The sequence below is a fragment of the Pteropus medius genome, unplaced genomic scaffold, assembly GCF_902729225.1.
Source record: "Pteropus medius unplaced genomic scaffold, Ma_sr-lr_union100, whole genome shotgun sequence".
NCBI classification, from domain to species: domain Eukaryota; kingdom Metazoa; phylum Chordata; class Mammalia; order Chiroptera; family Pteropodidae; genus Pteropus; species Pteropus medius.
In genome coordinates this window covers 4,732,699-4,876,877 of record NW_024346062.1, presented here as the reverse complement: position 1 = coordinate 4,876,877, position 144,179 = coordinate 4,732,699, and the positions used below count along the sequence as shown (strand labels likewise).

Sequence of the window (144,179 nt, the reverse complement as noted above, 5' to 3'; positions counted from 1 at the left end):
TCACTTAGTGAATATTTGTAAAATTAAAAAGGAAAGATTAAAAAGAATGGTCAGGGGCTTGAAGAAGGATGCAAGTATTTATTCATTCATTCATTAAATATTTTTTGAGAATATACGTGTGTGTGTGTGTGTGTGTGTGTGTGTGTGTATTGCTCACCAGAAACTCTCCTGTAATACATTTCATTCAGTACTAAGGGCTTTTCCCAGATAGAAGCAACTAATATTACATATTTTCCAATAAGAGACAAAAATAAGTCAACTTTACTTTTAGAATGATCAACCTACAACATAGTTTTCACAAAAAAATCCACCAGATATAATTTTTCATGATGTTAAAATATGTAAGTGAAATTAAATCTCCCTACGTGTTAATTTAAACATTATCTCTGCATAAAAATCATGGTACATGGGTGTGCATTTTCACCTTCTAGGATATCGTTGACGCAAAATAAACATACAGTTCACAGCTGACAGCTGTCAGCTTTGTATTAGGGTTGGAAAAACTCCATAAAATTAGATCCGTTAGCTCCATAACACACTAGGTAATGGTAAATTTACACTAAAGTAACAGTAGGTATGCAGACAGAAATAGATCTTTTTTATAAAAATCATATTATTGCATTCAATATTTTCTACTGGCAAATGTGTGAGTTATTTGAAATTAAGTCATCAAGTATCAAAAATTGGTATAGTTGTGTATATGTGCCCAGACATACATTTGATTACATGCAAATTTCGCAAACTAAAATTTGGTGGAAATTGACTGCTGCATGGAATAAAGACTGGATTGTGATTTCTAGGCTTCCCCCCGCCCCCTCTAAAAGCAAGGTTTTATTTACTAGCAGCAAAATCTTCGTCAAATCAATTAATGTTCCTAGATTTAATTAAAAGAGGTAAAAAATCACATAATCAAAATTAGCTTTGAGAGACTTCTGCCATCTTGAAAGAGGGACTTCCAAGATGGGATAATAGGAATCAGACTTATTTTTCTGTCTGAAATGATCCCCAAACCAGACAACATATTTGAAATAATGAATTTTAGGACATTGGACATCAAGCAAAGAAAATAGTGATTCCTGAAGATGGCAAACAAATGAAGTGATCCCTATGATTGCCCAGTTTGCTTCTTGGACAGAGTTTCCAGATGGTGTTACAAGGAGGGTGAACTCAGGCAGAGCTTGGTGGATTTCCTGGGGTAAAGAGATGAAGCCGAGAGTCTAGAGAGACAAAAAAGATGTAGTTCTCAAGACAGAGTACCAGAGAGAAGTGAGCTGCACGCAAAAAGAATGCTGCAGATCCACACAAGTTCCCTCTTGAATATTCAGGAGAATTTAGATGAGTGCATGCATGTGAGGAAATTACTGAAAGCCAGGGACAGAACCACCTGTAAGGATAAGAGAGAACAATTCCTGAAACTCATGCAAGACAGGGAATAGTGTCTATTCCCACCAGCCAGATTAGATATTAGTGAAATTATTAGTTCTTTGAAAGAGTTAATAAAACTGACAAAGCTCTAGTCTGACTGATCAGGAACAAAAAAATAAATAAAATAAAATTACCAGTATCAGAAATTAAAGAGATAACATCACTAAAGAGTCCACATATATTAAAAATTAATGAGGCAATATTATGAACAACTTTATGCAAATAAATATGACAACTTAGATAAAAATGACAAATTCCTTGAGAGATAAAACTTGCTCAAGAAGGAAAAAAAAAAATAGATAATGGGTATAATCCCCATGTCAATGAAAAACATTGAATTTGTAGTTAAAAACGTTTGTACAAAGAAAACTCGAGGCCCAAATGCCTTCTCTGGTGAATTCTACCAAATACGTAAGGAAGAAATAATCCCAATTTTACATGAACTTATTGAAAAAACCGAAGAGAATGAACTGCTCCCTAAATTATTCAATGAGGCCAGCATTATTCTGAAACTAAAACCAAAAATGTTATAAAAACTAAAACAAAAACAAAGAAAACTGATTTTAAGATCCCTCATGAATACAGATGCAAACATTTAAACAAAATAATGGGAAATCAAATCCAACAATATGTAATAAAATAAAAATACATCATGACAAAATAAATTTATCCTATGGATGTAAAGTTGATTTAACAGTCCAAAATCAATCAAGGTAATTCACTATAATTATTCATATACTATATAATAAACATCATGTGACATCCAAAATAATGCATAAAAAGCATTTGACAAAATCAAACATTCATTCCTGATAAAAACTGTCAGCTAAAATAAGAATGGAAAGCAATTTCCTCAACCAGAGTTTCTATGAAACAACTGCAACTAACATCATACTTAATTGAGAAATAATGATTATTTTCCTCTTAAGAGAAGGACCAAAACAAAAATATTTACCCTCACCACTTCTGTTCAACATTGTACTAGATATAGATATTCTAGCCCTTGCCATGAGGTAGAAAATAAATAAAAATCATTCAAATAGAAAGGAAAGAAGTAACTCTCTTTTTTCAAAGACAACAAGACCCTCTATGCAGAAAATATAATGAAATCTACCCCGATTTAGCTAATAGAAAGAATAAATGAGTTTAGCTAGGCAGTGAGATATTAGATCAATATTTTTAGAGCTAATTTTATTTGTATGTACATTATCAATAGGCATTGGATATTGAAATTTTAAGAAATAATATAATTTACAGTCACAAAAAAATGTAAAGGATTTATATACTGAAAATTGCAAAACATTGTCAGGAGAAATAGAGCAGACCTAAATAATAGAAGAGACAAATAACACAATAAAAATGGTGAAAAATATTTGAACAGACACTTTTCCAAAGAAAATATGTAAATAACAAATGAAGATATAAAAAGATGCTAATCATTGTGAGTTATTACAGAAATGCAAATTATAACCACAATGAAATACATATCTCAAAGAATAGCTATACTTAAAAGACTAACCATACATACCAAGGGTTGACAAGGAAGTAGATGAACTGGCACTTTCATATACTGCTGGTGGAATGCATAATTTTGGAAAACAGTTTGGCAGGTTCATAAAAAGTTAAATATAAACTTATAATATGATCGAGCCCTTTTACTCATAGATATTTACCCAAGATAAATAAAAACATATGCCTACACAAAGACATGTACGTGAATGTTCAAAGAAGCTTCATTTGCTATAGCCCCAAACTAGGAACAACCCAAATGTTCATCTCAAAATAATTTTACTGAGTGAAAGAAGCCAAACAAAGAGTATATACTGCATGAATCCATTTAAATAAAGATCTAGAAAAAGCAAACAAATTTATAGCACAAAAAACAGGTCTGTGGTTCTCTAGCAATAGAAGGGCCAGGGAGCAGGGATGGGAATGAGATTAACGAGGCATATAAGAAAACTTCTGGATGTAATTAATACATCCCTATGTTGACTGTGGTGATTGTCTCTCAGGTGTATACACGTATCAACACTCTTCAAGTTGTACATTCTAAATCTGTGCAGCTTATTGTATGCCCTTTTTACCTCAATGAAGTTGTTTAAAAATTTTCTTAGAAAATTCATTAACTGCTCCTACACTGTAATAAACATACATATGTTTTATATACACAATACAAACATTCCTATACATTGTGAGAACGACTAGTGTAGACTGAAAAAGGACAAAAGGAACATGTGCATACAGCTATTAGGACATTCAAATCATTCTGCTTCTATTCCAGTGATGAAGGGAAGAATAGGGTGAAATATTCTAAGGCATCTTTCTTATATGCAGTGTTTACTCCATTCTGTTATAAACCTGATCATCAGAATGCACATTACTAGATGTGTTTGTTATTATACAAGATAATAGACTCATATCAAATTTTGTTGTTTGTTGGCATAAATTAAAATTGTTTCTATGATGAGGCTCTACTATAATTTCTCCATATCCCATTGCTTTTGGATGTTTGAATATAAAAAATTAGTTTCTACCCTAAAGGCCTGCACAGCCTAGTGGGAAAATCAGCATGTAAACATTTATAACACATGTTGTTATGGCTATAGAGAGGCAATTGATTTTGCATAGGGACAGAGGGTTGGGTATAACTTTAAAGAGGACGTGAAATTAGAACTGTGACTGAATTACATATAGATATTTTCCTAGAAGAAGAGAAAGAGATTATTTTAGAAATAAATGCCTTCCCTTGATTGGAAGCACCTTCCAAAATAATGAAGTAGGGGCTTCAGAAATTCCTCCTTTCCAGCCCCTCAAAATTTTAAACTGCCATCTCCAAGCCTTGTGTTGACTACCAATTGCTGAACTCTCATTTATATTATTTCACTCCGTTTTACATTAGCTTTGCAGAATGGATAATATTATTGCCATTTTATATATGAAGAAATGTATAAATCATTTCAGGCTCAGGTACTGTGTGTGGTCTCAGTGGTTTATAGCAATAAAGATTTCTTTCCTGCACACATTATGGGTCTCCACTGTGGATCAATTGCATCTGTGTTCCATGTCTGCTGTTTTTCTGGAACAAAAAGCTGAAAGAAGAGCCCCTCTCTGGGACATACCAATCTTGTGACTAAAGAAAAGACCAATCGTGGAACTACAACATGGCACTTATAGCTTGTGTTCACACTCTATTGGTTAAAGCAAGTCATATGGCTGAGTATGATGTAATGGCTGGAAATCTACTGCTTTCTCAGGGAGATGTACCATGAGCCATGTGCTGTGGAAAGGGATGTGTCCTTTTCTTGATGTGAGGGGTAGCAAATATTTTGAACTTTAGAGAATCAAGGTTCAAAAAAGTCTGTATAACTTTCAGGTCATATAGCTGAGTGGAAGAGCTAGAATTCAAAACCGTATTTATTGTCAAAACCTGGTCTCTTTCTGCTATACCACACTGCCCCTCTCAAGGGTCTCAAAAGGGCAAGACAGGTCAAAACCAACTTTAAGTATAGAAAATGTTCTTGGGAGGGAAGAGAGAATCGAAATTGTGCGTGTGTGTACACACGAGTGTACGTATGTGAAATAGAGAAAAAAAACAGGTAGACAGAGACAGGGACACATAGATGTGAACGAGAGAGAAATGAAAACAAGGATCAATTTCTTAGACTTCTAGTAGTTCTACAGCTATAGGAGAGGAGAAATTTTGTATTTCTCCATGAATTTATCACACTCCTCCACCGAATATGAGGAAAAATATCAAATAAGAGTTCAAGGCAATTTAATACTGTTTCAATGTATGGCAATACATCACTTACAGTCCATTAAGTACACCTTGGGTAAAGCACTAAACTAAGTCCTCTAGAGAGACACCAATCAGACTGCAACCCACATGAAACAATATTAGAACTCATACAACCCAAACAGCAAATGCTTAAGGCCTACGAGTACTCCTTCAGATGCATGACTGATTGAAAAGATGCTCCTCACACAAGTTAAATTCATCTAATGTCAATTGTAAGCAAGAGTCCACCAACGCTGATATACTATTCCTCTGTCAAGTAGTTTCACTTCCCATTCTGCCACAGGCAGCTCACCTTGCCCCTCTGGCTTTCCTTCCCTGGAGTCCTTTAGCACATGAGTATTTTAATATTGAAACTGAGGGAAATGCAACATAGAGGAGCTGGCCTACTTGCCTGGAGCTTTAACATAAATCAATAAAAGACAGAAGACTTCAGTAATCATCTAAGTCCCAGTCATTCTCTTCTGTCCTTGGAATGGTTCTGGGAATGCTACTCACTCACCAAAATTAAACTTCTTTGAGGTATTTCTTCCAAAAGCATCATAAGTAACTAAATGGAAGAGGCTGATTACAACAAAGGGGCAACTATTATGTGGCATTCTAAGCATGATAGAATCGATTAATTATCTGTTTTTAAAGGAATGCTATTACTTTAAGGCAAGTTTTAACCAGTGGTTAAGGGTATATAGGGAAACCTGGCAAAAACTGTTCGTAAGTTGTCTGTGTTACATTATACAGAATAAGTCAAATATCAGTTGGCAGAGGTCAGAAAAGAAAAGAGACATAAAAGATAAAATTTTAAGATTGTGTGGTATAATTCTCAGCTTGAAGGCAGCTGTATTCACTGGTTATAGTTTAAACAAGTTCTAGGCATGGCTTAGTCACTACTAAGAAATCTATTTGCAGGAAATCTAATGAGACTCCTAGGAAATAACTGAACCTGTATTCAGTTATGGTGGTCAGCATCCTCAGGTCTGTCTGGAGACCTGGAGGGGCTGACAGCGTGTTTCAGGGGGAGAATAGAATGGTGGAGAGTGTGTTGACAGTTAAGTGTATTCCACAAAGGACATGGTAAAGTTGGCTCAGAGAAAACACACTGGAACATACACATCTGCAATGAGGGTGCAAGGGAGTTTTAAGTATAAAACTAAAGTGCAGTTTCTCAGTGGCAGGTGTTGTCCATGCCCGTTTCATTCACTGGAAGCCATGCTGGACCTTCTTATATGTGCTTCCAGCTTACCTCGGAGCCTGCATCTCTTCGTTTCTCAGTCTCAGGGCTTTCTCCAGAGCCATGGAAGTTTGTCTGGTATTACAGAGTAGCCCCAGAAATGCTGGAGATTTAACGGCCCCAGGAGTACCCCCTCAACATATGAGAAATGGGAGTCACCATATAAAACCCAAGCTTCCTAGACACCCAGTGAACAATTCTGTGGTGTATTCCACCCAATATCTCAAATAGCCCCTAGTGAGATTGAGCCCCTGTTCCTCCACATAACTAGCTATGGATGCACCTTTATCGCTACTTCTTTCTTGCCTCACTCTTTCTCTACTCTTTTACTTATGCTTCCTGGAGTACTTCCACATAAACCACCTGCTTCCAAGTTTCTGTCCCAGAGTCTGCTTTTGAGGAAATCAAGATATTCACTGAACTTAGCATATCGATGGGTCTAAATAACTCAGCTGTTGAATTCCATTGAAAGGGTAAAATACGGAAGGGAAAAGGGCACTTTACCCCCACTCTGCCAGATTATCTCCAAGGTTGGGTACCATGAAGATTCAAGGTGGTCAGCAGCAGAGAAATGCCTGCCTGATAGAGCAGTGAGAAAACAGAGTTCTAAAGAGTGGTGGGGTTCAATATGAGATGAAAGCAGAGGCAGCACTCGCCACCTCATTGGGATGACAGGTCCCACTTAAAGAGATCAGCCAAGGGTCAAGAGTAATAGCAGGATGGACATCCCACAGAAGGAGAGTAATAAAGGGGATGTTAATGTGATTATATTTCTACTGATGCGTTGCTTAGGTAGTGGACATTTTGAAAATATAAATAGTATAGGGAGAAGTGAAATCTGACACAGAAATGAATGAAAATACTCTTTATTTCATCATTGATAAAGGAAATTAAGGTTATTTTTTCCTTGCTCATAGGTTTTAGGAAACAAGCATTAGAGGTGAATCCAGGCTTCATTATATAGAGAGCTAAGGGAGACAGAGAATTGAAGGAGCACCCAAGTAGTGGGCCAAGGAAGAGAAGAGTTGCCAAGAGAATTCCCTAAATTGAGTCCTTCGTAAGGGGTTAACTCCAAAGCTAACGCAAGAAATACATGCAGGGGTTAAAGGAGGTCCATGTAATAATCAAAACACCAAAAAAGTAGTAAGCCGAGCTACCAAGATATAGGTTAGAAATTCCAATTTGGAAGAAAAATTTAAGAATTGTGAAATATTGCTTAATAAAACAAAGACCCAGAAGCCATAAAGGAAATAGTAAACACACATCACTATATCAAATACAAATATTTGTAGGCCAAAAAACTACACAGAAATAAGCAAAAATATTCACTGAGAAATATTTGACTATCCAGATACATTTGAATATAAAATAGACTTAATAGTTGAATATAAAAGACATAATATCTGAATGTAATATACATAACTTTTAAATAAAATATAAAAATATTTAGATATAATAGATATAATTTAAATATAAAATAAAGTTAATATCAATAATATATAAAGAGCTTCTGTAAACCAATAAGCAAAAGATAAATGACCTAATTTGTCTTTTGGATATATGAATAGGGCTAGATAATTCACAGAAGAAGAAATCCTAGTGCTAAACAAACATAAAAATGGGGTATTTTCTTCCATGGTCCTTTATTCCTTTTGTCCACCTGTCAGCATCTTACTGCTTCTTTAGTGTGGGCTCTGGCCCAGGTTATAGTCATTTTGCTCTCCCTACTGATTTCATCAGGCTTTGCATGTAGGAGAAGGTTATTAAATAAAGTCTGCTCTTCCTGATTCAGCATCTTGGTGAAAGAGCTACAAGACAAGCATATCTTTCTACCTCTATGAAGGACAGAATGACTCTAGTTATTTTATTAGCAGAGTCTCTTTTCTCTACTTTACTAAGAATACTACCATTGCCTGCATCTGAGCACAGTTCCTATAATAAGCTCATATCTCATTCCTAACTTATAAAATAACCTATTCTATCATCAAGAAAGTGCATAAGGGAAGGAATCCCAAACTGTTACATTAATATCAAAATTCCAATATCGCTAAAAATTTTAAATAAATGCACTTTTTCATTTTATGAGATACAGAGTTGTAAATCATTTTAAGCCAGTAAACTTATTTTATTTAAATTCTCTATTTTCTCTTATACCTTTATTATTATTGATATCATCATCATCGTTACAGTAGTCTCGCCTTATCCGAGGTTTCACTTTCTATAGTTTTGGTTACTCGCATTAAACTGTGATCCAAAAATATTAAATAGAAAATTTCAGAAATAATAATTTTATAAGTTTTAAATTGCAGCCATTCTGAGGAGCATGATGAATCTTACACCATGCCTCATTGTCCCGCCTAGCACGTGAATCATCATCCCTTTGTTCAGCTTATCTACATTGTGTATGCTACTTGCCTGTTAGGCACTTAGTAGCCCTGTCAGTTATCAGATCAGTTATTAGCGAGAAAGAGACCACATTCTTATAACCTTCATTACAGTATATTGTCATCATTGTTCTATTTTATTATTAGTTATTGTTAATCTCTTACTGTACCGTGTTGATCTATTTGATATAACAGATAGATGGGAGGGTGTGATAAAATCTGGCCCTATGCATGTGGTTGTCCTTGAATTTTTAATATCTTTGGTTGTACTTATTTTATATGTTTTATTTAATGATTCAACATGCATGGCTGTGATATTTTTATTGTGGAAATTTAATATTTTTGTCAATATTTTTTAAAAATCTTCCTCCTGTATTATAGCTTTTGCATAGTGTTTTCTGATACTAATGTGAACAACCGATTATCTTCTTGGCATTTTTCCTGAACTACCTTCCACTCATTCTTTTGTTTGTTTAGCCTTCCAATTTCCAAGGAGCTTAATAGTTTTAATAGTGTCCAGTCTCTCCAAATATTTGCAAATCCAAATAGTGAACCAAAACTGGTCTCCCTTTTTGAGAATGAGGAGACAGAAAAAATACCTTTTTTATTGGACTGGGGATCCAATTAGTCCTAAAGGACAGAATAGTGCTGGTAGGAAGGCAAGGAGCTTCCTGCTTCACTGAATGCAGTGCCTATGGTTGTTGGAATTGTGGGCAGTCATTTAACAATTATGTTATCTTGGGTAAGATCCTCAACTTTTTAGTATCTCAGGTCTATCTCATCTGTAAAATAAAGATGATGACAATACATACTTTCTTGGATAGATGTGAGTATTAAGTAGGTTAATGTGTGGAAAATGCTTATACCAGAGCCTGGCACATTGTCAGTATTCAAAAAATATGAGGTAATATCATGATTCCTAATGTTATTCATGTCACAATATTTGCTCCATCCATTTCCCACTTTTCCTTATCTCTAGAGCCTCCTGATGGACATATAGTGGTACCTGTGACAGGTTAGAGCTGCCGTGGTCAGTAAGAACATCAGCATATGAAACTGTCCTTGCCATTTTCTTTTTAAGTTGTAACTTTGCAGAAAACGTTGTGTTGGTATGATAATGTTTATCACAACATAAAAAGATATATAGAAACAGACCACCTCAAGGGAGACCTTAAGTCTCCCTTCCCAAGGTAAACTCTGTAACCAGCTTCTTATGTAGCTTTTCTAAAGCCTTCAATAAATCCTCAAAAATAAGAAAAAAAAAAATCAAGGAAAAAAACCCCACGATTTGTAGTGTTCCACCTTTACACTTACTAAGTGTTCTGCACTTAATACCTCTTGCATGTGGTACAGACTTTTCCCTATCATAAGTTTATCATGATTTATTTAACCAACAGTCTATTGATGGATATTTAAGGTATTCCCTGGTTTATTATTTTATTTTCAAAAATAATAGTCACGATGAATATCCTTACATATATAGATATAGTTTCTGAAGAGTAAATTTTAGAAGTAGAAGTATAAGCTAAGAATATAAGCACTTTGAAATTTGGTAAATATTGCCTAATTGCCCTCTCTGGAATTTGTACCAACTTACATTTACACCAATAGTGTGCGAAGGTAGAAAGTAGTTTTCCCCACACCCATACTTTCAAAGCATATTAGCAAACCTTTTTATCTTTGCCAGTCTGATAGCTGAAAACTGTATTTCATAAAATGCAAATTACATTTGTAATTTACTTGCCTTTCATTAAGAATGAGATTGGGTGTGTCTGTGTTTAGCAATATAATCTAACAATTTTGTTATTGAGATGATGTATGAGATTGTTAGTCCCTGCTTAGCGGTAGGATTTGAAGCCATAACCTAAGTTTTTTCTTGCTAATCACAGACATATTTTAAAAAGCAAAACTGTGGATTTCTTTAGCCTGATCTTTTTGTGTCTTTTATTTCATACTTTTTTTACCAATTCAATAACATTTCTAAATTGCAGTGGCCGCAAAAGTTCTGAGGGAGTCTTTTACACTTCTATTAATTTTATTTTCTGTTAAAATATACTAAGAAAATGTAAAGAAAAGAAATCCTTTTCTGCTTGCCTACAGCAATTTAAAGGCCAGTGATGAATGGTTAGCTGGGAGAGCAAGGCTCCCAAAGCAGCGGAAATAGGATGATTAGGTTCTATATTTTAAATTAGAAATAAGTACTCTGAATATATAAGCAATCAGATACCCATTTATGCAGAAGTAAGAGGAGCTAAAGATTACTTCATTAATTACAAATGGATCAAGCATAAAAATTCAACTTTGCCTAAAACTTTCTTAAAAGGAAATTATGATACTTAAGTCATAATATTTTCCATGTTATTTTTTTTTCTGCTCAAGACAAAGTATAAACAGACATATGTTTAGACAAAGAAAGGACAATGTATTTTCAGTTTGAAAAACTGTATCATGCCAACAAATCTGAATATGGTTATTCACATGAATCATTTCTTAGTGAGATGAGTAGCCCTCAAATGAGTTGATATTTGTGAGTCGATATTTCTATTTATAATCTAAACCTCATATAAAATTTCTAAAAGGTCTCTTGTCATACTTCATTGCTGAGTTATAGAATGTGCACTGACAATACCTGAATCAATGAGTTGCACTTGACAATTTTATTGCTACATTAAACTGGTAAGCAGTTCATTTCCCCCCAATGTTTTCTGTTTTATATAGTCAATCCCTTTCTCTTTTAACAGATTCTGGCTTAATCTAATTTTTCCATAATGATTCATCCTAACCTATCACTGGAATTTCTATAGGAATTAAGAAGAATTAAATACTTTAGAACATGCATCTGAAGATTGCACAGCTGGATAAATTTTATTAGTAAAGAGAATTAATAGTTCATCACGGTATTACTATGACTACCATATTTACATGTGACAAAATGAAAATTAATTGTTAAATATGTTATTCAATATTAATTAAACCTAACAAAGGAATAAATTAATCAATGAGTAGAATGGCTTTGTGCTGGGATGTACAGGGCCAGTTTTTCTAGAAAATCTCTAGATACATTTCCTTTCCTATTCTAACAGTTTGACCTAATACTATTTACCAATAATTACTCATTCTTTTTTCCCCAAAGCAATAATAATAAACACTGGTGTAGAAAACATTTGGGGAAGTATCTGTTCAGCATCTGCATCTTCTTATGTGAACAGCCTTTCTTCTTCATGCACACGAATATCCAATGAGCTAGTTTGTTGAACAAAATCTTCCCTCAGCCCTGGCCATAGAAGCGGGTATCTGACCTAAGCCTGTCTTGGACTTGGAACCAAAGAAATAATCAAGAAGTCTCTCCAAGAGATTTAGTTTGTGAGCCGTAAAGCTAGGGAGCTATCAGTGGCAATAGAAGATTAGGGGCAAGAAACAGAAAGACAGTAACTTGTGACAAAAGCCAAAAGGTATGAAAGAGTTAAGGGAGCAGACCGCTCATTTCACTTTCAGATGGGTGGGTCATGGAAGGCTTGTGCAGGAAGTACCATTTCAGCTGGACCTTAACACATAGGTGAGAACTGAATACTCATGCTTTATGTGTGCCAAAGGATGTTCTGGTGCAATTTTGGAAATTTCTGTTGTTTTCTCTTCTGGAGATCTTCTTTTCTAAATCACAATTATTTAGATATGTGTATCTGTGTGTATATATATGTAAAAATTTTATTAATAAAGTTATATGATTAAGAATTTTTACTGGAGCTCTATTTTCATCAGTAAAAAGAAATGTGAACATATATTTGCATGTGTAAATATATGTCTGTATACACACACACATAATTAATGGCTATATATTATGGCATAGAGGGTGAGGGGTTCAAGAAAATTGTATTCCAAATACTATGTATTCTTTGAAAATTTTTTCAATCATGTAGTATATTTTTATTTTTAATTTGGTTTTTATTTTTGTAGAAGTTATACATGAACACAGTTTTAGAGTTAATAGCATGTGTTTTTTTTAAAAAAACAGCATGCTTCTGACTTCTCATATGCCATTACTTCCTGATTTTCAGAGGCAACCACTTTTGAATCCTTTAACAATTTATTAATTTCTATGATTCTGAGTAATTTACTTGAATTGTTTCTTCTTGACCTTTGAGTTTTAGACACTATTGACTTCCCACTGTGAAGATGAGACTCCTACTATATCCATTTATACTTCCTACCTCTCATTCTATCAAGATAATCAAAATATAATATTTATTATATTGATGTTTATTTTTCAGCTATAACATACTATTTAGTATATCATGATTTTTCCTTTTTTTAAAGAACATTTTATTGTTTCTGTTATTAGCAAACATCTTATTTTTGTATGCTTTGTTGCCTAATAACTTATTATTAACCAATTACTAAACTATTCCCTCACTCATCACTTCAATCCCCTCTAAATTAATTCAAACATGTTAGGTATTCGAATATATTTTCTAGAAAGTTTGTCCTAGAGCCTGTTGCTATGCTTCAATAAAGAACAATTATTCTTTTGAACTTCTTCCAGATTTCTTTTGCTTCTGTCTTATATTGGATATCTTTTCTGGAGCCCACGTTTTCTGATTCTTGGTTTAGTTCCTTATTTTAGGCATATACTTCACTAATGCCTCTAGAAACAAAACATTGACCCTAAAATGTTTGAGACCTTTCATTTCTGAAAATGTATTTAACCTATTTCCGAACAAGTGATATTTTGGGCCTGATACAGATTTCTAGATTAGAAACCATTTCCCATAAGAATTTTTTAAAGTAGTTTTTAGCTTTTTCTCTTTGTTCCTAATGTTGTGTGCCTGGGTATAAGGCTTCTTTCATTTCAGTCTTTATTTTAGTCTTTATTTCAGATACACTATATATTTTTAAATCTAGAAACTCATAACTTACAATGCTAAAATTTTATGCAATTATTTCTTCTATGATTGTTTCTCACTACCCTCCAACACCAAAACTTTTTACATGTTGAACTTCCTAAATTGGTCTTCAAATTTTATCTTTTATACCTTTTTTGATCTTTTTTCTTTTCGCTATATTTTCTGGGAAAATTTTTCAACCTTTCCAACTCTCCTACTAAGTATTTTATTTATTTCATGTTCTTTTATGTTTTTTAATTCCCAAAAGCTTTTTATATTTGATAAAAGTGTTTGTTTTGTTTTATTGGCATTCTGCTTTTATTTTATGGGCAAAATAGTTTTCTTATCTCTGTGTATTTTGAGAATAGCTGGGTTTGATTATTGTTGTTTTTCCTTTATTTTTGTTCTTTATTCTGGTTTATGACTTTCCCATTAGAGATTTCCTCAAACACTTGGTGATCCCTACTCAAATTTGTGACTCGGACATAAACTGTTGATTAGGAAGGTCTACATGTGGTAGAGGCAGATGGGCATTGAATGTGGCTTCTTTTTAGTGTTGCCTGCCTAAATTAGCTCACTAGGGATACTCACTGTCTTTACTTGAGGGATTAATCAGATTCCCAAGAGAGAGAGTTTCTTCAATTCCTGTTTGAGGATAGAATTCTAACAGCCAGACTTGGTGAGTCAACATAGAGTACATAAATCTTCACTTCATTCCTGTTTACAGGGGGGAATTCTGTTCTAAATGTGCCTTAGAACAGAAGCAAGACAGAGACCTTCTATCAAGAACAAATCTGACAGCATTGGGGAGAAACAGTGACATGCTAGCTGCACAAACAAGAGAACCAAGGACTAACTTTCTTAAAGAAATTTCTACCAAAACTTATTTTCAGCCCACTTTCATCTCCACTGCCAGCACTATCCATATCAGCAATTCTCTAGCCTTTTGGCAGTTCCATGGTATAAATCAGTTTGCTCCTTTGCTTCCTTCACTGTTTGATTAGGACTCAGCTTTCTGAGATCTGCTAAGTCAGTTATCATTCCTCCCGCATTTGTTCTTTAGCTTCCGACATTTCATTACTGGCATCTCCTCTTCCATTATCTCTGTCCTTGTTCATTTATAATCTTAAAAAATACCTTTATTTTATTACTGTTTCAGGAGGGAACAGAAGCCAATACACGTTCAACTCACTGTTTTGAACTTTCCAGTTTGCACTTTATAGTATACTTTTCTTTTTAAAAACTTTAAAAGTTGAGGCTAAGTTAACTATGTCTGCTTATTTATTATAATCCCTGAACACTAGATTTTCTACAAACAGAATTGGAGTCTTTTTAAAAAAACTAAATATAAATGGATAGCAAGAAGCACAAATCCACTTTAAAGTAATTTTGTTATTTAACTCAGCCTCAGTCCTGGAACTTGGGTAAACTGAGTTTGAAATGTATTCTCTAATAAATATTGAATATTTGAATTCTAACTTTTAGAATCATTGTACTGAAGGTTTTCTTTCTGCTTTAATGTAAGCAAAACAAGACTCTAAAAAATAAAACAAAAACTTGAATATCCATAAGATCTGAACATCCACCATTCCCAAGCTCTCATTATACTCACTGAGTCTGAGACACTGAAATTATTAAATACCTGCAAACTTCTCCCCATAAATTGTTGTTAAGAGATTTAAATTTTGGAATGAAATGAAGGCAATTCTCCTTATGGCTAAAAATTGTGACATCTAGTTTAACACTTTAACTTCTTTTTTGTCATGTTAAATTTGAGGACATTTTAGAACAAGTTTTAGAATTGTCTTGTTGAAAAAGAATTTTTATAGTTGTTTTTATCTCTACCAAGAAGGATATACTTAGTGGTCCATGAATATTTACCAGACTATAAGATTTCACTAAATGTCTCAGACATCAGAGAAGCAGCTTTCCCATGTGACAATTATCCATACCATCCAAGCAGAGACCTCTTACAAAATACAGGGATTTTCTCGGCAGCTCTCATTAGTTGGTACTAGATTATATTGACTATTTGTACAACAGTAAACATTAGGATTTGTAACAGCGCAAGCCAACACTGATAGAGGTAAAAAGGCAATTTCTACAAAGCATTCTCACTTGTTAAGGTTAAGATAAGAAACATTCTTCCAGATTGTCTTAACAAAAATAGATGATATGTGCTAGAATCTGCTGGGTTACATCTGCCCTTCAAAAATTATTCCCCTTATCACTTGGGGGGATACAAAAACTTCCTGTGAAGAAAATGGTTTGCACAATTTGGAATCGGAGTCCAGGCCCATATTGATATTTAAGGAACTGACTAGTCCCAAGATTCCTCGAGTTACTTTTAGTGACATTATACTACTGCCATGGTTCTGGAATCAGAGACTGGAGTTCGAATCCTGGGTGGGCCACCTATGAATATTTGTAGATGTCAGGTAACCATTTGTGTGTGAAATGAGGAAGGAAAATTAGTTAGAACTCTTTTGGCTGTAAATCCTAGAAACCCTACTAAAATTGGCTTTCGCAAATAATAATAATAAACAAACTGGCTAACATAATTTATTGGCTCTGCTTTCCTTTGCAGGAAGACTCTTCCCATGGAGTAACAAAGATGGGTCATTGCTATTCCAGGTCCACATATCCAAATAAAACGTCTCCTCCAAGAGGCTCATAAATCTCTAACATGGATTCTTGATGGCTTTTCTTGAGTTCTGTTCTCACTCTTAAGACAATTTTGGCTAGTGCGATTAGGTACAGATTGGCATATTTAATCTATGTCACATAGAGGCGAAGGCGTAATTACTTTCTGCACCACCAGAATTACATGGAGTAGTTTCAGGAAAAAAAAAAAAAATGAAGGCAATTCAAAAAGTATCAGATGTCCATCCCTATTTTAGAGTCACCGTGACAAATGTGTGAGATAATTTCAGCAAAGTATTTGATGCAATTATTTTTTACTTACTTACATAGATAAGCCATTTCAATTCAGACATTGCACCTATTTACTCGAAAGATTTTTTTGCCTTTTGCTCAGCAATCTCTCAAGTATCTAATCTGATGCAGTTTCTTTAAGAGCCCATGATAAACATGATCAGTTAAAGCTAGAATTTTCAAAGAAATAATCATTAGGTCTTACTTCAAAAACAAAGTATGAAAACCTTAGCAATCACAATATAGATTGCAAGCAATACACTGAAATGTTAAAAAGTTACACACTGACAAAGAATAGAAAATTGCCCCACTTCGGAATAGGGAACTTCATCGAAGCAGTCAACTTTAACCTTCACTTGAACTGGCTGAGACAGGGGCCATAAATAGCCATAGAAATGATTTCAGACTTGATGTGTTATAAAAATGCTGTCTGGAATCCTGAAAATGAAATCACTGTTAAAAACTTTATGTTCTTGCTCTTTCAGCAAACAGCTGAGATCCAAAAACCCAAAACAGTGATATTTTTTCCTAAGGTCCCATTAGAACTACAGGGTGGTTTGTACATCCATTATTTTAACCCAGATACATCTACTTTAGAGATCCTCCCTTTTCTTGTTATGTTTATCAAGTAGTCAGGATTGAATATGTGCTAGATGACTGTGACATAACTTGAGAGTGAACCGGAATCCCTATTTATCTGCTACAAGGAAGGATGCAGTTAGTTAAATCTTAAATCTTAACTGATTTAAGATTAAGTTGTTTATATACTGCAATCCCCTGGGATTTCTGATGGAAAGATAATGGGAGCAGAGATTCAGAAGAAGTGAACATTTAGTACTTCAGTTTGTCTAGAAAAGAGAATGCAAAAAAGAGGCTATAGAAAAATGTGCATGGAATATTGCAATAAATACCTGATAAAAGCCATTTACAGAAAATTGGTTTCTAATATTTCTACTTACAGATGAATCAATAAAAAATTATTTTAAAGAGCAGATTTTATAGATCTTTACAAATCCAGGGTGGCTATAACACAATGCTGCTTTCTATAAAAAAAAAAAATCAAAATCACTTCACATTTGAGAACAAAGGGCTTTCTCTGTCATTGGGTGCATCATTTTCTGGTCATGCTCTCCACAGTTTTTTCTTTCTTTCTTTCTTTCTTTTTTCTGCAAAAGAATACTATAAGTATGGCAAATTATGTGAACTGTTTTTTCTAACACGAATTCCATATTTGTAAAAACGTTTTGATTTCATGCTGAAATTTAAGCAATGTGGTTTTTTTATTAAGCGGTTGCTTTCGTTGTACTGGCTTTCTTACTACCAGTTTCCAAAAGCTTACTTTCAAAAGCCAAAAAGAATCTGCTATTAGCTTGTCAACACACATCATTTGGGGCAGGGGGTGGGGGAGTGCGGGGAGAGGGACATAATTTCCCAGGATGAAGATGACCACACTATCTTTCTGGGAAAAGTCTTTTCATTTGTTTTCTTGGACCCCAACTTGACCATGTGTTATTGTTATCCTTGGAAACTTCTTCAAAGCTTTAAGAATTGTAACAGAAAAAACTTCTTATGAGACAGTCACTCTGATAGTTTAAATCTGGCAGTTTTGCATGTGATTATACAATGAGAACATTTATTTTGCTGATTTCCTGACATTTTGTGCATGATATTATTTACTAAAGATAAATAGAACCCTGGAACTCTGGAGCTCCCAACAACCCCCAAGAGTGGAATAAAATTAATAATAGACTTAAATCCACATTGGCATCCCAAGTGGGGAAAAAACAAAATATGTATGTCAGCAAGAAAAAATTCAGTCTCTATTATATAGGCAGCTATTTGGAATATTAACTTTCAGAATCACTCATGGAAAGAAGGGAGGTGAAAAGTTTTTATAATAGATGGCATAATCTCCAGATAGCGATCAATGAACTGATATGTCAAAGCCTCCTAACTGTGGAAGATAGAAATAAACTCCTTGCCCTTAAGTAGCTTATAATTTAACTAGAGATGAAACATATTAAAATATATAAAGCAACACAGCATCATTAAACTGGCAAATAAAAAGTGTTATAAAAACTAATTGTTGCATGTAAAAGGCAGCATTTATAATTTAATGTTAAGAGCAGCTCATGAAAGTAGGTGAAATTTAATTGGACCTTAAAGAAAGGGTAATATTTTGATAAAGAAATGTTGAAAAACCTCTGGGTAGGGAGAAATGAGTGAGGAAAGACATGAGGGAAAACAATTAAAGGAATAGTGGTTAGTTAAATTGGATTGAAATGAAAGGTTTGTGTGAGAAAGAGATTAGCTCAAAAGGTATATAACAGGTAAATTGTGTGTGAGCCCTCAAATGCAGTATAAAGAGATTTAATCCCAGAGGCGAAGGAGATTAACCTTAAAGAAGATTGATGTATGCAGGGTGAACTGAACTAGGGAGAGGCTGAAAACACGGCGAACATAAACTAATCTTTGTGTGGTTCTTTCATATTCGGTGCAATTGATCTCACAGCGGATGGAGCCAGCATGTTTCAGTGGGAATGGAAAGGAAAGGATGAATGCAGGAGATATGGCAAAGGAATTTCTGATTAGAGGAAAGGGTATCAGACTTTCTGTGTCTGGGTGACTGGAAAAGTGTGATAGAGTAGGAAGAATGTGGACATCAAAGGGATGGTTTGTATAGAAGGAAAGAGACGGAGTCTGAATTTTAAAATGAGTTTTAGTACTCATGTCCAGAAAGGAGGCCAGAAGCCAGAACTGGAGAAATATATTTGATGTCTGCCTTCATAGAATTAATAGCTGAAAGCACACATGTAAAAAAAAAGACCCTGAAGGGAGTGGGTATAAGGAAAGGAAGAAGACTAAACCTTAGGAATATCCAAGTGTCAGGATAACAAGCTAGAGGAAGAGAAGACAGCAATGAAGAAAGAAATTAGATGGACAAAAGGAATAGGGAGAGGAGAGAAAAACAGGACAGTGAGTTGTGACAGATACCACGGCTGAGGGTGTTTTCAGAAGGGCATACCTCTCCTTTAGAGCCACATGTCTTTGGGACATACAGGTATTCTCTGCTGTCCAGTGTGTGGTAACCTTACAGGTACAGACTCTGCACTGCGGGTTTATCTACGTCAGTGTCCAGGTGGATAAACTCATTCAGGGGAGTATTTTAGGCCCTTTTAACTGCCCAAAATAAAGCCACAAGTTTCCATTGTCCTTATCTATGGTATCATTTTTATCCCAATAACTGAGCAAGAAAAGAGGAAAGAAAGGAGGAAGAGAGGGAAGGAGAGAGGGAGGAAAGAAAGAATATTAAATAATGTAAGATGCTATAAACACTTTAAACAATATGACAGTCACGCGCAAGAAAAAAAACAAGGTCTTTTGAGAGGGCATCTGAGAAAGAAGAGAAACACTGTATTCTTTAAGTTGTTTTAACAATTACGAAGTTTTCAATCTTCATTATAATAATTCAGAAAGAGAAATAATTTAATAATATCCTACAGCTCAATATACTGAATTTAACTTTGCAGATTTCATTAATTGTTATGGTGGGTTTAATTTAATTTAATCACAAAATACGCATCTATAGTAGACTAACCAAAAACGTTGCATAGTTTTTGTAGTATTGATTTTGTTTAAGTAAAAGTTATGGGAGCATTAATTAGTACTTTAAAAAAATTTTCTCTTTATTAATTTGGAAGTAATGTAATGACTTGAGTGTCCCAATTTTTGCCCAGTGAAAGCAAATAAATGAACGCCGATGGCTTCCTAATTGAATAGGCACACTGTTGTATTTTTAAATATTCACTGAAAAATTCTCTGGTTTGGAATTGAGCTATTCAGTTACTTTCCCCCATATGTCCTGTAATAATTAAAACCTCAATTCCACTTTGAGGAACATTTAACACCATCTTTCTCACTTTCTTCAAATAATAAATGTGGCTGCTAAATCAACCATAGACTCATAAAGTTAAAAGAAATCTCAGGATCATCAAGCGTTAGAATCAGAATAAAGGATATTACCCTAAGCCATTTTAATCAGACACACATTTCAATAGTTATTAAAATAACTTTAGGTTTTCAATATCTATTGGCTTTGCAATTGGCTACCCAATCAGTTATTACCATGTAGGCTCATTCCTACTATTCCCTAATAACACAATTTCTTTGCTTATGATAAAAGAACTGAGACATTTCCTAAAATATGTTTTTAGTTATCAAAGAAATGCATTCATATATACATAAACCAGTGAGTATACCTATGCCAGTTAGAATTGGATCTGGCTGGAATAAATGGATCCCAAAAGAATAGTGCTTTTCGCAAGCATTTTGTTTTTCTTATATAAAACTCTAGAGATGTGCAGTGCAGACAATTAGGGCAGCTCTAATTCCAGGCTTCTTCCAACTCTTGTTTAACATTAAAGAGTCTCCATTTGCTAGATCTCATGTTCCAAGATGACTGCCTCAAAGTACATTTTAAACCAAATAAATGTGGCTTCTAATATCCTATATTACAAATAACTTCGTAACGAATTCACTTACCTGTAAACCTTTGTTTATACCTCTCATTCTTCCTCAGAATAAATTCCTAATGCCAAAACGTCATTCAGAAAGGGTGTAACAAATTGTAACTTCACCAGCAGTGTATAGCAGTATTCTTTTTGCCAAAACATGCCCTTGAAAATACTGAGTAGGACATTTCCTCAATTATTTGACAGGTGAAAATGTTTTCTGGTCATTTTAATTTGTACTTCATTAGTTATAATTGACCCTGACCAACTTTTGTGAATACTAACTACTCATATTTATTGTTTTTCAAATTGTCCTGATACTGTGGTAATTTGTTTGAAGCTAGAATGAGAAAATTATATGAAAATACTGCATATTATAAGATACTCTATAAATATGAGTTGCTGTTAGTGTCTTATTAATAATAAGAATGTCTTCCCTTTCTACTTTTAGGATCATTGTTCAAATTGAATAGAATATTATCTGTGATAATGCTTTAAAAACAATATATTTAATGTGTAGAATGCATTTGGATATACTCAAGTTGGAAGATGGAGAAAAAGGAAGGTGTGAAACCGGTATTTTCCACAGTCGACACTTTTCTCATGCCATACCTCCAAATTGACACGGGTCCAGGTGTGTGGCAAAAGTAAGTTTGTCTACTAAATTCCACCCTCCCCCACCCCCAAATCCCCATTAGCAAGAGGGAAAACAGATTTGGAAAAAAAAAAATGTTTGAAGAAAATGGAGCTACTTTCTAGACTTCTAAGGAATAATTGTCACTATGGGTTTTGAAACTGATCTCACTTTTCTTCTAAGAGAAAATAAAAGCTGTGACGCAAGAATTCTCTCAATGTCCCTCTCCTCTCTTTAAGTTATCTAATCTACACACAACATGATCTGCTTTCCTGGATACTTCGGATAGGAGATGCTCCTCTATTCAGGCTCATGTAAGCTCATTTCTGGCTGCAACTAATCTTTATGCATTTGTCTCTCAAATAGATACTTTCGGCTAAATGTCACTACAGACATACTAACCTGCATTCACTTCAAACAAAAATTAAATTCATTAATATTTTTCTGCATTTTAGTGTCCCTTAAGCAAACACATTATACACTAATACTTTGCCAAAAACAAAATATTTTTTCTGTGTGTGACAATAAACATTTTAAGTGCATATAATTCATGTTAACAGGATATGAAGATTTGAGTGGGACACAAAGAAAAGAGGCAATGGCAATATTATCTTATTCTACCTATTTATAAAATTTAATACATTCTAATTATGCTGCTTATTTCAAGTACTATGAAGTATGTTTGTTTAAATTATATGTGATTTTATCAGAATTTGAATTAATCTGTTGGATTTATGCTGTTATCATTTTTATGCATGGTTTATTTTTTGTATTACTTGTCATGGTTGCTGGTTATTTTATAGCTTCGTAAGATACTAATACAAAAGAAATTAGAGGAAAAAAACATTTACTATACTAAACAATCTTAATATTAAATATGTTTCACAGGAAATGAAATGAGAGTTTCCAAAAAAAAATCAATATTTTCAAATAAATTATAATTTTTTTCTGGAGAAGAGTCCAACATAATTTAGCCTTTGGCTACTGAAAATTATATGTCCTTAAGAGCAATGAAGTGTTTCCTAACTGGCTTTGGGACCTTAGAATACAGGGCACAATATCTGCATGAAGGGTGGTTCTTTTGCAATTGGGAAAAATAAGTGTAATGATTCAAGTGCCATCTATAGGAAATGTTAAAGTATAGAAAGAAGTCTTGCAGAGTTGATTGATAATATACTTCTTATGTAAAATAATTTAAGCCTTTAGACCTTAATTCTGAGATGATTAAAGACTTCTCATGCAAGATAAGCTGTGAACTTTAATTCTGACCTCTCCTGCTATTAGAGTTGCCTTGTCTATAGATTGTCTCCACTCTGAGTCCATCACAGAAACTGCGTGTGGCTGAACGTCTGATGCATTAGTTGCAATCTTTTCATGCCGAGGATGTGTTATGAATGCTGAGTTAACAGCTGTGAATGTTGTTTGTAATTATCTCTATTTTCCTCATAGGTGGTCTCTTGTTGCTAACAGCTTCTAAGCAATCATTTGCAGTGTTGACTTCTCTTAAGGCTGTGATACTCAAAACTGAATTGCCTCCCACTTTATTCATCTCCACTAGAAAAAAATTGCTTAATGATGAAAATGTCAAATATGTCCTGAAGCTGCTGCCATACATACAATATGCGAAATGGAGAACCTTGGTTATTATCTAGACATTTAAGTAAAATAAATATTTGATAGTAAACTGAAGAAGGATTAAGGCTAGGATAATAGTTATATCTTGACTAAAACTTCTGATTGATAGTCGCTGCCTTTTCTGCTAAAGACTGTGAATCTACATTTAATCCTAGTAGAAAAACAGTTAATAATTCGTTAGCAATATCTACCCTCAGTGCAAGAATAGTGATTCAGATCTACTCATTCAGGCTACAGGATTCTAGACATATTTGATTGTCACTGAGAATATTATATTATCTGTGCAATAAATGGCTTTTAAAATCCATCGGTAAGCAATGTAATGTATACAAGTATAGGTCAAATTTAATCCTTAAGACAAGGGCATTCAGTTGGCATTTGAAGAAGATTAAAGAAGAGTGCATACTCAGAAAGTATACTTAAGTACTTCAAATAGTTCACAAAATCTTTACAAGAAGTTTTGTTAATCATCAAGAAATCTTAGCAATAAGTTTTCATTGCCGAAACGAATGGTTTCTGAAATATACGATTGGCTAGAAAGAGTATATGAGACTAAATGAACAAGGCATGAAATTCAACAACCCAAATTGAGAATCACGTAAGATTTAGGGTTCCAAGATCTTGGACCACTCTGTTTTAAGAACAACTCTTTATTTGACCCCACTAAATGTTGATTGACCTTGCCATGAAAATATTTTTGCATTGGCCTCAGATTGAATCTTTCTTGTAAGGTGCCTGTCAGAAGGGTTGAAGATGGAGAAATGGATGTTCCAGAGTTAACACGACCAGATTAAATGCCAGTATTTGTTCCTGTTTGCTAATAAATATTTGTACATTGGGCAGAAGAGGGGTCTAGGCTAAGAGGTGCTTTCATCGTAAAACATCTCTGGGAAACAGGAAGGTAGGAAAAGAAGATATAGCCACCCACATATCTTCATTTTTTTGAAGTGACATTGTTGGCCACTCACATTGTCTTATATTAGTTCACAAAAGGGGTAACTATTTGAGATGGTTATCCCATCTTTCTACTTTTCTTTGTTCTTTTTTCTCAGATGCATTTTATGTTTAATGTTTTGTTGAAAACTCTCCTCCACCATCCTTCTCTGTACTTGTTCCTTGCTAATTTTTATCTATAACATTTAAAAAGGCATTTTAATAGAATATAATGACAAATTCTCTTACAGGTTTAAATTCAGAATTTACAGTTACAGTCTGCACAAGTGTCTCAATACACTGAAGGCATAGCCACACATTTTTGAAGGCTAAAAGGCCAAAATCTGCTCTTTGTCAGATATCTGAGCCACTTGAGGAAGAACAAATACATCGATTCTAGGGCACAGTTTTGAAATGCCAACCTTGGGCCACTGCCACTCCAGAGTACTGCTGGTCACAAAAATGAAAAGGTAGATTCCCTTTAGTCTTGTTAAGAGTAGGCCAATAGCTTTGCTGGCAGCAAAACAGAAAATAAAAAACAGAATTTCAAACATTTTATTTTATTGGTATGATGCGAAACATATATGAATTCTACATTTAAATTTTTCAGCTTTGCCTTTGAAAGAAGACATTATTTGTAGTTGGGTAATTATCTATGACATCTTTATTTCCCCAGACTTGACCTTATGTTTGCTGACAGGATAACAAATCAAGAGCCTCTGGTTCAAGAGGTTCAGATCAGGGGGTTGATATCAGACTAACTTCCACGGAAAATCATTAAAACTTTGTACAAATTTTACACACACACACACACACACACACACACACACAGAGAGAGGTATGTATAGATAGATAGATAGATAGATAGATAGATAGATAGATAGATAGATAGATAGATTTTTTTTTTCTATTTGAAAGCAATGGAGAGAAATCAAAAACAGGCAGAAACTGAGGAAAGGAACTGCACTGAGGGGTATTCCCATTTAGATGGCTTTTCCCCTAAAGAAAATTTTCAGCAGCACTTGACAGCCACGTAGAACCCAGCAGAGAGGGCTGTGGTCTTTGAGGAAGTGGTGTCCCAGGACAGAGTTCAATTAAAGTTACGTTCGTTATTTTATGTAAATATTATGAAAATTAAAAGTATTTATGTTTGTCATATTAATTATAAATATTTACTTTGCATAAAGATTTTTTTTTGGACATGTGTTTCAAACTACTAAAATACTTAAGAAAAACATTAACATATTTAATTTATAAATTAGCTAAGTATATTTAAAAGTGTTTATTAATTAATTAAGTTTGAAATGGTGCCAAATATTATTCCAAAGTACTTCAAAATGATGGTTAAAAGTTGCTAGACTCAAAACTTACTATATAAAATTTGTAGGCGAAAATAAGAACTTACTCTAAAGGAAGAGCTAAGTTTTTCAGCTTGTAACTTTAATAAATCGAATTCTAAGTATTGAAATAATAAAAAAAAAATCTCTGGATAGTTTTTTCTATAAAAAAAAGAAAGAAAGAAAAAAAGAATCTTCAAAGATACTAAAGATCTTACTGTCAGAGAAAAGAGCATGACTCCTGCAAGAGAGTGCCGGATGGGAGGTTCAAAGGTCAAGCAAATGGGCAATACAGGCAGTCAGAAAGATCTGAGGAGCCAGAGGGAAGAATGCAGGAAGAGAACAAACATAGCAAAAACAGGAAAGATCTTGATGACCACCGAAGCCACCCTTTGTTTTAGCCAGGAAATATAAATATATATATATATATATATATATATATATATATTAGATATATATATATTAGATACAGATACTTAAAAAAAAATAGGGCAATAGCTAACCTTTTCTCCCTTTTTATGAAGCCAAAACATATGGGTTACTATAATCATCCAGTGGTAGGGGAAAATTAAGAGCCATAAGGAAAAATGCACTGGAGTAAATTGATAAAGGCCCACACATCCATGATTATTCATTCTTAGAAATCAGCTATTTTTGTTCTATAGCAGAATATTAACTAGAGTTTGGACAATAAAACATACTACAAAGTGATACAGTGAATAATATCAACAAGGAGATCTATGCAAGCTATTAGATTATTCTTTCTTTGAAATGACAAGACCCCAGAGTCAACTTTACGTGCCGTTCTATAGACCACCTTATCTCTGCTGGGCAGAACAACTACTTTGTCTTTTACTATGTGATTTCTAACTTCACTTTTCATTCTTAATGTTCCCACGCATAGGAATATACACAAGAACCTATCGCTGTTATGTACATGTTTGTTTTAAAATCCACCTTAAATTATTTTGGAAAAGTAAAATTAATATTTAAAATAAAATAATACAGCTAATTGGGCAATAGAGTTCTGCCTGTAATTATTTCCATCTCTATCTTGAGATATGTTTTCTTTATATTAGAATTTTTTCTCCAGGTCTATTAGAATTTTATCACTAACTATGATGTAAGCTCAATGAAGTCAGATTTTTATTTACTTTTTCTGATTTTTTTCATACACCTGGTAATGCTGGATGTTCAGTAATAATGTTTCTGTATATTCTATTGCATGTGTCATCAAGCAGGCAGAACTTCTAGGCTGGAATTTCATTCAGGTCCTTCATTATTAATTTAAAATTTGATGATTTTAACCTGTGGTTCTCAAACATTTTCTTTCTCTGGACTCTTGGCATATGTAATGTAGCCCTATCAGTAGATGGAGGTCACTATGGCTAAATTAGGTGTGGGAAGTCAGAAGGTATAGATTTTGAAGATGCCTAGGTGACTTTCTATTACCTTTCACCCCATCCTCTTGAGAATAATAATGTGTATAAATGGTAACTTCATGAGGGAGAACGACAAGCAATTTAGATGAACAATTTGCTTTTAGTAAAACAAACTTTTACAGAAGTACAAAATAATCCTATTTCACAAATGAATTGTTCTTATATCATAGTGAATAAGAGCTTGGACTTTTGAGCCAGAATAATGGATTCAAAGATGCTACCACTTACTTGGTCTATGGCACTGAGCAAATTCTAAAAACTTTTGTGCCTCCATTTCCTCATTTTGTAACACAGGGAAAACAATAATGTGGGTGCCAACTTACTAGCCTTGAGAGGATTAAATAGGTTGACATTAGCAGAGAAAATTGAGACTATGCCTGACAAAATAGAAAGGAAGGAAGGAAGGAAGGAAGGTAGGAAGGAAGGAAGGAAGGAAGGAAGGAAGGAAGGGAGGGAGGGAGGGAGGGAGGCAGGCAGAAGGAGGAGGAGAAGAGGAAAAAGAAGATGAAGAATTCAATAAGCGTAAGCTTTATTTTTATGGTAGTGGCAGTTATAAGAATATTTGGCCTATTTTTAACTATTTTATATACTTGAAAGTAATAAAATGCATCATTTTATAATATATATGTATTAGTCTGCTCAAGCTGTCATTACGAAATACAGACTAGGTGGTTTAAACCACAGAAATTTATTTTCTCACAGTTCTGTAGAAAGAAAGTCCAAATTCAAGGTGCCAGCAAGTTGGGTTCTAGAGAGGAGACCTTGGCTTGCAGGTGGCAGCCTTCTCTCTGTGTTCTCACATGGCCTTTCCTTGTGCAGCACACAGACACACACACATCACACACACACACACACACAATAACACAGACACTCCCTGTTGTTCTTTTCCTCTTTTTTTTAGGGACAACAGTTCTTTTGGATTATGACCTTATATAACCCTAATAACCTCCTTAAGGCCCTATCTCTAAATGTAGTCTCATTGGGGGTTGAGGTCTCAACCTATGAATTGGTGGGGGGAGGAAGAGGAAACATAATTCATTCTATAACAATATATAATCCAGATGTTTAGCATTTTAACCAATTCACCACAATATCCCTCCTTATTAATTAGCATATATCGGTATAGCTAAATTATTCACTAGAAGAACAATTGTAATAGCACTTTGAGAAATTAAATTTCTACTTCCTTACTTCCTCTAAAAATAGCATTTTCAGGTAGAATCTAATTAATCATAACTTTAACTCTAAGCCAATATTTTGCCTATATTTTACCCAAGTGCTTCTTAAGGAACGGTTAGTCAGGCAGAGACAGGGGGTATAGCTCGCAGATAATCAAATAATAATTACATAATAATTAAATCAAAGTTATGGGGAGCTTCCTCAAAACATACTTGTCTTTCTTACTAACCTCTCCAACTCTGAAAAAAGATATCTTTGGTTACTATTAAAAGATCTCTCTGGATTTCTCCTATGCCTTTCCTCTCTTTTCGGAAAATTATACAACAAATATTTTCCTGCCAGACACATTGGCTGCCAGAGCATATCAGCCTCCACTTCTCAGTGAATATCAAGCACAGCTATTTAAATTTTTCTAGCAATTAAGTCAGATACCTCCTTATCCTCCAAGCTTATGAACCAAATTATTTTGCAAAAGAGATAATTTTTTAAATGAATCAAATTGTATCTGATATAGTGATGCCATTTAGTTTTATAAATACTTTTTTAAAATAGCTGACTTATTTTATCTAATGGTTATTCTGAGCTTTCTATTACTATTATAAGGTCTTTGATCCTTTCAAAACACATTAAAAATGTGTAATTCTAGAAAAACAATTTGAATGAAAGTACACTGCCCATGTTAACATATCAAAACCATAATAATGCACAAAGAGCAGCAAAAGGGAAAAGATATATGGACATATGAATATTCACTGTGACATGGGGAGAAAACTATGTACTGTTCAATGTCATAAACAAGCTATAAAGTCAACTTTGAGAAAATAAGTATAAATATAATCGTTTATATATAGAATCATTGGAGCTATCTGGTATTGGTTCACAAGAACTGGTTTATTAAAATTTTAGGAACTTTGCTAGCCAGCTGTTAAATCATTGGTAGCTTGAAATTGACTCATATAGAAGTATTTACACCAAAAAAAATCAGAAAATTCTAGAAATCAAGACTTTTTCCCAAAGAGCAAGTGATTAAACATTTACCAGAATACCACCGTAATATTCAATGCAATTTGCTTACCCATGTTCATGGCTTTAATTATAAGCATCTTTTTATGTGAACACCAGACTTTTTTTCCTTCTTTCTCATCTATCCACCGCCAGTTCATCCCAGTTCATCTATATAAAACTCTGTATTTAAACAAATTTTTTTAAGGAAAACCTTATATGAGAGCCATTGGCTTGGCAGGTATGCTCTTATTTTGAAGTAGCAATATATCTCCATAATCCTCCCATGAAGAAATATACGCAAAGAATTTCTACATCTACATCTGTTTCTGCATCTACATCTGTAGCTTCTTTGTGTAAATGGACTCCTATTTGTTTGCCTGCCAGTACATCCTATAGAGTACGTCGTATTCTATAAGTTAATGATTCTTAAATGGTAATGGACCTAAAAATTAGTCAGGGTCACTAGAAAAACAGATCCTTGAGTCTCATTTTCAGAGATATCAATGCTTAAATCCGGGCTGGGATCCAGGAATCTGACATTTAAAAGCACCCCAGGTGATCGTGCTACAAATGGTACTAAGCCTATACCTATGAGGCACTGCCATAAGGTGGTATACAGGGTGATGGCAGAGTGTCTGAAGGCTTTTGGTCACCTTGCCAAAACTTCCTTTAGATCTGCCTAATCTAAGGAGCAGAATTTGTTCAATCTTTCTAGATCATGTTTACATCTCAATATCTACCTCTTCTAGGAGCCTCCATCAAATTAACTCATCCTCCGATTTGTCCAGATAATTCTATCCCAGGACTTTGCCTCTCAGAAATAGATATTTTACTTGCCAATTGATTGCTGCTGAATAACTACTGCTGGTTTTCTTGACTAACGATCATATTTTTGTATCCAACTTCTAAGTAAAAGCAGGACTTTGCTGGGTTGGGACATCCCCACAGATCCCACAACTTCTGTTGTCATGCTTCCCAGTTTGCGACCTTTTCCTTGGAGCTTCTCAGGAATACCCAAACAGAAACTTAAAGGCTTTTGAATACACTTAGGAGCTTCTTTATGTCTTTCCCAAAGAGTAGATGAGGAATTTAAATTACTATCAGTCCTCTATTATCTTTGGGGTTAATGTTTGCCTAACAACTTCAGAGATAGTGGCTTACCGAATTAATCTCTTTGCCTGTTGGAGTTCTGATATTTGACTTGGGATGCTGTTCATGAGCAGCACTAAATCTATTTCTCAGAGATTTGTTTTATATGAATCCTTCATTCAGTTAAACTATGTGACTATATGTACTGGCCACTATCCTAGGTATTCCCAAATTGTTCTTTTGCAAGTGATTTCTAGTATATATACATGTGGTAATATGTTATTTCTGAATTTTAATGTTTTTTTTCCTACACATACACCTGAACTTAGTGAATTCTTCCAGTTGTTTCTCTTAGAGAACTTCTTTCTCTCCCAAGCCCGCAGAGAGACAGGCGGGCTTTAATCACCTGCTGAGAACAATGCAAGTGAGAGAGATTAAGAGGTTTATGGCAGAAGAAGGTTTCCACTGGCAGAGTCTATAGAAGCAACCAGTTGGGAGGAAGATGTGAAAAAGATGGGGAGGCACCAGGTAGAAGGAAGACAGTGGAGAAACCACCAGCCCCAGAAGCTAACTTTTCTGAAACGAACTCAGTATGCAGTTGTTCCCTTCTGAGAATCACTCCCTTGAGTGGCCAGCCAGTTGTCCTGTTTCTCTGGGTTTGAGTTGACTTTGATCTAAACCACAGATAGACAGCCCAGAGTGCACACCAGCCCTCCCTACCCACTTCTCAACCTTCTAGCTATTGACAACAGAAAGCTGAGGATACTTGAAAGCTTCCAGGAGAGAGAGTAAGGAGCTGTAAATAGATGCTTAGAAAACTTGTGAGTTAAAGATGTTGAAGAGAAAAAACCTTGCCCTCTGACCAATAGCGCAAGGCTAAAAGTACAGGGCGCTATAAAAATTGCAGAAAAGTGCCCCTTCTGAGTGAACGCATATAAAAAGTCAGCACTCTCAATAGAGAAGTTACAAAAAGGTGCCTCCTCTGGGTAGATGACTTATAAAAAGGCACAAGAGTGCAAATCTGAGCGGAATGGGCTGGACTTCAGCACACAACCTGCACAACTGCACTCAGTCTACTGGCCAAGGTGGGACTAGATAGACCGGGGTTGAAATTATTCACATCCTTCTGGCTATATGGACTTTTATTTTTGAAGACTCAGTGCAAGCATTACCTTACCTTACCATACCAGGTTAATACTCTGTTCCCCAAAATACCTTGAATGCTTCCTCCCAAATATCAATTTAAATTATTATATTGAGATGATCTGTTTGTGTGTCTGTTTCTCCTTCTACTCTGTAAACTCATCAAAGACAGAAACCATGAAGGGTTGATCTTGGTGCCCATAGCACCTAGCATAGTGCCCACTGTATAGTAGGATCTTAATAAGTGCTTCTTTAGTTGTCTATCACTTGCAAAGCCATGGCATATTTACAATAGCATTTGCTTCTCCGTTAAACACTTCTAAAAAAAAGAAAAGCTAATGGGGTGGAGATTTCAGTAACACACAGACACTCCACTCCCACTCCACTCGACAGATTTAGTGAAGAGCCTTTTTTAATTAGGCAAGTATAAATGATAACATTTTGAATTATTAATGCACTCCACCTCTCCTTTAACCTAAGCATATATTCAGATAGATTCTTACAAATAAACTCCAACCTTAACCCATTTCGTAAACTCATGTGTTTCAGTATATCATTTGGAAATATTATGAAAGTTACTAACAAGCAAACAGCGATTATTTTAACATTTATATTTACAGTGTATGTGCAATGCCTGTGACAATTTTTTTTAAGTACACAAAAATGCTATCACTGTAATCAGTGGAATTGTGTTATAATTAGGGAAATGGTATTCTGCATATTAAACTTTTAGATTTATAATTTAGAATACAATAGTCATTAAATGAAACATTTGAAAAAGTCATTATCATGAATTGTTTCCAAAATGTATGTGTTAGGAATTCCTAATGATGGCATACTTCGAAACCTCATGATCTGCTAGAGTCTATAAAGCCAGAGATGTGTAAAACCCAGGCCTGTTCTGACATTTTCATAGTGTTTTCAGTTTTTGTAAGTAGTCATTTACGTCAAAAGGTAATAAAGCATAAAAGCTGTGCTGTGGTGGCAGTGGTTTCATAAAACTGGCTCAACAATGAAATTAGTAATAGATTGCACTGTTTGATAGCATACCTTTTTTCAGATGTTATCTAAATGCACTTTCAAACCCTGGGGAAAAAGACATTACATTTTAATTTTACTATCGTAAGTTTAGTATACATTAATTGAAATTCTTGTGTGCTTGGTCAGCACGATAGCCAATGATTATCCAGACTTAAAATTTGAAGCTTGTCTTTATTTTTTCTTCTTAAACTTAGAGAAGAAAGAATTTAGAAAGTTAAGTGTGTGAGCAAAAATTTAGTAGTAGGGATGATCATCGGAATATTGCTTACATAGAAAAAATGGAAAATATTCATGTCTTATAATAGGACATAGGTTACATAGTATATTTCATTGTATGGTATAACCATACAATGAAATATACTATGTGTCCATAGAACGAATGTTGCAAAATATATTTACATCTTAAAGCTATGCAGATATTTTGTCATTTAGTTTAAAATGCCAGTTTAGGAATGTATATTCTATAAAGCTTACAAATATTAAAAATAGTAATATGCCTGACAAAAATAGGATGAATCTGTTTGATAGGAAGTAGGAAAATGTGTGTGCATTGATTTCCTAAATTTGCACAGCAGATATTCAATGGAAACTGTCTAAAGTGAATGTTTTCTAAATGACATTGTTTAAAAGATAACTCAATTTTATTTTAGATGCTATGAGCAAAATTATGCAGAAACAAACTGCATAAAAACTCCTTTTATTAATCTCTCTCTAAAATATTGCTTGTTTTTATATTCAAACCTTTTTAAATTGTGTTTTCTTCTGATTTTTGTAACACTATACCCAAAGTAACATTGTACCTATATGCTGGTATACAAGTCTTGCTAAAGCTTTGGTCATTAACCAGTTAGACCAAATATAAAATAGTTAAATAAATTGATTGAAATCATGTGCAGAAATAGAGTAAGTTTCAAACTAGGCATGAATAACGAGTTAAAAGAGGAGACAGGACTTGAGGTTCTGAAAGGTATATAGTATGAGGACAGAGAAAAGTTTGAATGCGGAGTGGAGGACCCTGAAACAGTCTTGCTAGCAGGAACCAGATGCTTCTGCATTTCACTAAAGTAAAAAATGCCTTGATTCATTGATTCTGCTATGGTTTGGAATTGGGCAGGGGAAAAAACTAGTCTGCAGAGTACTGGTGAGAGAGCAGAGAAAAAGGGAAAGGAAACCCAGAAAAATAAACAGATAAACACATGAAAACAAATCTCTACATCATTTGCAGTCCAAGGAAAAGTGAATGAAACAGCTGAGCTGAAGCTAAGCATTAATGCCAGGGTGTAGGGAGGACTATAAATGGAAAGATGTATTGGGATTAGAATATGTAAGGCACTGAAAGAGATACAAAGTAGTAAATTTTAACAAAATGAATAATCACTTCTGGTTTTTATGCTGAACTTTGGAAAGATTTAAATGGTGTAAAATGAACTAGAAGTACAAAAGAGGGAGGGGAGCAATAACCTCTCTGTAGCAGCCTACTGCCTACCAGGCACAGTGGTTAGTAGTTTCTCATTTAATATCTACAACAAACTGATGATACACACATTATAATTTTTATTTTACTGATGAGGAAATTAGGAAACAGATAGTGGTGTTCTGTCTTTCACCCTGACTTCAATAATTTGAGTCTTCTCTCTTTTTTTATTGGTCATTTTACAAAGAAAGGTTTAAAACTTCTGTTGATCTTTTCAAAGTACCAACTTTTGTTCTTATTGATTTTCTTTAATGTTTCCAATTCTCACTTTCATTTACTTCCATTAATTATCATTTTCTTTCTTCTGTTTCATTTGGCTTTAGTTTACAGTTCCTTTTTTAGTTTCTTAAGGATAAAGGTCAGGGGACTGATTTGAGATTTTTTTTTCTTTTTTTATATAGGTGTTCATGATATTGAATTTCCCTCTAAGCACTGTTTTAGCTGCATCACATAAACTTTAACATGTTGTGTTTTGGTTTTCATTCATCTTTAATGAAATTTTTATTGCAATTTCATCTTTGACCCTTTGGTTACTTATGACTGTTCTGTTTAATTTCTACATATTTGTAAATTCCCTAAATTTCCTTCTGTTATTGATTCCTAACTTAATTCTATTGTGGCCTCTTCTATCATACCAAAACCAGACAGAGATATCAAAAGAAAACTACAGGTCAATATTCCTTATGAATCACAGAAATCCTCAACATTACACTAGCAAACCGAATCCAACAACATATGAAAAGGTTTATATGACCAACTAGCATTTATCCCAGGAAATAAATAGCCTTAACAACACATAATCAATTCATGTAATACAACAATAGACTAAGTAACAAAACAATGTGATCATCTTACTCAATGCATAAAAATTATTTGAGAAAATTCAACATATTTTTCTGATGAAAAAAAAAAAAACACTCAACAAACTAGGAATAGAAGGGAACTTCCTCAATCTGATCAAAGGCATCCGCAAAGTCCCAAAGCTAACATTATACTTAATGGTGAAAGACTAAAGATTTTCCCCCTAAGTTCAGGAACAAGACAAGGAAGGGTTCTACTCTTGCTACTTCTACTCAACATTGTATTGGAGGTTCTAGTTGGGGGAATTAGAAAAAGAAATAAAACATAATCAGATTGGAAGGAAAAAAGGTAAAATTATATCTACTCACAAATGTCATGATATCACATATAAAAAATAGCTTCCAAGCTCTTTCTTGTAGTTGGCACAATACAGTTCCTTGCAGTTGTATGACTGAGGTTCTTGTTTCCTTGTTGACTTTCAGCCAGGGGCTGGTTTCACCTCCTAGGAAATGAGAGGTCTCTCTCTCTCACTCCTTGCCATGATGTCACCTTCATCTACAAGCCAGCAACAGCACATCAGATCTTTCTCATTCTTTGAATCTTCACTTGCTCTTCTGTGACCAGACTGGAAAAAAAAAAATTCTGATTTTAAAAGGCTCACATGATTAGGCCATGCCCACCAAAATAATCTCCCTGCTATAAAGTCAACTGATTTGGTACTTTTATTACATCTGCAACATTCCTTCATAATAGTACCTAGATTCGTGTTTGTTTAAATACCTGGGAAAAGGTAATATGTACACCAAGAGCCAGGAATTTGAGGAGGGGACACATTAGACTTCTGTCTGGCACAGTACTCTTTTAATGGACTAGCTAAACTGTTAAAGCATTTGTAAACTGTGAGATTAAGGAATTTATCAGTACGAGAACAGAGAAAACAAATGCCAAGCGGCATGGTGGGTATGGAAAGACATAGAATTGATGATTGCTACTGTGTGCATTGCTGGGGTGTCTGAGGGGTTGACTATAGCTAGAACTGAGTGTGAAGTAGAAAGTGACAAGCGAAGCTCTACAGGCAGGTAATGACCAGAACTTTTAGGCCATGTTGAAGAGATTATGCTTTATTCCGTGGTCTATGGACAGCAGGAAAACAACATAGTTACATTTTCTCGTACATAGAATGCTCTGATAGCACTGAGGAGGATGGACTCTGGGGCCTGACTGCCGAGGTTTACATCTTGTTACTGCTTATTTCACCTTCGTGATTCTGGACAAGTTATTTAACCTCTCTCTACTACAATGATCTGATCTGGAAATGGCAGATGCTGAGAATACCTAGTTTGGGGGCTTGTCTTGGGAATTAAATGAGTTATAGAAGTAATACACTTAGAGCAGAAATTGACATGTGGTAAGTGCCTTTTAAGGATTTGTTATCACCATCATTAAAAGGAAAAGAAGGAAGAGCATTTCCAAAGCTGTTGAAATGATAAAGAAATGATGACTCATGTCAGTAAAGATGTAGGCAATTAGATCGAATTGAGAAATATTAGGAAGTAAATCTTACTGGACTTTGTTTGGAATGGGGAATGATGAAAGAGTAGTTGAGAATGAATCCTAAATTTTCTGGTGTAGGTGAATGAGCAGATGGTGATTCCATAAGCCAAGGCAGGAAATAAGGAGACAGAGTTTATTTGTGGTGGGACCAGTTTAGGTGAAGATGTTCACTTCGGACATACAACCAGATATATGTCTGAAAATCAGAGTCTAAACTCTCGAGACGCAGATTTAGGAATGATTGACACATATAGTAGATAAATGAAATAATCTAAAAAGAATAGGTAAAGAGAAAAGAGCAAGGACTGAAACTTGGAAAGCATGAAAGGAACGGCAGAAGAGGAAAAATCTGCAAAACAGACAAAGAAGCAGTGGCCAGAGATTTATGAGAAAAAAGAGGGAGTACTATCACAAAAGCTAAGGGAATAAATAATTTGAAAAATTATGTTATGTGGGCAACAGTATCAAAAGTAGCAAATAAGAACTGAATAGTGTCCTATTCACTGGTTTTAGAATGGAAACTGTATATGCCATTGGCACCCCAAAAAGAACAGTAAAGTGGATGAGGCAGAAGCCAGACTTACAGTGGCTGAGGAGCAAAAAGAAAGGAAAGAAGCTACTTTCAGAAGATTGCTGAGTAAATTTTTGAAATGGTGACAGAGTTTAGACTGAAAAAAGAAAGGTCCAGGAGGGAAGTTCAAAAGGTGAGTATTTAATTAGACTGCCCAGCATGGCTTGTTAAGTAAATTATTTAGCATGTAGTAATTAAAATCCTCTATGATTACAGTTCATAGTATTTCTCTAATAACTCAGTTATTAGTTAGCATTACCTTATGTGAAACATAAACCACCCATGATACAAATCTTCTAGGAGGAAAATAAGCTCAATAAAATATCTCTTTTGTCAGAAATCCAAGGTTTCCTTTCCCCCTGTATTTGTGCCAGTGAGGCAGAGACCTCCTAATGCAAGTCGAAGCCTTAGAGGAAGGGAGGTTGTTTTTGTATCATTACTCATATTTTAATGCTACTACGGAATACATTATCACCTTTACCAAAGAGAAAGCACAAAATAGATAAACTCAAAATAAGGAAGTCAGTAAAATTCAAAAAACTCAGTTCAGTCTATTTATGTAAGGAAAAACCCAGTCCTTTCTCCTGTGTTTCTTTTTTTCCCACACTACTGCCACATTCACACAGAACACCTTACTTCTAGACACCAAACATGTGGAGGTTTTTCCCACACCAAAAAGCAGTACGAAATTCCAACGGGTGGGGAGGACGGGGGCGGGGCGTGGTTCTCTCAACAGCACCAAGCAATGCTTGGGACACCAGCTGGGTGTCTTACAATTTAATTCAATTTAACTCAATTCTGACACCATCTACCCTGAGACAGCATCAGATTTCACAGGTTAAAGGTTCAGTCCTACAAGACTGCCCTCTCCACTTCAGATGCCACTCCCAAGCCCAAGTTCTTACCTGTGCTTCTGATCTTCCGGCTACAAATGCAGAAAGCCAATCACAGGTACAAGTTGTTATCTTCACTTCTGATCACCTGGCTATGAATCAGCGATTCCCACAATCTCCTCCTTGGGTTCAATTAATTTACTAGAGCAGCTCACAGAACTCAGAGAAACATGTTACTTACTAAATTATCAGTTTATTATAAACAGTTATAAGTCAGGAACAGCCAGATGGAAAAGATACATACAGCAAGGTACGCATATAGAGAAAGGACCAGGAGCTTCCTCTCAGAGCATGCCACTCGCCCCACATCTCCACTCAGTCCCCAACCTTAGACACCATACAAAAGCCACCTCATTAACAGAACCAATGACACCTTGTCACTCTTATCACTTAGGCACTGTCAAGGGTTTTAGGAACTCTGCACCAAAACATGGGGGAGAAGACCAAATAGTGTAGTCCTTCCTTATCCCCGGGAGTCATGTTCCAAGACCCCCAGTGGATGCCTGAAACCATGAATGTTGCTGAAACCATATATATACTATTTTTTCTATACATAGACAACCATGATAAAGTTTAGTTTATAAATTAGGCACAGAAAGAGATTAATAATAACTAATAATAAAATACAACAATTATAACAATATACTGTAATAAAAGTTATGTGATTGTGGGCATTCTCTCTCTTTCTAACAATATCTCATTGTATGGGATTCACCTTTTCACTTAAAGGAAGCACTTTTTGGCTTCTCTTAAGGATATTTGAATTGCCAGCATCACTACTCTTGCACTTTGGGACCATTATTAAGTAAAATAAGGGTTATTTGAATACAAGCACTGTAACAGGGACGGTCCATCTGATAATCGCTACTATGTGACTAACAATCAGGAACGTGCACAGCGTGGAGACTCTGGACAAAAGGATGATTCATGTCCCCGGTAGGACAGAGCAGGACATGCAAGATTTCATCGTGATACTCAGAATAGCATATAATTTAAAACTTGTGAATTGTTTATTTCTGTAATTGTCCATTTAACATTTTCAGACCGTGGTTGACTGTGGATAACTGAAACTATGGAAAACAAAATGGCAGATAAGGGATGACTACTCTATATATCTTGTTATAAGTTGCAATATCATAATGAGCCTTAAGTAAAACAGGTGGAATCCCCACCTCTCCTTTGTTCCCTGGCTTAGATGAATGGGCACATGGTAATTCCATAGTTCAGGGCCTCTCTTCTGACAAGGTCTCTTTGCTTTGTTGGCTTTGGGTTGCTAAGCAACTCCCCTTCCTAACTCCCACATCTGTCCGACCCATTACTGCTCATCGAACGCTGGCCCTGTCATCCTACCCATTCCATAATAAAAATACATAAATAATACATTAAATTTCCACATTCCACAGGTTCTCCCATGCTTTAGGAATATTTCATTTTGCTTTTTTTTTTAACTTTGCACAAATAATTTTGTAGCTGATACTGTTTAGCCTCTTACTCCTTTATCCTTCTTAAAGGAATGCCTTCTAGTCCTTCCTGAAGCTTAGCATAACTTTTAGAGTTTTTTTATGCTTTCTCAAATTTTCAGATGGAACATCTCTGCCTCTATAACAAAGTGATAGCACATCATATGACATTTTGCTGATCAAAAGGTTACCTTTCACAAAATAACCCCTAATTAAAAGTCCTGCCTACAAAAGAGCTAGTATATCACTTTGTTTTTACAACAACCAGAATAAATAAATTTAAAATAAGTTTCCCAAGACTACTTTAACAACAGCAACAAGAACAACAACAAAACAACTTCAGCGATGGAAATTCTAAATACCGTGGCAACCAGATGGGAGCTATTTTTAAACAGACAGGACTCTCTCTGTTCCTCAAATTATACCACTGTTGTTGCCTCCCACTCTGTTTGGAGGTAGGATCATCCCAGTTCAAAAGAATTCAATACTATTTCTTATTAATAGATCTGGAAGAAGATTTGTGAGGAGAAATATATAAACTGGAATAGGAAAACATTTCTCTCTCAGTGTCAATACCATTTAAAGAGTCAATTAAGGACACCTTGGATATGAAATCTAATTTAGTTATAAAATTTTTATTCTTGTTATTTTTTATTTTTTTACTTTTAAAGTAAAATTTCATTTTTGAAAATTTTGTCAAATATTTGCCAATAATTTACCACATGCCGGGCACTAAAGATAAAGCAGTGAACATAATTAATTTACTTTGTGTCCTAGGGTAGCTTAAACTCTACGAAGAAAAACAGATATCAAATGCATCATAAAAATATGATGTAAAGGGATTCAGGATGCTAAGGGAGTATATGACAGGGAAAAGGAAGCTATATCTTTAAGAAGAAAAATTCAGATGTCATTTCCTTTCAAATCAATTACAGTGTCCATATTTTATCATTCTTCACATGAAAAATACCATAAGGAAATAAATTTGCATGAAAGAGAATTTAATCGAGGCCCTTACCTGATTCTTGTTCATATGTAACGGCACTCTTAATTTTTAAAAATGGTTAGAGTTTCATAGGTAATAATCATTCATTATAACAGCTAAATCCAATTTAAAATATAACTTTATAGTGATTAAAGTTTAAAGACAGCATAAGAAGAAACATTTCAGTATTTTGGCAGATTAAGTGGATGGTTTTTTCCAAAAACTCTTTCTCAAGTGCAAATAACACGAGGAGTGATTATAGCTCCTTTTACCAATGTGCTGGTAAACACCTCTTTGGAAAGGAGAATCATGATGTCTTTGAGAAAGAAATAACAAAAAATGTATCTAGATAGTCAGTTAGGGTTCTAAATAACTGCCTTATTGTAACTTTTCCAAGCATCAAAGATTCATAGGTATAAACCTTTCCTTAAAGAACATGTATTATGTAGAACAAGAGGATATAGAGACCTTTATAGATATGATTTTACCAAGATGTAAAAGAGAAGTCCATATAAGCATGTAGCTTCAAAACTATATAGAGGTATTATACTCTTTTCTAATTTTTAGATATATGCTTTTATCTTATTTACCATTATTCCCATTATCTGCATAACAAGTGAATGATGCAAATAGCCTCAATATTTTGCTAATGAATATTTTGATACAAACTATGACTTAAAGCATGAAGAACATTATTCACATTATTATTATTTTATTTTATTGATCACTCAATCAATTGTGGTTTGGGGTAAAGTCTGCTTCTATTTTGGAGTTAAAACAACAAAAATCTTAACCAAAATACTCATCCTGTCAAAACAACAAACTTGGATTACTCCCCTTCCTAGAGATCAAATAAAGAATGGAAATTACAACGATAGATCTATTATTTTTGTTCTTCTTTGATAATAGTAGCATACAGAAAGATTACAGGCATTAAAATTAGGTATTTTTTTATGGAAAAGTCTTTCTTTTTTTTTTAAGCCCTAAGGAAAAAAGATATTTCCTGACAGCCAGGACTTTGAAGAATCAGTGAGACAAAATATGCTTCGAGTTCAATTATTTTAAAAAATGTTGCTAGAAAAAAGTCATTTTCAGAGTTAACTTTAAAATAGTAGTCACAAAAGGACATATATGTTACATCGAAATAAAAATAATGCTATTAACCTTAATTTCACATGAAATTCTGCAGTCAAATAAAAAAATCATTATCGTTAATAACAAAATTACAAAATAGAAAAGAATATCATCATTAATGAAGATTGAAAGAAGGCTAACTATTGAATATCAGTAGTAGGGAAGCAGCCTGTGTGATAGCCCACTAGGCAGAAATGAAACTTTACTCTTATTAAAAGGCTAGGAATGTACTCCTAATGCACTGAATTATTGTAACTCAAAACTTTTAATTTATCTCCTTCTACACAGAAGCTAGACAATATTAGGACATATTTTGAAATAAACAATATGTATTTAAAGCTCCCAAATTTGTGCTTTTCGTGTTATCTAAGTGGTTGCTAGGACTATAAATTTTCATTCAGGATGGGATCTCATAGATCCTTAAAATATTTAGAAGCATTAAAAATGGAAACTCAGTGGTTGCCAGGGGTTAAGTGAGAGGAGGAATGAATAGGTGAGGCACAGAGGATTTTTAGGTCAGTGAAAGTATTTCATATGGCATTATAATGGTGGACTCATGTCATTATACATTTGTCCAAACTCATAGAATGCACAACATCAAGAGTGAACTCTAATGTAAACCATGGACTTTTGGGTGATAAGGATGTGTCAATGTAGGTCCATCATTTGTAACAAATGTACCACTTGGGTGGGGAATGTTGATAATGGGGGAAGCTATCCTGTGTGGGGACAAGATGAGTTTTGGGAAACCTCTACATCTTCCTCTCAATTTACTGTGAACCTAAAACTGCTGTAAAAAAATGAAATATATATTTTTAAAGTAGAAGCTCAATAAGGCAAAGTACACAGTTGTTTTTTTTTTAAACTGATATTCCATTTGTGGGAGAGGGCTTCTGAACTCTTTATACACTATTCTAATAGTATTACTAAAATATTAAGTAATACTCTAATAACACAAAGCCTAATAGCCATAAGAAAATCCATAAAGTGATCAAACCATAATACAAAATTATCAAGCATATTTTTGCTCTACAAATATTTGTCTATTATTTCATAAGTCCAGATATAAAGAAATGGAGCATAGTAACTATCTATGAAATTGGAGTACATGATTCCATTCAGCAGAGACCCATTTGTGTAAGAAAGTTTCACGCAAAGTAATCTAGGAAATCAAAATATATATTTTAGGAGTTGCTAGAGTCTGATAAATAACTGTATTTATTCGGCTTGATCCAAAGGTAGCTTCTATGCCTCCACACAATTAATTCAGAGGAAAGAATGCCATTCTCAAGCCAATGGTGTAGATTTTACAGCAGTGTAGATTTTAAAGTCTAGGTCACAAAACCGAATAGTTTCCCCTGCTACCCAGAAGTAGAACATTCTTGTGAAAATTTTTGTAATCCAAAATGCCGTAGAGCAAAGAAGCAATAGCCATTAATTTAAATGGAAAATTTCTCAGCATTCCCAGACCTTAAACATAACCTACCAAATACACTTAATTATGTCCAGTTTTATACTAAGCATAAAACCCTAACAAGCTTCCTTAGGCTTTTCTGATACTTTAGGACATATCTTGCTAAAGGATGCACAAAATAAATTAAGATAAAGCACAGAGGCTTACAGACACAGTTTAACGCTATTATGGCTTGATGCTGAGATGCTGAGTGTAATTCATGGGGGAGGCAGCTTGGCGGTGCCACTGCCACTGCTGAGAATATAAGCTGCCTCTACCAGCTCAATGCGAAACAAATGCTGGATATTATTTTCGTAAAAGCAAAAATTTTCTTTGGTACTAATGAACTTTTGAACATCGGGGGATACCTATACATGTCTCAGGTTTTTAGAGCTCAACTATCCTGCAAGCTTTGCCAAAAATTTTTTTTTATGAAGGAAGTGCTACGTTCAGAGCTATGATAGAATGAAGTAGTATTATGGGCATGTAGAAATGAACACCTGTAAAGGAGAGTTGAGAGTGAGGGAGGGCAACTAGGATGCTATTACAAAAGAGGTTTAAATAAGAAAGGGATATTCAAGAGAAAGAGGTAACAAGTGTGTGAGAAACACTTCAGGCTTTTCTACAGAGTCAACAGAATCGTGACATGATAATTTCCAACTTGTAGGAAAAGCTCAAACATTTGCTTGGCTAGGCATTAAGATGCTGAAGAGCAAAAACTAAGAGGGAAGAGGGAAAGAAGAAGAAGAGAAGAGGGAAAGTAAAATAAAAATGAGTCAAGCTGGGTCCCAAAGCAAAACATATTGCTATTTTTAATAGAGTATAAACTTGAAAACTTGGATGACAAATCACTTTCCAATTTCTTCTAATAACATACTTCCTCTATGGTTTGATGTAATTCAATTCAACAAAATTTCTCTATGCCTAAATGTGCAAGGCACTGGTGCTTGGGTTGGGATGGGAGGCAGCACTGGAAGATTTAAGAATGAATTGGACATGAACAAGCAATGTGCTAATAGTATAATGAGAGAGATAGATACATACCTAACTAACGAATTGAACTGTGCTAAGTTCCACAATAGAGACATAAGGTAATAAATAGTGAAGAAAAAATAATTGATTCTTAGCTATGTTCTAGAAGAACTGTATTAATTACAAACTGCATCCTAAATACTTCAATTTGCAGAACTGGGTGGCTGGGAATATTTACAGAATTACGTCAAGATACCAGGTTGACACTGGGACAATTTCTTAATCTTAGTAGACTCAGTTTACTTATCCAGAAAGTGAGGGATTGTGTTAGATCATTTACCTTACTTTTAATTCTCACAACTTTCTACTTCTACTTAATTGTTATTGGAAAGGGATAAGGAGAGCTTAAAATAGAGAACATTAATGGGGAAAAAATTCCTAAAGTTCACCAGATTCTGAAGTTAGTGACAATCTTTTCATTATAAGATAAGAGATAGTCACCTGAACTTTGCAAATTTTCAAAACTTTTTATATTTCCAAATTTCCTACCTTTAAGCTCAAATACATCAAGTAATTGTACCAGCAAGCATTCTCTAGTTGACATTTAGGGCAGGATTACTGAAGAATTACTGCACTTTCTTTTAGGAAGAAGTCTAGTAGCAGTTAGACACAAAATGGAGAAATATTTCCTCTTTTTCTTTTCTTCATGTACTCATAGAGCCTTCCAGTTTAACCTTTTGTGCCTTAATTTAGCCATATGTTGGAAAAACTTGACTGTGGTTAAGGCAGAAGTGCAGATTTCCTATTTACAGTAGAATCATTTGGCTGGGCTAGTCTGTGAAAGGAAGTATTCAAGATAAATGCACATAAGGTTATTTCCACATACACTGTTCAAAGGTTCTTCCAAAACTCTACTTCCCCAGTGCTTAAAATAAACCATAAGTGGGCTTTCTAATGACCTTATTGCAAAACAAGAGTGTGTGTGTGTGTGTGTGTGTGTGTATATGCCTAGTGCCTGCCTAAAACTTGGATGTAAGGAGAGAATTAATTCTATACTTCTGGTGATATGAGGAAAAAATTAGATTTTACCTATCAAGTTTAGCATAGACTTGCATATAAAATTTCAAAAATATCCAGCAGTTTATTTGAAATAATTTAAGTCAACATTTACTAAGAGGCATGTTGTTCTAAGTATACGTTAATATTCTCTTCTAGTCTTCTCATAGAACTGTCCCTGAGCTTGGCACTTGACTAATCTCTCCGTTTTGAAATTCTTCATAGGCTTTTGATACAACACATTCCTGTCTTTCTTTCCATCTTTCTGACAACTCTAGACTACTTTCTTTCACTTTTAAATAATCAAAGCCCCACACTTTGGTCTCTCCTGAGTAGTCCTGCCCTATGCCAACTTTGATGCATTACCTAATTCTCACCCATTTTACCCTAAGGACAATATATAAATCACTCCAGCTCAATTAAACTTGACATCCTTTTCTCTGAGGGTTCTAAGAAAAAAACAGCAAGAAGAAAAAACAATAAGGACTACGTTTCCCGATCTAATTGATTTAAATTAAAAATAACTACATAAATTCAAGAGAAAAAAACAATATTCGAGTGGCTGATATTGTAATTCTAAGACAATAACCTTATTTTGTTACTAAGCTTAACCTAGTTTTTCAAAAGAGTAAAACATTTTACCTCTGTTGATTGCCATTTGTACAATTACACATCAGCCAAGCATGAAAGAAAAATATGTAGTATGTTTCTTTTAATTCTACAAGATCAATAACAATGACAAAATTATTCATCAACCTTTGATGATTTATTATTTATGCCATTGGATATTAGGAACAAAATTCTCTGAACTAGATTGTTCAATAACTACCTTTCTTTATTTGTTTTATTTTTTCTCCTGAATATAAAGAATCTTATCATCATCTTCAACAATAGTAATAAACATTGTTTGATCATCTTCTAATACCAAGGTTGTGTGCTGGAAACTAAAATTAGAAAGATATAATATCACCTTTCAGAGAGCATACAGAACTCCTGATTTTAAAAAATAAAAAACATGAGAAGCAAACAAAATACAAGGCAGTACAAGAGTGCCAAATGGGTGTTCTTAACAGTAACATGGAATTGTGAAGGAGGAAGATTTCTAATATTAGGACAATCAAATACAGCATGACAAAGGCGATAGAACTGAATCTGGGCATTACGGAAAAATGAGTAAAATCTAGTTAATATTGAAATAGACATCAATTTATTGAAAAACATGAAGAAAGGTTCTGGGCATTCTGGACAAAAGAAATACGTTGAGAACAAAACATTACAAGAAAAGTGCTGTGAAACCAAAACCAAACAACGAACAAGCAGGGGGATATGCAGGTTCTTACTGCTCAGGAGTTTGGGGTATTTATCACATGGCATGAGATTCCTATGGCCTCGCTAGCTTCTGAAACAGCTCTGCTTTTAACATTTGAAAATTTATTACCTAATTATTTCATTTGCCCTTTTGAAGAGTCTCTCTGCAGGACACTTTTTGAGAGCGAGAGTAAAATAAGCCCTTGGAAAGTCGTCCCCCACCCATTGCATTAAAAGCAAAATAACCTTTTATCGAATGCTTTGTGACCATTTAGAATATTGAATTTGTATTTTAATCATGGAGTTCAACAAGACTATAGCCAGTGGGAATGACTTAATTACAAATGATGTCTTTCTCATGGTTATGCTGGCAATCTCAAGGGATGCTTTAATGAAGTTCTGAACCCTCAGACAGGAAAGGTCAAATGGCTTTTCTCCCCCAGTACCTCAAAGTGCACATAGCTGCCACCTTTATCCTAGCAGATGTTCAACCAGGTACAAAATTAACCTGAGGCAAAAATTCCAGGAAACACAAATTCACAGGGAAGGAGTTCTCTGGAATTTAGTGGATAATAGAGTAGCCTCTTTCAGAGTTGGAAGAGGAGATGAATTTAGATAATCTTCATTTGAATATAAATGTAAATTTCATTAGGAGTGTAATATGCCAGGAGGAATACCATTCTGCTTGCAAATTTATTACATATTAAAGATTCATGATATTTTAGATCAATATTCTTTAAATGTTGAAAGTGTTCCTGCTATGTTTATAGTATGCACATATTTAAATTTGTGTTAGGTTAAGCCAGATGAAATTGCCTTTTGGGCAGGTCAAATATGGTTGAATATTCCATTTTATTTGGTTCCCAGTTACTCAGATTGTCATACAATTAGCCGAAGAATGCAAAGTTACATTTTATGACACCATTTTGATCTAATTTTCATTCTTAAAAAATACTTTTGTAGTAAGCTAAACAAAACCTTTTCAAATGCGTGGGTATATTTATTATCCATTATCTCTAAATTTCTGTTTGCTTTTAAAGAACTGGCTTTGATTTTCAATTTGGATTTTTAGGCTTTGTATCTAGCACTAGCCAGGTAATTTAAGGTAAGAGCTGACATGAATTTTAAGCACATGTCATTCTAAAAATTAATAATGAAGAAAATATCTGGGTTTTCTTGAAACTAAAAAAAGCTGGTCATCCTATCTCATCCAAAACAAAAACAAAAACACCTCAATATTCAATAAAGGATATGAGTTTCCATCCTAATTAATATTTTTAATAATTAGAGGAAATCTTTATATACAAAATACTCTTTGATATGGTTTTCCTTTGAAAAGCTATGAGTCTTTAATTTTTTTTACAACATACACCTTTGTAAAATATTTAGTCATGAAAATAGATTCATATTTTATTTACTCAAAAAAAATTTTTTACCAAAACTTATAACTTAGCACTGATGCATAATGATAATTAATGACTGGTCAAATTAATGTGTACCTCTGTAAAGCGCTATTTAGCTGAATGCTAATTAATGAAACACAAAAATCTTTTTAAAAGACTCTTAAACCTAATTCCAATGTAAATTTTAAATAGTAAGCAACGTGAACTCCAAAAAAAGAACGAAAATGTATATAATAACTAAATTACATTTAATTTAAGTGAAAAACACTTAAAACACACACCATTGACAGCTTAAGTACTTGTGATTAAAAATACTGGAGATCTTTTAACAGAGACTAGTAAGGAGGCAACTTGGAAGGGGAGATGGGAAATGGGAGTGGGAGAGGATTGACAAGACAACTATTGTCAGGAACAGCAGAGGTAAGTAGCTGTCATGATTTCTGGAAGCCCATCTCAATTTGTGTTCTACCTGAAACAAACAAACAAAGAAAATTTTAGCGTAACTTCCTGTACTCTGACTAAACTGCAAAACAGACGGTTTTGAGTGGTTAACAAACAATTTCTGAAGAGAATGCACTGCATTCTCTTAATTCTCTTGTGTATAGAACAGACACAAGATAAAGGAACAAGGGCCCATCCATGGGCCAGCTGATTTGATTTACTCCCCAGACAATTCCTAGAAATTAGGTTTTTAAACTGAGGAAACATGATCTGTATTTCAACTATCTCTGTATGATAACATAACCACACACCATCAACCTCACCACCTTTATGGAGCTTTAATATAAAAATTGTAGGGTATTTGTTTGTAAGCCTAATTCTTTTATGTTTCTTAAAATGCCATCCTGAACATTTACAAGAAATTGCATAAACATTTTTTTAATAGTTAAAAAGCAGAAATGTATCTTACTTGTACTGGCAGTTAATATGGGGGCCTACAGTGTAACAGCCGTCTCAATAGCCACGAAATTAACGACATAAAATTGCAAAACCTTCAGCGGCCTGTGGGAAGAAACAGAAAAAAATGAAAAGAGGCATCTTGCTCGGGTTTTGAAATTACAAGGAAGGTGTTGAACTGCCTGTTGGCGGATTCGTTTTTAATTATTTCATTTTGAATATAACTGTCTTCATTCAGTGAGGGTTTGTTGAGCGTTTGATTTGTCTGGAATAAAATCTTTCCAAGAGGCACATGTTAAATTACCAAAGACTCGAATGGCAAGGGCAAACCTGGGCGCATGAAATGGTGAGATAGGTCAAGAAAAAGTGGAAGGATTTTTTTTTTTTTTTAATCTCCTTCCCGCCTCTCTCCAAAGAGGAAGCCGCCTCCGCGGATTTGGATTTATCTTTAAGACAATAGCGCCTCTCGCCGCCTTCCGCACAGCTCCGATCGCGTGCCTGATCCCTGAGCGCCCCTGCCTCACCTGACCCCCGGCCTCACTAGCTCACCTGTCCCACAAGTCACCTTCCCCATCGGCGTCCATGCCTCACTGGTCGGCGTAACTCACCTGCGCCCCTGTCCCACTGACGCCCCTCCCCTACTAGCTCTTCTGCCACGAGAACCCCTGCCCGGTCAATCCAACGCTCCATCATCAGTTCTCTGGCCCACCAGGCTCCCTACCCCACCGGTCCCCCTGCCCGACCAGCGCCCCAGCAGCGGCAGTTGTGAAGACCCCCGTGGGGCTTGTGCCTGCTCTAGAACGGCTGGTGAGAGCCGGGGGCGCGCTCGCTAGTCCCTGGACTTCCCAGCGCCACGTGCCCGCGGTGCCCTGCACTCCCCCCGAAACCTCCCGCCTCTCCCGCCCGCCAGCCAGCGTCTCGCCTCCTCCCTGGCTAGGGGCCCCTCGGGCTTGTTTGCTTGTCCTCATCCCCAGGCCAGTCCGCTCTCTCCTCCCGGCTGCTTCAACAGCCGTTTGCTTCCTGCGGTGTGTTTCTTTTTTCCCCTCCTAGGCTTCATCAAAGGTGGCTCTGTTATTGAAATATGAAGCCATTTCCTCTCCAAAACCCTTGGTTACTCAAGGCGGGAATCAATGGACCTATATACTCTCCCAAGAGTTATAAATAAATGTCTATTTGTTCAGGAGGCGTTTTCCCGCGTGTCTCCAGCGTCTTCCCCAGTGGTTATTTTAGGGTGGGTGGGTGTGGGTGTGTGTGTGTCTGCAAGCGCCCTGTGCCCATCTGGTTCTAATCCTGGGTATGAATCTATAAGCCAGCTCCACCCATCCCGTCCGCCCCTCGCATTCCTTACTCCATAAATAAATCCAGGTTTTTTGAGCTCTATCATCCAGGAGTACAATAGCGATTGTTTGTTAACGGAGGTTCAAACCCAATATTGATACCGAGTCCAGTAAAAAAAGAAAGAAAGAAAGAAAATATGCTTCTGGCAATTTAGGTGGAAGGGCACCTCCAGTTTTGGAAGCTTTATGTGCTGTCGTCATAATTGCCTCTACCTGGTTACTGTGGATTTACTATGGGGAGAGGGAAGCAGGAAAGCCAGGACCTTTCCTACCGTTGGATTTTCCTTTCAAGCACAGGCTGAACAGCAAAGTGAAAATTCACTGTCCTGGTGTGTCTGCCTCACACTGCTGGCCCACGATCATTCCACAGATCCTTTGCCCCAGCCTCTCTAGACACACCCTGGGGTGCAGGAGGTGTGGTGTGGGTAGGGGCTCGTGATTGTAGCTGCCGCTTTCCCCTTACGGGATCTGAGCAGAAGGGAAAGTCATCTAAGAGCTGCTGTTTCACAAGGTCGGGGCATAGAGCTGCCCCTCCCTTCTCTGAAGTTTGCATGAAGTGCACGTTAGGCTGTAATTAGGGGATCTGGGAGGAGAACTTTCCTGGTGACGCTTTGCTTTTCTTCTGCTCATGGTGAGAAAGTGCCTCCTTCTTCCCAAGACCAGGACCTCTGCCATCCAGTGCCACAAAGAGACATTCTGCGCGCACACACACTTACACCCGCGCACACACACTTGCCCAGAGACAAACTTAAGGTGAGGGCAAAGAGCTCTAGCTTCACTTGATCTCCAGCTCCAACTTCAGCAAGACTTGAGAGCATCTGAACTTCTGGATTTCGGGACAAGGTAAAACTTCCACAAATTTTTTACTATTTCCATCAAACCTTGATGTTTTTAACATTTCAGAAAGCAATGCATATCATGATATATGTATACGTTAAAGCAGATTTTCTTTAATTTTCTTTTGAGTTTAACATAACATCTCAACTTTCTTTAGGATTCATATTGTCAGATTAAACACTGTATTGCAATAAACGAGCTCAGTCTAGAAACAGGGCAAGGACTAACTCTACTATCCTGGCTTTTGCATGTGCTACAATAAATCTGGTAAATGCATGGTTTCTAAGCGATAGCTTTTCCATCTGTGCTTCAACAGGCATTTTTATAACACCTGAGATGAAAAAAAAAAGAATAGAATAGGCTGAAAGAAATGCTTAGGAATGGGACTGTCCATTCCAGATTTATGAATTTTGTTTTAGGGACTATATAGGTTTGTGTGAAAAAAGAAAGCTACTGTAATCATAGATAATACCTGTTAGATTGATCACCTTTGAAATATTACTGATTTTGGTCCAGGCTTCTGTTAACTGAAATTAAGATAATAGAATTATGATGCATTTCATATACATAATCACGTTGGTGGATAATTTTAATGTGCTGAAAAAAATTTTGCCATAGTCGTTAAGGTTATTTTTTAAAGTTGGTTAAAGGAATTATTTATATGTTGAAACTGTTCACCACCCTAAGGGCAAATCTGAACTCTTTGGGGGCTTAAATGAAGTTGTTTTCTTCCATTGAATATAACTGTTGTGTTCAAAATAAGATGGTTTATTGTTTTGCAAATAAGTTATTTTCATTTATCACTGGAAAAAATACACAAAGTGGTCAGTACAGTTGGGAATTTTTAGGGTGGAAAGTGTTTCTGTACATGTTCCAGCGTGATGTCATAAAATCAAACATACTGGCTGGCTTCTTGGAAGCTAACGGTTCTTGAGAAATAAAGCCTGTGAATTAATTTCTAAGTGAAATGTAATATTTATTCATTACAAATGTAGTTTCTGGTAACCATTTCTGTGATTATTTCAGTGTACTAAATTTGCAGTAATTTTATACATACTTCACTGACTTCAATATTCTAATGGATCATAAAATGGGAATATTGTTCTACCAAAAATGTATCATCGTAGTTCTCTTTGGATAACGTTTAATGTAATATTTCTTAATCTTTACATCAGTTTTAACTTTACATTCATTTATTTCACCAATAAAGAAGTTTTTCCTTCCATTTATTAAAATAGAAGTTATGCCAAAGGCCTGTTGAACATTTAAGTTTTAGTCTCTAGTTACTATTGGGCTATCTGTTCTTATTAATTTAATTGTTTAAGCTAAGAGAATGACTTTACATTTTGGGTAACTGCTTTCACTAAATTGGAAACAGCTTAAAAATAGGAAAACTAGATAAGGACAAGTAATTTTGCTTAAATTTAACTAAATGAACAAGAGAAAAGCAACAGCCTGTTGAGACCCCTGGTCCCCAGGAAGAGCATACCCTGAGTCCAGTATTTCAGATAGGAGTGTTCAGAAGTCCTGGCTGGGCTTTCTATGAGAAACAAGAAAGAGAGGAATATCATGTTCTTATAAAGTGAGTTATTTATTGTTAGCAAGGCTCTGTCTCTTAGAGGAATGACTGACGCTATAATTTAGAAGTACTGAAGAGACTTTCACAGAGAAGAATCAATTCATTATATCTCTAGTGGTTTCACTTCCTTTTCCTTCCTCTGGGAGCAAGTAACACATCCAGGATAAATACATTTGGAGTATACAGAGTATGAGTAGATGGTCTGCTAAACAGACCTGCCTTTTTAGCACCCTGGGGGTGGAATATTGGCATTTTCTGAGTAGTTGAAGAAGTCTTTGAACCTTTAGGTAGCACTGTGCTTCATCTTTGAAAAGATAAACAAGAATCAAAGTCAGAAAATAACTCTTCTTTTCAGAAAACACTAGTACTAGCTTTGCCCTCATTTCTTTTGCCCCTTGCATGTTTTATTTTCCGGATTACATTTTTAAGATAATGGTATTCCACCAATTTGAATTCCAATGCAATAAATGCAAAGCAAATTTGAAAATAACTTTTACTTTACAGTCTATTGTTGCCTCTAGTTAATTTTCCAATAGTCTGGATTCATTATTAGTAACTATGGTACTCTGTACATGTTATTTAAACATAGTCGGGTTTTTTAAGGTAGCAAAATGTAGTTAGGGGGAAATGGGGAGGACTGGAAACTTGAATATTCTTAGGATTTTAATCAATAGTGTGTAAGGGGGATTAGAGGAAGCAGCTGGTTAAATAAATATGAGGCGTAGAGTGGACGTGATGGTCTAAATTAATAATGCAGCTCTTTATTTACACCATGAATGGGAGGGTCTGTGACAGTTAAGTGTGTAAAGCACGGTCCCTAGGTGCCACCTAGTGGATGAGTCAAAGAAAGCTTTCTCACCAGTCATTAAAAAATTCGGAGATTTCCATTCTGTTGACATTGAACTCTAACTACACACCAAGACACTGGAGTAGGTACTCAGAGTAGAAAATACAGCAAGTGACTTTTATATAATTTAAAAGTCAAGGCACCACTTAACAGTTGATTAAATTCCTGGTGGTTACATTTAAAATCAGTTTACTCTTTACTGGGTAATTTACCGTCAACTTTCTGCGTCCATGAAAATACAGTTTAATAGCCATAACTTGCTTCTAATATAAGATTTGATTTTTGCAGAGAAGTCATGGCCTAGTTCAAAAAAGAGTGTGGAGAGTTTGATTCTTGAATCACTGTTTTTTTCAATTGGAAATAAATCTCAAGAGTAAATAATTCCTAGCTTAAAAGGTTAGCACACAGATACTAGCATGTATTATTACATATTCTTTAATTTTTCCTTTAATATACAAAGATAATAGTAAAAATCGCTTTTGGGTAGTGAGGTATTTTTTACAAAAGATTGCTTTCAAATTCTAATAATTATCACATAGAACAACTTTTTCTATACCTGTTGTTTATCTGTAGTCTTGAAGTAGAAATGTTGCATCCATTAAGTTGACATAATAGAAAAAAAAAAAAAGTCCTAGACAAGAACAATCATAAGAAAAGCCAGTGTTTCAAAGAAGCATCAGGTTGTCACAGAAGATTAATTCATCAGAACATTGCACTTGAGAGTTTTGAAAAACTTTTCTCTAGGAGATATACGAATTATTGCTCAAATTGGCTCTTTGCAAGATGTATGACTTAACAGCAACCGTGTTCAGCACATCAGCATTAATCAAGACAAGTTCCAAAATTCAGATTGGAAGGTAAAATACCTCAGACAGAAAAAAAAAAAAATGATTAATCTGTTATTCGCTGAGCTATAACCCACAAATCGAGTTAGGCCTGCTGGTGTGGAATGGAAGTTTTCTATTTAGGGAACTTTGGTTTTGTGTACAGCAGTGAGACCTACATGGCGAAAGAAAAAGGGCAGCTCGTTAAGTCTTTTTTCATTAATGCTGCAAAATTATAGCCTGAATTGATCAGAGGTGATGGCTGGAAACACTAACAACCATGCAAAATAAAGCATATTATCTTAATTTGTATTTCCAATAAGTCATTATCCACCGGAAGCAAGACATTCTGTTGACAATTTCATCTGATCCTCCTTGTGATTTAGAATGATTCACAGACTCGCTCTAGTGAAAGAGCTAGTGAGAGATTGCCTAAAAGTCAGAGGTCCGAAAGTAGACATTTAGTCATGGAATGGAAAATTGTTACAAGAAGTTTTCATGATTTCAGATGATTTAATGATACTATTCAAGAACAAACTTTATAAGAGAGAACAGCAAGCTCTCTGAAATGGTCTGATGCTACTGGGTTCTTGGCTATATTGTAGTAGCTCCACATAATGGCTTCTCCTGGTGATGGAGACCAGCAGGGGGCTGGCTGGTATTGAAGAGCTCTTAGTTATGTTCAGATTAAAGCCAGGATTTGTTTAAAATACCAAATGTCGCTGGACTATTTTGAGCTTCTATTCACTGTTCTATAGCTTAACAGGGGGTGAGAGAGTGATACCTGAAATGGGGTTACTGCTAGAGGGTCAGGGGGCTTTGCAAAACAAAGCAAAACAAAAATAACAAAGCAAACTTACAGAGCAAAAATCACTTAGAAAACATACTAACGTTCAGGGATCGGTTCTCAGTCTTACAAAGCAACAGAAATTTCCCCTTTTGTCCAAAGAACACAATTTACTTGATTGGTTACTGTATTCCAACTACATTTACAGTATTAAATAACATCCAATTAAGTTAAATATATTCAGATTCTGATTTTTGTTAAACTTTTCACAAAATTTTATGGATAATATCTTGACACCATTTCCACCTGTGCTATGTGAATTTTTCTCATTTTGACTCTTTTGTTTTGAATTTGGGGATTATCTCATTTCACCATTCATACTTCCATTTGCTCCTTCAACAAATAATTACTGAATACTTGCTATTTGCCAGTCACTACATGCTGGGTCCTCACTTTATACCATGAAAATTTGTTCTAAAAAAAATCAGAAAGTCAAAATTAATAGTAACAAATCAAAATGTTATAAGTTCCTGAGATACACTTTGAGTAACAGAAACAACCGAAAAGTTCTAGCCTCATAGTTTTCGTATTAAGAGATTATTGAGCACGCATCTTTAAAATCATTTTCCCTTGTTTGCCATCTCCTAGCTGAGTGGATAAGAGCTTTGTTTCTTGGTTGTGTGGGCACAGATGGGCCTGGGAGGGTAGCTCTGATACTCCAGAACCCCAGGAGGCCAAGTATTTGTCTACTCGGATGGACAGGAAAAGCAAAAAATCATTTGCCCACAGTTGCTGTCCACAGGTTTGCAGCTAAAATTCAGATTGAGCCCAGAATGATTTAGTGCTTACCGGTTGCCACAGGCACCATGCTGGGGGATGCAGCAGAGCGATTGGCTTGTGAAGTTCTCAAGCTAGTGGGGAAGACAGATGGAAGGCACGTCATGAATCACTAGTAAAATTTGCCAAGTAGGTGCAGTTTGCCTTCCCAGTCTCCTGGGTCTTTTTCCTTTGTACTTATCTAAACTTCTCCCCACCCCACCTCATAAACTGAAACTCCTGTTCTCCACCCTTCAACCCAAAAGATCTGATACTTCTGTGGTTTATTGATTTCTTGACCTGAGTGATTACCCCTAAGTGTGAATGAGTTTCACTCAGGCATTTACATTTCAAGCCTTTTATCTCTTCAAAGTAAATGTTTTGTTTTCTGTAAAAAGAATTTCAAATATCTGAAGGCCTTGACATCCTTTACACCAAAGGATGTAATTACGCTGATTTAGTCTTCCATGGTCTTCAAACTCTCAGTGATCCCCACTCCAGCCTGAGTCCAAAGGGATTCCCTCAAGGCCTGTTTCCAGAAACTTGATGGACCTTGGGTCCTGTTAATCACTGGCTCCTTTTAGCTGAGCCTGATCAACCTGTCTTCCCACCGGCCCCCCAGAGCTTTACCCAGACTGAGTCTCCCCTCCCCAACCACAAGGGCCATCCAAGCCCATTTCTTTGAACCCTTCTGTTCACTTTGCCACAACCTAGTCCAGGTCTTCTCAGCCCTTCATTACCATGCTTGGGTTGCTGCCCCTGAACAGGTAGAGCACCTACAGCTTATTCTGTTCTACTTTTGAGCCCTTATGACACCCCAAATTTCTGGCTCTAGAAGGAGGGAGCAGTGAGAATCCACATATACAGTCCAAGAATTCCTCCAAGTCAAGGGGCAAAAGGAGAAAGAGATGCGCACGAGGCAAACATAGGAATTAGCCATCATGTTGAAAATACGAGTCAAAGCCAATATCTTTTTAAAATATGTGGTCAGGTACTTAACTGCAATTGGTTTCAGAGAAATTTTGACATCGATGGCGATTATAGATTCTGGAAAACTAACTGCAGAAAAAGAAACAGTGAAAATTTGTTTTGGCTTTATAATAGTAATACTAATCAGGGTTATTTGCTTAAATTTCTTCCCATTTTTTGTTTAGTTACCATATGGCATGATGATGGTTGTGTTTCGTTAGCTGTTTCTGGTTTATTTATGTTCTCTTCGATTCCACTCCTTTGATTATGCCACCATAGTTTGGTTCTCCTGCAGGATACTGATCTGATGTTCAAACATACAGATGTGCTCTCTATTTTTTAAACTGCTAGGACTGATGGCCCAGATTGAGTGTGTTGGTTTCTTTCCCCTTCTCCCCGATGGCCTAAAAGAGAGGGAACATTGGCCTGCATTCACCTCTCTAGAGGATATAAATGCCTGACATTCAGTAGGTGCCCTATAAATGCTTACTGTTGCTGCTGTCAGTGCCCAGGACAGTGCTGAAAGCGAGGCTTCGGAGGTCTCCCTGCCTTCTCTCCCAAGTACCTACATTTCGGATGTGTGAACACCTCCCAAGCCCAGGCCATTCCCTGACTCTGTCTTGGTTTCCTCATTAGTCTTCTTCCTATCGTTCAATGTCATTAAACTCATAAACTCTTCTCAGGTTTAACTAATAATAGTACTTGATGTAAAATTAATAATGTAAATAAAATTAATTGACAATTTCAGTAAATCTCTAAATTTAGGGAAGGCGGGACTTTAGGGAGGCAAGAAATGAGTGTAGAGAGGCCTTGGAACAGCCTGGGCACAATCTAATAAGGCACATTGATTGCATGGGGGAGAGAAGTCACAGATAGTGTGAATTTTTCAAGAGTGGACAATAACACGAAGAGAGATGCTAGTGACTAAACTTGGGAATAAAGGAAAAATAATAATTTCTGGGAGAAAACGGTTAGTCTGACTTTGGAAGTGCCTTTGAGGCAGCCAGGAACCAGAGCTAAATGAACATACCATAAGCACAGGGGAGAGGTCATGGCTAGAAATAGATTTGGAAGTCTTTGGTATCAAACGAGAGCTGAAAATCATATGGAAGAGAAAAGGAGATCATCTCAGGGAAGAACAAAGGGAGAACAGTGGACCAAGAACTGAAACCCAGGAAGAAATTGGTAAGAATGAGTTTGTCATTATTTTTGCATCATTTTAACTTTTATTTTATCAACTGTCAATGTCCACTGAGTTGGCCTACACCGGTTTTATTAATCCTTATATCTCACAGTCTTAGTCTTCTGCATGTAGAAGGTGCCAGACATGTTTGTTGAATTAAATTAAAATGTCATTTCCAAGCCTTGATGCTCTAATGATAGATTTTCATAATGATAACCCTGAACCTGAGTAAGATCTAAAAATGCCTGAATTGTAGTTATTTATTCAATTTTGCCCAGTACTGAGCTAGCGTTAAATATATGTTGTTGCATTTTGTTGTTTAAATATCAGTAATCAATGTGTGGTGTAGATGGTAATTCACCAGAGAACTTGATTAACGTCAACCCATGTTGTTTAGCTTAACATATAAACGAGTTCACCACAGAATGCAGAGTAGTTAGGGTTCATTTAGAATTCTTTTCCTAGTTCCTTGATCCTGAAGACTTCTAAATCTAGGTCAGATTTGGAGACCAGAATCTTAGATTACTGATTTTCTCAACAACTTATTTTTTTTTTCTCTAATTCTCCCTCCCACCACATCCCGTCCTCCCCTAAAGTTGCAAAATACAATGAATAATGGAATAATTTTTAGTTTAAGTATATTCCAAATATTATATGGTACATCCTTATGCCAAAGAGATTATTTACTGTTTATCCGGTTTATATTTAACTGGATATCCTGTATTTTCTATTGGCTAAATGTGATAACTTTACCTCCCTTAAAATTTCTATAACTAGAATATGGCAAACAAGAATTTCTCCATTAGACTTCTAAACACTTTCCTTCTAAAGGTCAACAAATGAAGTTACTGAATTTGTTGTCACTAGTGAGATAAATGCACTAAATAAAATTATCTAACTACAATATACCAATCAAGATGAAAACTTATAAAACATAACTATGGTGTTACATACCCTATATACTAATAGCTATCTTATGAATATCATAAATGTATATTAATGATCATTTTTTTTAGTCTATGTAAAATATTTTTAAATAGTGTATGTTAAAAAATTAAACTTTTAATTTTCACCTTAAGTTAGCAATAATAGTAAAACAAATATTTTTAAATGAAAGAGCATACATTCAGAAAGATATAAATAATGTACAACAGGCATAAATTCACAAATATTTTAACTGTAGAATATCTGAGAGATCTTTTCCCTTGTTACATTGTAGTTGTGCTGCCACCTTGTGATGTTTTGAGGTATGACAATTTAATTCTGTCCATTCACTTGTTATATCAGATTGACAATTTGATCAATGTTAAAATTATTCCTTGCGTGATTAATATTTTTTATTTTATCCCAACATATCATATATTTTAATATTAATAAATGGCTCTCAACTATCCAGTGCAAATATTTTCTAGGAGTTTAATATACTGTCTGCAAATTAGTATATTATTCTTGAAATAATTACTAAATTATAAATCATTTAATACTGTATTAACCCCTGGTGAATTTGGGTTGTATCTGAATATATGTTCAGTTTACTTGACTTTTTAACCTAAATTTCCCATAAACTTGAACTCAAAATGTCCAAAATTGAACTTATTATCTCCCTTCTACCAAGCCTCGTCTGTGTAATTAATATGTGGATACCAAGACCATATAACTTATTATCCAAACCAGAATGCTTTTGAAAGTGAAATGGGTGCCTTACTGATTATTCTAGCTAAGGAGATAAAAACCAAGCAAACTAGTCTTCTTATATATAGGTTAAAAATCATCATAATCTCAATCACCTGAACTAGAAAATTTGCAGTTACAGACTACTGGTTCATCGAACTGAGCTGAAACCTCTATATTAGACTTCCTATATTCCTTCTACCTATTTGCTCCTTTCATCTTCACTTTCTTCTCTATTATGTTTGCTGACATTTTCAATGTCTTTGTCTTGTTGTCTGCAGAGGGATCTACCTGCTAAAAATCCTTTTTAGGATAAATATAGCTGTTCACTTAATTCACATTTGCTCCCAACTACTGAGAACTGCTAGGAAAAACTCGTATCACTGCATAAAATGGGACCACTCTACAACTTCATGGTATCTGACTTTATCTGGATCTTTGATGCTGTGTGGCAGTTCTACCATATTTCTTAAAAGTTTTTTTGCTTCTTGACCTCCCTGTAGCAGATGCCCAAGCCTCCCTAATTCATACTGAAAATAGAAGACCTCTGTAAAGAACTCACTGTATGGCCACCCAAACTAGTCCCCGATGACTAGCATCCCCCTATATTCTCTTTTTTCCCTTCTATTAGGGGAGAAAAAAAGGTCTCTTTTACTTCTAAGAGTCTAAGGCAGATATTGCCCCCTGAGCTCTAGATCCTTTATCCTTTGTGTTCTCAGAAACATTCCTTGTCAATGAGCTTTTTTCTCTCCTGTGTTTTCAACCTCTCCCACCCTATCGGCATTTAATCATGGTCAAATTTTTTTGTCTTAAAAATATACAACTTTCCTACTCTCACATATATTCTATCCTACCAATCTTTCTCCTTCCCATCAGAGCCAGGTTTCATAAACTTACTGTGCTTACTCTCTACACCCTCACCCCCTCCACCCCTCAGCTTACCGCAATGTGCTTTCTCCCTCATCTTCTCCATTGAAACGTTCCTTATCAGAGTCACCAATGATTTTCTTTCAATATGTTTTCTAGGTGGCATTAAATGCTGGTGACCATGCTCCCTTCACAATAATCTCTACCCTTGGCTTCTGTGACATCACACTCTGCTAGTTTTCCATTGACTTCTTTGATTACTCCATCTTCGTCTCCAATTCAGGCTTCTGAGGAGAAGTCTACCTAGCCCTTAGCAGCCTGTATTCTAATAGCCCGGGACGCCTTGCCCTCACTCTTCGTTTTCTCCGTGTGAATTCATATACTCCTCTGCATTAAACACACTGCCACCTGTGTGCCCTTGACACCCAGATTGCTATATCTGCCCTGGAATTTTCTCCTGAGTGTCCAAACCACAAACGTCTCATAACTAGGCAGTCTAACGAACATCTCGAACTTCACAGGTCCCAAATGAACAGCTTTTCTTTCTCCCGAATTTGAACTTCTCCAATTTTATCTAGTTTAGTAAATGGTGCCATTTCTCTCCACTTAGTATCCAGAAACAGAAACATGATAGAATCATCATGTTGATTCTATCCCGTAAATATTTTTTGAATATATACACTTCTATCTTCGTTAGCATAAACCCTGCCATTTGTCACTATCCACTCTTGCCTGAAGTCCTGTAAACCTTACCCACTGGTCTCTGCATCTCCAGACTTGTTGCTTTCTAATGCATTCTCCCACATTGAAGCTGGAGTAATCTGTCTAAAGTGTAAATCTGGACATATTTGCCTGCTTAAGCCCTTCGATGCCTTTCTATTGCTGTGAAAATTTAGCCCAAATTATTTAGTATTATTTGCAAGGTTATAAGGATCTCCTCATCTAAATTACCCAGCATACCAGCTGACAGAATCAAATGACCAAAAAAAAAGACAAAAGAACAGAAAATAGAAACGGGTCAGTAGGAGATCTAAATATTAATGTTATCAGATCCATATTTTATGTTATGAAATTAGATTCTAAGAGAATTTTACCAAAGAAGTAGAAATTCTAGAACTGAGGAAATGTAATAACTAAAATTTAAAACTTAATACATAAGTTTATGAAAAGTTTAGACACATTGAAGAGATGATTAGTAAGCTGGAAAATAGGCCAGAAAAAATAACCAGACTAAAATCTGACAGAAAAAGGAAGAAAGATACTGGGTGGGGCAGAGGAGTCAAAGGTAGTATATGGAATACAAATAGTAGCATCCCAAAATGAGAAACAGCAAACGGAGCAGAAACAATCTTTTAGAAATAATAGCTTGTGACTGTCCACGTCACAGATTCAAGAAGCACAACAGACCCAACAGGATACATACCAAAAAATAAAAAATCCATACCAAGAAATGGTATAGAAAAATCTGCTGACAAAAACAGAAACTCTTAAAAGTTTCCAGAAACACAAAGCTAAGAAGTAGTAAAATCTACTAGTGGGAAATTTTGCTTTTCTTTCCACTTTAGAATATGACAAAAATCAGCAGGTTGGCTTGACTGTATTGAGTAGATATTCTCTGCTCACTCCACTTTCTTTGAGAGAGCACAGTCTTCAAGCCTGGAGGGATCTCAGTGTTCCTAGTTCTCTGAAGGAGCTGGACTGAAATAAATTTTAGTGGTGATTCAGTTTCTGCAATCTGTTTTCAGATGTTATACAGGCATATTGCTATCTAGAAAAAATTCTGGAAGCAGTTGAGAGATTCATATCCATCTTTATCACTAAGGTTATTATTTTTAATCTTGGATACCTCGTATTTCAAGAAGTGGAAAGTGTAAACACCAATCACTCAGAAAAACATTCTAAAAAGAATAATTCAAAGAAAGAATTCAATGAAGCACTGCTAAAACCATAAAATGCATTTTACTGTTATTTGTGAAGTTCAGTGGATCTGTGAGTAGACTCAAACCAGGTATATGACTTGAAACGTTATTTTTTTTTTTCTGTTTGAGGGAAGAAGCTTCTTTAATTTTGTAACTTTATCACTATCTGATATTATTTTAAATTACAAAGAGGAAATTAATATAATTATTGAGAAGTTTGTGATTTACACAGGATATTTTACAATGTTATAACTATTTGTTTAAGGCACTGAAAGGCAGATCTTGGTAGCTAAAGTAAATGCAAATTTATCACAAAGATGCTGATCAGTAAAATCTCCAGAATATCTATCTTCTGTTTCCAAACATTCAAGCAGTTCTGTCCTCTAGTTCTTTGTTCATGCGCTTTTCTCAGGCAGCAATCCCTCCCCCCTTTATCCCTCTCACCTGAAACAGGGCTCATGCCAGGATCATTAACATAACACATCATCCAGGCAAATTTTCATTGTACCACTACCTGGAATTCGTCACTTACTTCTCAATTCTCTCTTAATATTATATTTATACCACAATTACTTTACTGAGCATTCTTTTCCGTGTACTTATACTATAATTAATTGCTGATATGTCTTTCACTGAATTAGAGCCTCCTTGTTAGTAGATTGTTTTATCCATCTGATGTCCTTCAGAATACTGACCTCAAAGCTTGGACAGAGTTCAAAGACCTGATCTGTTCCAAGCTTCCACCCACTATAGGAATCCCTTGTGTAATGTAATTGACAAATGTTTGTTGATCTGATTCAACACCTGCAGTGACAGAAAGTACTATGTTTTTCACGGGGTAATTCATTTCACTTTTAGAATACTTACCAAAAAGTTCTTCCTGACATTGTGCAAAATCAGCTTCCTTTACTTCCATTCATTTGTTCTAGTTTTGCCCTGCAAAGCTACATTGAATGTTTAATATCTTCTCTAGTTCATCGTTGGAAAATTTACTTCTAAATGCAAAACATCATTTTGTTTCTGTAAAATTTTATTATTCTAGGAACATAGTTCCACTCTGCAGAACATTTAATATATTCTAGCTTCCAAGCCACACTGCAATCACTTAGTATTAACTTTATAGCCCATGTACAGGCTTTGAATCTTGAAATTCTAAGACTAAGAGGAAACCCTTATTTATAATAACATGACTGGAAAGCAAACCTCTTGATTGATCTTGCTCACAGAATTATAGAAATGAATTAGATAATGTCTTTGTCACTGGAAAGGTCTCGTTTTATTAAACAAATAACTAGTGCAGCGAAGGAATGGAAAATAAATGTCAATACAGAGTTGAAAACCTTTATTTTGTAAATAGAAGGCATTGATCATGTGCACTCATTTATCATGACTTTATTGCCTTGCATATTGTTACTATTTCAAAGTAATCTTAAGACAGCGAGCGGAATGAGAAGAGATCGTACTATCATTAAATATCTACATCCTTAAACTGTTGTTATTAATGGTAATGCATTAATTGTAAAGGTAAAACAAAATAGTTTGAGTGTTTGAGATCTAAACATTAAAGGAAAATACCAATTTACTTATAAAGAAAAATTTGATCTTTTTTTTAATTTATTTTTTAATTTTTTTATTTCAAGTATACAGTACCTTGGTTCATAAAACAATCCCCCCAATTGCACCCTCCATCCCCTGACCCTCCACCTAGCCAATGTATTAATGCTAACTGCATTCCCTGTGCTGTGCTCCCCATTCCCGTGACCATCCATCAGCTACTAATGTGTCCTTCTTTAGCCCTTCACCCCATTCTCTCAGCTCCCAAACTCCCTCCTCTCTGTCTGACACCAAATTGTCCACTATATTTGTGAGTCCGTTTTTGATTAGTTTATTCTTTTTATTCCTTAGATTCCACATATAAGTGAAATCATATAGTGTTTATCTTTCTGTCTGACTTAAATATCTTTTAGGTCCATCAAAGCAATTTTTTACATCCCCTTCCTTTTCCTATGTAGGGGTCTTGTTTTCTTATCCTTTCAGGCACAATATCTTTTGGTTGGAGCACTTAATTCTTTTCCAGTTAAGATACTTATTGATTGGAATGTAGTTGTTACCATTCTTTATTCCTGTTTTTGACACGTTTTTTTCTTCTTAAAGAAGCCCCTCCAATATTTCCTGTAATACTGGCGTGGTGGTGATAAATTCCTTTAGCTTATGTTTGTCTGGGAAGCTCTTTATCTGTCCTTCAACTCTAAATGATAGCTTTGCTGGATAAATTATTCTTCATCCTGTCAAATATTTTTTGCCAAGCCCTTCTGTCCTGCATAGTTTCTTTTGAGAAATTAGCTGCCAGTCTTATGGGTTTTCACTTATATGTAATTATTTGTTTTTCTCTTGCTGCTTTTAATATTTTTTCTTTGTATTGAAACTTTGGCATTTTAATTATGATGTATCTTGGTGTGGGCCCCTTGGATTCTTTATTTTTGGGATTCTCTGAGCTTCTTTGGGTTTTATGTCCATTTCCTTCACCAGGTTAGGAAAGCTTTCCATCATTATTTCTTCAAACAGCTGTTCAACATCTTGATTTTCTTCACTTAAATGAATATTTGGAGCCTTAATAGCATCCTATATCCTCCTTAAATTATTTTTATAGTCTTGGCATCTTTTTTCTTGCCATTCTGATTGAGTGTCCTTGGCTTTCCTGTCCTCTAGATAAGACATTTGATCCTCTTCTTTATTCACTTTGTTTATTCCTTTGTTTATTCCATTTAATATACTTCTCATCTCAGATAATGTGTTCTTCATTTCAGACTGGTTCCTTTTAATAATTTCCATTTCTATTTTTATGTTTTTTATCTCTTTGTTAAAGTTTTCACTGAATTTATCTACACTTCACAAAAGATCATTGAGCATCTTTATAACCAGTGTTTTGAACTCTGCATCTGGTAGATTACTTGACTCCATTATATCTGGATCTCTGTTCTCTTCTCTCATGTGGTTTCTGTTTCTTTGTCTTCCCATTTTGGCTGCCTTTCTGTGTCTGTTTCCATGTACTAAGCAAAGCTCCTAAGTCTCCCAGTCTTATTAGTGTGGATTTGTGAAGTAGGTGTCCAGTGGCACTGTCCTGAGAGAGGTTGAACTGCAGGCCAAACTTGGCCCCAGTCTCTACCCCTCTGGGGCCACCTGTTAAGATTCAGCAAGCAATCCACAGATGCTGTACTTGTAGTTACCTCAAAAGGCCACACCAGAAACAGAGGCCAGCTGCCTCCACCAGTGCGGGTCTCAGCAAGGAGCACCTGACCCACTGAGTATATACCTGGATGTGGCTTGGGTAGGGCCCAAGTTGGGGTAGGCGGGGTAGGGAATCATCTGGCCGGAGCGACCTTTGTTATCCAGTCTGATGACCTCGCAGCAATGGCGGCGCTGTGTCCAGCACACTGGTATGGGGGAGGGCTCAACAGGGAACAGTGGATACCACCGGCACTTCTGTACAGACCGAGATGCCAAGACTATAAAAATTATGCTCTTTTCCTTTTTACTTTGGACCCTCACTCTGACAAAGTCTTCCTGTAAGTCCCTGGTGCCCCCTGCGTGCACTCAAATTGACACTGGTGGTCAGTGTGAGCGGGTCTGTCACCGCGAATATCTACTCGCAGACACGGCCCCTTTAAGAGACATCTGCTGCTGCTGCAGCCTCCATCTCACTCAGCTGCTGGAGACCAGGCAGTCCCGTGTACTCAACCTGTCTTACCCTCTGCCATTGCAGGGTGATTTCGTGGACATGTATGGCTTATTCATCTGCATCCCAGGCGATTTTTCCTTGTTACTGCTCCTTATTACCATCACAACTTTGATTTGGTCGCCAGAGGGATGAACAGAGCCTCTGTCATCTACGCCATTTTTTTCTCTCCTCCAAAATTTGATCTTAATTCACATTACTGTATATTCTAGGAAAAAAACACACCCCCGACCCTGTCATCCCTCCTTGCCTGCACCAGCGTGACAATGTTCATGCTAAGGATGAGAGATGAATAATCTGCAACTCCTGAATAATGATAACACTTCTAAACTATGAATGTAATAGATTTGCTATAGGCCAGTTAAGTGCCACCTCAAACTTATGGGAGGGGAGAGGGTACTTCTGAGATGAGATATGTGTAGTATCTAGAAGACTAGGTGGACAGTTATCTTCTTTCAGCACTTCAAAGATCTTGCTCCACTGTCTCCTTGCTTGCATCGTCTCAGACAAGCAATCTGCTCAATCTTTACCTTCGTTCCTCTGTACACAGCATACCTTTTTACCTCTGGCTTTTTTTCCCCCCCAGATTTTCTCTTTTCCACTGGTTTTATGCAATTTCATTATTATGGCCTTGCTTTAATTTTCTTTAATGTTTCTGGTGCTTGAGATTTGTAGAGCTTCTTGGATCTGTGGGTTTAGAGTTTTCAACAAATTTGAAAATTGTCAGCCATTATTTCTTCAAATTTTCTTTCTACCCCTTCCCTCTTCTTTGAAGGCTCTAATTACCTACTTCTTTGGCCACTTAAAGTTGTCCTGCTGTTGAATTATGCTCTTTTCCTTTTTACTTTTCAGTATTTTTTTTCCTCTATTTGTCTTACTTTGGATAGTTTCTATTTTAACATCTTCAAGTTCATTAATCTTCTGTGTTGTCTAAACTGTCATTAATCTCATTCAGTAAATTTTTCATCTTGGGCATTGTTATTTTCATCTCTAAATGTTTTATATGGGTCTTTTGTAAATGTCTTTTCCGTGCCTCTATTTAACATGTTCAATAATTCCAGCTTCTTGAGCATTTGGAACATAGTTATAATAGCATTTTAGTATTTTTATTTATTGTATCTGCCAAATGTATGTACTAATTCTATCATAAGTGTCATTTCTGGGTCAGTCTATTGATTGATTTTTCTCTCCATTATTTTTGGGGGGTATTTTCCTGTTTCTTTTCATGCTGGTAGCTTTTTATTGTGTGCCGTAAAATTTGAATTTTATCTTATTTAGTGTGGAATATTTTTTATTCCTACAAATTTTATTATGCTTTGTTTGGGGATGTGGTTTAGGTACTTAGAAACATTCTGATTCTTACAGATCATTCTTGTAAGCTTTGTTATGTGGCACCAGAGCTGCATTTAGTTTAGTATTAATTTTTTCCCACTACTAAGTAAAGATTCTTCTTAAGACCCTATACCAATGTCCCATGAATTATGGGGTTTTCTACTCTGGCTTTTAGAAACAGGGTTGATTGCCGGTGCTATTTGACTGCTAATCCTTGAGAATGATTCTTCCCTGGACTTGGGTAGATTCCTCAGCCACATGTACTGATCAGTGCCCAAATGAATATTCTGGGGGCAGAGTCTATAAATCTCCTGATTGTGCCACTCGTCTCCCTCTCTTCACTTCTCCTCTCCATGCCTTGCCATTATTCTGCCCTGTGATCTCTAGCTTCCTTGGATTTCCAGAACTCGAGGCTCCATCCCCTCAAGTTGTCCAATAGGTTCTGCGTATGTACCATTCCTGCACTGCAGCTTGAAAACTTTCTTTAGGCAATAAGCTGGGACAATCACAGAGCGCACTTCACTTGTTTCCTGTTAATCAGATGTTACTGTTCTTTGCCTGATGTCCACTATCTTGAGTGCTATTTCTTTCTATATTTTGTCCATTTTCTTTTTAGTTGTTTTAGACGTGAAAGTAAATACTGCTCTTCTTACTCCCTTCATCAGAAATTGAAGTTCTAGATGGTTTTATTTTCATCTTTTTGCTTTTATTTTTCTAGTTTCTCTAAAATAGTACACACACACACACACACACACACACACACACACAACTTAGGATAATAAAAATATGTGACTTATTTCGATAATATAGGCAGTGTAATTTTAAACAATTTATTTGGTTATCACTCACATTAACATGCCTAATATCTAATAAATAGCTACATAATGTTTAACTTCTTTATCAATATCCAAATTATATCAGATATTCTTTCCTCTAAAGAGAAAATCATAGGCACACAAATTTAGGAGAAAGAAAAAATGAAAAGACCTCTTTTGAAAAGAAAGATGTGTGACTCTTTAGATTTATAAAACCTATGTTAATAAACTCTAAAAAATGTTACAATGGTATCTATGAGAATAGCATTTACTTAGCTTTAAATATGAATTACCCAACATTTTCCTTATTCTAGATTCCAACGTATTCCTCAAAATGTTTTAATAATAACTTTAAGTCCCCATTTACAGATGTTTCTTCCATGACCAAGAGGTAATGAGAATTCCATGGCCTAAGTGCTCCACTTTGAATAACATTTTACATTTTCCCCAAACTCGGAAATTCATCACACTACTAAGAACCGGTTTCTACATCTGTTACTTTGGCTTTTATGATCTCCTTGGGTGGCTCATTTGTTCTTGGCATTTCTAAACCTCAAGTTATGAAACAATCTCTCTGAAAAAGGTATTGAAGATTTTTAATTATTTTCTTACTTTGGCTGTTTATGGAGCAAAAAGAAATTAACCAAGATATTTTCAAAATTTAAGATTATCCTTTCCATTATATCTAGCCCAAACAGATATGACAGTGTACTGATGCCAGGAATGTGTCCTATGCAGGCTTTCTTTTTAAGTAAGGTAAAGATTGCTTACTTGATTCATTGAAACTTCTGGGTGGTCTTTTTAAAAAATAGCCTTTCGAAGAAAGTAGTGAACTAATAATGCTGTAAATGTAAAATAACATTCGTCCTTTAACTTTGAAGCTAAGAAAGAATGAATAGCAATTCAGTGTTTTTGTTTATTCATATAAAATTTCTATCTCTGACTTTTAAGAGGGAAAAATTTTATATAAATCCAAAGGGAGAGATCTTTATTTAAAAAAGATGTGTATGTATTTAAGAGTGTGTGTGTATGTGTGTGTGTGTGTGTGTGTGTGTGTGTGTGTGTAAACTACTTGGTTTGCTTATTTTTATATGTAAATAGATATACACATACTACATTCTATATTAAAATCAGTGTATATTAAATTTAAAATAATCTGTGGATATGTAATAAAGAACTTCTTCCATTCCTGAAATTGGTCATTACATAGCCTTATTTCACACATTTGATTTTTTCAGTTCTGAAATCACCCTTATGTAGTCTCTTGATATTATCCCCACCATTACAGTTTGCCTTAGGCAAAATACTAATGCAGTTGAAGTTGCTTTTGTGGGCACTCCATTCTCTTCCAGAGACTCCTTTTTCCTTTTTACTCTTCTTGACAGTAAAAAAATTATATTTCAGTTGTGAGGCCTTTCACTGCCCTTAAAAATATCCATCTAGGCAGCTGTCCCCTCCAGAGAAACATAGGGCAGGTTGATAGTATTTGTGATCTTCAGTACTCAGATGCCCATAACTATGACTTTCATTACTACCCTGGCTGTGTCTGTCAAACAATTCGACAGTGAAAATAGTCACCATTTTTGTGCTCAGAATGTTCAATGTTGGCCTTGGCTAAATTTAGTGACCCCAAACCCTCTCCACCCACCCACCCCAAATAAAAGGGATAGTCCAATTAATTCTGCCATTTGAAAAAGAAAATCTTCTACAAACAGAGGCCTAATAATTGGGACAAATGACTAGTGGAGTGAGCAAATTTAAATAAGATAAACTATGCGCCTGTTGTAGACTTTGCAAATCCTCCAGCAAGCTCATTCTAAATGGCATTTTTGGCTGTGTAAATACAATGTCTATACAAAGAAATGTACCTAAATCTGAATACAGAACATTGAATAAAGTTCTCCGTGGTGCTGGTAAGCTTCATCGGCTATTGGCCAAAGGGATATTAGTTGAAAAATCAGTATTTTCATGGTCTTCGGCTAAGTTTTCTTGGCTTATGTCTTTATTAGTGGAATTATTAATAGCTGTTTCTCACAGCACATAAGCAGAAAATAATAAAATTTTCTTGCTCTGTCCATTTTTGTCTCCCCAGTCTATACTAACTTCTCCCATTTAATAAACTGTCCTCAACACCCCTTATCCAAAGTAAGACAAACAAACAAAAAGACTCAAAGCAAATACTACTCTAGGAAATTATCCAAAATCATGGGTACCCACAAAAGAGGTCAACAACCATTTGCTTTTCCTGTGCATTTAATTATTAGAGAGAATTCTATTTTCCAGTTATGCTAGTATTTCAAAGCAACTTCATCTTACAATTGAGAATAAGGACTTCTTAAAGTGGGGACTGTGCCAGTTAACTCATGCCAGATCCATTGTGGGCACTGAGTGTTTATCTTGTGAAGAGAACCAGATAAAGAATAGCAGGAACTATGCTGTCACAGAGAGATAAATGTAGCCTGTGTTTCAGCACAGGTAGTCAATGTGGATGGTGTGATTCAGAGGTCATTAAAATGACTTGGACAAAATATTCCTCCCAAATAGCCCTGGTCAGGCACTTCTGCCTAGTCTCTAAGGATGAGCAGGGCCTTCACCTGCTGAGCCACCTCCTGGCCGCTCGGCGCCTCGACTATAGCAAGAGCAAACTTGAAAATGATCACCTGGAAAGATAAAGCTTTAAATCAAAAGCCTTATTAGAGAAGCAAGAGATTATCAGAAGACTAAAGAAAAAGGGAGTGTTGGTTTCAACGAAGAGAGAGTTAGAAAGGAACACTGGTCAGGACAGCAGGTCTGAGGTAACCTGGAAGGGCAGATCCATGAGTAGCTAACATGTCCCAGACACCAGAGTGTTCTAAAGAGAGAAAGAATAAATGGAAACAAAGGAGGGAATGGAGGGATGTGAGAGCAAATTTACTTTGTCCCATTTGTCCTATTTTGTGACCTAGAAATTCTTGTCTATTCGGTATTTGCACCTTAAGGAAACCAAGGGGGGTAAAAACAGCCTTTTGATGTTTCATTTGAAGAGCAGTAATTGGAAAAGCTCTATAAATGCATTTCCAGAATTTAGATAGTCTAACATCAAAGAGCAAAAATAAAAAGTTAATCAATCCTCCTGATGCCTTTTTTTCCTTCCCACTATATAGGTTAAAGAATAGGATTTTCAAAACAATAAAATTGACAGATATAATTTACAAAATAGTCATGAGGACATTCTTCAAGCCTATATGCTGGGGATTCAAAGACTGGTACACAATGTGGGCATTGTTGTGACCAAGAGAGTGGCACTCTAGTTGGAGAAGTTGGGTGTCGAATCACATTAGTATGACACTGAAAGCAATCCCATGGCAGTCCTGGTTTGAACTCCTTCATGGCGAGAGATATTTGGGGATCTGGATTGTATTTTATATGCTTGCTTTTAAAATGTTGTTGAATAAATGCTTTGAATACAATGTCAGTAAGTAGCTATTTATTCTGCTTATGCATATGACTAAACAGAAATTTGTGCTTTTGTTAAAAAGGATTATTTTACAAAGAACTTGATAAACTATTACTAAAAATGTAAATTGTGAAGAGGTTTCTAAGTGCCATGCTTTTCTTCTCAATGGGAGAAACATCCTTAGGCTATTCACCACATACTGAGAGAATACTTGCCAATCATGCAGTTTTTATAAATTGATTTCGACTAGATCAGAACATCGACAATAATTCAATGAGAGCATTTTCTTTTCCTCTTTTCCTATAATTTTTTTGGCTTTTTAACAACCAGTTGTTTTTTTATATACCACTTTTGTTGAACACATTTATTATTTTAAGTACATTTCCTCTTCTTTTATATGCCAAAATATCTGTCACCTTAACTCTCTTAACTTTCAAACAACTAATTTAAGCTATTAACTTCTTTTTTTAAATTTATTTATTTATTTATTTGTTTGTTTGTTTGTTTGTTTGTTTGTTTGTTTGTTTTAGCAATGGCACTTCCCCTTGAAATTCAGGAATAAAAAAAATCCTTCCAGATGTGGAGAAAATAAACTTATCCTGCTCTTGAACTTCCTAAAATTTAAATGACTTTCTTTTGTTTTGTGTCACTTTGCACCCCACCTGCTTTACTCTCTGCCACCCACTGGCCAAGCAGTGTAGATTCAATCAAGACTTCCGAAGTTCACTTGCTGACTATACCTCAAACGGCAGGGGGAGAGTTGGAGGTGAGAAATATGCCTGTGTTTGCCTTGGATTTGATACATTACATTTTCAGTCAGCATTAGCAGCATGAAGAAGTGACATTTTTGCCTCTGAATTCATTCATCGCTAGAAATCAGAAAGTACCATGAAAAGTCCAACGACATTGAGCCTCCTTACTTCATTGCTACTGTTACTATTACCAATTCAAATGAGAATTAAAGTATATGGATTCCCCTATCTTTGTCTTTCATCCAAGCCAAGGAAGGTTTGCATAAGCCTGGCAGGAAAGGTCAAGCAGAGTTCAGAAAGCCTCAGTAAAGTGATTATATTTGACAGTCCAGTCTTGTTCCTTCTTCTACCTTTTTACCACTAGTAACAGCCACTGCTTTGATTTGCCTGTCATACCTTTCCCTTTTTAAGACAGAGGTCAAATAGTCATGCAAGGAGTGGATCAAAGGACATGATCTGTAAGCAAATTTAAAATTAGCAAGTAGGAGGAAATGAGATCGATAATTTGGCCTTGAGTCTTGTTCTTTCCTTTCACTCTGCCCCGCTACTTGATTACATTTTACATTCCTAATTTCATTTTGACTTTGCTAAACCATCTCCAGAGTACCAGAGTTGAAGAAATGAAATAGGAGATGCTGGTGAAATATCAATCCCACTCACACTAAGCCTTCAATGGCTTGCTGTGTTCGCTTTCCATCAGTGAGAGAATATTCTATCATTAAGATGGTAGGATTGGCGATGGAGGTAGAGGAAGTGGACAGCAACAAGAGCCCAGGTAAATGCCTTAAAAGCTTTTATCCTTAATATTCTCCTACAAATGGACTTCAAGAACTGTGTGAAAATATCTGCAGGAAGGTATAGGCAGTCGTATGCTCTTGGCCAAAAGTGTTTCTTTTACATGAGAATAGATTATGCTTTTCAAATAGCAGCGAACTTGTAAGATTTGCCCATGACAAGTTGAGGTTGAGGCAGGCCAGCAAGGGTAATAGCAATCAACACAAAAAAATGGAATAAGTGAGTTACTCTAGTGACTGCTTTAGTTAACTCAAGTTCTCCCTTGCGTCAGCTATGTTTAGAACCACAGAAATGCCAATCTTTTTCCATTTATTGAACACTCACTGAAAACTCACTAGATGCCAGGACTATAAAGACTAATCAAATATGGCTTTTGTCCTCAGGCAGTTTAAACTTTTGTAACATTAGTATGTAATCAAATACTTGTAGGTGCTTCATTAATCATTTGAAAAATTATGTGATTGTTTTCCACATTTGTATGAAATGTGATAATTTGTTCAATGGGTAACTTGTGTGTATATTTGTGTGCGTGCATGGTGTGTGTATGTGGTATGTCTAATATCTAGAGGGCTACAGCATATAGCTTTGCAGGTTGTATACTATACAACACTGGGGGCTGCCATTTATTTTGCAGTGCACAGTCCAAACCAATGCCCCTGAGCTCCTACTGTGTGCCAGAGGATATCGTGGTGAATATAGTTTCTATTCTCTTAGAGTTTGCATTCCAGTAGTTACATATACACATACTGAGCTGGATTCTGCCCTTAAATCCCACAAAATATTCCTAGAACCACTTTAAAGTATGTGGTTTGACAGTCTTTTGATATAGCCCAATATGAAAATGTATTAAATTCTTGACGTATCCCATCATTACATTGATCATTGAATTTATAGCAAAATCTATGTTTATATGGCTTTTCTGACGAGTGAGTGAGAATCCAATATTAAAAGTTAACCTGTTACATTTTGACATTTTTATATTTTGCTTTTATAAAAAGTTAGAAATCTTTTTAAAGTTAGTTATGCATGCATCTTCCTTAAATTAAAAAAACAGAGTATACATGACATGATTAAGAAAATCCTCTTTGTAATGTGCTCTAACAATTATATTTTTAGGGTATGACTATAAGTAAAGATAAGGTAAATAACTCTTGGTGGTGGTAGCACTTTATTTCAAAGAACTGCCAGCATCAGGAAAAATGCAAATAAGCGTAACAAGCAAGGCCTTCTTGTCCCTGCCCCTGCCTGCCTGTCCAGCCTCCTCTCCAGCCAGTCTGTTCAGATTATCCTACTCTCCAATCACGCGGAGCAGCCCAAGCCCTCTCACAGCTCAATGCCTTTTCATGTGATACTCTAATAGACAGCAATATCCATCCCCTCTTCTCTATCTCCTTGTCTTGCAGATCCAGCTGAGCAATCATCTTTGTGAAATTATTCCTATCCTCTCCCAGGCTGAGTTAGCTGCCTGTCAAGGCTGCTGCTTTGCACAACTCCAGGGGCTGCCATTCTCATTGTATACAGCGAGACCCCTTCTCTTTCTCCAATAGTATCCCTAGTATGCCTTTGTACGCTTATCATCCTGCTCTGTTCTCAGCCTCCCTGAAGGCTGACTGCTTTGAGATCTGAAGCTGAGCCTTATTCTACTTGCCTGGCATAAAGTGGTGCTCAATGGATAATTACTTGAATTGTGGCTTTATAGGGCATAGTACATATTTAGGAGCCCTTGAGATACGTAAGGTGAATTTTCTCCTCTTGAATCTGTTCAGATTGTTCACTTAGCCTATCTTGTGGGGGTTTTTTTTTTTTTCCTCTCTATTACGATATCTGTCTTTCAAGTCATTTCTCCTATTTCCAGTGGCTGTGCTGCTGGCTGTCTTTTTAGGTGTCCATTAGCACTAAGGAACACTGCTCCTGCTTTCCTAGGTAGCATGTTTTTTTCTATCCTCCCCCACCCCTCTTCCTCATCTCCTTTTTCTCCTCCCCGTCTCTTCCTCCTCCCAATTCTCTTCCCCTCCTGCACCTCCTCCTCCTTCTTGTTCTCTTTTTCTTTTCTGCTTGCTTTTTAGTGGTAAGGTCTTTTGCCTTTTAAACAATTGCCTACAAAAGCACCCCTTTTTAGAAGCTCATCTTGACATTATATTTCCCATGACATTTATATCTTTAGTAGTTCTCTCAGTATTTGCAGTATTGTGTGCAGTGAAAATTATTTTTATGTGCAGCTATTCCCAGAATCTGAGGGTGATGACTGACAGCTGTGTATGTAAGGTTTTCCTATCATTTTTGGATAGCAGGTTTTTTTTTTTTTAAGAATCCTACAATGTTACTATTTTTTTCTATTTTTCTAGTTACTGTATCCTCAGGATTCCATTTTATCGCCTAGATATAAACATATTGATATACCTGCTAAAGTTAACAAGGTGAAAGAGTTTAATCAAAGGTCATTAGTACATAAATAATCCTCAACTGTCATTTGCCCAGCATTAATGAAAACTTGAGTCTTTTGTGTAATTGTTCATGGAACATTTATTTCTTTCTATGGAAATTATGGAAGAGAGAAACTTCATTTTTATGGTTGTTCCTTTCCTCTTAACATTGACAGGACCCACCCAACAACTCTGTCACTCCTACACTGCTCTCACTAGCATGAACTTGAGACTCTCCATAATATTTTATAAAACCATGGTCAAGTTTGATATGGAAAAGACCCTGGAAAGTTTTGCATTGGAAACTAGTGGTGGGAATTTGGAGCCAGGTTGAGAGAGTCTATGGAAGGATGGAAGTGGTAATTTTACAGTATTTAGGACATTGAAAAACCTTTGAGATTTAGGTATACCCATACCTACTTTCCCTACCTCTTATGAGTCAATGGCAAGCCTAATACTTAAATAACATAAGAGTTTTAAATGACGTTGTTCTTTATAAAAGAAAGTTACAAATTATGTAGATATTTTTGGAGTCTAGCACGGTCAGTTCTAACTGACTGACTGAGCTTCAGTGCCTATGAAGATGGTTGCTTAAATGATGTTAGTTGTTTTCAGAATGAACAAATTCCTCAACTAAAGAAGATGTAAATAAAGATTATTTAGTTTTAAAGGCTTAAAAAAATACATTCAAAGATTACTGTAACTTAAAAACCTATTAAGGTAAATTCTTAGGTTGTATCTTGCATCACAAAACCAATTTGGAAGCTCTATTTGATGAGTTTAGCCATAGCCGTCAGTATTTGCCAAGTTAATTGGAGAATATTGTATTCACCCTTTTTGTGCTGTGTAGACACAACCTTTTGGACTGAAACAGCTTTGTTACTCATAAGCCAGTGAACTGAATTCTGATGACGTAGGATGTGGACTAATAGTAAACCTGCTTTGGGGTATTGGAAGATATCCTAAAAGTGATAGCCAAAAGAGGTGAAGACTGTATCTAGCGGAGAGGAGAGAGAAGTTTCTACTGCTAAAGATTATTAATGGATTTATGTTTGTTTTTATCATGACCTGGTACTATAGCTACCTCAGCAAATCATCGATCATAAAACTTTTTTGTATTTAGTAAAAAATCAGCATGACATTTATTTAAAATCTTTCTAAACTTTCTCAGCGTCCAATCATCATTTAAAATATATGTGAGTTGCCTGATATTTGTTTGTCAACTAACTGCACTGATGAGCTTAGAGTTGGATTTTGCATGATGTGCAAAACTTGTTACTGTCACATTTGTGATGCCACCAAAGCTGTCTTGTAGATGATTTGCAGTTGCATTTTTAGATTCAATGTTAATATTCTGTTTAACTGACAGTTGTAATTTAAACTTTATAAGAAATTCTAAAATTTTAAATGAGATGAAGTCTTAAAATATTGTTTTGCTAGCTCAATTAGAAATATTTTTGAAAATAATTTAATCAAAAGTGATGTTTTGATTAGTTTTCTTGCCATATAAACCTTACTTATAAATACCTTATTTTAAAAACTTTTGTTTCAAATTATATAGCCTGAAACTAAGAGATTTATATTCATTTAGTTGTGTGCATATGAGCTACATTTTTATGTAATCTATATTTAAAAGCAGTCCTGACACTCATCAAATTTATTCATATTTACACTTTAAAACATGAAAAGGAGAGTTATTGTCCATGGATATAAAGTTATGTAAAAGAGTAACAAAAAATGGAAGTTGTTTTATTTTCATCGCTTTTGTCTGCTTTTGGATTTTTTGTTAGTTAGGAAACAATGAGATAGCAATCCAAGTTCTTAATATTCTTTTGTATATATAATGAATATAATATATATTCATTCCTTTATAATGTTTCAGGAAAAAAGTGTTTATTATACATTGTTGGCTAAAAGAGGACTTTCAATCTCTTTAGAATGCCCATGTTTAAGTTCTTTTTGAATTGAAATTCACCAAGGCATATGTCTACCTTTGTATAGAGTTCTTAATTTAGTGCCAAATTCCCTGTCAGTGTTCAGAAATCATTTACTATTACTGATAATGACAATGAATTATTTGATTTCATACATTAAGAAGAGGTATTTTTAAAGTCAAAATTTAAATTACTCATTATAATGCTTTGTTTTTAATACTACTGAAGTTTTTGATCCATGGAATCAAGGAAAAATTAATTTATAAGATGACATCTTTCCTGTACAAGCACGCTTAGCAAGCAAACTCAAGTGTTTTGCTAGCGTTTTCTAGAGATTGTTTATTTGTGAAACTTGTTTTAGGTCAGAAACAAAGAAAACTTTATTGAAATTTTTATTTTAGTCAGAATTACAACTAGCACATCAACTCAGTATGTATATAATTTAATCATCATTATAATGCCAATACACCATGGCAACATTTAGCATATTAAACTATAAAGAAATTTATAAGAGGAGAGTTATTGTCTGTGGTTTTAAAATAAATGCTGGGAAGTGGCAGCATTTCTAATTTATATTCTGACAGATTCAATCATCTTTTTCAGAATAGTTTATGAGATGACTTGATTTTTGATTTCTTTATGTATAATGACAGAAAAATGAATGTTTTCTTCATTCTATGGAAGATGCATTTTTAAGAACATAGCAATATAATATTCACCTTGGTTAAGGTCTAATTTTTAATGTTCTATGGTAAAATTATGATTTTTAGTGCAGCAAAAGGAAGATAAGTTTCCCAAAGACAAATAGAAAGGAAAATAAGAGATTTCTTTCAATATCATCATCATCATCAAAATGTATTGCTTAACATATATTTTAATGACTTCCTCTAATAACTATCTGGTTTAGAAAACAGACTATTAATTATAGGAGACAAATTCCCTCCTGACACTAAAAACTTAGAAATCTCACGTAACTGAAAAACTTTTGAGGAGGTAGTGAAAATACCTGCACATAGTATATAGACAGAACTCACAGAAATGTGCCAAAGCTACTGAACCAACTTCTACTACACTCTAGGGCTTTGTGACCATAAGCCTCCTCATCCATCTATCATACCATTTTTTTTCTCCAACAGATTGTGAATTATCCACTAGAGTCTGAACTAGAATATTGGAATATATTGAGAGCAAGTCTGGAATTTCCTCTACGTGACCTGGAAAGAGAGTCTTAGTGACTACCCCTACAAATGCACAGGGAAAAAGATGTTTTTAAGTACATCATGTCAGAATGAATTGGTGTTTTCGTGTACACACACCATCTCACCTATTTGATGTGGCGATACATGCAAAAGGCATTAGGAACACACAATGACAAGAAAGTCCACTTTTACTTTAGTTACAGCTTATATTTTCTCCTTCCTGTCATATGAGCGGATTTTGACAACTACCTGTCCACTAGTATTCTATTTGAAGAGATTCCTGGTTAAAGAGGGCAGACATACCATAACAGGCTTGGAGAGGCATAGTTTATTTCCTCTGCTCTCTTAAGTAAAAGTTGATTCAAATAAGATGTAAAATAAATATGCAATACTCTATTTATTATATCTGTAAATCCCATTCCCAACCTCAATGTGAAGTGGATTGGAGAATACAATTCCATCTGAAGGTATTGTTTTCAAATAAACGTTGAATGAAATGTTTACAACTCTTAAGCATCACTTTAAGGTTAGGACTTCACATAGTTTATTACCTAAGAATGTCAGAATGCTGCTATATGTGCTTCATTCATTTATTCATTCACCAATGCGAGACTATTAGTTTCTCGGAAACAAGAAAAGTCCCAATAAGTCCCTGCAATTATTAGTGTGTGTGTGCACTGCTTTCTCTCACACACCCTAGGTATTCAAACAAAACCATTGAGGACCCTTTTCATAAAGTCAGTTTTGGAGAAGTCCAACCCCTATCTCAAGAAGTACCTAAATCAGGTTCAGATAAGCCAATAAGCAGCTTGCGAAAATGTGTTTTGACTGAGTAAAGGGTTGCAGAGTTTGTCCCAAATTCTATAATATTCTCTAAGAGAGAGCTGTCAAAGAATAACCAGCCAAATGCAAAAAGTGAATTGAATTGCTACTTAAATATTATTGTTATCATCCATGAATTTTTTGCTGAGGAGGACAGTCCTAAAATGCAGTGTGGGAATGGAGGGCTTGATATCCCTAATTTAAAAAATTAAAAGTAACAACAACAACTAATGTGTATAAGGCTTTGACATTTGTTATCAACTACTCCAATTGACAGATAAAAAAGCTTGAACCCGAAGCAGTTGAATGACTTCTCTCAGACTCCACAACCAGAAAGTAGGAGAGTAAGAAATGAAGCTAAATTCTGCCTTTTCTCCATTACACTCTACCATATCTCCCCATCTTTCTAGGTAGCCCTGATTTACATGCAACTGTTTTCTCATAGAGTATAAATAGTTCTCCTATTTACTCTGTGCCCTGGTTTGAATGATAAGTCCTATGATCATGTCAAATATCAAACAATGTAATAAATATAACAAAATAAAGAAGAAAGAGAAGAGAAAAAAGAAGTAAGAGTGGATGGGTAGGAATTGTAGATAATGAATAGAGAAATAGAAGTACTAAAGAAAAACAAGAGAAAATATTAAATGATGATGAAAACTTTAGGGGGAAAAATTGAAAGGGAATCGGCTGATTTCAAAATACAGAGGAGGAAGAGAAAAAGAAACAACTCATAAATTTTTAAATGCAGCTCATTCCAAGAGTCATGAGGATCCTAGATCCAACCTCTCGTGTTTTATCTGCATGGCGCAAACCCATGACTTGCTGAGATTTCTGAGACTTAATTAGAAAAGAAACCACAAGTAAATCGTGGAAACATCTATAACAAAGTGATACACAATAAAGTGGTCATTTTTAAATGGTTCGTTCTAAACTTAAGCAGTTTCTATACAAGTGGCTAAGATATACTTAGATCTTTCGTCAGCAATAACCGTAGGCTATATAACAAATCTTATTCTTAGAGAAGCCATCTTAGGGCATTCTTAGATCTGGGAAATGTAATACAGTGTTATTTTCTTGTGGCATTTTCATTTCCTCAAACTTAGAGACAGTTGCCAATTATTCCCTTTTTTATCCCTTTGCTACTTTTTTATTGTCCTTATTTTCAAGTGGCCTTTACTTCCTCTTTATTTATTTCTCCTAATTTCTCTCTACCTTCTTACTTTTCACTCCATTCCTATCCACTTTCCACTCTGCAACAATGAACCTGTAAGGAAAACATTGTCAGATTGTTTTCAGAGAGGAGCAGTGGGCCCAAGCTGTTGCTTTTAGATACTTCAAATCTACTGGAATTGTCAAAAGTCCAGAGATCTTCTTAGGAAGTTTCTAGGACTGTTTCTGTAATGTGACAGTCATCCCAAACTTACAGAAAATAATTTATGGCAAAAAATTCTTTATAATACCAAATATATATTTTAAATTGTTAGCCGTTTTTTGATGGGAATCATTCCAAATTGAAGTGCATCGTTTTCTGCCTGTTTAACTTTAGAAAGATAGCGACATCATAAAAAGTTTGCCCAATGTCACCATAATATAATCAGTCAATTTAATTAATTAATTAAGCTGACGCATTTCGAAAGAAAAAAATAAAAAGCTTGTAAGATAAGAGAAAAATACCCATCTGCCTGATATTTTAAGAAAATAACTAACATGTTATGTGCATTCCTTTCCTTTTTTAAGTGTTTTAATGCAACTCTTAAAAAAATGTGCACTGCATAAAAAAAGGGAAATGAGGAAAAGTAGAGAAGTGAACATAAGCACAATATTATTTCCAGAGATTTATGGACTCTGAAGGTCAGCTACAGATGAAGACTATCTAGTAATCGTAAAGGCTTAGTAGACCAGTGGTTCTCAAATTTGTACCTGTGTCAGGGGGAGGGGTGGGGCTCGTAAATACTGATGGCTGGATCCCACACCCAATTTTTGATTCAGGAGATCTGGGGTAAGGCCCGAAAATTTTTTTCTTTTTTTTTGTTTTTTAACACGTTTCCTAGTGCTGTTTCTACTGATACTCCAGGCCCTAAACTTTGCTTCAACTCTTACACTCATTCCAAATAGTGAACTTCTTGAACTCACCTTGCCTCTGAGGTGGAGACATCCTTAGTTTGCTTTTTTTCTTATATTTATCCACAAAAATTAATCAAGTTTGAGGTGGGCCATGCCAGCTTGATAACAATAGTTTGTCTAGTTCTTATACACCTTCAAAAATACTTATCACCCTGGGGAGAATTTATTATTATTTATCACTATTTTATAGGTGAAGAAATTGAGACCTGATGTACTGGATATGAGACCTGGAGTAGAATGCATGTTTTCTTCCTCCTTATCTAGGAGTTTTTTCCAGATTATCAGATTGCCAAATGATCATGCCAAGGGCAAGGAAGCAATAGACTGACCATGGCCAGATTAGCAGGTCACCATGATGTCTATGGCTGGACATCTAATTCAGGGCATCATAAATGCTCTTTAGCTTCTTTAGTAGCTTGCACTTTGATGGAGCAATGCAGGACAACAGGGAGAATGCTATGTTCTCTGGAAGTTTATACAGACTAGAGCCCTGAGGGGAGTTATTGTTGTATAGGTGAACAAAGATTTTTTTTTTCAGTCATGACTTCTCTCTTGATCATTGGGTATATTCCAAGCAGTTCTGCATTATTCCCCATTGTGTGCAGTAAATCCTGGGGATTAGGTGAAGATCCAGTTGTCCTATCGCACAACGAACAATTCAAATGCATCAATAGTCTGCGTTCTTTAGCCATCATTTGGGTCAATGGTCTGACTTATGAATTTTACCCGTAGAATCAAAACAGAAAACAAAGCCAGCCAACAACAATGAAACAATCGAACCATCATGAGGTTGCCATTAAAAAAATAAATTGCAAAGTAAGGATAAAATAATCTGTACTTTGAAAAGTTTAAAATTTATAATTCTATGATATAAAGGTCATTCTAACAGCAAAACTGTTTAAAAAGTAACTCAGAAAAAAAGAAAAAAATTTTAATTGAATTAATTTAACCTAACGAAAATGAAAAGGTTCATTTTGCAATCTTTTTTCCATTTCTCTGACTTTTAGGAAACATTGATTGTAGACCATCTTCTGCCTATAACTAGATCAGATTTAAAAGATATCAGGGAGAGAAGGTTCAGTCTATTTTAAAATAATTCTGTCAAATGAGATTCTGTGGTTGGAGATTCTATGGTTTCTCTGCTCGTTCAATTTCTAGTAAACTTTATATTGATTCTCATAATTATTAAACTAAATTTCAAGTGTTAAATTGAAACACGGTTTATTTCATTATGCCCTCAATGAAGAAAAACATAACTCTTCACCATCCTCCACGTGGTAACACATGTAATCTTTAAACAGTGTAAAATATCCCCTCAGTCTTGGCTCCTTGAGTCCTTCTAACTTGTTCTCCCAGGTCTATTCTCCATTCATTTTTCCTCTTGGCACACAAGACAGTGCTGGGTGTGGGGTGAACAAGGCTGTGATCAGTGCTATGCCCACAACGCAGTGAAAGAGGGATGAGGGGAGGCATTCCATCTTGTGCAAGCCTTGAATGAGTCATGAGAGCTGGCTAGAAGAGCTGATGACATTACTTGGGATACACAGGACACCAGTGATGTTGATGGAGAGTACAGGCTCTGGAGTCAGACTGCCCAGATCTCAACAGTTTTCTCTCTTTACATGCTGCGGATTTCACCACTCTGACTCGGTTTCCAGAACTGTAAAATGTGTATGCTAATATACCTACTTCAGTTGCATTGTTCTGATAAATAACAATTAAATGGGTGAAGCTTCAAGGATGGTGCCTAGCGTGTAACAGTGGCTCAGGAAATACTTGGCAGTAGCTCTCAAGGCACAGAAAATTGTATGCATGTTTCCACTGTTTTTTTTCCTTATTACCTAATACAATAATGTTAACCCAGTAGGAGTTTAAGGAATAGCAATTGGGCACTTTGGTATAAGGATGTTGGTATTAGTATATCTTTATTTCTATCTAACTATTTCTATCTTTATTTCTATCTAACTATGAGACTTTTTCATTGGCTAGAGTATCTTGCTTCCAAATAGTGGTTCAGTTATCACCAAAGCTGAGCTGTAAAATTATAGTCCTACCATATGTCATTGACTATGAGCACAGACACTTTAATTTTAATTCATTTTGAAGCTGACTGAGGCATCAAGGCTTGGTAGGCTGGAAAAAGAGACCATCAGTGTCTGAGTTACATGTGAACTAAGAGTGCTGAGTTAGGGCTGGCAATATCTGGTCGTATTAAAGTTCTTCAAATTTCCTAAATTTTACCCATATCAAAAACTAATAATTTTTGTCTAACATACCTAGATATTCAGAGAAGATATTGTTACAAAATGCAAATAAATACGATTCAGCATCATTCTCCACTGAGGACAAACTTTGTCCTCTAGAACCTTGGTCTAGTGTGTGGTACATTGTGATGTACTTGCAGTTTTCTTCAACACCTGAAGATTGTGTCCTTAAAGTCACTTTTCTAGTTTCACATTTTTTGGCGAGACAGTTGTTAGCTGCCAGGGTAGCAAAGATAATTTCTACTCTGTCCTAACCTGGAGTGCATTAATGCCAGTGCGGGGTACTTGGAAGTGTTCACTGATATATGCCTCTATTCTAACCACAAATCACTGAAGATGTACAACATCCTCAGCTTTTTAAAAATTGAAGATGGTGTGTGCGTGTGAGTGAACAGGTACATGCACACATGTTAGCCACTGAGGAGGTGTTCATGGCACCAAGCTGGTGTTATAATCAAGGTGGGACACAGTCATACTGCGCAAAGTACCATCTGATTTCTCATACGTGAGTCTTGGGAGAAAAGTTTATATTCACATATGACACAAGTCAAAATTTTAAGATCATAGTGGTTCAAGTTAAAGAGCCTAAATAAAAAAGGCAATGAAACCAATAACAAATTGTTTCTTTTTCTAAAAAGTAAGTATGACTCAGAGTAGGCGTTACTTTTGCTTGAAAACAAATACAAACTTTGCCGCAAACTATATGTATGACCTTCAGCAGTATAACTGTGTAATATACTTTAGATGAACAAAAATAAAAATCTGGGTGACCGCAGTGGTAGGGTGTGTGTGTGTGTGTGTGTGATGTTTGGGGGGATATACAACTATACCTATAAATGATACTGTAGATAACCACACTAATGTGAAAATTAATGTAGCAAAATCTCTGCCTCTCCTCACATTGACCCCTAACTTAGAATGTCTCCTTTCATTAGCAGTCAGAATTGTAAGCTTTCTTCATACTCCCTCTTCCATATACCCCTCTCCTCTGATCTCTGTGGCAAGCAGAGAGCACAAGACAGCTTCTAGTGATGATTTGCCCATTGTTTTATGTTTGTCTATATAATCATCCCAATTATAATAATAATAAAATATTTGTTCACTCAAAGTATAGTTCTGGGCTGAAAATAGGTAATATTTGTTAATAGTATTCCTATGGACAAAAGTCAGTAGCTTCATAAAAAATAGTTGTTTCCCAAAAAAAAATCCTCAGAGAAACAAGCAAGTGAATTTCTGAAAATAAGATTACCAAATTAGGTAGAATTTTGAAGGTGACGCTCTTAGTTTACTGGAAAAGTAAGTTTCTCAATTTGCTCATCCACTATCTTATTTCTGTGACATATGAAGAAAAAGAAAAGGGTTAAAGCACACATGAAAAACAGAGCCATAAACATCACAACAATGCTGATTTTTTAGAGGGGAGAGTGCAGAGAGGTATTGTGGTCCCAAGAGGGACTTCTGTGAGTAGTGCACCAGTCTCTCTCCAGAGGCTGGTCTGTAAGGACCTCCAGGAACAGACTCGGAGCTCTTTAATAAGTATTCCAGGGAGTCAGGCTTTCCTAGAAAAAACAAATTAGTATGAGAAGCCAGTACTGTGCAATTTCAATTTTAAAAATAGCCAAGTATTGTGAAGGCTGCTGTGTGCACGAGAGAAAAAGAAAGCCCTTGTTAATATTTGCCTCAGCTTCTACATTTAAACAGAGAGCTACCCTGAAATTCTTGCCTGACATAAACTGCAAAGGTCATAAGGTTTATAGCACTTGGAATCACTGTTTGGTCCTTCTAATGACAAAGTTTGGGGTGGAAGATTACATCCCTTTTATCAATTGGTCTTTCAATAAAGGAAAGCCAAGTGATGGCTCTGCCTCTTTCACTTAGGACCAAGCTGCTCCTCACTGTCTATTTCAGCTCTTCATTTGCCTAATTGCCCTGTGAGGCCGGCAGGGACGTTTCCTGTAGCCTTGGCTCTGCTGACTACAGAGACCCTACCTGGCACTCAAAGTTGGTGCGTCAGCATTTTAGGTAGAAATGAATGAAAAATCAATTAGGATGACTGCAGTGGTAGCATGCACAACTCTAACCTAGTTTGTCAATAACTTTCAACTATTCACCATAGACCCAAGCAGTGGTTAAGATGATAAGTGAATCTGTAACAAATGTGCTGCTTCTGCTTAATCAGGCTTTTTTTGGGGTCCTCTTTTCTATTTAGAACAAGCAAATCTAACCTGCTTAGGAAGCCACATGTAAAATGAATGATGATGTTAAGTTTCATGCAATTATTCTTTATTTGCCCTGGTTTAAGTTTCTAATTAGACCAAGTGATAAATATTCATCTACAGATATATCAAATTGTTGTTTTATTAACTTATACTTCAAATTCAGGGGTTTGAACAGTTTTTAAAAGTCTGTTTACATCCTTGCCACATGTCTTTGTAACTTGCTATAATTCTCTATTATCAAAATATACTGTTTCAAATTTCCGGATTTACAATTCTGCAAAGATAGAGTTAAACACTATTTGGACTCTGGCTGCATAAGAGAAACTGGAATTGTTCAGAGCTGCAGTCTTTAGCTCCCAAAGACAGCTACAGAAACTTTCTGAACAGATTGGGTTAAATATTTTTACAGACCCATTCTATGATGATAAGGCGGTAATAAGTTGTGCAGTGCAACACTCCAAAGGGTTCCAAATCTCACAAGCCTCTTTGTATGTGATGCTCTCACAGTGAAGAAGATTCTTGGGGCTATAAAGATGAAGAGTCTACTTCTTCTGGTGCTGATTTCAGTCTGCTGGGCTGATCAACCTTCAGACAACTATACTCTAGATCATGGCAGAGTTGTTCACATCCAAGGTAAGAAAACACAGGTTCTCTTATGAAAGGTAAATTAATTTCAAGTTACTTAGAGTGGAGATGCTTAGTTAATGTTTCTTAATTTTAGTTTTGCTGCATTGACTTTTCCTCTGTTAGTTGGTGAACATGTCCCCTGGCTTTTGAATGCTATAGCATTATAGTAGAGTTAAGAATTGGAAACAATCAAAGTAGAATGGCTTATGAATGTCCAACTACAAGGGAGTTGATGCAATTGTGCAAGCCTTTTTAGTACAGTTGCTGTCTTCTGAGTAGAATGAAGGGCACAAAGTTTATTTAAATGCCAGCTGAAAGGGGAGAGAAATAGGAAGTAAAACTTACGATTGTAAGGTCATTCTGTTAGAGTAATCATTAAGAAAAGCAATGTGAAAATGAAAGTCAGACGAGATAAGGTTCAGGAAAAGTAACTTACTCTATTGTAATCTCCTCTGGTAAATATTTAATTCTGATAGACCAATACATTGTCCCTGCATATTTTTCAGCTCAGCTGAATCCTAAGCCTGAGAGCTGTAGCAAGATTTGAGGCTGCAGTACAATGCAGCTATTTCCTCAGTCCCAGCTTCAGATGAGGGACATCCTGCATTAAGAAAGCTAAGAGACTTATGCAATAAGAAAAAGATAGTTTTAAAGGAGCTGTAGCTTTTTGCCCTTGGATGCTGAATAATTAAAATAAGAATTACAGAATTTAACAATTTAAATATATGATGATAATAATTTTATATGAACTCAGTTAGGGGACCAGAGGCATTATAAGTTTGCTAAGAGACTTAAAACATCAACTTATATTTTCAAGGTCAAAAGCATAGTCTCAGAAAACTGCATCCACTGTTGAAAAGTATGACTTGTGAAGGTCAGATGATAGTGTGAGTCTGCCTAGAAGTATTTTCCTGTATGTATTATAACTATTCAAATATAATTCTGAATTTGACAGTGTCTAGCTCTTTTACACATATCTCCTTCAGTTCTCTTTGTTTTCAACAGCTTTATAGTTTTCACTGTTGGACTGTGAAAAAAAATTATATAATCATAAATTTAACTATGCAAGCTGCTGACTCAGCTATTTCTTTCAGTATATACAGTAGAATCAAAGCTGTTTTCCAACAATATATTTACACATAGAGATTTCTGATGAGGAATAACATATTTTTAACATCTAGTCAAAGAATTTAATTCAGCCAAAAGGGTAATACCTAGCAATTATTAATAATAGCAGTTTAAAGCTAATGTAAAATAAACTTTAGCTGTACTTTCAAGTTATTATTAGACAGGTAACTGTTAGATTATTAACTGTGTGCAAACCATTGAATCTAAACTGCACCGAGTATGAAAATATTATTTTGAAGGTGTATTAATATTTAAAAAATTATTCCTTGAGGAACCTTGAAGTCAGACCCAAGTTTTGTCTGCAAGAAAACTTCTGTTGCTCCAGTCTTTCCATTCCCATATATTCTGTTGGAATTTAGAGCAAAGGAATTTCTGACATGAGGTATTAGAATTATCTAGATTATTTTCATTCACCGTCCAATCGTTTAAAAAAATGACTTGAAGTCTGCTTCATTTTAATTGTAAATTCATATTCTTCGAAAGTTTCTCATAGCTTTCAAGTAATAAAACTAAAAGGCCTACATTCAGAAGTTAACAATGAAATGTGAGTTGGGTCAGGATTATGATGCTATGTCCATAAGACTGACTTTGTTTTAAAATTGCTCCAAATGCTTGTTCCTGTTACTTTTTATCCAATAAAATGTTTTCTTTTTCCTTTATGATAACATTAATATTGAACTTTCATTTTCTTTAGTCCTTCAGAGAAACGCTTCCACGTGGCCTGCCATAATTTCAGTTGTCTTTTACAACACAAAAGTTAACCGTAGAGCATGGTAGATAATCACTGAAGCAGATAACATGCATTACTTTTGTGAAATACTAGATTATTTTCTCATAGTTAAAATTTTTATTTATCAAACATGGCCCCAAAGGAATTTATTTATTTGTTTGTTTGTTTTACACCTACAGCACCTGGTCTTCCTAGGTGGTCTCCCATCCAAGTACTAACCAGGCCCAACCCTGCTTAGCTTCCAAGATCAGACAAGATCGGGCACGTTCAGGGTTGCATGGCCATAGATCTGGAAGGAATTTAAAGAAGCTAAAACTCTCATAAAATTTTATAAGAATTTTGCAGTCAGATGATTAAATTAGTAATCTGAATCTCAAATTCCTGAATTGTACTATTTAGCCTTATGAGCTTCTCTCAGTAACAGAAAATTTTTCAAAATTCACATTATTGCAAAAACACCTTTTCTATCTCTCATTTTTCATTAAATTTCTATATTTGGACTCTAAATTCCCCAGACCTAATTAACACCAGGGAAATATGCACATCATTCTCAAATTCTTCCTAGCTGTCTTGATAAAAATGTACAACACTTTAATAATATGATCTTGAATCTCCAACATAAGAGTTACCTAATTATTTTTCTGAAGGCTTCCTCCCTATTTTGTTGTGGGAGATTATGTAGCGATATGGGCACAAAAAATTTTTAATCTGGCTTTTTTAAAAAGTCAAATTACCAGGAAAGAAAATGTGCAGACCCCTGTGCAGTGATTCTAGTGAAAAGCGTTTTCTAGTTATGAAAAAGGAAACTCAGCTTCCCATGGAGAGACACAGCCTTCGATAAAATTGAACATGTAGTCTATAGCCATGCTACCCTGAACAAGCCTGATCCCATCTGATCTTGGAAGCTAAGCAGAGTCGGGCCTGGTTAGTACTTGGATGGGAGACCACCTAGGAAGACCAGGTGCTATAGGCATACAAAATAAAAAAATAAGGGATTGTAAACTGACAAGGTCCTTGCAATCTATGAGGTCAACCAAAATTTGCCTCACCTAAAAAAGTAAATAAATAAATAGATAGATAGATAGATAGATAGATAGATAGATAGATAGATAGATAGATAAGATAAAATTGCGCATGTACTAATTTTTTTATTTAATCAATTTGGTAACACAAAAAGGCAAGCTTTACTTGTCCACAAAGTCTGCTAAAAATGTGCAATCAAGGTATTAGCTTGAATATCATATACTGTCCCCAATGTAGGGGTAGTAATTTTCTCAAATACTGTTAAAGGAAGAGCTAACTGCTATTAATACTGTCTTTATAACACTCTTAACTAATGGCTTACATTCTTTGTTTCGTGATGTGCTTAGTCAAACAACTTATATATCTTTTGAAACTTGAGGCCATTGGGAAGAATTTTATATGGAATACCAAATCACATGAAAGTATATCTTTTTTAATATTTGGATCAGGTCCAAAAACTATTTGTGTAGACTTTCAACTACCAGTAGAAGAAGTTCAGAGATGATGAATATACTTTTTTTAAACACAACTTTTAAGAAGACATTTACATAGAGAGCAGAGAATTTTATGACCATTTTTCCATTAAGTGATGTAAAAAGCAAAATAGTTATAGTTTTCCTGCCTCTGACATTCAAGTACAGGTCTTATGATGACAAGTTCAAGGGCTTTTCCCTTAATGTCGCTTAACTGGCTTCAGACCTTGGACAATTTACTTAATCTCTTCAAATCTCAGTTACCTCATCTATACAGTTGGACATTATCACTGTTTATTTCCTGGAGCTTTGTAAGAATTAAATTAGATAATACAGAGATAAGAACTTAGTACTGAGCCTGGCACACGATTAACTCCAAATAGATGATAGTCATCATTATCATGTTTTTTATTTCTCATTGACATGGAAAAGGGAGCAAAATTATTGGTGGAAGAAGCTTATGCTTTTCAAATTCATTTGTTCAAAGAACCATAACATTTCCTTAGTTCTAATGAAGTAAACATTTTATGTTAATTTCACAATTTAAAATTTCCTCAAGTTATTAAACACTACCTGATTGCTTTTACTTTCCTTATAGAAACTGAAGCTTTCTAAACTTAAGTAATATTTTCCTTAATATAATCACTAGGTGACCACAGATAAGCTACTTAAAAGAATAGTAGGAGGAAATTTTAGAAATGATCATTGTTCCCTTCTATATAATGACTAAAATTTATTGTCACCTTTCTCAAAAGATAAAACAATTAAATTTTTTTCAAAAAAGAATTGTTTGTCTCTATGGGTAGAAAAAATGATGTATATCTAGAATCCCTGGCAGAAGTGGACACTCCCCACTCAGTGTAGTTAGTTCTTCCTTCCTTTGTGTGTCTCAAACAACTTCTCTGTCTTGGCTTACCATGTTTTTCTTTTTACTAACATACCTCCCTTTCTTCCTGTCAGTTTCAGTTTCCTGTCAGACTGTCAGTTTCGGTAACATCCCAACTATATAGTAGTACCAGGCACATAGTAGGTGCTTAATGTATGTTTGTTGAATAAATAAATAAATGGAATGGAATACATCCAAATGACTGCTATCATAATGAGCATTTCTTAAATCTTGTGGCATTCATGGCATTTAGCAACACATGACACATTGCATGGGCTTAATGAACATTAACTAGGTGACTGCTTTCATTCTGTAATTTGGCATAGCTAAATCATAGTTTACAGAATTTAAAGATGTAAAAGGACTTTAGCGTAGATCATCTAGATCAATATTCCATGTACTAATGAGAAAATCAAGACCCAGAAATTTTATGTTGCTTGTCCCAGGTTGCATGGTTGATGAGGAGCAGTTTCTCCTGGCTAATCTCTCCCCTTCTTCAAATATGGGCTCATTTCTCACCTTAATGAACTTGCCCTGATTTCTGCACTCTGCCTCTCCTCTGGCACGATTATACCTCTCCTAGCTTCTTTTCTTTTTCTCTCTACTTATTTTTATGTATCATTTGTGTCCATCTCTGCCACAAGAACATGTTAGCTCCACAAGGGCAGAGATCTTTGTCTAATGTATCCTGTCACCTAAACCAGTACCTGGCATGTAGTAGATGATCAATACATATTTATTGAATAAATCCAGGTACTGTTCCTAATCAAGTCTTAGTTAGTCTTTCCAAATCTCAGGGAAATCTTTTCAATTCATGGAATGAGAGGCAGCAGATGAGGAAGAGGATTATGAGATTGGATAGCAAATTTTGTTTGATCATATGCACAGCTCCCACACTGCATGCTTCATCTTACATTCCATGAGAGTCCACCAGAGGCAGGACACAGCAATCTTCCTAATATGTGCATGAAGCTGTGAAGAGCATCTGATTGTATCTAGTCACTGCATTGCTATCCTGTTCCTGATGTAATATCTGCAGGGTTGAGATCTGGTGGTATAGACTGAATCAAAAGAAGTGGAGAGAATTTAATAATGTGAATTTAGTATGATCACAAACTATCTACAGAGCCAAAGTATAATGGGAGGACTAGATAAGTGTTACTCCAGCTTCATTTTATCTCTTCCACTTAAAACTCATTTTGATTCTGTCAGTGTGTTATGAAGAGCTAAATTAATTCATTTTTGTCTTTTTGAGACAGAGTATGCTATTTTTAGCCACAAATGCAAAATCCATACATATCAAGTATATTTTCCAAATTGTATTCAGATAAATATATAAGCTATTAATAATTCTATCTAGAAATTATTAGCTCTAACATATTGGAGAATTTCATCATGAAATTATAAAAATTAGTAACATCATGAGTGTTAGATGATCAATTCTAAAATCTCTTATTAGTTTACTATAGGACATGAAGCCAAATATGAACATAAGCCTTAAACACAGGAATATCACCATTTGAATATAAAAAATGAACCCAACCCAAGAGGGAAAATATATATATATATATATATATATATATATATATATATATATATATACACACATATATATATAGAGGCACATACATACATATGTATTTAAAAATACTCACATATTACACACATACGTGTATACACTTATTTCAGCTACTATAACAGACTACCATAGATTGGTGGCTTATAAACAACAGAAATGTATTTCTCACGTTCTGGAGACTAGGAAGTCCAAGATCATGGTGCCAGCTTTATCCTCATGACTTAATCACCTCCCAAAGGCACACCTCCAAGTATCATCACACTGGGGATCAGGCTTTAACATATGAATGGGGGGGGCACACTCAGTCTATAGCAAGTACCTACTGTAAATAAGCATTGTGGATAAAAATATAAACAAAACACATGGTTTTGTATTTATCGAGTTTATAGTCTAGTGAGAGACAGATGTTACTACAAATATAGAACTATTGACTGTGATAACTGCTATGAAGGAAAATTATGGAATGCTACAGAGAAAATATAGCAATATGTTATTACTTTTATTTAAACAGAAGCATTCAGAAAAGTTTCTTGAAATTATAGGTATAAGTGCAACATGGTAATATCTTTCTTCAACTATATAGTTGCTATAGTAGATATACACACATATATAGCTATACATATATACACATACACAATGGTTATAAATAGAAAAGCAAGAAGTGCAATGATTATACATTGATATATAATTTCTGTAAATCCCTTAATCTGTATTCAGAAATATACCTATTTTCATACCAACTTTGCATCTGCCAGCCTATGTCCTAGTCTTTCATTTGTATGTCATTTTGAGAACATCTACCCATTCAGGCATTTGTTGAACATTGGTCTCCTTCATGCAAAACACTAAGTTATTCGCTATGGAAGGGCAGACTCTTTCCTCAGTGAGTTTATTGACAGTACTCTCAGGTCAATGAAGGTAGCAAGAAAGAAAAAAATAAGAGGTGTTAAACAGTGATAGAAATATGGAGAAAAGAATAATTAGTTACCAAACAAAAAGATCTTACTTAAATTTAAAACTAGTGAGTTTTAAAGATATTACCATATTCACTAAAGTTTTTTGTTATCAGTAGATTTAAACCCTCAAAATACATCTTAAGAATATTTCTAAACTTGTTGCTGAGTAGCCTAGAATGCTGAGTTTATGTTACTCTATAAAGCATCTATTAAAACAATAAATTTTGGACTATTTCCTGGAATAAAAACCTATATGTAATAATCTTTTCAGGTAGCAACAAATTCACACTAAGAGCCATTGCTTTCTCTGTTCCATCCTAGGTGCTAAAATCAGCAAAATATGCAGGAAGCCAATGATTGTTTGGAAACTTTCCAAATACCCAGAAAAACTCATTAAGTAGAGAAGCCTTCTACTTTGATTGCAACTTTGCAAGAATCAACGTTGACTCAGCTAAAACACTGACCTCTAGCTTAGTGGCTTAATGTTAAAATAATTTCAATATACTATGTTTCTCTGATTTTACTAGATATCAAAAAAGATTTAAATTTCTTCATTGCTTTGGTTCTTTGTTTTAAATATAAAGTGGAACATTACTACTTTAGAAGAGTCTTTTGGAATACAAAAATCTACCAAAATGCTAGGAAGTTGAAATATTTAATTAAGAGATTATAATGATAATACCGGGAGGATGGGAATCTTTGTTATAGAAATAATTTTATTTCAAAATGAAGACACTGAAGCATAAGAAATCTAAAAGTTCTATGAAATTACTTCAAAACCATTTTCTGTATTTTGTATTGCCACAATGTAGTAACACTAAACATGTGTGCCCTCAAAAAGGATTATCAAGCAGTCAGTACAAATGGTAGCCATTTTAATCTTGTTTTAAGTGAACATGTTGGTTAGTTGACTTCAGAGCTAACTCAGTGGCTAATTACCACATGTTTAAGCTCAGAGTAGTATGTTTTAATGAGCTCAAAGATTATGCTGTGAAGTGTAATGAACAACATAAGTTAAACAAGAATTCTGCCTACCTTTCCAAACATTGTCCACACAAAAGAGGCAAGGATATCATGGATAAAAGCACAGGAAGGCCGTAATGCATCACACACACAAAAAAATTAATAAAGCATGTTAGAATAAGGAGCATTTATTGCAGTCAAGTGTGTAGATTAGGTGAAGGAGGTGGGGAAAAAGGAGAGTCTTAGCTTGTTTCTAAAGAGTGATTGTGAGTTTAAAATAAAAACACCATTGAAAACATACTGGTGAAGTGAGATTTTCACTTCTAGATGATTCTGATTGTAATGGTGTTTGTTTTGGCTCCTTGCTTTGCCTTGTTCCTGGAAAGCATTGAAAATGACATTTGTCTATGGGCTCAGAGTTACTGAATGGTAGTGAAGCACAGGTGGAACAAAAGACTTGTACATTAAAGATAGGTAGGTTTCCTTATAAATTACAATACACATTACATAAATTTCTTATTTTTCTTAATTATATTACTATATTTTTTTCACAATGGACTTATGATGATCTATGACTAATAATGTTGCTAATAAAAAATGAATACTTTTGCACAAGTTTTTTTTCCTTTTTTTCTTTTTTTTTTTAAAGAAAGAGAGATAAATTTTTAGTTTCCTTCCCTAGTATAATCTGGGTTATGAACAATTCTTACTTTCTCTTGAAAAGTGTCATAAATTATGCTGATAAGTTTTAATTCTCCAAAGTCTGCATATGATTATTTTTATGTCCTCACTTTGTCTTTTATCAGACAATCATTAACAAAGGGTCTTAATTAGCTTAAAATGCTGAAAAGCTGATTAGATGGTTAATACTTCACTGAGATGTTTTCATGTAAACAGAATACCTTATTTTAAAAGATAAAGTAACAGTTTTTTTATAGATTGCCCACAATATATTAAAGTCAAAGAGTGCTTTAAAACCAAGCTTCTTGAACTTCAGCCTCTTTTTTTTTATTTGACCTATATATGTAAGTGAATTATTTATTTGACCTATATATGTAAGTGAATAAATTTTTTAAAAAAACATATACACAATAAATATAAAAGTTTTTTAAGGGGAATAATATGAAAGAGCCCCCAGGGGGCTGTGGGATGACTCTCTTTACAGGGGAGTCAAGAAAGACTCTGTAAATTGAGATCTGAATAGCCAGCAGGAGCCAGTCACATCAAAGCCAGGGACAGAGCATTCCAAGTAGAAAGAGTTGGAAATGCAAATTCTCTGAGATGGGAATAAACATGGTGTTTTTAAATCAGAAGGAAGCTGAAGGAAATTTAGCTCAGCAGTGGAGAGGAGTGGTTTAAGATGAGTTTGGAAGAGTAGGCAAGGGTGAAACCATAATACTTTCTATTTATTTGGCTTAGAGTACAGATTTCAGATTTTATTCTAAAAGTACTTTGAGCAAGGAGATGACATAATATAAAAAAGACCACATGAACGTTAGATCGTGGTGAGCTTAGAGTAAAGGTAAGGAGACCTTTAGGAGGGTCTTGAGGTAGTTTAGCTGAGAAATCTTGGTGATTTGGAACAGGATGGTAGTAGTGGAGATGAATGGAGATGAACCAAATTGATAAAAGAAAAATGGAGGTAGAGATAGCATTTGCTGGTACATTAGATGTAGAGATTAAGGGAAAGGAACACATCAAACGCACTTCTTAGATTTTGGCTTGAACAACTGGATGGATGATGGAGGCATAAACGAAATTAAAGATGATTGGGAGAATAGGTTTGGGGAGGTTGAGGCAGGACTCAAGTTATCTTGACATTTAATATATGACCAGCAAGTAGTTGGATTTATTAGTTTGGTGCTCAGGAAAAAGAGCATGACTAGAAAGTTTTGGAATCATCAACACATAAGTGGTATTTATAGCCATGTTACTAGATGAGATCATCTGGAAAAGAAAGAAATGCAGATAGAGACAAAGAGATGGCCCTGGTCTGCTATTGGAGACCCTCAGCACCACCAGGTGGGGGAAAGGAAAATGCAAAGGTTCCCAGATGCAAATACTTCCAAGAGTCTGAATCCTCATCACTATATGTGGTCATTTTTTTTCTCCTATAATTTAAAAAAAATCTTTAATAACAAATATTTAAAAATAGGGGATTTTTGCTTTAAAATCTACATGTTTAGTGTCTGTTGAAAAATCCAAAGATGTGTTGTTTTTCAGCCTGTATTCCCATTGGACAACATTGGTGGGAACCAGTACTTGCTTTAGTTTGAGGCATGTGCTCCCAGCAGTGGTACAGATGGTCTTTTTCACATCCTGTTGTTCTCAGGACTGTTATGCGCCCTTCACTCCTTCAGCCTTGCCCACCTGGGCATTTGTGTTTGACCTACCTTTTGTTTTGTTTCAGCATTAATTTAATACTTGGCACATTGTAGCATATCGATTCACGACTGTTTATTAAGTAAAAAAACCCACAAGATCCCTTTTGCCTCCAGGATTGACTCTGTGACAGTATCATCTTGATGTCTTTTATACTAAGTGAAGACATTAACCATATCAGTGTATAAAGCAAACGGGGTCCTTTGTGCAAAGTAAAGATAACTTGACCTTATACTTCACCACAATGTGGAAGTGGTCTGAGTAGAGACAAGTACATTTGAGATGTACCCCTTTACCACATGAAGACATTTCCACTACTTAAGGAGTGTGTGGTTAATTACAGCCTAATGAAGAATGACTCATGCTAATATTTTGGTTTCCCCTATATTCTTTGAAACAAGCCTCTATCACAGTTTAAATCCTGAAAAGTATGTTTATATTAAGAATGTCATTCACCGTATTAGTGAAGTGTTCAAATTTTATTTTCCATTTTATTTTACTGTGATGTTTCCTTAATCTTCCTATGACTGTGATAACCCAATTTTTTTTTTATTTGAAGTCTAAAATAATAGGAATTAAATGCCATTTCTTTATCCATGAATCTTTGCTAACATGGATAAATTTAAATTCTAAAAATTATTAACCAAAGCAGACAAATCTGAGTTGTCTCTAGTTCTTGGACACGTTGTATCAGACTTACCAATGGCAATAATATTATTATATATTATTATTTATATTATTATATATTAATATTAACATTTAAAGCCATTTACTATGTATGATGCACATTACCGGGGTCATTCCATTTAGTCCTCACAACACTGAAGTGAGAGAGATTGAGTACTATGGTTTTTAAGTGGTAAAAGTGAGATTCAAACACAGGCAGGACAGTTTTCGTGTTCCTAACTCACACAGAAACCATACAGCCTCCATCTACGCCTTTTCTTGGAATCTTTTCAGTGAAGCAGTAGGTAAATTGGTCCTCTTTGTATTCTATCAATCGATATAATTATCCTCCTGAAAACAAATCACTATGAAAAAATAAATTTGGTCTTGGACTTTGGAGAAACTTTTCCTACGAGCCACAGTGGTGATTCTTTAGAGGAGTTAGAGGAGCAAGGTAGGGGTAGGGTGGCAGCTGCGAATAAACACATTCCACCTCTATCCCCAAGTGATCACTGTCTAGAATCCCCAGGAAATTGAGGAGGTGGCAGAAAGAAGTTGAATTATATAGTTACAAATAGATTTCCTTTCCTTGAAGAGGATTCTTAGTTGGCGGTCCTTCTGAAATGTGCTCCTGCCCCACTCAGAACCAGTGGATTAAGAGAATCATCAAAAGTTGATGGGAGGTGAATTTCTCAGGAACCAGTACTTTCTAGAAACTGTCTTGTGAAAAAGCGCAGGAAAGAAAACAATGTCGAAGTTAGAAGCTGGTTTGCATTCCTGGCACACTGTGGATGCTCAGTAATTATTTTTTAGTGAGAGCCAACTTTTACTGGGCACTCACGGTATACCAGACACAAGGAAATTCTCAATATATTATTACCTCACTGGACTCCTGGGAAGAAAGTGGCTTAACTCCATTTTGCTGCTGAGGAAACTGAGGCACAGAGAGGTTAAGAGACGCCATGTAAGAGGCATAGTCCATTTGCTTAACCAATAAACTAACTGTTGAGAAAATAGATGAAATAATAATGAATTTGGAAAGAGAAAACCCCACAAAGAACTTAATCGACAGAACAGAACTAAACTCTTGAATCACATTTGGGTTCTTCCTGGTACAAAAAGGTAAAGAAAGAAGAATTAGGAAGAGACAGAACATTTTTCAGGATATTAACAGAGTTTTAGGTTTACATTTCTGAACAGCGATTTTTGAACTGTGTTCAGTTGACCCCCTAGAGCTAGTAGGGGGGCTCTTGATGATGTTTGAAGCTGAGAAGCCCACCTTTTAGCAGATTTATATAGCAGAGGTTTGTCTAAGACATTCATTGGGGAGAAAAATTTCCACTGTCCTTGAGAAAAAAGTTTTTTTTAAAGTAATTCCATAGGCCAGCCTCCAAGCTCTAAAATAGTAATAGCATTTATCCTTATTTTTTACTGTGAAACATGGTACATATTCGTGGTTAACATCATCTAAAGCAATACTATATTTTGGTATTGAGCAGTTTCCTATTAGAAAAGCAATTTAACTTAAGGCAAGGAAGGAAGATGGATATGGTCAATACCTTAGAGGATGTTTCATGGCACATCAGATCAGACAGTGCAGAAAGGACACAAGCCATTTAAGGAAGTTATAAAAACACAATTCTAGGCAGTTTGGTTCAGCTGTGGATTGATAGAAAATAGCAGGGCACAAAGAATATACGGTGGTTAGAGAGAAGGTGGAGGGTGCGTGGGCAATGGGAGTAATAAATTCTTTTAGCCTGTGAGACCAAAAGGCAAGGTTACAGGTGGTGAAAAACAGCAGTGAGCAATTTTACAGCAAGGAGTAATCTTCATTTATCACGTTTTTAGCATTGGGCTTTTTCTTTATAGTTCAAATCTAGACAATGGTCAGAACATTTGGCAGTGGTATCTTTAAGGAATAGAGAAAATTAGGTAAAACTTTGGTGTTTTAAAGACATGTTTAAAGACAGCATTTTTATTAACAGAGCTATAAGTCTTCTGCAAAAATATAATCCTTCAATTATAACAATATATCATAATCTTGGCTACCAGTTTCTTAAGTATCTTTTTTAGCCATTCTCTAGATAAGGTTTTGTTTGTTTGTTTGTTTGTTAAATTACCTCAACTATTTATTTTATGTTCATATCATTTTTATTTAGTATGTGCATAGGTGATATATTCACATTGTTTGAATTTTTTTTAAACATATAAGTATACACAGTGAAAATCTTCCAAGATTCCAGACATCCAACTCACCTTCCACAGACTAGCAAGGTTATTAGTTTCTTGTGTTTCCTGTGAATTCTTTCAGACTAAGTTTATGCAAAGATACCTATTTCGTTTGAATTTACACAAATAGTAAGAAGCACACATAGTCTTAGGGCAGATGAAAGCAAAGATGGGTTAGGGAGAAATCCCAGAAAGTTTCAAACTCAAATTAAGTACTTTGAAGGGAGAGGGCAAAATAGATCCTCTAGAGCTTCTCTCCTGCTCTCTTTAGATAGGCCCTTCCTGAGACACTGAGTCATGGAGGAGAGGCTCAGAGTCCTTTGCATCAAGGATTAGCTGGGGAAGAAACTAAAGCTCTTTCAATTTAAAAGTGATCAGCCCTCTGACAGGACAGTAAAGGTTGGATGGGGGGAAGGGAAAGACTGTGAAGAGGACCTTTGTAAAAGTTTTTGATGCGAAGCTGACCAAACACATCAGAACCATGACGAAACAGTGGGAGCTTCTGACACAGGCGAGCAACTTCAGAAAAAATTAGATTCATTCCAGTCTGAGGAAAACAAAATAATTAAAAACAGTTAAAGGTTAATGAGTAAGATATTCCATATTTGTTTTCTAAATTATTTATCCCACTCAAATGAACTGTGTAAAGGACAATGAGAGACCAATGTCTAAATTATGTATTCTGCTTAAATAGTCTTTATATGTATATTTCATTTAAAAAAAAATAAATAAAGTGTTTTCACTTTAGAGCTATGTAATTGTATAAAGCAAATACAGGTATTCATGTCTGCTGCCATAGCTAGCACAGGCTCTAGATAGCACTAGTTCATTTCAGTCACAGACATTTATCATATGCCAGACACTATGTCGATATTGGAGGAGCAACATGAACAGACATGGAGGAGGGACACAGAATGAGTGTTTTCAGTAGACTATGGGAAGCACAGCAAAACAACACAACAACAACACACACACACACACACACACACACACACACAAATCCATCCTGGTTACTCACCCTCCAGCAGGTTTGGTTACCCTAAGGAAAGTGACAGCTTCCAAAGTGTTAGCCTTACTCATCCATACCCACCAAAGTGATAACAGATGTCACAAAAATAAGAAACTATTTTTAAAACCTGTGCAATTTTTTCAAATGACTCATCATAGAGCTGATAATTGAGTCTCTGCCTAACAGTTTGGAGTGTCAGGGAGGAACTAGCTTTCTGTTGGAGCAATGAAAAATTTTGAAAATACATAGTGATAGTGGTTGCACGACATTGTGAAAATAATTAATGCCACTGAGTTGTACATTTAGAAATGGTTAAAATGACAAATTTTATGTTATATATATTTTACTACAATAATAAAATATTCAAACAATGGTGCTAGAGATTTTTCTTAGGAGGGGAGTATTTTTAAGGTCCTTGATTAACACCTTATTTAGTCATATTAAATATATTCCTCAGTTTTTTGTTTTTGTTTTTACATTTTACTGACCTAGGAAGTCCAAAATTCTGTAGGCTACTTTGTCTATACACCAGTGAGAAAGTAACCAAAACTGATTATTTTGTACAATACATGATTTAGTTTTAAAAGACAAACTTTGATCCATAACACCTTCTCTTTTTTCCTGTCACCTCTATTTTTCTGGCAAGGAACGCCCTCCTCCAAAAAATAAAAGATTATATTTTTAATAAAACTAAGAATAATAGGTCATAATCTAATACCATATTTCTAAATTATTTTCTGCAACTAATTGTTTTTGTCCTATTGTTTAAAAGACTTTGGCTGAATTACATAGCAATGCAAAGATCAGTTTTTTGGTCATGCCAGTGCTTTTTATAATTTGGTAAAATTGAATAATGTCCTGGATTTTACAGCAGAATTTGTAAAATAATAACAGGGCCCTGCTGTTTCCCCTGGAGACAACTGTGGTCTCTGAAGGGCATCTAACCTTTCAAGTCACTGTCATTGGCACTCACAAGTAGAAATATGAAATTTCTGTAACTTACAAACTGAACTTCTAAAAAATTCAAACCATCCAAAATGAGCACATGTACAATGCTTAGTTTTATATATTTTTCAAAAAATGAAAAGGAAAACAGGCAATACTCATGTGATGATGAAGTTTTTTTTTTCTTTTTGCATTTTATTTGCCTGTTGATCAAACAGTTTTGATTTAAACATTAATTTCGAATCAGTCCAGGTTTTTGTAACCACTGATCGGATTCAACACTTAATCTAGGCAAGACAATGCAAAATTTGTCCTCAGCACTCTTATTTCTCTTCTGTTCTTTGTGCTTGCCCTCTCCCCTCTTCACCTTAATGTGTTTCCTGGTTGATCCCTATCGCGACAGCCTGCCATAGTGAGCCTGATAAGAATGTTAAATTAAAATGTTCTCATGACATAGACCTATCACTCAAAGAGCTAAGCCCCAGTAGAGCTTGCCATGGAACCCAGAACTCTTGACTCACTGGCCAGTGTTCCTTCCTACGTCTTTCTTGTTCTGCAACAGGCCACTCCCACCATCAATGCTCAATGCTCTATAATCTGCAGTGTCAATCTTCTAAAAACAAGCAACTACCAGCATACATTGTTTTCAAGGCCATGTTGGTGGTTTTGGTTAAAAAACATTAATGGCCCTCAGTCACTCAATGTGTCACGTGTTGCACATCTTTCTTAGGGTTCTTTGAATTTCAGCCGGGGACTTCTGTCATCTATTGACTCAACACCCCAGTGCCCCCTACCCCCACAGAAAAATAAGAATGGTAGAAGTGTATACATTCTGACAGGCTTGTTAGAAAATTATTTGGGGAAGTCAGTGGATTTTTTGCATCTGCTCAGTTCTCAATATTATACCACATAAGTCGTCATCTATTCACAATGCTGGAGTTAAAGTAAATAGTACCTAAAAAAAGCAGAAGCTTATACTTCTAAAATACTACAACATGATTTACAGTTAACTACAGAAAAAAATTAGAAGTCTCAGTCCTTTGTACAAGAGTTTTAATCTTTGCTTTAACTCTTTAATTTATAAAACACTCAGACCTTGTATTCATTCTGGAACACCTGATGATTAAGCTAAACCACATGATAATTTCCAGGTTATCTATATAACACAGGTGGCATTTTATATATTTTTTCACTCCACATGATTCAAAACTTTATATGTAAGTGAAACTATGGAAGTTTACTGTATGCCAAAATTATGCTCGGTATTAGGCAGGATCATACTAGAGAAATACTGTAAAAAATCTAGACAATAGGAACAATCAACAGTGAGTGGACACTTACTTTGAATGGACATTATTTTACAACAGTGAATGGACATTATTTTAAGCGCTTCGTGTGTCTATTAGGTCAACTATATATAGTAGATGTTACTACCCCTAATTCGCATATAAGGAAATTGGGACTTAGAAATTATACAACTTACAAGGCTACAGAGTCAGTAAATTAAATAGATGAGGTTAGAACAAGGTCTCCATCATATTAAAGACCTCCTAACTACTGCAATACTCCTTATCCCAGTGTATCTGGGCATTGATTTTGACTTCAAAAAGCTTAAAAGAATCACGAAGCTGCAACATCCTGTAGCTCTGTGTCATGTCTAAACTCAAGTCCCCCAGCATGGGAAGGCCAGCTCCCAAGTCTCCTCCCGAGGGTCTGGATAGGAGATGTTCTCTAAGGCCCTCAGGCATAACTGAGCATACTTAGTCAACAGCACTTCTCCCTCTTGCCAGAAAGAAAACACTAGAGATATGTAGGTAGAACTCGAATGCAGTCATTGGGGATATTATGGGGGAAAGCTATGTAGGATGGAGTTGGATAGATTTACCTTTCATCTCTTACAATTCTATGGTCCTAAATAAGATAAAAAAATAGAATCTAAAGAAAATGCTTAATGAGATGGATTTGTGATTTGTTTTAATTAAGCCAATATCTTCTCATTTTTTTTTTTATCTATTCAAAGTAGGGGCATTGATGGCTTTGTTAAACTGCTCAGTTTCTAAGGATTGGGGCTGACATACATAAAATTATGTTTATTTTTGAATATTACATAATTCTGATTGTTATAGGATAAAAATAGAAACACGGTATCTATTTTTGGACACTTTTTATTTTAAAATCTGAATTCTATGTATGCCATTAAATAACTAAGTTTTCAGATCTGTCTAGAGGTGAGTGGCTACTCTTCTTGGTGACTTGTGTATCTTAAATAATTCATGTCCAAGGTTTATTCAGTACCTACCAGCTTGAGGCAGGAAGGGCTGCATAACAGGCAGCTTCGGCAGCCTTTGAAAGCTATGTATGGGAGAGAAGGTGTTTGTGTCCAGTCGTTCTTATATCATTTTCTCATTTTCAAATCTTGCATATCCTCAAGAGACCTTGTCAAGGTCAAAAGCACAATGAGCTAACCAGGGGAAACCCCAGAGTAAGCCAAGATCTGAAAATAACAGCTATCTCTCTAGAGAACAGCAGCCCTGCTGAGTTGGCAAGCTTGGAATACTGCGGTGCTCTCTGGAAGGCTATAAAGACCTTGCCAGAGGGAGGAGAAAACTAGAAGGACAAGGAAAAGAAAGGTGGAAGTGATAGGATAACTGTAAAATAAGACATAGTAGGAAGCAAAGAGAGAGGGAGTAGAAGGAGATTTAAGGGAAGAAATAATAAATTGATTAATCAGAAAATAAATATAACTTTGAATATACTTTGAACATTCAAGTTTTGAGGAATATATTTCAAAATCTGGAATTTTTTAAAGCATTTGCTAAAAATGCCTGATGTCTATAGCCTTTGTGTGAAAATAAAATGCACGTTGATTAAAATGCTCCAGAATGACATTTTAATCATAGGTGTATATTGGAATAGAGGTCATAAATGTGAGACTATTTCTAAGTTCTTTGGCCAGAACAGTATAATGAAAGTTAATTATGTTGTTTTATGCTTTCTGGTAAATATAATACAGATTTATATCTGAGAGAGCTCACTTAGGAAGAGAAAAACTCTCCCACTTTGAAATTTTTTGGTTTATATTGATGAAATAGTCATGGTTCTCTGTTATTACTCTTGGTCTTGTATATGTTTTTGATATTTAAATGTAAAAAATATGTAATTTATTATGAAATTATCAAACTTCAGATGACTGTGGAGTCTTATGTCTAATATTTCTTAATTATTATAATTCACATCCTTCCTTTTTTCAGTAGTTTAAAAGACATGGCTACTTATAAATGGCCTCTAAGGTCTGGAGATACCTTTCTTTGTGGTTCAAAAGAGATTAATGTCCAACAATGCAGGGAAGCTTATCACCCAATGCTACTGTTTGTGAAATGGCCTGTATAGGTAGCATAATTCATTTTATAAAAAAAGTCTAGAAGCATATTAATAGTTCTTTATTATTATTATTATTATTACAGAAGAAAATGGCCCCCATCTACTCGTGGAAGCAGAACAAGACAAGGTGTTCTCACATAGAGGTGGCAATGTTACACTGCCATGTAAATTTTATCGAGACCCTACAGCATTTGGCTCAGGAACCCACAAAATCCGAATTAAGTGGACCAAGCTAACTTCAGATTACCTCAAAGAAGTGGACGTTTTTGTTTCTATGGGATATCATAAGAAAAGCTATGGAAGCTACCAAGGTAGAGTGTTTCTGAACGGAGAAAGTGAAAACGATGCTTCTTTGGTGATCACAGACCTCACCCTGGAGGATTATGGAAGATATAAGTGTGAGGTGATTGAAGGATTAGAAGATGATACTACTGTGGTAGCATTAGATTTACAAGGTAAGTGTCTATAAATCATGTCAAAATTAGAAATGATAATTGCTCTTTTTTTATGACAAGTAATGTCTAGTGATTACCATAGTGATGATGTAAGAAACCAAAAGTCCATGTATAGCACATTTTTCTATTCTTTTGTATTTTCTAGCCTGCCTATGATTCCTGCTTTCATATTTGAAATGTACACACAATGGTTATAATACAAAATTGAAGCTATTTGCAAGTAGGAGAAAAGTGCAATAGAACTGAATTAATAATATTCAGAAACTGCCTTGTAAAATTTAAATCTCATTGCATGGCTATTGAGAAATTCACATTGCATAGTTGTTGTTGTTGTTGTTGTTATACTTCTAAAATTATCCTAGTTTCAAAATAATGGCAAGTTTTGTGAAGGACATCTGCTAACTAAAATACATATAATTGTATCCCATAAAGTAACTGTGAAAACTTAATTTAACAAAAGTAACCTCCAGGTTTATTTAAATAGTCTTGTAAAGAAATAATTATTTTTAATGTTCTATAGTCTCTCAGACATTGAATACCAAATGGTCAAAGCATTTTGAGGGAAAATGTATTTATTGTATATGTAATATATTCAGTAGATTCAAAAACCAAAATATGTGGAAAACTAAACAATAAAATGTGTCTTTGCCATCCTCTGCCCAAAGCCCACCCTCTCTCAATGTGCCCCGCCAGTAGGAAAACTCCTCTCCGTAGTTTCTCATGTATCTGAAAGCATCTTACATTCATGAATTTAAGTCTTTCTTTAATTGAACGATGAATTTTGACTGCATCAATAGAACACTTTTCTTCCTTATGCATATAAATATAGGTGTGTGTTTTCTAAAAGCTCCTTTCCCATCCTAGAACAGACTTGTGCCTTTGGAAAATATGTGTTTGGTCCACTAGCACATCACTGAATGTTTGACCTTCTGAATCTCATAGAATCCCATCACCTGTATGGAAATTTATTAGCTTTATGTATCTAATAAATTACAGGATATCATAAAGTGCATTTTTGTCATCTTTTCTTCTCTTTTAGTTGTAGTTCTTGGCTCCTGATTGCATGCCACCTGTTCTTTCAGTTTTTATTGAGTCAAATTAATATCCATGAACACTAGTTAAAATGAGGCCAAATACATAAAAAGATAGTCTGAGAACTTTTAGAAATAGAAAAATATTTCAGATATGTGCATAGCACTGCTAGACACCAGGAGAGGCACTGAGGAAGGTAAAATTATGCTACATGGTCTCTGCCTCTTTATTACTAAAACTATTTACTTTATAGAGTTATTGAAATTTAGTTTTTGTATGTACCATGGTCCGAAAACCTTTCATATGTCTAACAAACTGATATTTGCCAAGTAGGATAATTACCCTATGCAATTATAAATCTTAAAGAATGTGTTTTCAAAACACATTTTGACTGACCAAGTATACATCATTTGGTATTATTCTTTTCCATGTGCTGTATCACTCTTTTTAATCCCCTTTGTAGTGATGCATAGCACTATAGCATTTGGCTCAGGAACTTCATAGAAAAGTAAAGATCTTTTAATAATATCTTGACATATAAGTATAAAATAATTATACTTGGAAAATAACTATATAACCTTCTTTCTCACCCATGAAAGTTTCACTTTTCTTATTTTTGTAATGCTAGATGAAAGCAATCACAATTGCTTCATAATTCAGCTGTAGAAATTGTACATTTTTCCACAGAGCCAAGAAGGTTTCTGTAATAATGCTCTTAGATGTTGAAATCTTAACTAGCTGGAAGAAAATAAGTAAATAAATAAAAGACTAACAAACATATAGTTCCAGAAATGCCCCTACTTGTTAGAAACATCTGATTGTTGAAATGTGCGCACCAAATGTGCACAATACAATGAAGCTTTTAAAACTTTGGCTGAGACATAAAAATTGACCTTAATGTACTTGGAATATGTTCTTTCTGGCATCATCAAACATTAATTAAAATTTATGTAAATTTTCAAGTTAATATAACAATAAGTTGACTATTCTTATAATTGAGAAATTATTTTAATATAAGGTTTCACTTTGACTTTACGAAATGGTTGCATGAAATTATGTTAAATTTGAAAGGAACTCAAATAAAAATATATAACACTAAATTTGAAACCGAATCAATCATATTTCAGTAGCATTCAATAGTTAATCAAGGGAAAATTACTAAAGAAAACATTTTTCTAATGCCCATGAGAGTCCATCAGCTATACTTGAGTGAATTTAAACCTGAAAAATTGTCTTGGCCTTTAAAATGATTATAAATTAAAATATTTTATATCCTCCACTGTTACTCTCTTGAGTCATTTGGGAAATGGAATTCAACCCAAATGGTTTCTTTCTCTCTCCACATTGAGATTCTTGAGGTCTAGCTGCCAAGGAAATCTCTACAGGATAAATTAAATATTATCCTTTTCAGCAGCATTCCTGGGGTTGCTGAGTAAAGAGGATGAAGACACAAGGGAAGAGGGTGAATGGTAGCAGTTCCTTCCCAGCACGGGCTGGGTTCTTAGCTGGGTGCCTGGGCAGTTTTTAGATAGAGCCATCTCCAGCCTTCCTTGCTATCATCACTGCAGGGGACAGAGGCAACGCAGAGAGTCTTTTCTTCCTTCCTTTTGGCTCTGATTCAGCTTACAGATCCGTCAGCCAAGAACCTGAGAAAGCAGGATGAGATTAGGAAGCCTTCCTGGATCTCTGCCTGTGGTGGACAGTGCCAGCTGGACTGCCCTAGAAGGACCAACGTGTACTGCAGAGGCCTTCAGTGGACCACGACTTGATTTAGGCTATTGAAATTTCTTTTTGTAGAGTCTTCCAGGACAACTTATAAAAGAAAACATTTCCTGTGTGCTGGTTATACCATTAGTGAATTGTACATTCATCTTAAAAGAGGGTCTGCAGTCTCATAAAAATAGTACACGTGCTATAATTCACCAAATTACTGTGTCAGTGGGACAATTTTTTATATTGCACATGCTAAAGTATTAATTCTAATTATATTTAAAAACTCCAAGGCAATAATCACTCTAAATAAATTGTCTTTTAGCAACTAAGAGGGACATTCTGATAGAGTGGTCCTTCTTAAAGTCTGGCAAGTGGTACACCTTTGCTTTCTTAAGTAATCCTTAACCTTTAGAGAAATTGTACAGAGAGTTGTGAGACAACTCAATCACTTCCCATGATTATTTGACTGACAAGGATGCTTTTGGAAAACCATTCATCTCCCTGGGCAAAGTCAAGCACCAAGTCACACAGTTTACGTTTGCTCTTTAAAATATTTAATTCTTCAGCATTAACTTAATCAACAGGTGTTTATTATGTGCATGCCTTGTAGAGGACAAGCTTGGGAATTTTTTTTTCTATTTGTAATAAAATTTTTTTTAAAGCTTAGTTTTGATTTGTAATATAGAAATGGAAAAGCTGAAAAATAGTAATGGAAATATTTTTAAATAAAAGCCCTTATTTTAGTTGTACTGTTCAACAACAGAAAAGAAAAAAAGATTAGGGGCTACAGTAAAAATTTAAACGTGAGAGCCCCAATGTGCCTCACTGTAAAGGATTATCTTATTAATATGAAATAAGACTGCTTAATTCAGTTTTTGTTAGATATGCAAAAGAATTCACTTTTGGGTTTCTCCAAATCAGAAGCCTCCTGAGTGAAAGTTATTTATCTCCAAGTTTTTAGCAGTACATGTAAAAGGAGGTATATATATCTACATTTGAAGAATTTAACATGTTTTTATACATTTAAAAGACTATATAAAACTAATTACTAATTATATAAGACTAATACTAAGAAAAAAATACTGCGAATTTTGATCAACACCTTTTCTCTCAGCACTATTTCTACATCCTTTACCACTATTAATATTCGATAATGACTTTTTTCCATTTGAAAGGGGCTTAGTAGGAATCCGTTTTAGGGTTAATAACCAGTGGCAGATGGAGGGCTATTTGGAAAATATAATCTGCAGAAAGGAGAAATTTTAAGGCCTGAGTTGAACTCTTAGCAAAAGAGGTAAACCACTGAAATTATCAAACCACATATCTAATTTTGAGATGCTCAGAGCCAGAGGCTGTTTGAAGGGGAAAGGGCCTATGAGAACCAATTGCAAGTTGATCAAAAACTACTACTTCATATGATGGAGATTCTATTATGTTTTTTCACCAGTCAAATGGGATTCGCTCATAGTTCCTTTTTGTGCCACTGATGATCCTGTGCTTTCTTCCTTGGACAGGTGTGGTATTCCCTTACTTTCCACGACTGGGGCGCTACAATCTCAACTTTCACGAGGCACAGCAGGCTTGTCTGGAACAAGATGCTGTGGTTGCCTCCTTTGACCAGCTGTATGATGCCTGGCGAGGTGGATTGGACTGGTGCAACGCTGGCTGGCTCAGCGATGGCTCTGTGCAATACCCCATCACCAAGCCGAGAGAGCCCTGCGGAGGCCAGAACACAGTGCCCGGTGTCAGGAACTACGGGTTTTGGGATAAAGCTAAAAGCAGATATGATGTGTTCTGTTTTACATCCAACTTCAATGGTAGGATATTAACTGTACTGCCCTATATCAGAGACCAGTACCTACTAGGACACTTCACTTGACTTAATCTTAAAATTAATCACTTAATCTCATCTACAAGAGGAGGGGAGAGGTGGGGAAGGGAAGGAAAGGAAAAGGAAAAAAGATTTAAGGAGTAGCTTCAGTTTGAAAAGATGCAAAAGTTCTTTAATGTCATATTTTTTTTTAAATCCACAAAAGTCAAGCAAAGGTGCTTATTTCCACTATTGCTAGGTTTTATTGCATTCAATTGTTATTATGACATAGTTTAAACTGTGATATTGTCTGGGGTTTGTCGATGACTGATTCGTTGTATTCAACATGACTCCCCACTCTACCTTCCTCCATCGAGAACTAGCCACATAATTTGTGGGCCCAAGCGAAATGAAAATGTAGGCTCCTTGTTCACAAATTATTGAGAATTTTAAGATAGTAATAACAGGCCATTAAACCAATTATGGGGCTCTGTGTAACTGCACAGGTCACACATCCATGAAACAAACCCTGGCCCCATCATTTTATATTTTAGTTCCCTGGTGACATGCTTTGGGAAAAATAGCAAGGGATCAAGGATCAACAAACTTTCTGTAAAGAGCTATATAAATATTTTTGGCTTTGTGGGCCATATTGTCTTGTTTGCAACTACTAAATCAATGTAGCTTTGTAGGTAGTAACACAAAAGCAGCCATAGAAGTTATTAAATGGATGGGTGTGGCTATGTTCTAATAAAACTTTGACTGATGTGCTGTATGTAGTTTGCCTACCCCTGGTATACACGATAGAATTCACCCTCTAGCTAATGTTTTGATGGCTTCTACCCTTTCTCTAAATCACATCATCTTAGTCTAGAAAGAACTGGCAAACATTAATTTGTACTTGGATAATCTATAGTAAATGAGGCACAGGGAGATATCATATCACAATGTGTAATCAGATAAGAGAGTGATTATATTCTACCAGAAATTTAAAGTCTGAGAAAGTCTTCAGGTGGTGTGTACCACTTCAGTCAGCTGATGTCATATTTTATACATTTTATGCATATATAATATATATCGAAGGAATCTCGGTAATTAACACTGTTTAAGAAGTGATTCAGACTAACTTGCTTTCTTGTGAAATTAAAAAAAAAACAAAAACCTGTTAGATATCAGGGCTCTCACAGAGGAAAGTTGGAAAAAATAAATAAATTCATCTTCTCTGCTAGTGAGTGAACAGACTAGGTTCACATTCTGAGCCCGTATTATTTATGGCAAGTGACTTCCTGTATTTTTTGCATTTTCATACTGTAGTCTTTGAATAAGAATAATGTCTTATTGATACCTGTAATGAAAAGGACTTGAGGGCTTTTGATATTTTTTAAATGGACTTTTTATGTCAGGAATGTTTTTTGATCTTTTCACATTCAAATTTTGCCTCTCCAGAAACTTGTACTGGGGTTCAGTCTTGCTACAGCTAGAATTTAAATAGCTCTTGCTTTTAACATGGAATTCTGTCTTCTCTGGTGCCATAGAAGGGCCCTTTTAGTCACTAATTAGCTAACAGAAACTGCATCTGTCATTTCTCTTTTCTTTTTTAAAGCTATAAAAGGGCACGTCTGAACATGTATTAAGGGGAAAAGAAAAAAACTAATTTAATGAAAAGTGACCCAGAGCACTACATTTAATTCAGGATCCTATGTTCCAAAAGCTTTACAGACATTGTTCTATATCCCACTTCATTGAGAAACATTTCCATTTTGAGCTCCTTCCATCCCTGTGTGTCTCATTGGCAGGCAATCTCATTGACTTTCTCCTTCTCTCTGCAGGCCGTTTTTACTACCTGATCCACCACACCAAGCTGACTTATGATGAAGCGGTGCAAGCTTGTCTCGATGATGGTGCTCAGATTGCGAAAGTGGGCCAGATATTTGCTGCCTGGAAACTTCTGGGATATGACCGCTGCGATGCGGGCTGGTTGGCGGATGGCAGTGTCCGCTACCCTATTTCTAGGCCAAGAAAGCGCTGCAGTCCTACTGAGGCTGCGGTGCGCTTCGTGGGTTTCCCAGATAAAAAATATAAGCTGTATGGTGTCTACTGCTTCAGAGCATACAATTGAGTGTGCCCCTTAGAGCACGTCAGTTTTAAAGTCGTTAAGAACATGTGAAAGGTTTTTTTTCAATATGAACTCATGCAAGTTACCAAAACTGTGATAACCCTTTTTTACTTACTGTAAAGAATCCTTTTCATAAAGATCAATTCATTAATTTGTTTTTGTAAAGCTATCATTCAATATATATTATAAATTAATATAATTTTAAGGGAAGTGATACATAAGGAGGCTTTAGAGCCAAACTGTTTATGCTACATCATCCCAACGAAGTATCCTTTCATGAACGGGGCATGCAATAGCTTGAGGATTGCTAGGATTAAATTAAGGGAAATAAAGCTACTCAGAGCGGCAGCTTCCACAAGCACAAATTTTTCACATTTGTACAATTTTGAAATGTACTACAATAAACAAATTAGAGCAACAGATTTGAAATACAGGCTTCTTTACATAAACCGAGATTCTGAGGTATTAAACAGAACTCAGTTTCACAAGAGAATAATCTACACTTTTCTAAAAGTTAATATTTCAAGTCTCCAATACAATATTTTACTCTTTAAAGTCCTGCCTTTTTGACCAAAAAAAAAAAAAAAATCATATGGACTCCAATGCATAGTAACAAGCACAGTAAAAACTCCTTAATAGCCCCATTTATGTAAAGTATTAAAGTTAAATAAGCAGATAATATTTAACCAATGAGAGACTCCTACCTTCTTCTAATTAAAATTACACATGCCTAAGAAGAATTGTTTTATCTTTTGAGTAGCTTTACTGAGTTATATTTAAATTCTAAGGGCCATTTGCTAAGCAGCATTTAGCATCTACTCAGGGCAGTTATATAGATAAACTGCTGGACAGAAAAACTGTAAAATTTAGCAGCTTGGTTTTATGTTAACCTATGAAATATTATTGTCCTATAAAAATAACTTTAAACTATTTAATAATTTCTTATTTACATTACATTAAAAAATTCAAATCATAAAAGGAGTGAATAACTACACACTTGCCTAACCAAGAAATAAGAACCCAACTTTTAAAATTCTTATTTCTCCTATTTGTATATACATTAGAAAGCCCAATTGGTGCCTGTGTTTGGGGAAAAAAGTAGTTCTTAATCTTCCTCCACATAGAAAATGTGGTCAGTGATGTCACTTTCTTTACTGGTCATTAGGCATAAGTGAAACACTGAAGCTGTCATCAAAGTGTTTACATTAAAATCTTCAGGGTTATAAGTTAAAGGGTAGTGCCAGGTTCAGAAAAACAACTTTCCACATTAGCAACTCCAATCTTAAATAAAGCTCTGTTTTCCTATATTTTTATGATTGTTGAGACCCTACAGGGACCAATATTTGTATTCAAATTACGCTTCATGGTTTCCCATTGTTTCACAATAAGTTCTAATAAATGGGATTTAGTATAATAATCCAAGTATGATGCAGCTGGTATACTTTCATGAATGTTTTTGTGTAGATTTTCCTCCCATGAACATGAGTAAATAAATTTGTTTCCTGAATTGATTGTGGTTGCATTTAAAGCTCTGTAATAATTCTAATAAATTTACTTTCCAAATGTAGAGTTACATGTGTGAAAGGTATAGAACAATTGGAAGTCCATGAAACCATAAGTATATTCATACATTATCTAGACAAAATATCATAAATAAAAGTAGATCACTTATCAAAAGTATATCTGGAAATTTTCAGATGCTTTAATATTAAAAGATGACAATGTATGCATGCTCATTTTTATATTAGGTTGGATATACAAATTGTACAAAAATATAAATCCAAAGAGATTGTGAGGTTTAACTCAAACACTGCTGATACAAATAGAACTCAAACTTTTAAATTAAAAATACCTGAATGATCTAGAATAAGATGAATATATTACTTTTTAAAGAGAGGACTATCTCCAAAAGAGTGACTCTAACACATCTCAAAAATGGGGGTTTGCTCACTGGAAGAAGCCCATACTTGAACAATTATTACCCACGTTACAAGAATTTTATTGGAAATGAAAGTGGGAACAAATTTCTTTTGAAGCAGATATATAATTTTTAGTTAATGCTGCAGAATTCTACCTTTATAATGTTAACTATAGTAGCATTTCTTAACTTTTGAATACTTACTAGTATAGGAACTGGTGCTGATCAAAAACTCTGGATTGACTGTTAGGTGATTAAATTCTATGCTGATTGCACACCATATTTCCATGCTTGTAAAAAAAAAGAAAGAAAGAAAGAAAGAAAAGAAGGTTAAATAATGAATAGTGCCAGGCAGAATTTTTATCTTTGAACTTCCCCTAAAGGATGAGAATCTGCTTTCCCCTTTGGTCTTCTACTTGAATAAGTTGTAGTGTTTTGTTTTGTTTTGTTTTGTTTTAATGTTATTATTTTGCCATTTTCCCACCAAATGTCTTATTTCTTACTTTATTCCCCAAAATATCTCACTAAGAATGTCAGAAAATAAAAGGTTTTCCTAATACAATTCCTAATAGAAAGTTCAAACAATACTTATTCAGAAATCACTCAGACATGGATTCCAATAGTATCAGAGCTAAAATGGGATAAAATGGGAGTCAGGGTTAGGAAATCTTATTTTGATCATTTTGTCCATAATTAATACTTGTGGCTCATATAAGGAACAAATTTTATCTGCAAGTTTCACTGAAACACCTACGTTTGAAAACCTAAATAAGAAGAAGAAATGATTCACATAAAAAGACAATAAGAATGGAAACAAGTTAATCACATTAACACTGGAAGCCATCTTTTAATGACTGCTGCCATATTTTATCAGTAATTTTTAGTCAAATATGGTATTTGTAAATTTAAACCTTCTCTCATAGAAAGGGGGCCGGTACCTGTTAAAGTTTTATTTTATGCAATAATATAGTTGCTTATTATTTTGACAATTAGAATTATACTCAAAGAAGATTCCAATTTGGTTGCTGGCAGCCATACTGGGTTTCTTGATTTCAGTGCTCCAAAGACTATGGTGGTCTCATGATGTAGCCGACCACTAGGACGAGAGAATTAAAAAGGAATAACTATCAGTTTTCAGCATGGAATGCATCAAGAATGATCAATGGATAACTGACAGTTTTGTTGAAAAGTTAACTGTATCATAGCTCACGACTGCCAGAGCAGCAATGATGTACAACAAAAGAAATAAAACAGACAAGAAGTCATTAAGGCTCCTGATTACAAGAAAATCAGTGTTTAAAGGCATTTACTACCTACTGAGTACAAATCAGGAAAAGAACCAATCTGTATTACAAAAAAAAAAAAAAATTGTTTTCATTTTCTGTAAGATACAATGAACTGGTAAACATTAAAAGTCAATTTTGTGTTACTGCAGTATCTTTTGATTCTTCTGAGTTATATAACCTTAGCTATTATTCTTCGTATCAAACTCGAAATACATCATTTCAAGAAAAGACATCTGGCCCATTCTCGTTCTGATACATTTGAGTTCAAATTGTAAACATAGCCATTTTCATTTCCTGGGATTTTTGCAAAGTTAAAGGAGAAAAGGCATATCTATGGTTTTGCTAAATTAGCAATAGTACTATGCCAAATCTATTGGCTTTTTTAACTTTTTTTATGATTCAAAGCATTTATTTTACTCATTAGGTTAATGATCCCAAAAATCTGTGGTGTCACTGATAAGATTAAAATACTTGAGATATTTTATGACTTCAATTATTAGTACTGAATTAAGAATTTTTATTTTCATAATAAAATTCTTACACTCCTATAACAAAGAACATATTTTTCAATATTTCTATCCTTCCCTGAACTTTCAATGTGGAAAATAGTTTCTGTATTTTGTTAGTATACAGAATGGATTCTTAGATACAATGACTTGAACACAAACACACCCTAAACAGTTTGAGTCATTGATATTCAAATAGAAAAATGCACTTAAATTTTTCCCATGCTTATTTAGAATACATTGAACAATCCTGAAGAAAAAAAATTCAAGGGTAGCATGAAATTAAAGTATCTTCTTTTAGTGTTTAAATGCTCATACAGATGAAGGATATCATCTTTATTTTACCTTCAAATTTCATGTATTACTATAGCCTAATCATAAACAAAACCTGCTTGGTATTAACCTTTGAAGGATTCTATGGAGTTTCATAATTCTTAATTAAAAAGAAATTAAATTGTTGAGATGTGATATTCTTAGTTCCAATCAAGTGATTTTTCTTGAATAAAATGGCCCCTGTCCAGGATGGTCAGATAAGCAGGGAGAGTAATAAAAGCAAAGTATTATTGGGGAATATGAGGAAAATAATGTGAACTAAGAAGAAACTGACACTAAAAGTATAAGAAAAAGATATTTCTTTTCTTGGCTCAATTTCTTGGGCCCCTCCATTTAGGATTATTTTGAGGCACAGCTTAAGATGCCTCTGTAGTCTTTGCTTCTCAGTAGCTAATATATCAGGAAACTGACAGCAGGCTACATACCCCAGTCTTAGGGAGGAAATCTACTGCACAGATTTCTCCGCCCCTCCCCCCCCCAAAGAAGCAAACAAAGCTTATTTATTTTCTCTGTATTACTTTCAGGCCAATAAAGTTTTGTCATTTTTATAGCCACTCATCATCTGAAACAACTTGGGTCAGCCCAGGGGGTGATTCCATGTCTTTCTTGAAATAAACCAATTTTCCTTCTCAAATTATCTCTCTCCACTGGGGCTGTTCAGCATCAACCACCTCAGCTATTAAGAGGTGACTCTTTCATTTAGTTGGTAGCTGACTGCAGCCTGAGCTCCATTTATTCTAGGGAATCTTCCCCAGGTGGAGAGAAAGCTCAGATTCTCTATTATCTAACAATTAAACTTGGTTTTATCAACAAATGTAAGAAGATTCTTAGATGGTGATGGAATTCCAAGAATATTCCTATATTTTTCTTTTTTTCTATTTAGGCAAGGCAACTAAGGGGTGACCTCACAGATTGCAGGAACCTTGTCAGTTTACAATCCCTTATTTTTATTTTTATTTTTTAACACCTACAGCACCTGGTCTTTTTAGGTGGTCTCCCATCCAGGTACTAACCAGGCCCGAGGCTGCTTAGCTTCCAAGATCAGACCGGATCAGGCTTGTTCAGTGTAGCATGGTCATAAACCCATATTTTTCTTTCTAAGGAAGGGGCTCAATAGCCAACTTTTTATCTTGCTTGAAATATCTGTTTTTGTTTTGTTTTGTTTTTCTCGTTTCTCGCACTGATTTTCATCAAAGAAAATTCTGTCTTCCAAAATTCATATGTATTTGTAGAGTACAGATAAAGCGAGTTTGAGGTTTTAGAGTCTTTGAAAAGCCCTTCTTTAAAGATGCTGAGAATCTCGCATGAGAATCTAAAACAGAGCGACAGAACCACTCATTTATTATTCTGATGAATAAACATACTTGTGTGTAATGATTGCTGTGAGCCCAGGGAAAAGATAAATAAAGTCCTTTGGGGTTCTTCCTGTGTTCCAGTTCTGCCAAATTGAACATCCTTGTTCTATGGGAAGATATTAATATACATGAAAGTTCAGTAATCTGTTAAAGCAGTTGTACTCAGCATACTGAAATCACCTTGAGAAATTTAGAAAAACAGCGAGGTCAGGGTCTGTCCTCAACAGATTACAAGGGTATAACCTGGACACGAGAAGTTTTAAACCTCCTCCAAGCCCTAGTTAATTATAATATGCAGCCAGGGTTGAGAACCAATTGTCTTAACTGATTTTGGAGGAAAAATAAAATCATTCAATTGATATATAATTAAATTGATAGTCATAGCATATGATTAAAAATAATTTTAAAAATAGTATAATTAGTTTGAATTTGATAGAACTTAGAATGTTCTTCAAATGTAAATATTTAATTTATTTGACTTACTCTTTTATTCCAGTGATAATTCTCATTATATTAGCAAATGTGTATCTAATAAGCTACATACCTGCTTGCTTGTCTCATTATTGTCATTTCCATAAAAATGACATTAAACTATTTATATATTATCCTGACAGCAAACACTTTACCATCTAAAATACTGAAATCCAAGGGCTATCACAGTAACTGTGTAAACATTTTGAGGACAAGAATTCAAGTTTCACATTGAAGTTAATAATCTCTGAGATGTCAGTTATAGCTTGGAAAAAAAAAACAAACCTATGTCCACTGTAAGCTTTGCATTGCAAACACAAGCCTTCAGACAAAAAAAAAATAAAATAAAATAAAGAGCCAACACAGTGCTGGCAAAATAGGAAAGAGGACTGGGGAAGCAGGGGTGGGGAGGAGACAAAGAGAAAGACAGAAAAGGGAGGAGAGAAGAGAAAAAAAATTCTACCTTTGTCCTGAGTAAGGATATATGATTTGATGGAATCAGTTTACCAAGTACTAGAGAAAACTGTCTACTTTTTAAAACTCTAAGTAACAAGAAAAATTTCAAATAAACTATCTGACCTTACACCTAAAAAAAAGAACAACAAATGAAATCTAAAGTGAGAAGAAAGGAAATAATAAAGAACAGAGAGGAAATTAACAAATAGTATTTAAAACAATACAAAATATCAATGAAACCAAGAGCTCATTCTTTGGAAAGATAAAGAAAATTGATAAACCTTTAAACAAACTCATAAAAAAAAAAGGAGAGGACCCAAATAAATAAAATAAAAAATGAAACAGAAGTGACAACTGACACCACAGAAATACAAAGAATTGTAAGAAAATACTACAAACAATTATATGTAACAAATTAGATAATCTGGAAGAAACTGATACATTCTTAGAAACATACAATCTTCCAAGACCAAATCAAAAAGAAACAGAAAATCTGAACAGACTGATTACTACTAATGAAACATAATCAGTAATCAAAAAATTCCCAACGAACAACAGTCCTGGACCAGATGATTTCACAAGTGCATTTTAGCAAACATTCAAAGAAGAATTAACACCTATCCTTTTCAAACTATTCCAAAAAATTCTAGAGGATGTAAGGTTCCCTAATTCTTTTTACAAGGCCACCATTAACTTGATTCCAAAACAAAGACATTACAAAAAAAGAAAACTGCAGGCCAATATCCCTGATGAACATAGATGGAAAAATCTTCAACAAACTACCAGCAAACCAAATTTAACAATATTTTTAAAAGATCATACACAATGATCAAGTGGGATTTATTGCTGGGATGCAAGTTCGCTTCAATATTTGCAAATCAATTAATGTGATACATCACATAAACAAAACAAAAAATAAAAATTATATGAACATATCCATAGATACAGAAAAAAAATGTTTAACAAATTTCATCATCCATTTATGATAAAAATTCTCAGCAAAATGGGAATTGGGGAAACTTACCTCAACATAATAAAGGCCATATATGACAAACATACAGCTAACATCATACTCAACAGGGAAAAGCTAAAAGCATTTTCTTTACAATCTGGAACAAGACAAGGATGCCCACTTTCACCACCTTTATTCAACACGGTATTGCAAGTTCTAGCCACAACAATCAGACAAGAAAGAGAAATAAAAGGCATCCAAATTGGAAAGGAAGAAGTAAAAGTGTCATTATTTGCAGATGACATGATACTATATATACAGAATCCTAAATATTCTACCAAAAAACTATTAAAACTGATAAATGAATTCAGTAAAGTAGTATACAAAATTAATAATCAGAAATTGATTGCATTTTTATATATCAATAATAACTATCAGAAAAAAGAAATTTAAAAACAATTCAATTTATAATTGCATCAAAAATAAATTTAAAAAATATCTAGGAATAAATTTAACCAAGGAGATTAAATCATCTGTACTCAGAAAATTATAAGACATTGAAAAAGAAAGAAATTGAAGAAGATATAAATAAATGGAAGCATATACCAATATACCATGTTCATGGATAGATGCAATTAACATAGTTAAAAGGGCCATACTACTCAAAGTAATCTGTAGATTCAATGTAATTCCTATCAAAATATCAATGGCATTTTTTTACAAGACTAGAACAAATAATCCTACAATTTATATGAAACCACAAAAGTCTTCAAATAGCCACAGAAATCTTGAGAAAGAAGAACAAAGTTGGAGGTATCAAGCCACCTGATATCAAACTATACTGCATGGCTATAGTAATCAAAGCAGTATGGTGCTGGCATAAAAAAAGACACCTAAATCAATGGAACAGAATAGAGAGACCAGAAATAAGCCCACATCTATATGGTCATTTAATCTATGATGAAAGAGGCAAGAATATATAACGGGATAAAGACAGTCTTTTCAATAAATGATGTTGGGAAAACTGAACAGATACGTGCAAAAAAAATGGTATTGGGAAAACTGGACAGATATGTGCAAAAAAATGAAACTGGACCACCTTCCTATACCATATACAAGAATAAATTCAAAATAGATTAAAGACTTTAATGTAAGACCCCAAACCATAAAACTCCTAGAAGAAAACATAGGCAGTAATCTCTCTGACATGGCTCCAAGTAATATATATTTTTTTGATGTATCTATTTAGACAATGGAAACAAAAGAAAAAATAAACAAATGGCACTATATCAAATTAAAAACTTTTTGCACAGTGAAAGAAACCACCAACAAAATGAAAAAAACAACCTACTGAATGGAAGAAGATATTTTTCAATGTTACACTGATAAGGGGTTAATATCCAACAGATTTAAAGAATTTACACAGCTCAACACCAAAAGAAACAAATAATCCAATTTAAAAATGGGCAGAGGACCTGAATAGACATTTCTCCAAGGAGGACATGCAGACAGTCAATAGACATATGAAAAGTTGCTCAATGTCACCAATCATTAGAGAAATGCAAATTAAAACCACAATGAGTTATAACCTCACACCTGTCAGAATGGCTATCAACAATAAATCAAAAAACAAGTGTTGGTGAGGATGTGGAGAAAAGAGAACCCTTGTGTCTTGCTGGTGAGACTGTAAATTGGTGCAGTTACTATGGAAAACAGTATGGAGGTTTCTCAGAACATTAAAAATAGAACTACCTTATAAACCAGCAATTCTAATTCTGGATATTTATCCAAAGAAATCCAAAACATGAATCTAAAAAGATATATGCACTCTTATGTTCATTGCAGCATTTATAATAGCCAAAGTATGGAAGCAACCTATGTAACCATCAATTACTGATTATGAATAAAGAGGAGGTGGTACATATATACAATAGAATATTACTCAGCCATAAAAAAGAATGAAATTTGACCATTTGTGACAACATGGAGGGCATTTGTTAAGTGATCTGTCAGACAGAGGAAGACAAATACCATATGATTTCACTTATATGTGGAATCTAAAGAACAAAATTAATGAACAAATGAACAGATATAGACTCATAGATACAGAGAATAAACTGATGGCTGCCAATGTCAGGAGGGTTGGAGAACTTGGTGAAAAAGGTGAAGATATTAAGAAGTACAAATTGGTAGTTGCAAAATAGTCTTGGGGATGTAAAGTACAGGATAAAGAACATAGTCAATAATATAACAAATTATATGGTGCCAGGTGGGTTAATACATTTATCAAGGTGGTCACTTCATAAGTTATATAAACTTCTAACCACCATGCTGCACACTTGAAACTAATATAAAATAATATTGAATGTTAACTGTAATTGAAAAAAATGTAATAATAATAACTCTAAGTATATATGTTCAAATATATAAATACTGCTGTTTTCTAAAAGCGTATTTATTTTATGGTATCATATTTATGAAACATGCATTCCTTATTACTTATCACTAATTCACTCATCAAATAAAAGACATTGGACTCTTGATAATCTGAAGACATCATCAAATATAGGTTAAGACAACAGACACTAGAGCCAGGGTGTCAAATTTCAAATCCAGTTTTGCCACATTCTGTTTCTAGGCAAATTATATAACATTTCTTGACCTTGGTTTCCCCATCTAACGGTAGAGCTGTTAATATTAATGATGTCATTAATGCTTGTCTCATTGGGATATAAAATTTGAATGAGTTAATATATTTTGGTAATACCTAACATACTATATACCACACTGCGCTAAATATTTTACATAAACAATTTGCTTAATCCACTTAATTCTGTAATATAGATACTATTACCTGCATTATTTAAATGAGGAAACAAGGGCCCAGAGAGGTTAAATGACCTGCCTGAAGTCACATAGTTCCTTGTCAATATCAAAGTGAAGGTTTAAATCAAGAGATGGTTCAGGGAGTCACCCTCTTAACCACTGCACCATCCTTAACCTCATGGGAAATAATGGAACAGCTCCTAGTACATAGTAAGCAGTCTATAAGTATTAGCTCTTATTATATTATAATATATACATAGATCCACAAGTCAAATAGACAAATAGGCCTCATCTGACAAAAAAGGGATCATAGTACCAACATTATAAGTTTTTTCTCATAATTAAATGAGATTACTTGAAGATAGAAAGTTCATTATCATTCATCATTACATACTACCTTAAATATCACGTTATTATTGTTCATTTTGTTACTGTGTAAATCTTTACCATATAATTAAAATTTTCATTTGCATATGTTCTTGGTCATTAAGCTAAATTATGTATTTACAAAAGCATGGATTATTAATGTTATTTTAATAATTCTCCACTCTCACCTCAAAGGCTAGCATAGTACTATAGATGTAGTTTGAAAATTAATAACATTCTTATCATAAATTAACAAACATTTCTAGTAAAAATACTAGAAAATGTAGATAAAAACAAAAAGGAAATAAAAATCATTTATAATCTAAATTTCCGGGAGGGGACAGTTTAATTTTGTTTAATAATATCATATTTTCCATTATGTATGTGAATGGGTCATAGTTTTCAATAAAAATTAGATCAGCATTATAGATTTTAATTAAACATTTGCTAAATTAACTAATTGATTAATCAACTCTAAATAATAAATCGTGTCATTAATAAAACTATAGGTGGTTTCCTAAATAGACTGTGGGTTTGATATAGCTATCTGAGTCCACTGCAACTCACCTTGATGTAAGCAAAAGACATGAACAATACAATTCGATAATAACTTGGCTTTAAATGTCCCTTACTACCTTTTAGCTTAATTCTATGGCTCCCACAGGGAACACAGGGAGGCCAGTGGTCTGGCATTGGCAAAGGGGCTAGGACTTGCCCCTTCTTTTTCCAACTTTAGGCACTCAAAAGAAAGACTGAAGGCTAAAGATATGGAAGCTTCCTATCAGAATACTTCCTTGCAAAAGAAAAAATAAAGTTCTATTTTGTATCCTCTCCACTGGGAAGAATAATTTTAAATTCTAAAGAAAAGAATGACATCAATTACCTAACTGGATTAAAAAGGATAAACATTAATTAAAAGGTGAACTAACAACAGTTAGTCGACACCAAAAAGGTACAGGTAACTGCTGACATATGACAAGTACATTGAAGACTAGCTCTACACTAAAGGGTCAGTGAAGGAAAAGTGTAGGCATCAGAACTTGGAGGGGTTTAGTGGGACAGCACTCTTCAAGATGAACTTTGGAAACAATCACAGCATAGCAGTGTCTAGAAACTGCTGCCTAATACTTTAGAGAGCCCATGGAGGCAAGCTAGCAATTGGTCTGCAGAAATACCTCATCTCATTTGCTAAAACACTGTTTACGGGTCAGTTTTGACATGCAATGTAAATAAACTCTTTCCAATTGTGTTTGAAATAGTATAAGGATAAATAAAACACTGAAAATATAATCAAAGTTTATTCTTATTTGAAATCTAAAAATGTCATGATTCTTCAGACATAGAAGCCTTTAAAAACTAAAATTTATAAGCATGCAATATTGATCTGAGGCTATGAAATTTATTCCCTTCTATGCAAATAATCAAAAATGTCAGTTAAAAAAATCTGTGTTGTCTTTATGATCTCAACTATCTGCAACCAATTAATATGCTTAGTAAATCCCCAAAGGAAATACACTAATATATTCATGGGGGATATCCTTTTTCCTTCTACTTCTAAAGTTTCCACAGCAAAGATGTTATTACAGAAATTCCTTAACAAATTAATGTATTCTCATTGGAGCCTAACAATCACCCCCCCAAAAAAATTTTTGGAAAAAATATTCTAGATATGATTCGATAAATTCTTCCCTACTGCTTCACACTTTATTTCAGTTCTGCCACTATAAAGCCACCCTGAGTATCTCTTGGTGAAGATCTGAATCATTTCTAGTGTTTCTCAAGAAGAGCCATGGGCATTTTGGATAAAATGATTCTTTCCCGTGTGGAATTATCTCACCTTTCAGGACATCTAACATCCCTCACTCTTACAGCCACTCATTGTCAGTGATTATTCTTCTAATCATTGTAACTCAAAACACACCACACTCATTTCCCTATGCTCCAAGATAGTCAACAGTGACTTTTTCGAGGAATGCTTGGGTTTTCTATGACAAGGTAAACAATCAGAGCAGAAAGGGAATAACAGAAACTGTAATGCTCCCCAGTGGAGTTTTGTTATATCTTCTGTAAGGTGGCCACAACTAAGCCCCTGCCATACTGTCCACCAGAGCTAGATGGGTGTGCTTCTCCCTAAACCAGCCACTTTTCAGAGATTCAGTCAAGCCTGACCTTCTCCACGAAACCCCTTGATATTTTACCCAACACTAATCTCTTATCTGCCTCAGTCCTTTTATGAGTGCCTGAGATTAGGAGAAAAATAAACTCTTTACAGCATTTATTTATCCTATTGGTTAAGATCATTTGTTGATTAAACAAGTTAATAAGTGCTTCCACGAGTGCCTGGGAATAGTAACTGCTCAATAAATGCCATTTTCGTCATAAGTCATTGTTGTTTTTGTCATTGTCATCACCATCACCATCACCATTTGTGATTTCTTTTGCAAGCATATTATATCAAATATCAATTTTGTCTAAAGGCGCAAGTTTGGATGCTTCCTGGACACTTATAACGATTACCCTTTAGCCATACTCTGTACAAAGCAAGTTATTTTTTCTTCAATCTGGTAATGATCAACTTAAGACTTAAACAGTTCTTGCTCAAAGTCAAAATTTGAGCCCATATTATAAATTGTACTCATATTTCTAACAGACACAATGATTTTGTCCTGGGCAACATATTTTTCCAAAAAAAATTACCAAAAATTTTCACAAATACATGTTTTTACAAACATTTTTTGAGCTGTAAAACCAAATACAATGTAAAATTTATGTCATATATGTTCCTTTGGAAATTTTCTGCATGGGCTGAACTTGAAGTTTCTCAAAGTATAAGACTGGTGACATTTGAACTGAACATATTTTTTCTTGGCTTTTGTCTCAAAATTGTTCACTGCCAGTTGCACCCATGAAAGATATTAGATATCTTTAAATGATAATTCTGGCACACTTTTTGTCTGGGCCTGTGTTATTATAGACTATAGTCACTTAATGGAGTAAGGTAAATGCAGTTTGGTTGTTAATGAGGGAGGGGATAGTAGAGGCAGCGTTCTTATTAATCTTTTTAAAAGATCTAAAATTGGTGCTTGCCAGGTAAACTATTATAAACTGAAGGTCAGCTCTGTTCTGACATAGGATTTGTTCACCTGATATGTGGCATCTCTGATGTAGAAACACTGCAAGTTTCTTTAGATCAACCACTGTCCACAGTTCTCCACTTCCTACATGGTTCCAGTAGCACGTGCTCTCATATACTACTAACTAGACTTCAATAACGGTACGGCTTGATCAAGGGGGAGATAGCTGAAGAGGTGAGTCCGATGTGAAAATGAAAATAATTCCACAGTGAAAATAAAGTTCGTTACTTTATAGTCTGCAGACTTGTCTATAAAACAGCTTGAGTTTCCTTTATATAAGAACTTAACTACTGATAATATGTTTGCCTGCAAACACAAATGAAGGTCACTCAGAGTAGAAGACTTTTTGGATTAATTTAAAATATACTTCACAGGTATGGTTTAATTTTAGGGAAAGAGTTTTAAATTCAGTTATTAACAAGTGTTTGAATTCTTTTTAATTCCCTCTGAAGAAAAGAAAACATCGTGTAGCAAATGGCTCAAAATAGATCTATTCATTAGTACTTGCTAAGTATCTGTGCATAGGCTGGGTTGCCACATTTTATATCCCAATTTAAAAGTCATTCAAGTTCAAATTCTTCTCAGTCACAATATGTTCATGATCTCTGGGGAGTTTGTGAACCAGATGGCTGGCAAATATACAGAGTTCTTCCTAATCTAACTTTTTATCTTAAAATAATTGAGTTCCTCCTCTTCATGTAGCCTTTAATGAAAAGTAACTTATGAAATAGGAAAATGGTACTGATGCTTGTTCAAGTTTTGTTGGGTTGTTTAATATGAGTTGGTCTTGGTAAATATGGGAAGAAATTAGGGTTATAAGATAAATTTCCACGTCTACAGGTGTACCTCAGCTTGCTAAATAAATGAGTGGAAATGCATGTAACTTGTCCCAGTGGAACCTGTGAGAGCACGTGAATTTTAAAAGCAGACCAACTTCCAGATTTAACGGAAATGTTTCCTGATTGGTCTAGTCAGACAATGTTATGTGTTTTAGCAGTTCTTAAATATTGTTTGCCTCCTCACACACAACAAAAAACATAGAGGCTCTTGATGTAGTGTGACAGTATTTTGAAGTATCAGTTTGCATCTTTCCTCCCCAATACTAAATTTGTTCACTCACACCCTGAGGGTTTTCTCTCTTCAAGTGCTTATGGGCAGACAAAGTCACCCATGCAGAGCCTTAAAAAGAAATCTAACATACTCGATTCTTCAACAGCACTCTGCCCTAACAGGAGACTGAGAGACTGAGATGCATGCGTGCAGAGAGGGTTACTGCTCCCCAGAATTAGCAAAGTGATTCAATGGGTAAGAGGAGAGACAATAGGGGACTTATATGTGCACAGGAGAATAAATGAAGAAAACCAGAAAGTCTCTGCACGCTGTCTCCGCCAGCAGAGCAGGGTGGTGTGGACCTGAGTCAGCGCAGGATTGATGTCCTGTGAAGCCATCAATTCTTAGCTTTTCCTGCCTTACGGTAACAGAAGGTATGAATTGCTTTATATGCTTCCAAGGAAACCTTCACATAGCCAGGAGCTCTCCATACTCTACCTGTGAGAAGCATTGGGGTCCTTCTGCCACCTGGCAGCACAGGATTCAGCTCAACTAATCCATTTTAGAGTTGGCTTCTGTGGATTACTCTTGGTAGCAACTGTCTTAGATCTCCTTCTCCTGGAAACAGACTCTGAGGTGTAAATTTGTACACAGGAAGCTTATAGTGCAGTGCTCTCAGGAATCACATTGTGAGAGAACAAGGGAAGCAGAATTTAGCAGGGGAAGAAGTTGAACTGCAAGGCACTTGCAGCAGAGGTCTCAGCCAAGCCCCAAAACACTAGAGCTAGAATGAATCTTTGGGGTTATCCTGACTTGAGGAAAGGGTAAAGGTCTTTGTGCCCCTGGCTTACCAGTACTTGGATGCGGGCTGCTCCAAGAAGTCTCTTCAGCAGAGGCCAACTCCTATTGAGGAACTCAGATGTGAGTTTTCAATAGCCAATATGCCCAGCAGCTGGGTGAATGAGTGTCTCCTAAAATCAGGTTCTTTCCTCCCTGATCTAAGATCATTAGTATGTACTCCCATGCTTATACCTTGGTTTTGATTAAATAAATTGTCAAAGTCTAATGATTCTTTTTTGTCAGCACTCTCCTCTCAAGTCACACTTTGTACTTGTCCCCCTGGAGCATGCTGGACCCTAACTGTAGTTACAGGTTTGGAAACGAGAGAGAAAGGGCAGGCCATGAGGAGAGTCATCACTGCAGCATAACTATCTGAGGTCGGTCGTCTCAAGTTTCCAGGCAAGGCAGGACCAGCTTCATCTACAAGAAAGGAGGGGCTGCCCTGTTGGCAAAGGAAACCCCATGGGGACTGGGACACTCAGTATCATCTGAACTGTTACAGTTTCCTCCTACCCAACCACTGAATAGATCCAGTGAAGCTGTAAAGTCAACTCATATAATCATTAGCAACTCTCAGGTCTTGTTTTTGTTATGACAGCCCTTTGGCTATAAAAGATTTTAAAAAAATAATGTTTTAAGATATACCTGATCCTCTGACCATGTCTGGATTCAAAAATCAAATATTCTAGTTTATAATTTTTTTTCTTTGCAGTCCAGCAGAGCACTCAGGAGCAGCCTGCACCAACATACCTGACAGGAAGATCCCATACCAGCATAGAAATAACATCAAAGGAGCATGTCTGCACCATCACTGTTCATCAGAAATACAAGGTCCAAGAGAGGATTTTTGTGACTCCCACAGAGTTAGTTTACCTTTGTAATTAATCTCATAGGTCAAATGACTGGTTTTCAAGATTCTGGTGTACATTAGCGATGGCAAAAAACAATAAAGTTTTTGACAGCTCTTTTGTATGCATTTAGTTCAAACAAAAATCTAAAGCTGTGGAATTACACTAATAGCGTCATATAACAATAAAAAACCTTGAAGAAATAAGTATTTTAAGTAAACGATTTCCCCGTAAGTATTAAAAAAGAACTTTTATTTTTTTCACTATGTACATTTTTTTAAGTGTTGAGAGCATAGAAACTTCCAGAAAGTTTAAAGTAAATTCTTAATTTTTAGAATTGGCGACAATCTCATGATAATATAAAATTGCTGCTGAGCAGAATGCTGGAGAAATGGGATTAAGGTTAGAAGTCAGAGATACAAAACAAACATGTTCAAAGAACTCAAATTAGGCTAAGAAAGAAGAGAGAATTAAAAACAAAACTGATATGTGCCAAGATATATTGACATAATTGCATAAATATGTCAATTCCATATTTCAAAATTTCATATTTCTATTAAATTTACACCATCTTTATATAAAATATGTTTAGGCATTGGATGCCACACAGCAACCACTTAACTGATACGTTTGAACTAGCGCTAACAGCACCTTTGCCTTTAGAGAAAAACTTCTAAACGAGCTACTGGGGTTCTTCTAACATCAGGGCAACAGCACTGCTAAGACTAAATTCGTTAAGGGAAGGTGGTATCATTTGAAGTATATAATATCCTATAATTTTATATGACTAGGTTTTTCCACAATTTAAAGTAACTATGTTTCTAGACAAATACTTCCAAAAGTAAGTTGCTATTTCGCATTTAAACAGGAGAAAAGTTGGGAAAGACTTAAATTGCTAACTGGCAAAGTTTCTCAACGAAGTGTTTTTAACTAACAATGAATATTCAGAGGATATTTACAGCTTTAGAAATCAAGGTAGATTACCAGCATCCACAGTTAACTGGCTATGACGAAATGTCAAATTGGATTAATAAATTGCTTTTAAAATAATAATCGTAACTTGCCATATAAAAAGTAAGATAAAGATACTTTAAACCACCATGTAAAATGACTTTTTAAATAGTCCAGACAGGATTTCAAGTGGGTTACCAAAAAATGAAAATAAAAAATAGGAAAGAATTGTTGCAAACATCTTCTAAAAACTCTGTAATTCCATAAAGGCCCCAGACATGATATATATATATTAACATTCTGATTAACATTTTAACATCTTAAAACTATACTTATCCAGGTAAAGAACAGTTGTCGGACACACATATTTTGATCCTATGTTATTTGCATAAGGCTCTGATGACCAAAGAAAGGACTGCCTTAGCAATTACATAAAGCCTCAGGGTACTCAACAGACTGCATTAGCTGACTGGCTTTGTGAGCAAGAAGGAGATGTTATAGTGTGCAACATAAAAGTGAGCATTAGTAATGCCTATTCTTAAATTTCTTTGGCATCTATAGTGTTCAATGTCGCCTCTGTTTCTCCTCTCTTTTGCCTCTCTTCTCCCCAAATCTCTGGTTATTCCTCATATACCACCACTTCACCATCTCTTTATCTTACTGCCTCTAAGCTTGTCTTCCACCTCAAATTACTACAAATGATTTCCCTAAATAAAGACACATTCTTCTTTAACAGAAATTCTATGGCCAGTGGTTAAGATCATTTCTTCAAACCACTAGGCAAGCAAAAATCTATAGCCCACAGACAGATCTATCTAACTAGTTTAAATCCTTGCACATTAAAGATATTCCTGATTCTTGAGGAGATAGGCTTGGAGGAAGGTTCTGCTCAGGGCTTCTCCTGTCATGACCTTATGGTCCATGTTGTCTGCTTCTCCTCTTCTGTATCCCAAATTGGCCTGCACTGAATGTGTCACATCTTTGGCAGTATGTCCTGAGCCCTGCAGGGCCAGACTCTGAGAGGTTCACTGTCTGCTAATTCCCATCTACAGATGCACCCTGTGAGGTGGCTAGGAGGACTCAGGCAGGCGTTTTTTCTCTGTAGCCAGCTGCTCATGATGTCCACAGACTGATGTAGGCTTTGGTAGAAGAAAAGCAACTTTCAGTGGATGCTTCTTCAAAATCTCCCCCAACTTCTAACAAACCCTGTCCTCTATGACTGTATCCTGGAAGACATTATTATGCGTCCTCCCACCTGCAAGACCCTGGAGTTTCTTGATTTCAACCAAAACATCAGCAACGTGCTTAGACAAACTCATCAAGGGTAACGATGGAAGAAACAAGGCCTGTGTCATCAAGAAAGATAGCTAATAGATATTACTTAATAAAAAACAAACAAAACAAACACACAAAAACAAAGCAAAATACTAGCATATAAATTTCTAAATTTATCATGAAAAAGAGTTTAAATAAAAGCCATTTTCAGGGTAAAAATCTGTCTATAGTTACTCTGCGCACTAAATTTAATTCAAATATATTATCTAAGCACCTCTTTCAAAATACTTAAGTTCTGCAAACTAAGACAATAAATCAAGGTGGATTACCAGGGTCAAGATGGCGGGCTAGTTAAAATGAGATTTGCCTCTTTCCAGGACTGCATCAAAGTTACAACCAAATTGTAAAACAATAAATGTGGAGAAACACCTTCAGGTCTAGCTGATCATAACACATACATCTGAGGATGGAAAAAAAAAAAGCCCCATGGAGGCCAGTAGGGGGTGGTGCAGACACATACATACCTGTGCTTGGTGGTAGAGCACTGGGAAGGATAGCACAGCGGTAGAGGTCCCCCTAAAGGAATGAGGGCCCTAGTCCCACACAGAAGCTCAGGGTTCCAGTCTAGGAAAGAGGAGTTCTCACAAAATCTGACTATAAAAATCAGTGGGAATTCTGGCCACCTAGGTGAGATGGCAGGAACCTGAAATCCCAACAGTCCCACTTAAAGGGGTGGTGCACAGACTCACTCACTCACAGACACTCACCTTGGGCTCTGGCAGAGGGTCAGCTGCTCAGGAGGCATAAGAAACATACAGCAAAAGACTGAGTTGTGTGGCGCCAGGACAAATGCTAGAGAGACAGCCATCTTTGTTCCTTTGTCGGGGCCCCTCTGGGGCAGTCTATGGACCAGTGCCATCTTGCCTGTGTTGAACCCTCCCTCCACGCAGCCAATTCTGAAGCTGCATTGGCCTGCTACACCCTATGTCTCCCTGAGACACCACTCCACCCAACTCACAAATTGCCCGCAGCAGGCCTGTTCCCAGTCAGCCAGCTCCACCCTGTGCTTTTCCTGGGCTGTGAATTTGACAGCAAACAATAGCCCTCAGCTCGTGTGGCCCACACACAGCCCATATATCCTGGGAGAGACTTTTGGTGGCAGGCCACAAACCCCACCCTGAGTTACGGTATTTCTTGAACAGATCTCGGGTGTCTGTGGGCCACCAGGTGGGCCACAGCTGGCCTTGTTGTGATCCAAGACTTTTACATGAAGCCACAGATTTAGCACTGAGAAAACTGACTCTGCATTGGCCAGGTGCAATATGCTTACTTTATGCCACTGACTCCCTGAGTCCCCGCACTACCCAACTCACATACCACCCAAAGGCTCTTCCAGCTGCCAAGTCCTATGGGAAGCTGCAGGCAGCCTCAGGCATTGAGGTACACTGGTCCTTTTGCTAAGATGTTCCAGGCTTAGTATGCAAGTAACTGGATCTCAGCTTGCAATGTTGTCTCTCTCACTTGCCTCCAGATCCAGAATAGGCAGCAACCATCCATGGATAGCTTTGTAGCTCCTACCATGTAGACCCAAGCAATTAAAGGCAGTACTGACCTTGGCCTACTCAAGAGCCTCTCCCAAAGGACCGCAGAACCAACATACCCAAAAGCTGGCATCAGACCATGACAGAGCACCATCTGACTAGCCCCATAAGCACACACAAAAGGTAGTCTCCACAGGTACAGGAGTGAATTCCACTCCAAGGAGTCAGCTCCTGCACAATAACTCATACCCTGTGGGCATGGCCAATCCCCACATCCAGTCAGCCCAAGAGTCACAGAGCCCCCGGCTCAGGTGATTAGGGAGACTGTTCCATTGGACCACACAGGACACTAACTACAAAAGGCCATCTGGCCAAGGCTGGGAGACATAACAAATCTTTCTAATACATAGAAATGAACACAGAGAGGCAACTAAAATGAGAAAACAAAGAAATATGCTGCAAATAAAATAACAATGGAAAACTACAGAAAAAAAAAAAAAACTAAATGAAATGAAAGTGAGCAACCTAACAGAGACAGAATTCAAAACACTGGTTATAAGGATGAACAATGAACTTAGGGGGAGAATAGATGATCTCAGAAAGAACTTTAATGGAGAGCTAGTAAGCATAGAAAAGGACATAGAAACTATAAAAAAGAACCAGTCAGAAATGAAGAATACAATAACTGAATGAAGAATACATTAGAAGGAATCAATAGTAGATTAGATGAAACAGAGGATCGAATCAGCAAGTTAGAAGACAAGGTAGCAGAAAACACCTAATCGGAACAGCAAAAAGAAAAAAAGAATTTAAAAAAATGAAGAAAGTTTAAGAGACCTCTGGGAAAGCATCAAGCATACCAAGATCTGCATCATAAGGGTATCAGAAGGAGAAGAAAAAGAGCAAAGGATTGAGAACTTATTTGAAAAAATAATGACAGAAAACTTCTCTAACCTATCAAAGGAATTAGACATACAAGTCCTGGAAACATAGAGTCTCAAACAAGAGGAACCCAAACAGACCCACACCAAGACACATCATAATTAAAATGCCAAAGGTTAAAGACAAGGAGAAACTTAAAAGAAGCAAAAAAAAGGCAGCTATTTACAAGGGTATCCCATAAGAATGTCTGTTTATTTTTCAATGAAAACTTTGCAGGCCAGAAGAAACTGGCAAAAATTACTCAAAGTGATGAAAAACAAGAACCTATGACCAAGACTACTATACCCAGAAAAGCTATCAATTAAAATGGAAGGTGAGATAAAGATCATCCCAGACAGAAAAGAGCTAAAGGAATTCGTCACCAACAAGCAAATTTTACAAGAAATGTTAAGAGGACTTCTGTAAAAAGAAAGGGTGTGGAGAGAAACTTATAAATATGACTAATAAAATGGAAATAACTGTGTACCTATCAATAACTACTTTAAATGTAAATGGATTAAATTTCCCAATCAAAAGACATAGGGTAGTTGAACTGATAAGAAAACAAGATCTGCACATATGCTATCTACAAAAGACCCACTTAAGATCAACTGACATACACAGACAGAGTAAAGGAATGGAAAAAGACATTTTACACAAATGGAAATTTTTAAAAAGCTGATGTAGCAATACTTATATCAGACAAAACAGACTTTAAAACAAAGTCTATAATAAGAGACAAAGAAGAGCATTACATAATGATAAAGGGATCAATACAACAAGAGGACATAACCCTAGTAAACATACATGCACACAACATAGGAGCACCTACATATAGAAAAGGAATTATTGACCGACCTAAGAGGAGAGAGCAACAATAATACACTCACAGTAGGAGACTTTAACACCCCACTGAAACCTATAGACAGATCTTCCAGACAGAAAATCAACAAGGGAAGAGCAACCTTAAATGACACACTAGAACAGATGGATTTAATTGATATTTTCAGAGTGTTTCACCTCCAAGCAGCAAAATATATTTTCTTCTCAAGTGCATATGGAACATTTTCCAAAATAGATCACATGTTAGGCCACAAAATAAGTATCAATACATTGAAGAAGACTGAAATCATATCACACATCTTTCTCCAACCACAATGGTATGAAACTAGAAATCAACTACAAGAAAAAAACTGGAAAAAACACAAACACATGGATGCTAACATGCTACTAAACAGTGAATGGATTAACAATGAACTCAAGGAAGAAATCAAAAGATACTTAGAGACAAGTGAAAATAAAAATGATGGGATAGAGAAGGCAGTCCTAAGAGGGAAATTCATAGCAATACAGTCCTACCTCAAGAAAAAAAATAATCTCAAATAAACAATCTAACCTTCTACTTAAAAGAACTAGAAAAAGAACAGCAAACAAAACCCAAAGTGAGTAAAAGGAAGGAAACAATAAATTTCAGAGTGGAAATAAATGAAATAGAATCTAGAAAAACAATACAAAAGATCAATGGAACCAAGAGCTGGTTCTTTAAAGAATAAACAAAATTGACAAACTTTTAACCAGACTCATCAAGAAAAAAAGAGAGAGAACCCATATAAATAACATAGAAAACAAAAGAGAAAAAGTAACTATGGACCCCAAAGAAATTCAAAGAATTATAAGAAAATACTATGAGTAATTATATGCCAACAAATTGGACAATCTGGAAGAAATGAATACCTTCCTTGAAACATACAATCTCCCAAGACTGAGTCAAGAAGAAACAGAAAATCTGAACTGACCGATTACCACCAATGAAATTGAATCAGTAATCAAAAGACTTCCAAAAAAACAGAAGTCCTGTACCAGATGGCTTCATAGGTAAATTTTACCAAACATTCAAAAAAGAATTAACACCTATCCTCCTCAAACTATTTCGAAATATTGAAGAGGAGGGAAATATCCCTATTTTTTTACCAGGCCACCATTACTCTGATTCCAGAACCAGACAAAAACATTACAAAAAAAAGAAAACTATAGGCTGATATTCCTGATGAACATTGATGCAAAAATTGTCAACAAAATGTTAGCAAACCAAATTCAGTAATATATTAAAAAGACCATACACTATGATCAAATGGGTCTTATTCCTAAGATGCAAGTTTGGTTTAATATTTGTAAATCAATTAACATTACACACTACATTAGCAAATTGAAAGATAAAAATTATATGATCATATCAATATATGCAGGAAACGTGTTCAAGAAATTCCAGCATTCATTTATGACATAAACTCTCAGCAAAGTGGGAATTGAGGGAACATACTTTAACATAATAAAGGCCATCTATATATGACAAACCTATAGCTAACATCATATTCGACAAGAAAAAGCTAAAAGCATTTTCCTTAAGATCAGGAACAAGACAAGGATGACCACTTTCACCACTTCTATTCAAGTATTGGAAGTCCTAGCTACAGTAATCAGACAAGAAAAAGAAATAAAAGGCATCCAAATTGGAAAGGAAGAAGTAAAACTGTCATTATTTGCAGATGACATCATAATATATAAAGAAAACACTAAAGATTCCACACACACAAAAAAAAACTGTTAGAACTGACAAATTCAGTAAAGTTGCAGGATACAAAATTAATAATCAGAAGTTGGTTGTATTTTTATACACCAATGAGAAACTATTAGAAAGAGAAATTAGGAAAACAACCTCAAATTAACCAAAGAGGTAAAAAGCCTATTCTCAGAAAATTATGTCATTGAAAAAAAGAAACTGAAGAAGATACAAATAAATGAAAGGACATACTGTGCTCAAGAGTGGAAAGAATCAACATTGTTACAATGGCCATATCACCCAAAGCAATCCGTAGATTCAATGCAATTCTTATCAAAATACCAATGGCATTTTTTACAAGACTAGAACAAATAATCCTAAAACTTATATGAAACCACAAAAGACTTCAAATAGCCACAGAAGTCTTGAGAAAGAAAAACAAAGTTGGAGGTACCAAGCCATCTGATATCAAACTATACTACAAGGCTATAGTAATCAAAACAAAATGGTACTGCCATAAAAACAGACACCTAGATTAACGGAACAGAATAGAGAGCCCGGAAATATATGGTCCATGCCCATATGGTCATTTAATCTATGACAAAGGAGGCAAGAATATACAATGGGATAAAGGTGATCTCATCAACAAATGGTGTTGGGAAAACTGGACAAATAAATGCAAAATAAAAAAAAGAAACTGGACCATCTTCTTTCATCACATACAAGAATAAATTCAAAGTGCATTGAAATGTAATACCCCAAACCATAAAACTCCCAGAAGAAAACATAGGCAGTAAACTCTCTGACAGGCTCTAAGTAATATAGAATGTGTGTGCATGTGTGTGTGTGTGTGTGTGTGTGTGTGTGTGTGTTTGTGTGTGTGTATTTTTTTGATGTACCTTCTTGGACAAGAGAAAAAAAGAAAAATGAAGGGGATTACATCAGATTAAAAAGTTTCTGCACAGTGAAGGAAACCATCAACAAAACAAAAAGACGTAAAGACATCCTACTGAATGGGAGAAGATATTTGTCTATGATACATCTGATAAGGGGTTAATATCCAAAACTTATAAAGAACTCATACAACTTAACAACAACAATGACAACAACAAAATCTAATTAAAAAATAGGCAGAAGACCTGAATAAATATTTTTCCAAAGAGGAAATACAGATGCCAATAGACGTATAAAGAGATGCTCAGGATCGTTAATCATCAGAGAAATGCATCTTAGAACCATATGAAATATCACCTCACATCTGTCAGAATTACTATCATCAAATCAAAAAACAAGTGTTGGCAAGGAGGTGGAGAAAATGAACCCTTATACACTGTTAGTGGGACTGCAAAATAGTACAGACACTATGGAAAACATTATTGAGGTTCCTCAAAAAATGAAAAGTGGTACTACCTTTTGACCAGCAATTGCACTTCTGGATATTTATCCAAAGAAAACCAAAACACTATTTGTAAAGATATAGGTACACCTATGTTCATTGCAGATTATGCACAATAGCCAAGATACAGAAGCACTCTAGGTGCTCGTCAACAGACAACTGAATAAAAAAGTTATGGTACATATATACAATGGAATATTACTCAGCCATAAAAAAAACGAAATCCTACCATTTGCAAAGACATGGAGGGACCTGAAGAGTATTAGGCTGAGTGAAATAAGTCAGACAGAGAAAGGTAAATACCACATGATTTCACTTATATGCAGAATCTAAGGAACAAAAGGAACAAATGAAACAAAAACAGTCTTACAGATACAGAAGACAATCTGATGATTGCCAGAGGGAAGGAGGTTTGGGAGGCAGGGTGAAAAAGGTGAAGGGATGAAGAAGTACAAATTAGTAGTTACAAAACAGTCACAGGAATGCAGAGTACAGCATAGGGAATATAGTCAGAATAATTGTAATGGCTGTGCGTAGAGCCAGATGGGTGCTAGAGTAACCGGGGGGATCACTTCATAAACAATATAAATGTCTAACCAATGTGCTGTATGGTTGAAACTAATATAAAATAAAAAAAAATTTTAATAAATAAACAAAAACAAATCAAATATGATGCTTTTAACAGTGATAGCAGCCAAATTTAGCTTCTTCCACAAGCCAGTTCTCAGATTCTTGAAACATTATCCTCGCGTTCTGATGTAAATGGTAAATTAAAAGCCCATTTAGTAACTTTATTTGACAGCTAAGCTATATCTAAGCAGCCCTAAGCAAAAGATTCCAACCTCGGGGACTTTCACAGAAAGACATAACTTAAAACAACTTTACAATGTTTAGTCTTATATTCTTTGGTTCATGGGCTCTGCCATCAGTTATATGTTTATCAGTGAAAATACCATGTAGCCATATTTGCCAAAGCACTAAAGACATGCTTAGAATAAAGTGTCCACAAACATCCTATTTATTAAAATGAAAAGGAATTATGTGAGAGTCAGCTTTTCGAAATTACTCATTTTACATTTGACCTTTACCAATGAATAATAGGGTTTCATTTGGAACATAATTACGTGACCTAAACCATGTTCTCGCTTCCCAATGCTCTTCACAAAATCCAAGATACTTCTCGATAAAATAAGTTAAAAGCTCCCAGTTTAAATAAGCAAACTGAGAAGTGTTTAGGAGTCTATATTCACTGATGCCTTTTAAAGTGCTCATAGAATTGAATAGGATATAAAGCAGTTTTGGCTTCCTTCCCTTCTGATGGATTTGGGTCCTTTTTTATGTCCCAAGGAACTGTTCCCATCTCCATCTCAAACCTGGACATGGATTTCTAGGGCTCAGATGCTGGACTTCTCAGTTCCCAAGTGATGGTCTCTATTTGTTCACCCCACGCTCTGCCTCCCCACCGCTCATACTCTGCAAGTTCTCTGCAGCTGAGCAGAATTCTCGTTAAGGAACATTTTCTCTAGGTAAGCACGCACGCACGCACATACACACACACACACACGCACGCACACACACACAGGATTTGACCTGAAATCCAGTCACTCACCTGGGGTTGTGCCTCCATTGTCTCCCACCAGTCACAGGTCCCACCACATCTACCCAGTCACTTCAGGCCCCGGATACACTCAAGCTGACTGTTATTCCCATTTTAGCTAAGAATGCTCCTTCCCGCCTGTTTTTCCTATAAAAATTTCTCAAGGCTTTTCAAGATATTCTTGAATATCACCTATTCCAACACATCTATCCTAACACTCCTGGACAGATGTTGAAACTCTTCATCTATCTTTCTCATAATTCTCCATATATATGACTATGAATTGCTGATTGTGGTTGGTGGTGTTCTTTTCTTTTGTTTTGTTTTTTGTTTTTTAAAAAACATGTCTGCCTCTCTGTTACATCATAACTACTGGACTGCAAGAATCACACTTGATTATCTCTTATATTACCATGAAAACATCATTTTAATTGAAATGTCTATTACATAGGCCCTAAGTTAGGAGCTATTCTTCTTAAATGATAGTGAATAAGGAAGAAATAGTCCTGCTTTGAGACCGAAAATTCCTGTATAGGTCTATTAGTGTATAAAGAATATAAAAATGCAATGAGAGGAGCAGGAGTAAAACAGAAAATAAATGGAATTAAGTGTTTGGATGAACCATTAAAGTCCTACAGAAATTATGACTAATTTTGGAAGGGTCTTTTGGCATTTACTGTTAGATATGATCCCTTTCCCAGAAAATGGTCTATTTGTGCACATGAACACATAGACATACACACATAAAACACACACACACGTTATCAAGATAGTTTTAAAGGGTCTTTTCTTCTTGAAAGCATCCATGAATTCCAATAAAGAGCATTTGTGCTAGTATCCTCAGACCATAGGTTAAGAACACTGAGACTTTGAGAATGGTGTGAGGGGACACAACCCTGTAATACAACAAGCAAAGAGCAAGTTTTAGGAGAACTGAAAGAAAACAATGGGAAAGACAGATAGTGTCCCTTTGGACCACTCTGGCTCAAAGAGCTTTTGCCCCAGTGTGTGTCTGAATTTTATTTTAAGCTATATCCATCTTATAATTACAACTAGCTATTGAGGCAATGTGGTTTTTCTTATAATTGTTGTTTCCTTATGAAACAAAAGATACAACTGATTAAAGGCCTCTATCCTTTTCGCTTCTGAATGTGAAAGAGCTGAGATCTTTAGGACAGTTCTTGGGGAAGATTTCTAAGGTGTAGGATAGAGAGATGGAAAGAAAGAACGTAATGGCTTGAAGAGAAGAGAGATGAGATGTTAAGCTTATTTTCATCATTTAAATTCAAACTTGGAGGAGCATTGTAATCCTTAAATCTTTTTAATAGAAGTAGGATTGAGTAGGAGTAAGCAAACAAGACTGAATATGGAAGAAAAAAGGAAAAAGGAAAAACAAACAATCTTTAAAGAAATGAGATGCAGAAAAATGTTAAAATTATATGAAAGGCTTAACATGAGAAACTACTACTTAGGGGATATATGACATACTAGCAGTTAGAAATGAAATATGCTGTGTCTACAGACTACAGGAGCCACCGCAAGGAGTAAAATGCTTTGATTCTAGTCACTGTAATTCAGCAATCTCCAGGGTTTTTTCTTGGTCTCATCTAGCTCACCAGGATACAGAATTTCTTCCTGGAGATTTCCAAGGATTCTGCTTGATATTCAACATTCGACAACCTAAACAATAACGATAGATATCATTTATTTAGCACTCCTACTGTGCCAAATACCGAGCTTTATATATACATGATTTCACTTAATCCTCATAACCATCCCATGAGACAGGTGCTGTTACTACCCTAGTTTGCAGATAAAAAATGGAGGTTAAGCAAAGTGGTAAATGCAAAGATAAAAGGATTTCTTCTCCTAACACTCATTGACCTGGAAGGCACTGCAGACATTAATTAACTGGTTAGCTAGTTAAACTGAGACATGAAGTCTGGACAATAAAATAATTTTTCTAACACTATAGCAGACCAAAAAAAAAAAAAAAAAAACTAAAAACACAGTCCATCAACCAAAAGGAATTCCAAAGTAACTTAAAGTCATTATTTGTGCAATGCTTCTTAAGATCCCATTTTCCTTCACCTATTTCCTAACCAACCTGTCGCTGCTCTGGTCCTTTCTCACACTAACCACCCAAAAACTACCTTTCTCAGTCCCAGCCATCCTTTCTCTGGCTTTTTTCCTTTTCTTCTCTTGGCCAGAATTTTTACCATTTTCCCAATTTCGAATCACAAAAACCAGCTAAACAAAACCTCTGTGAGAGTAAGATTAACATGCCACCTCTGGATGGACCATCACCTCCCGGCATCAGGCACAGCTTGGTAGCGTGAACGCACACTGAAGCTCAGGCCCACACTTCCTCTTGTCCCAGGTATCTTTGGGAAGCCCCCAAACTACACTACCCACCAGCAGCTACTATTGGACACTGAAAGAACTCTCCTCAACAGAAAAAGGAAAAAAAAAGAAACCTAGGGGTGGTGGAGGGCAGACCAACTCCTCAGTTGACAGAGAGAAGAAAAAGACTGAGCACTCTCATGTTAGTCATTTTGTTTCTGTGACATTTGTTTATGTTGTTTCTTTCAACTAGCCTTAAATGTCATGGGATTTGGAGTTTATTTCGTAGTAATAGGAAAACACTGATAAGATGTGATGAAGAAAGTGACTTATCTATACACGTTGGAAGATAGTTCAGCCATAAGATAAAGAACAGATTGAAGAAATGAAGGGTGATGAGTGGCAAGAGGGAATTTTCTTTTCTTTTGCCCTCTTCTCCTTACCTTTTGAAGAAGGCATTTTTGCGAAGATTTACACATTCAGAGACATTGTTATGAAATAATGCATTGAAGTTGTATTATGAGAAGAGGTCAGTATTAGTAAGAGATGTATGTTTTAGTTACATTCTGTAATCATGGTAAAGGCATCTACTTGGACCTCTCAGACATAACTGGATAAGATTTCAGGAATGCTAGCCCAGTGTCTGGCACATGGTTTTCAATATTTATTCAATGCATGAACAATTATCCATTGTTGGATTGAATACATGAATTAATGTGGTTGGTGGTCCTGAGTAGGCAGGTGAGGGCATGGACTAGTGACATTTCAGTCATTACTGTTACATAACTTCTTCTATTCTGATAAGCTGATGGTACTAGGAAAAGTGGAATTTTGATTTAATAACTGTGAAAAATAAAAAGAAAATCAAGTATGAGAGGATCATAATGACATCAATTCAAGATGCTGATTGAGTTTTAGGGACAGGAGACTTTGCTATCTCTGTAATCACCTGCTACTCCTACAGGTAGGTGAAGACTGAATTATTATCCTTTATGTAGTTGACTAAATGTTATTGATGATCACTTTGGGCCAAGAATTATAATAAAGATGATACAAAGATGATGAGGAGGGAACAAAAATCAGCCATACTTAAATTAGACATAAAGAACTAATAGTTTTGAGTAAACAGTATAATATAAGGTAAATGGTGACATTATTAAGTTATAGACTGAGTCATAGTAGACCAAGGTGAAAGGTATGTATAAGTTAAGGGGGTGAAAAGAGGAGAGCATTTCTTATGGAAGGAAGGGATATTTTGTTACTGACATCATTTAGAATTTCCAACACATGATGATAATAAAAAGCAGGCTGACCTTTACTCATTTTTATTATTGTTTTTAAATTCTCCATAGACGATGTACCCCTTTCTCCTTTCTGTCTGCCCTTAGAGCCCCCCAAACTCATATCCTCTTGGTATGACACTGACATCAAGTGCTGCATGCACAAAATGAAAGAAGAGATCGACTTTTTCTGAGGAAACTACAGAAAGAAAAACAGGGCCAGTGACATTTAAACTGAATTTTGATAAGAAGATTTCACCTAGTTATCTAGAATTAGAATATTATAAAATATTGATTCCCTACTGGACTTTTTAAACTGGTTGCTCTGTGTGGGATACTATTATTCGTTTATACTTGTAACTGGTATTATCTCCAGCCATAATCAGCTAAGAGGTACCACTGCTATTCTTCAATACAACAAGTCAATAATTTTGCTCACTCTGCCTTCCCATTCTTGAGAATACCCTGTTTTCCTTCAAGAAGAGAAGAGAACCCAGGAACGTGACTCATCAGCTTTTTTCTTTCCATGCACACCAATTTAGGTTAGATTCTCCAAGAAGCTGGCTCTAAGGAGAGGTTAATGTGTAGTATGTTTATTAAGGAGTGTCTGCAGAAGGGAGGAGAAAGAAGTAGGATTAACAGAAGGAGAAGTAGAGCTGTGATACAGGTTTAATAAATAGCTTTATCTGATCTAGTGGGGGAGTTCTGAAGGTCAGTGGCCCTTCAAAGTTGTCCCACGTTGTGCTGAAATGACTTAGCGAGTCATTGGATGTGGGCCACCCCAGGAAGGCAAGGCAGCAACAACTGCAGCACAGAAACACCTTCAAGGGGTGACATCTGAAGGCTAGCTTCTGACCTCCCCCAGCCGGCCTTTCTTGAAGGGACATCTGGGTGGTATGTTTTCATGTCAGTCACATATACCTCCTGGTTTTGGAGAAGCTGCACTATTTTGAACACTTGCTGTACTTGGTACCCAAAGAATCCATCCGCCAGCACTTTGCCAGCCCCATACCCACAGAATGCCTTCAGAATTCTCTATTTAAGGACAGCGCTGCCTTCCACTCAGTTCTTTATGAGCTTGTAGGCACCACATAGGTGATTATCATGAAGTACTGTTTATCCTGGAGTATACCCTAGCTGTTACTTGCACCAACCCTAAAGAGCTCAGTCCTTCTCCACCTTTTGTTTCTGCCACTATTCTAGAGAAAAGAGTCATGTCCCCTTATTTAGTCATATTTTTTTTATTTCTTCAGCACTTTGTCCCAACAAGAGCAGCAAAATTCTCTATTTGGAAGCTATTGCTACAAACACTAATATGGTCACACTTAGTTCCAGCATTTTTATACAGACCATTTTTTCATTCTCATGGACATCACTTAAACATCATGTTGCAACAGGTTTGTAAGTAGATTTTTTTTTTTAAGTGATTTGGGTCAAATGGACTATGATAGAGAGAGAGAATCTTGTGCTCACTTGGTAGGGTTAGCTATTTTAGGCAAAGTTTTCTTTTCTGTTTTTATTTTACTGGACTGCATGTCAGAAGAATGTCAGATAGGTTAAATTCCATTGGAAACACCATACAAAATAGAAGTATATTTTATAAGGCACTCCCAGAGTCTCAAATTTAATATATATCAATAATCTTCTGGAAAAACTGGTACTTTAAGAAAATTGTTTCCCCAGGGAAAACTTTAATGCTATATTCATTACCTAACTTATGATTCTGTTTATTTTCAGCTTCGAGTTATCTGGAGGGTGTTTTCCTCCACTTTTTTTGATGGCCTCCCCAGTGGCAGTGGCTGAGAACTGGAGGTGAGGAGGATA

At 35.3% G+C, this 144,179-nt stretch overlaps 1 protein-coding gene and 2 pseudogenes across 2 annotated transcripts; 2 read left to right on the top strand and 1 right to left on the bottom strand.

The window, feature by feature from the left end:
* The first annotated feature begins 50,285 nt into the window (after positions 1–50,285).
* On the top strand, positions 50,286–113,630 carry HAPLN1 (hyaluronan and proteoglycan link protein 1). Of its 2 annotated transcripts, XM_039875009.1 has the most exons (5): positions 50,286–50,737; positions 86,555–86,680; positions 105,108–105,479; positions 109,739–110,041; positions 111,864–113,630. In XM_039875009.1, the coding sequence occupies exons 2-5, from the start codon at positions 86,581–86,583 to the stop codon at positions 112,151–112,153; spliced, it is 1,065 nt and encodes a 354-aa protein (XP_039730943.1). In that variant the 5' UTR covers positions 50,286–50,737; positions 86,555–86,580; the 3' UTR covers positions 112,154–113,630. The 2 variants fall into 2 exon arrangements, with proteins under 2 accessions (XP_039730943.1, XP_039730944.1); XM_039875010.1 differs by lacking the exon at positions 50,286–50,737 and having other exon boundaries at positions 86,459–86,680; positions 111,864–112,722.
* LOC120612682 (uncharacterized) lies at positions 88,703–88,821 on the bottom strand (annotated as a pseudogene).
* Positions 89,387–89,505, top strand: LOC120612677 (uncharacterized; annotated as a pseudogene).
* Positions 113,631–144,179: the final 30,549 nt, after the last annotated feature.

What these genes read in the sequence shown, in the direction of transcription:
- HAPLN1 (XM_039875009.1), top strand. Translation starts at nt 86,581, where the DNA reads ATGAAGAGTCTACTTCTTCTGGTGCTGATTTCAGTCTGCTGGGCTGAT. An exon ending in CAGAGTTGTTCACATCCAAG is followed by an intron (nt 86,681 to 105,107) that starts GTAAGAAAACAC and finishes TTATTATTACAG; the next exon opens with AAGAAAATGGCCCCCATCTA. An exon ending in GGTAGCATTAGATTTACAAG is followed by an intron (nt 105,480 to 109,738) that starts GTAAGTGTCTAT and finishes TTCCTTGGACAG; the next exon opens with GTGTGGTATTCCCTTACTTT.